Source organism: Pyrus communis, chromosome 7 (genome assembly GCF_963583255.1).
Source record: "Pyrus communis chromosome 7, drPyrComm1.1, whole genome shotgun sequence".
NCBI classification, from domain to species: domain Eukaryota; kingdom Viridiplantae; phylum Streptophyta; class Magnoliopsida; order Rosales; family Rosaceae; genus Pyrus; species Pyrus communis.
Genome location: NC_084809.1, coordinates 7,147,853 through 7,274,555, shown reverse-complemented (window position 1 = coordinate 7,274,555; position 126,703 = coordinate 7,147,853). Strand labels below are relative to the sequence as shown.

General features: G+C 36.1%; 4 protein-coding genes, 2 long non-coding RNA genes and 3 pseudogenes across 12 annotated transcripts; 6 read left to right on the top strand and 3 right to left on the bottom strand.

Moving 5' to 3' along the window:
* The first annotated feature begins 23,818 nt into the window (after positions 1–23,818).
* Positions 23,819–27,704, top strand: LOC137741020 (receptor-like protein 6). The gene has a single exon (XM_068480829.1). It carries the CDS (start codon positions 24,527–24,529, stop codon positions 27,488–27,490), a length of 2,964 nt encoding a protein of 987 aa, XP_068336930.1. The 5' UTR covers positions 23,819–24,526; the 3' UTR covers positions 27,491–27,704.
* Positions 27,705–34,165: 6,461 nt separating this feature from the next.
* Positions 34,166–37,109, bottom strand: LOC137740455 (receptor-like protein 7; annotated as a pseudogene).
* A 10,071-nt stretch (positions 37,110–47,180) lies between these two features.
* On the top strand, positions 47,181–50,144 carry LOC137740454 (receptor-like protein 6). The gene has a single exon (XM_068480319.1). It carries the CDS (start codon positions 47,181–47,183, stop codon positions 50,142–50,144), a length of 2,964 nt encoding a protein of 987 aa, XP_068336420.1.
* A 10,795-nt stretch (positions 50,145–60,939) lies between these two features.
* LOC137741095 (uncharacterized) lies at positions 60,940–63,672 on the top strand. 4 transcript variants are annotated; one of them, XM_068480902.1, is made up of 6 exons: positions 60,940–61,080; positions 61,392–61,519; positions 61,629–61,685; positions 61,826–61,918; positions 62,717–62,795; positions 62,922–63,672. In XM_068480902.1, the coding sequence occupies exons 2-6, from the start codon at positions 61,394–61,396 to the stop codon at positions 62,927–62,929; spliced, it is 363 nt and encodes a 120-aa protein (XP_068337003.1). In that variant the 5' UTR covers positions 60,940–61,080; positions 61,392–61,393; the 3' UTR covers positions 62,930–63,672. The 4 variants fall into 4 exon arrangements, with proteins under 4 accessions (XP_068337003.1, XP_068337004.1, XP_068337002.1 ...); XM_068480903.1 differs by having other exon boundaries at positions 60,982–61,111; XM_068480901.1 differs by lacking the exon at positions 60,940–61,080 and having other exon boundaries at positions 61,118–61,519.
* Positions 63,673–79,993: 16,321 nt separating this feature from the next.
* LOC137741096 (receptor-like protein 7) lies at positions 79,994–83,691 on the top strand. Its single transcript, XM_068480905.1, has one exon. It carries the CDS (start codon positions 80,262–80,264, stop codon positions 82,767–82,769), a length of 2,508 nt encoding a protein of 835 aa, XP_068337006.1. The 5' UTR covers positions 79,994–80,261; the 3' UTR covers positions 82,770–83,691.
* Positions 83,692–84,766: 1,075 nt separating this feature from the next.
* LOC137741098 (uncharacterized) lies at positions 84,767–87,831 on the top strand. Of its 3 annotated transcripts, none has more exons than XR_011069206.1 (5): positions 84,767–85,222; positions 86,358–86,505; positions 86,637–86,693; positions 87,414–87,446; positions 87,692–87,820. It is a non-coding gene; the product is annotated as an uncharacterized lncRNA (long non-coding RNA). The 3 variants fall into 3 exon arrangements; XR_011069205.1 differs by having other exon boundaries at positions 86,637–87,298; XR_011069204.1 differs by lacking the exon at positions 87,414–87,446 and having other exon boundaries at positions 87,692–87,831.
* Positions 87,812–117,502, bottom strand: LOC137741099 (uncharacterized). 2 transcript variants are annotated; one of them, XR_011069208.1, is made up of 8 exons: positions 117,384–117,502; positions 116,830–117,162; positions 116,591–116,662; positions 113,995–114,093; positions 113,234–113,346; positions 112,514–112,552; positions 112,219–112,257; positions 87,812–87,938 (listed from the first exon to the last, which is right to left on the bottom strand). It is a non-coding gene; the product is annotated as an uncharacterized lncRNA (long non-coding RNA). The 2 variants fall into 2 exon arrangements; XR_011069207.1 differs by having other exon boundaries at positions 87,850–87,943.
* LOC137741094 (receptor-like protein 7) lies at positions 108,712–112,254 on the top strand (annotated as a pseudogene).
* A 2,426-nt stretch (positions 117,503–119,928) lies between the features above and the next one.
* Positions 119,929–121,238, bottom strand: LOC137740453 (pentatricopeptide repeat-containing protein At4g26680, mitochondrial-like; annotated as a pseudogene).
* Positions 121,239–126,703: the final 5,465 nt, after the last annotated feature.

The following is a 126,703-nucleotide window of genomic DNA, read 5'->3' as shown; positions in this document are numbered from 1 at the left end:
ACTTCCAAGGCCATTGTGTGTGGGTTGTACTTTATCTTTAGTCTGCTGTTTGTTCAATCCCGTATATTTGGAGCAGATATTTGTATCCTGAGCCTTACCCAGAGGAGAATTTGGAGTTAATTCGTTCTCGGAATATTCGGTTGCATCTTTTTGGTAAATTCACATATGTGAGTTGTATTTGATCTTGATAATGGATGTATGTTTACGTGAGCGAACACATTCGCAAATTCGTGAATTTGGAGCAGATACTTTATTTGTAAGTGGGAGCATGAGCTCATCCCCCAAAGGGGGACACCAGTGTTGCCATAAAGTTTTTAGGATAATGCTTGTGTTCGCCTCATTGGAGAACTTACTTGTCCCTCCACTTACGATTAATGCATCTCTACAGTATGAATATTATAATTGGAATCGTTCATTCTTTTTATCATAATCATATCTACAAAAAATTCTTCAATTCAGAGATTTTTTAGTCATCCATTCATGTAAAGCCAATCAACGGTTTTAGTAACAAGTAGCATCTTCATGATGAACTGTTTATTTGTTTTATGCATATGAATGGTTAAAAGATTTCCAAATTGAATACTTTTTTTGTGTGTAGGATCTTTGATAATAAAGATAATAAACGGTTTCGATTATGATGTTTGTATGGTGAAGATACGTTAATAATAAGTGAAGAGACAAGTAGTTACTTTACATTTGGTTGAGGTGATATTCAGGTTACTTTAAAAAGTTGAAAGCAGATAGTATAATAAGGGCATAAGTCAAATAGATCAAGGTTTACTACCATTTGTATTAGAAGGGTAGTTAACCTTCCAGTTATATTTTCAAGTGAGGGAAGGAAGGAAGACAAATGAAAGAGAATGCGATCAAACAAACAAAAAAATTTAAGGTGTATCTAACTTAATGTTTTCCAGTTACATTTTGTAAATCTAACTTTTTTTTTTTTTTAAGATATTCGATATTATCTACACTAAAGAGTGGGGGAGTAGGCTAAACCTCACATTTAGCTAGTCGATAATTTGGTTCAAATCTGCTGTTGACGAGAATTGAATTTAAGATCTCTCACTTATAATTAAGAACAGTACTATTAGACCTTATTATTGACATATTCTAAACTTAACTTTGAAGTGTAAAAATATTTTCTCACCTTCTTCCTCAACTTCTCTCTTTATCTCTCATTTCTCATCTCTAACAAAATTCCCCAGATTTAAAATGATATAGTTATCAATAAATAAGCCCCGTGGTGGGAGTACGTTGCGTGTAGAGAAACCGACTGCTATGAACAACGAAGTAGAAAGAGTGGGAAGTTGAAAGGATACGAACAACGAAGTAGAAGAGTTATACTGGTATGGATTTTCATTTATGTTGCAGAACTATAGCGGATATACTCCCCACATAAATAAAATAAAATAAAATACTCCTCATATACACCGAGTTCAAATCCTTCTCTCCTCAATTTATGTTATTTTACTTTAAAGTAAAATATCGCTTATAAGAGAAACTACCGAATACATCTGGTGTAATTTGGCTGTTAAGGTTTGAGTGGCATTAGCATATCAGATTGTGGTTCAAGCTTAAAATCTTCAATTTTCTTTCAATTCTTGACATTACATAATCGATCCAAGCAATATATATATTCTACCGAATCCAATCTCGAAATCCATGAATATCAATTTAAAGCCAATTTGGCAAGTGTGAGAGATATGAGGGATGCTGATGCATTGACCAAGATATATATATATATATATATATACACACACACACACATACACACGGGAAGAATGTGGCTACCCAACCAAGAATAAGTTGTTTTATTTTATGTTGGTCACTGAATTGCAACAAGGCGGAGCTCTCTCTGAAATGGGAAGTGTCTGCACAAATTAAAAACAATGAGTAGCATTGAGTAAAAGCAAGGTATTAATACAACTTATAGAAACAAAAGTTACACCCCGAGGATCCCGTTCTAGGGCCATGACTGTTTATTTCCTGATTATATTTGTTTTTCGCTCTCATGTAATGGAGTGGCGGTGGTTGAAGTTTGCTTTTTGTACATTGTTTTACTTTTTGTAAATTGTTTAATTTTTCGAGTGAAAAAAGATTTTCAAAGTAGGAAGGGCAATCCATCAATCTGCACCTCTTTCGAATGTATACGAAGAAAGTTGAGGTTTCATTTTAAAATCAATTGATAATATAGGGAGTAGTTTAACTTCATATAATCTCTTGCATAGTTTGGTCATTTACCAATGTGGAACTTTGTCCTCACATTTTCACACGCCCCTCGCTGTTTATTTGATTTATACTGAATCCTAATTATATTTGTTTTTGCTCTCACTAGAAAAATGGCCCACGTGTTGCAGCGGGTTCTAATTACGTAATGCATTTTCAATTGGATTAATCTAGAAAACGCATTTTCAAAGTAGCTTTACAAATTGAATCTCTCAAATTCTCTGTTTCCATTAGCTTTACAAATTTGTGAGATTCAGTAGTTCATTAGAATTTCTAGAGATTAAGTAGTTCATTAGAATTTCTCACAATTAAATAGTTCATTAGAATTTCCCACAATGAAAACTTCTCGTCGAAAATGAATGAAACACATTGAGGGTTTCACTTTCCTAAACCCTCATTATGTTTCATTCGTTTTCATTCCCCCAATTAAATTGATAAACTAATTCACACAACCTGAGTTTCAAACCAACCTAAGCACAGATTAAACCCGAGTTTCAAACCAAATTATGTAATGTTAATCTACTTTTGATTAGCTTTACAAACTTGTGAGATTAAGTAGTTCATCAGAATTTCTCCCCAATTCTAATGAAAACTTCCTGTCGAAAATGAATGACTTCGACTTGAAAACATAAAATGTTGATTGACCCAATCTTAGTATTAACCCCCAAATCAAATTCCTTTCTTTGTGTTTTATCTCTTTCCTTTATTCCAAATTGACATAATTCCAGATAAAAAGCCTCAAAGAATCTAAACCTTCCTTTAGATGAATTCTATGTGTGCATGTTCCCAATAAAACAGAATGTTTAACCATCTTTCTAATAAAACAAACTCCAATTGCTTGAGCATCTTCTGTCACATTCCGGCCCAAGACGGATCACTTCCCGGGCCCGCTCCACCACCGTAGCACGATATTGTCCGCTTTAGGCCCCGACCACGCCCTCACGGTTTTGTTTCTGGGAACTCACACAAGAACTTCCGATGGGTCACCCATCCTGGGAATGCTCTCGCGACCTACTCGCTTAACTTCGGAGTTCCCACGGAACCCGAAGCCATTGAGCTCCCAAAAGGCCTCGTGCTAGGTAGGGATGAGAATATACATATAAGGATCACTCCCCTGGGCGATGTGGGATGTCACAATCCACCCCCCTTAGGGGCTCGATGTCCTCGTCGACACACACGCGACCAGGGTTAGGCTCTGATACCAAATTGTCACATCCCTGCCCGGGGCGGATCACTTTCCGGGCCCGCTCCACCACCGTAGCATGATATTGTCCGCTTTAGGCCCCGACCACGCCCTCACGGTTTTGTTTCTGGGAACTCACACGAGAACTTCCCGATGGGTCACCCATCCTGGGAATGCTCTCGCGCGCTACTCGCTTAACTTCAAAGTTCCCACGGAACTCGAAACCAGTGAGCTCCCAAAAGGCCTCGTGCTAGGTAGGGATGAGAATATACATATAAGGATTACTCCTCTGGGCGATGTGGAATGTCACATCTTCAATGAAAGGCCAACTTTATTTTTTTCATTCCCCCAATTAAACCGATAAACTCACACAACCTGGGTTTTAAACCAACCTAAGCACAGATTCAACCATTATGCAAACCATTAAACACATGCAATTTATACATGTAATACCTACTTGCACATTATTATGAATGTCCATTGCATGGTTTAGTTCAAATCCTCCAACCTCATACACAACCCATAAGAGCCATTCGGAAACCAAAACAAACCCCCCTTGCAATTTAGCTCACTAATCCAATTGAATCAAAACAAATTCAATCAGGAAACAGAAAGTTAAGAACATCCCAAAAACCAAAAGAAACCCACTTGTAGTTTTAACTCACTAACCCATCGAATCAAAACAAATTCAATTAGAGAAACAGTCCAAAATCATATATATATATATTATCTAAATGTAAACCAATTCTTAACTAATTAACTGAGTATACCAAAGAATCAAATTAAACACAAATTCTTAAACTTTGGCATCCCAATAATCAAATAAGGAAAAACAACAATGTGTGTACTTCATGTGTGAGTGAATGTGCTGCATAAGTGTGTGAGTGTATATTGTATTGCCGAGGAAAACCAACAATATCTTCCAAGTGATAAAAAAAGGTATAAGCGTGAGTATATATTGTATGTGTTGTGTATGTATAAGTGCATGACAGTGTTTGTGTGACACTGCATATGTGTGTACTGTGTATGTATATAAAATGTGTGTGTAAGTGTAGGTAAGTGTGTGTACTCTGTGCGGATAAGTGTATGTGATGTGTGTGAGTGTATATTGTATCTGTATGCAGTGTGTATAAAAAGTTAACAGTAAGGTAAGGCATATACCAAATCATTTAGTTGGAATATACATAAAATTACAGTAGGGTAAGGCAACAATGTAATCAAGCTACGGAATATACATAAAATAATGACATCACCAAACTTTACTCCTCAACAATGTAATCAAGCTAACATATTTTAAAATACTTATTCCTAAAGAGATGCAAAATTACAGTAGGGTAAGGCAAATACCAAATCACTTAGTCGGAATATACGTAAACTTTACTCCTCATAAAAAGAGAGAAAAAAAGTATATATAAAGAATGAGGAACACAAACCTATCCAAACAATAAAGATTTTGTAATAGGTAATAGCTTGCAAAACACCAAAAACTAATAGTTAGAAAAATAAAACATATATCAAGAAGATGAGACGAATTTGTAAGTAAAAAACTCCTCCTATAACAGCTATATTAAAGCATAAACATTCATGAAAACTCATAATTTATAGCTAAAAAGCACAAAGTATTTTTGCGGAAATATAAAGATCCCTTTTGTGCCCCAAACTGCCCTCTCTTAGCCTTCCTCCATCTTTACGTGTGAAATTTTTTTTTTTGTGATGTTGGAATTTTGATCTAAGGAGTTTAAGGCTCTGAAATATAGTATGATTTCAGAGCATTTGACAATTTAGTTGTAAGCAGGAAAGTTAATAACTATGGTGGGCATATGAGAGAGAGAGAGAGAGAGTAGAAGCTCGTGAGGTTGTAGGTGGAGCCAATGTATCCCATATAACCACATTAAACGTGGATGCGAATGTAAATTTCCAAGGCAATGTTTAAGAAACTTAGAAGATAGATTATTATCCATTAATTGATTGATGCACGCACAATAACAAATGGTTGGATTATGACTCTTTTCAAGCAAGCAAAGAGATAAAAAATAACAATCATTCAGCGAAAAACCAACATCAACTTTTTGCAACCAAATAGAGGAATCCCAACAAAAAACAATGGTCCTTGACGTAAGAAAATGAACTCACTGGCCCAACAGAAGCCTCCAGTACTAATCCTGAAACACCTTTACTTCTTAAACCTTCAATCACTACCTTTGCATGTTCGATTGCTCTGTAAAAATTAGAGAGAATAGGAGTTTGTGTTCGAACACAGTATCAGGAGAATTGAAAAAACAGACTCTGTAAACCTCACAAACGGGGTGAGATCCTCTCCGGATCATTCTCTCAGGATCCGTTGGACCAAGCCAATCAAACTTGATTTTGGGGTTAGGAACAAAATATTTTTTGAAATAAATAGAGTTTGTAAACACAAAAGATTTGAAAACGACTTCTCAACTTTTTAATCAGATGAGGCCGACATGGGTTTCAAATCTTAGTCTCTCTCTCTCTCTCTCCACCCTTCAGCGTACTCCTCTCTGGCAAGTGATTGGGTTGATAATTAATCTTGGGCTTAATCAAAGGAAGCTCAATTGGGCAAATCCTTTGTTTTGGGCTAGTGGCTGCTTTGGTGAAGGCGCCGGCCCACGTAATATTAAAATGATGGTTCAGGGCGGCTAATAGGCAGCAACCCTGCACCTAGGCTGACCAGAGGTATGGGGCAGTAGGACTCAGATCCTCTCCGGATCATTTCCGTGAGGATCCTCCTAACCGATTAATATCAACCGTTGATACAAATCCAACGACCAAATTATTTTCACCTCTTTCTCTCTCCTTCCCTCCACTCTTTTCTTTCTCCCTCACTTGGAAGCACCCACCACCACCACACCTGCATCTTCTCAATCGCCCCCGCCCTCTCCAATTAAATTCCTTGTTAGCTTTTGTATTTCTTATCTCTGAATTTTAATTTTTGCAGTATGTTCAACGATATTTTTGTAGGTCCTTTGAATTCAACAGGAAGAGGAAGAATTTGCAGCAGGGGAGGTTGGGGTAGGAGAGAGCCGGAAAGGGTTGCTGGGTTGTGAGACCACTAAGTTCAATGATTCAAGAGCTGTCAAGTTCCCAAGAGATAAGGTTATGAGACCACTAAGAGTGTTGTTGGAGAGGTTCAGCAAATGAAGGCCTCTTAATTTCCCAATGATACCTGCTGGAATCTCTACTTCAAGTCTATTGCTTGATAGATGTTACAACCCGTCTATAATTTTACTGTATTTTATTGTTTTGAAAAATGTTAAATGATCAAAATGCTCTTAGATGATATGTGTCAATTTTCATTTATTTAGTATTCAGGACACGTATGAGATATTAATTAGTATATTACTCGTCATTACAAACGATTGAGTACATGGTAGCGAAAATTAGAACTTGGATTGGAACCAGGAAGATTTTAAAAAACAAGTATCAATCATTTTATTGAAAGTGGAGGAAAAAGATGATATCACTGGATATAAAAATATTAATGATAGAATAAAATAATAATAAAATAAGAAAGAGAGGAAGGGCGGAGAACCATCGAGAAAAGAAAGAAGGGAAAACGGAAGGGGAGAGGCCATTTTCTTCTTCTTCCTCCTTTGCTCACTTCACCCCTTGCAAACTATTTTCAACATAACTTCCTCATACGATAATGAAATCACACGAGGCCGGAAGCTATTCTTTCGTAGCACAACCGTCTTCAATCTGATACCATACCCACCCTTTGAAAACGGGTGTACAAAGAAAACGAGGCCCAAACATATGGACGTTTTCCGGCGACTTTCCTCCGATTTCGGCCGACCCCGCTGGAACCTGGCCTCGACCCAAGTGAAAATAATGATTCTTTCCCCGTGGGCTCTCCTATAGCGTAAGTTTTTCCCAAGGTATTAACTTTCAGTTTTGGGATCAGTTCTTGAATTTGAATTTGAATTTGAATTTGGTATTCTGTATGAATATTTGAGATGATACTCGTTGTATAGTTTAGGAGTTGAATCGAACTGGGCAATAAGGATTGGTTGCATATTTAGGGAAGAACCTTGAAATCCTAACCTTAACTTGGTTCTCTTTAGAAATGTAAGAGTTGGGTTTGTTTTTTAAGTATTAATGTTATTCCAGAATCGAGGCCAGATATATTTGAATATTTTGTGTGCCATATTTGTCCTACCCTTGAAGAACATTGCTGAATTTGTATGTGTTGTAGCCTAGGTTTGTGTAGATAATTAGAGTTCTAAAACTACAGAGTGGTTCTATATTTTTCCATGGCATTGTCAGATGCTGATGCTAAATACTTGATTGGACAATGCTATTACTAGAGCAGTATATGACTCTTGGTTTTGGTCTTTGATTTATTGGTGGTTCTTTATTTCGTTCTTTCAGCGGATGAAGAGCTTAAGACCGCTAGGAATTTATATTTTATTTTGAGGCACTTGGATAAACAGTTTGGTTTTCTATGTTAATTATTAAGAATCATTGATATGGTTTGGCTTGTACTAGTTACGAATAATTATTCGAATACTATCGTTTAGGGATTGCATGTTATTCTATGGCCTGAGAACTAGTTCCTTGATATCAAACATTATACCTATTCTCTAGTTGAATATAACTATGTTCTCAATTCAAGACCAATTTCATATGGCGGGTCAGGTTCTTGTGGTTTGTTTGGCATGCTTATTTGATTAACTAATGCAAATAAATGTTATCAAATTTAGTGAAGTTATAAATATACTGGATTCTATGTGAGGTGGTTGCTTTCAAACTATTATATGCTAAATACATAACTACTTATACAGAGAAAATGTAGGCAGCTAGTTTTGTGCCTATATATCAAATTATACGTATCTTCCACACTCAATTTCATTATATACTCCAATTGGATTAGTTCTAACAAACCATTTTATTTGCTATAACTAGTCCAGCTAGTTATTATTAGATTATAGTTATATTGTTGCTTTTATATGTACTATTGGGTTTGTATTTTGGTATACAATTTGAAAGGGGTATGCTTATAGTAGTTGATTACAATTTATCTAAAGTATATTGGTTAGTAATGTCATGGCTGGTATAGATATCAATAGTCGACAGATCCAATGTGGTGTGATTACTATTCGATTAAGTTCTTCACCTTTACACGTATCATGTTGTTTGCTTAAATGGTAGAATGATGTCCCATTAAACATAAATATCTATATGCATGCCTATACTGAAACCAAAATCAAGTTGATGATTCACGTTCTGAAGCTATATGTATATATGTCTCATTTGCCTAGACAAGCTATACAAAGAAAACATACAGAACCATGGAAGAATGAGTGGATTCTGGTCAAATGACTCGATGCCCGTTAAGAAGTTATTCGATAGACCCAAATTCAACATTCTCTAGATGCAATCCAGAACCATTTTGGTATTTGGCCATAAATATTGTTGTCAGAAAGGTGAAGATTGTACAACTCGTCCTGGTTTTAGAAAAACTCAGTAAACTTTGTTAAGTTGCATGAATCCAACCACAGAAGTTGACACTTTGGAAGAGTAGCATTCAAATTGGGTTTAATTTGCAGAGAAAATTAGTTGAACGATAACCGAAGTGCCTTTAAACTTTTGAGGTTGGAAGGCTGATCAAAATTGTCTTAGATGGTATATGTCAACTTTCATTGACTTAGTAATCAGGACACGTATGAGATATTAATTAGTATATTACTTGTCATTACAAATGATTGAGTACATGGTAGCAAAAATTGGAACTTGGAACCAGGAAGATTTTATAAAACAAGTATCAATCATTTTATTCAAAGTGGAGGAAAAAGATAATATCACTAGATATAAAATATTAAGGCCAAATTGCCCCCGTGGTGATAAAATATTCAGAAAATTGCCCTTGTAGTAAAAAAAATTAGGATTTAAACCCTTGTGATGAAGGTTATTAGCAAATTTGTGAGATTTCTGTTAAACTTCAATTAAATGTAGGGATAAAAGTGTCCAACCACTCTTTATTTTTAGCCTTCTTCTCTCTTCCCTCTTTTTGTCTTTTGTTGTGCCTTCTTCACTCTGCACTGCTGAGATTCACCAGTCCATCGTAAGCTCTGTAAAACACATAAATATATGGAGGGCATTATGACGTTTGTTTTTCTTTTGAATTGTATAAGAGTAAACCAGAGTAACAAACAAAATATAAAAAAGTTAATTGTTCCAAAAATATAAACCTAGACTTAAGCTACTGCCGCTGAATCGGTGAATCTCTCTCATCCCATCTCATGCTCCGGTTTGGTAATTGCTTCAGCTGAGACGAAGAAGAAGAAGAAGAAGAAGAAGAAAAGCAGTCAGCCAGCCACTGCCACTGCCTGCAAGCAATTTTTCGTAAACTTGTAAGAAGAAGCAGAAAAACAGTCAGCCAGCCACTGCCACTGCCTGCAAGCAATTTTTCATAAACATGTAATTCTTCTGTCGTCATTTGTCGTCACTCTCTTCTTCTTCTTCCTTCCGGGCTGCCAGTGGTGCCGATGCAGAGGGCGGTGCTGCTGAGGCGCTCGAGGGCGAGCTAGCGCTTGCAGACAAGGGAGCAGGCATCACGGCTGGGCTTGGAGTCAAGCTGCCAGAAGACCTCGACGATCAGCTCGCGAGGAGACACATGTTGATCCGATCGTGGCCTTGCATTGCACCGTGGAGGTATAATTACACAGACACAGAGAGAGGAAGAGAAGGCAAGCAGAAATAAAGTGTGGTTGGACATTTTTATCCTTATACTTAACTGAGTTTAACATAAGTTTGTTTTTTGGGTTAATTTTGCTAATAATCTTCATCAAGGTTGAAATCCTAATTTTTTTATCACAATCCTCCAATACCTTATCATCAAGGAGACTATTAATCCGATTCGATCAAATATTAATAATAGAATAAAATAATAATAATAAAATAAGAAAGAGAGGAAGGGTGGAGAACCATCGAGAAAAGAAAGAAGGGAAAAAGAGAGAAGGGGAATTTGGTGTGGGAAAAAGGAAGGGGCGAGGCCATTTTCTTCTTCCTCCTTTGCTCACTTCACCCCTAACAAACTATTTTCATCATAACTTCCTCATACGATAATGAAATCACACGAGGCCGGAAGCTATACTTTCGTAGCACAGCCGTCTTCAATCTGATACCATACCCACCCTTTGAAAACGGGTGTACAAAGAAAACGAGGCCCAAACATATTGGCGTTTTCCGGCGACTTTCCTCCGATTTCGGCCGAACCCGCTGGAACCTGGCCTCGACCCAAGTGAAAATAATGATTCTTTCCCCGTGGGCTCTCCTCTAGCGTAAGTTTTTCCCAAGTTGTTAACTTTCAGTTCTGGGATCAGTTCTTGAATTTGAATTTGGTATTCTGTATGAATATTTGACATGATACTCTTTGTATTGCTTAGGAGTTGAATCGGAACTGGGCAATAAGGATTGGTTGCATATTTAGGGAAGAACCTTGAACTCCTAACCTCAACTTGGTTCTCTTTAGAAATGTAAGAGTTGGGTTTGTTTTATAAGTATTAATGTTATTCCAGAATCGAGGCCAGATATATTTGAATATTATTTGTGCCATATTTGTCCTACCCCTGAAGAACAATGCTGAATTTGTATGTGTTGTAGCCTAGGTTTGTGTAGATAATTAGAGTTCTAAAACTACTAAGTGGTTCTATATTTTCCCATGGCATTGTCAGATGCTGATGCTAAATACTTGATTGGACAATGCTATTACTAGAGTAGTATATGACTCTTGGTTTTGATCTTTGATTTATTACTAGTTACGAATAATTATTCGAATGTTATCGTTTAGGGATTGCATGTTATTCTATGGCCTGAGAACTAGTTCCTTGATATCAAACATTGTACCTATTCTCTAGTTGAATATAACTATGTTCTGAATTCAAGACCAATTTCATATGGCAGGTCAGGTTCTTGTGGTTTGTTTGGCATGCTTATTTGATTAACTAGTGCAAATAAATGTTATCAAATTTAGTGAAGTTATAAATATACTGGATTCTATGTGAGGTGGTTGCTTTCAAACTATTATATGCTAAATACATAACTACTTATACAGAGAAAATGTAGGCAGCTAGTTTTATCTGCCAATATATCAAATTATACGTATCTTCCTCGCTCAATTTCATTATATACTCCAATTAGATTAGTTCTAACGAACCATTTTATTTGCTATAACTAGTCCAGCTAGTTATTATTAGATTATAGTTATATTATTGCTTTTATATGTACTATTGGGTTTGTATTTTGGTATACGATTTGAAAGGGGTATGCTTATAGTAGTTGATTACAATTATATCTAAAGTATATTGGTTAGTAATGTCATGGCTGGTATAGATATCAATAGTTGACAGATCCAATGTGGTGTGATTACTATTCGATTAAGTTCTTCACCTTTACACGTATCATGTTGTTTGCTTAAATGGTAGAATGATGTCCCATTAAACAAAAATATCTATACGCATGCCTATACTGAAACCAAAATCAAGTTGATGATTCACGTTCTGAAGCTATTATATGTATATATGTCTCATTTGCCTAGACAAGCTATACAAAGAAAGCATACAGTTTTTAATAGTTATTCTGATTACATGTATGTATTAATGTCTTGCAGTAGTCATAGGAGTTTATTGAACTGGTAAACTACGAATGGTTTGATCCCTTCTTAGGGTACGTAGGCAGTCTAACGCTAAAGTTAGATGCAGCCATAAAATAAAAGAAAATGACTGCATGGTTAAATCATTGATTGTGTTGTGGTCTTGTCTCAGAGGCAAGACATGATAGATAAATAGGAATGTGGTGATGTCACGTGTCGATCTTAGACGTATGTCGGGATCAGGGTGTGATAATAGATCTATAAGTCTCAGAAGATAAGGGGTCTTCAAATATTTCAACTCAACCCCCTTGGCAAGAATTGTGATCTTGTATTGATAGATATAAGTGGCATTAGTTGCGTTGGTCGAAGAGACTTGAAAATAAGTTTGATTGGTTTCATTAACAAATTTCATGAAATTCCAGTTCTCCAAGTAGTTAGAAGGCAACATACCGGAAAAAGCATTGTGAGATAGATCAATGATGCACATGTTTGGGAACTCATGGTTAGTTGCAAGCTTCCCAATTATTCCATGAAATTCATTATGACCCAAAATGAGAGCCTTTAACGCTGGTAATTCCTCCAACTGAGTGCAACGGGCCAAAAATCTACCATCCTCAAACTATTTTTATTTGGACATAGTTGAGGAATATCTCCGTCAATGATTAATTTTATAATCATTGTTTGCAACATCATAAGTCATGATTGATTGGGGTGGAATTGGCAGTGAACCTTGTAACAAGTTGGACGTCATTTCAAAAAACAACATATGTTTCCATGGAAGAATGAGTGGATTCTGGTCAAATGACTCGATGCCCGTTAAGAAGTTATTCGATAGACCCAAATTCAACGTTCTCTAGATGCAATCCAGAACCATTTTGGTATTTGGCCATAAATATTGTTGTCAGAAAGGTGAAGATTGTACAAGTCGTCCTGGTTTTAGAAAAACTCAGTAAACTTTGTTAAGTTGCATGAATCCAACCACAGAAGTTGACACCTTGGAAGAGTAGCATTCCAATTGGGTTTAATTTGCAGAGAAAATTAGTTGAACGATAACCGAAGTGCCTTTAAACTCTTGAGGTTGGAAGGCTGAACAAATTCAACTCATCCTCTCAACTTAATTAAGGGAAAGGTCCATATCAGTTAATTGGGTCAAATTCCTTGTAACCCAAGATGGGATTTAACCAGTTTGTTCATTAGAACCCAAGTCTAGTTCTGTAAGTTGAGACAAGTTAGCAAGAAAACATGGGAATTTTCCCGTTAAGTTGGTATGCGCAAGGCCCAAATGAACAAGTTTGGTTAGCTTTCCAACCCAAGACCTGGAATAATCAGATGCTAACGATTGGTCTGTCTTTGTGAAAATGTCTTTTCCAGGCCAATACAAGCGACCATAAAATGAAGAAATGTTAAGGTAAAAGAGCTGAGTTAGGTTTCTGAGTGAAGATGGAACATTGGGATCAAAATTACAATAGTAGATGCCAAATATAGTTAAGAAACGAAGATTTCCGATGCCAAATATAGTAAGGTCACGGCCTAATCTTGATGGTATTTGAGACGAACTGAAGTGGTTATCTGAGAGATCAAGCCTTTGCAAGTGCACAAGTCGGAAGAGGCTACTGTTGCAGTTGATAAAACCATAGAGACAACAGCTGCCGAGTTCAAGGCCAATGACATGGCCAGACTCTTTATCGCACTCAACACCATCACCCGAACAACAGTTACTCTGATGAATGATGAAGTTTCCATTTTAAAATTGTAAAAATAAAAATAAATTAAAAAAAAAAATTAAAACGGTAGTTGGAGCTCTCATCGGAGTCGGTTCCTTTCCCCACCTCTTCCATACATCTCCCTTCTGACGCTAGGCTGAACTCATGTTTCACTAATACTTTTCCACTAATTCATATTGCTAAAATGCTAAACTACCTACCTTTGGTAAAGTCTTGAACCAAATTATACCCCCTTGACTATAACGACAAACACTAATCCCTTGAGAGTGTTAGTCCTACTGATTAATTAAGTCTTATAGTCTTGAATCATATTTTCTCGATGAATGATGAAATTTTGAAAAATGACAACTTTTTTCGTCGTCGTGGGGAAGTTTTTGAGTCCATACAAGGGAAAAATAATTGAGTAGCATCGAGTAACAGCAAAATTAAACAATATACAAAAAGTAAATTTTGACCACTGCCACTCCATTACCATGGCAATTTTGTTTTATGTTTAAAGGGAAGTCTATGGCCCTCACATAAGAGAAATGCTAAGGGAAGTCGATGGCTCTTCATGAACTGTCTGCCATCTTATATTTTTAGCACAATGTTTTATAATGTTGGCACGAGAATTGATTAAACTGTGAGGTGACAGAGAGTTTATTAACGTCATTCATGTTAGTCTCATTAGCATTTCCCTCCCATAATTGTGGAGAATCAATGTCATTCATGTTAGTCGAACTTAAAATATTTTACAAGTGAAGAAAGATTTTTAAAGTAAGAAAAGCAATCTATCGATCTGTGCCCCTTCGAAGGGATGTATAAACCATTTGGATCTTATTAACCAAATAGGCGATCTATATTGAACAAAATTTGTTGAAAGTATATTTGATTTCCCCTCCTCTTCCATCTCCCTTCTAGTCGTATGCATAATGCATGGACTCTTCCATTAATTTCTTTGGTGTTTATCAAGCTGAACTCATGTTCCACTCATACTTTTCCATTAATTCATATTACTAAAATGCTAATCCATCTACCTTTGGTTTCTCCCACTTTTCAGGCCTAAAGTCTTTGTTGGAACCAAATTATACACCTTTGACTGTCACCTCAAACATTCTCCTCAATAACATTAATAATTATTTACCTTTGTTTTGTACCAGTTTAAAGGCTTGAACCAAATTACACGCCCTTGACTATCATCACAAACATTCTCGTCAAGGGATTAGTGTTTGTCCCACTATTAATTAAGACTTATAATCTTGAACCATATTTTTGCCCAACTCGATGAATGATGAAATTTGAAAAATAATAACTTTTTTCGTCATCATGGCAAAGTGTTTGTATCTATACAAAGAAAAAACAATTGAGTAACATCGAGAAATAGCAAAATTAAATAAGCTCATTTTTAACTATGCCTCCTAAAACTTTATTTTGATCTCGTTTTGCCCATTGTAATTAAAAACTTGCACTTTACTATCTGAAACTCAGAATTCGTTCCACTTTGACTTGTGGGTCATTTCTTCCTTTTAAACTCATTGGGACCATGTCTTTTCCAGGCCAATGATGTGGCCAGACTCTTTATCGCACTCAACACCATCATACGAACAACAGTTACTCTGATGAATGATGAAGTTTCCATTTTAAAGTTGTAAAAAAAAAAAAAAAAAAAAAAAATTAAAACGGTAGTTGGAGCTCTCATCGGAGTCGGTTCCTTTCCCCACCTCTTCCATACCATCTCCCTTCTGACGCTAGGCTGAACTCATGTTTCACTAATACTTTTCCACTAACTCATATTGCTAAAATGCTAATCTATCTACCTTTGGTAAAGTCTTGAACCAAATTATACGCCCTTGACTATAACGACAAACACTAATCCCTTGAGAGTGTTAGTCCTACTGATTAATTAAGTCTTATAGTCTTGAATCATATTTTCTCGATGAATGATGAAATTTTGAAAAATGACAACTTTTTTCGTCATCGTGGGGAAGTTTCTGAGTCCATACAAGGGAAAAATAATTGAGTAGCATCGAGTAACAGCAAAATTAAACAATATACAAAAAGTAAATTTTGACCACTGCCACTCCATTACCATGGCAATTTTGTTTTATGTTTAAATTGAAGTCTATGGCTCTCACATAAGAGAAATGCTAAGGGAAGTCAATGGCTCTTCATGAACTGTCTGCCACCTTATATTTTTAGCACAATGTTTTATAATGTTGGCACGGGAATTGATTAAACTGTAAGGTGACAGAGAGTTTATTAAAAGTTCCATTTTTGAGATAGTCTCCTTAGCATTTCCCTCTCATAATTGTGGAGAATCAACGTCATTCATGTTAGTCGAACTTAAAATATTTTACAAGTGAAGAAAGATTTTTAAAGTAAGAAAGGCAATCTATCGATCTGTGCCCCTTGGAAGGGATGTATAAACCATTTGGATCTTATTAACCAAATAGGCGATCTATATTGAACAAAATTTGTTGAAAGTATATTTTGATTTCCCCTCCTCTTCCATCTCCCTTCTAGTCGTATGCATAATGCATGGACTCTTCCGTTAATTTCTTTGGTGTTTATCAAGCTGAACTCATGTTCCACTCATACTTTTCCATTAATTCATATTGCTAAAATGCTAATCCATCTACCTTTGGTTTCTCCCACTTTTCAAGCTTAAAGTCTTTGTTGGAACCAAATTACACACCTTTAACTGTCACCACAAACATTCTCCTCAATAACATTAATAATTATTTGCCTTTGTTTTGTGCCGGTTTTAAGGCTTGAACCAAATTACACGCCCTTGACTATCATCACAAACATTCTCGTCGAGGGATTAGTGTTTGTCCCACTATTAATTAAGACTTATACTCTTGAACCATATTTTTGCTCAACTCGATGAATGATGAAATTTGAAAAATAATAACTTTTTTCGTCATCGTGGCAAAGTGTTTGCATCTATACAAAGAAAAAACAATTGAGTAACATCGAGAAATAGAAAAATTAAATAAGCTCATTTTTAACTATGCCTCCTAAAACTTTATTTTGATCTCGTTTTGCCCATTGTAATTAAAAACTTGCACTTTACTATCTGAAACTCAGAATTCGTTCCACTTTGACTTGTGGGCTATTTCTTCCTTTTAAACTTATAGGTAGCCTTCTAAAACATATGTGGGACCCAACACCCAATAAGTCTATGCCACATGTGCAATAAATTTGATTATAAATTTCCACTATACGTTAACATATATTCAACAATCAGACAATATTATGTTTAAAAGAAATTAAAGAGATGAAAAATATGAAAATGAAATTGATTAGCCTGGTGCACACAAATCAACCACATAAGAAATTAATAGATCTAAGACAACGTGGAGCGAATTTTGAGTTTTATGGAAACGACTTTCAAGTTTCAGGAGGTAAAATGGAATCAAAATCGAGTTCGAGGGGGCAAAGTCGAGTGACTTTTGAGTTTCAGGGAGCAAAGTTGCTACTTTTGAATTATATGAAGCAAAGTAAGATGAAATCGAGTTCCAGAGTCGTAACTAAAAATAAACCATTAAATAATTTGCCAAAAAATAAATAAATAAATAAATAACTTCTATCACCGCCACTCCATTATCAAGGCAATTTGGTTTATAATTAAAGGGAATTCTATGGCTCTCCCATAATTGTAGAGAAATCAACGTCATTCATGTTAGTTGAACATGTAATCTTTTTTAAGTGAAAGAAAGATTTTCAGAGTAAGAAGGGCAATCTCACTAGGACCTATGATAATATAGTGTTTGTGCTTGAGTGGACTAAAAATTTGTATGAGCTCCTGAGGTTGTTGCAACACTCAAGGGTTTTGGGCTAAGACTGATTAAGCATGCTGAAGGAGGAATGACCAAAAGTGCATTTTCTATCCTAAAATTACAGTCTAGAGAAAGTTCAAAAGCTAGTAATTCTAAGGAGATGAAGTTTTGGAAGAACTATGATAAGAAATGTAGTTTTAAGACTAGTGACAATTTGGTGAATTGTGAAACACAATGGTAACAGGGAAGGCACAAAAAGAGGCTTGTAAAACCTGCAACAAACTGCACTTTGGTGAATGTTGGTATAAGGGCAAAGCCAAGTGCAAAGCCCCGTATTAAAGTTATAATAAAAATATTGTTTGCCTTGTTTTAAGGTTGGGAAATTACCTATAGTAATGTCATGGCTGGTATAGATATCAATAGTCGACAGATCCAATGTGGTGTGATTACTATTCGATTAAGTTCTTCACCTTTACACGTATCATGTTGTTTGCTTAAATGGTAGAATGATGTCCCATTAAACATAAATATCTATACGCATGCCTATACTGAAACCAAAATCAAGTTGATGTATATGTATATTTGTCTCATTTGCCTAGACAAGCTATACAAAGAAAACATACAGTTTTTAATAGTTATTCTAATTACATGTATGTAGTAATGTCTTGCAGTAGTCATAGGAGTTTATTGAACTGGTGAACTACGAATGGCTTGATCCCTTTTTAGGGTACGTAGGCAGTCTAACGCTAAAGTTAGATGCAGCCATAAAATAAAAGAAAATGACTGCATGGTTAAATCATTGATTGTGTTGTGGTCTTGTCTCAGAGGCGAGACTTGATAGATAAATAGCAATGTGGTGATGTCACGTGTCAATCTTAGACGTATGTCGGGATCAGGGTGTGATAATAGATCTATAAGTCTCAGAAGATAAGAGGTCTTCAAATATTTCAACTCAACCCCCTTGGCAAGAATTGTGATCTTGTATTGATAGATATAAGTGGCATTAGTTGCATCGGTCGAAGAGACTTGAAAATAAGTTTGATTGGTTTCATTAACAAATTTCATGAAATTCCGGTTCTCCAAGTAGTTAGAGGGCAACATACCGGAAAAAGCATTGTGAGGTAGATCAATGATGCACAAGTTTGGGAACTCATGGTTAGTTGCAAGCTTCCCAATTAGAACCCAAGTCTAGTTCTGTAAGTTGAGACAAGTTAGCAAGAGAACATGGGAATTTTCCCGTTAAGTTGGTATGCGCAAGGCCCAAATGATCAAGTTTGGTTGGCTTTCCAACCCAAGAACTGGAATAATCAGATGCTAACGATTGGTCTGTCTTTGTGAAAATGTCTTTTCCAGGCCAATACAAGCGACCATAAAATGAAGAAATGTTAAGGTAAAAGAGCTGAGTTAGGTTTCTGAGTGAAGATGGAACATTGGGATCAAAATTACAATAGTAGATGCCAAATATAGTTAAGAAACGAAGATTTCCGATGCCAAATATAGTAAGGTCACGGCCTAATCTTGATGGTATTTGAGACAAACTGAAGTGGTTATCTGAGAGATCAAGCCTCTGCAAGTGCACAAGTCGGAAGTGGCTACTGTTGCAGTTGATAAAACCATAGAGACAACAGCTGCCGAGTTCAAGGCCAATGACATGGCCAGACTCTTTATCGCACTCAACACCATCACATGAACAACAGATACTCGGATGAATGACGAAGTTTCCATTTTAAAGTTGTAAAAAAAAAAATTAAAACGGTAATTGGAGCTCTCATCGGAGTCGGTTCCTTTCCCCACCTCTTCCATACATCTCCCTTCTGACGCTAGGCTGAACTCATGTTCCACTAATACTTTTCCACTAATTCATATTGCTAAAATGCTAATCTATCTACCTTTGGTAAAGTCTTGAACCAAATTATACGCCCTTGACTATAACGACAAACACTAATCCCTTGAGAGTGTTAGTCCTACTGATTAATTAAGTCTTATAGTCTTGAATCATATTTTCTCGATGAATGATGAAATTTGGAAAAATGACAACTTTTTTCGTCATCGTGGGGAAGTTTCTGAGTCCATACAAGAGAAAAATAATTGAGTAGCATCGAGTAACAGCAAAATTAAACAATATACAAAAAGTAAATTTTGACCACTGCCACTCCATTACCATGGCAATTTTGTTTTATGTTTAAATTGAAGTCTATGGCTCTCACATAAGAGAAATGCTAAGGGAAGTCGATGGCTCTTCATGAACTGTCTGCCACCTTATATTTTTAGCACAATGTTTTATAATGTTGGCACGGGAATTGATTAAACTGTGAGGTGACAGAGAGTTTATTAAAAGTCCCATTTTTGAGAGAGTCTCCTTAGTATTTCCCTCCCATAATTGTGGAGAATCAACGTCATTTATGTTAGTCGAACTTAAAATATTTTACAAGTGAAGAAAGATTTTTAAAGTAAGAAAGTCAATCTATCGATCTGTGCCCCTTGGAAGGGATGTATAAACCATTTGGATCTTATTAACCAAATAGGTGATCTATATTGAACAAAATTTGTTGAAAGTATATTTGATTTCCCCTCCTCTTCCATCTCCCTTCTAGTCGTATGCATAATGCATGGACTCTTCCATTAATTTCTTTGGTGTTTATCAAGCTGAACTCATGTTCCACTCATATTGTTCCATTAATTCATATTGCTAAAATGCTAATCCATCTACCTTTGGTTTCTCCCACTTTTCAGGCTTAAAGTCTTTGTTGGAACCAAATTACACACCTTTGACTGTCACCACAAACATTCTCCTCAATTATGTGATTCAATCAGTTGTTTATTAAATATTGTTTTCTTTATTCTTAATATAAATTCAATAGAGACCGATTTTATTATGTGGATTCAGCTGCTTTAATTGATTTATGAGGGGTTTCTTCTAGCATGATCTAAGATTATTCATTTACTTTAAATATTTGACTTTTCTTTAGTCAATTTACGAATATAAATACATTTAAAACGTGTAAGTCACGCGTAGCATACCGTGATTCAGAAAAATGACGCGCTCATGCGCGTGCATGAAGGCTAGTGAATCATAAACTAAACACAATAGTTTGGTTGTAGTTGGACGTGCGTGGGTGCTTGGTGAATCAAGAAACTTCATGGATCCGGGATACCTAACAGTCAAAAATGAGATTGTCGTATCAGTTAGCTATACCAAAAGATTTTCGTATCAGTCAAAAATATAAGTTAGAAATGAAGATTGTCGTATTAGTTAGCTATACCAAAAGATTTTTTGGCATCCGGAGGATTATTCTTCCATAGAAATTTCAAAAAATGAGAAAGTTAAACTAATCAAATTTCAACAAGTTTGAAAAATCAACTATTTATATACATGAGTATCCTGATTGATGTGTTTTGTTTATTTGAAGAACGGTCTTCAAGTTATGGAGTGAGACATTCATTTAAAATTAACAAAACAATGTAATAATTAGAAAAAGGGTTGTCTAGACTCTAAATGGTGGGGTACTCATTGACACATGACCTAAAATAAAGGAAAAATTATACCGTTTACTTTTTAAGTCAACAAAAGTGACAAGTTCCAAGTTGGAATAATGCAATTTTCATCTTAGGAAGCTGTAATGCTGGTTATAAGAAAGGTATTTCGCACGCAGATAATAATGTGAATAAATTAGTTGTCAAATGATTGTTTTTTTTTTTTTTTGAACAAATGATATTATCTACACTAAGAGAGAGGGGGTGGGCTTAGCCTCACAATGGGCTAGCAATAATGTCATTCAATCAGCTGTTTATTTATTTATTTTTTTGAACAAACGATATTATCTACACTAAGGGGGAGGGGGTGAGCTTAGCGTCACAATGGGCTAGCAATAATGTGATTAAATCAGTTGTTTATTAAATATTATTTTCTCTATTCTTAATATAAATTCAATAGAGACTGATTTTTATTACATGGATTCATCTGCTTTAATTGATTTATGAGGGGTTTCTTCTAGCATGACCTAAGATTATTCATTTACTTCAAATATTTGACTTTTCTTTTGTCAATTTACGCATATAAATATATTTAAAACATGTAAGTCATGCGTAGCATGCCGTGATTCAAAAAATGCATTATGCACGCTCGTGAACATGTGCATGAAGGCTAGTGTATGGAAATTGAACACATATAATGTAACTTTTTTTTTTCTTCCAAACTTTATAAATGGCTTGGTGTCTGTAAAATATTAGACGCAAAGTAGGGATGTTTGTATCATATCTCAAAATTAAAATTTTGTTGGCATAATCTACATTTTGTTTGTGCAACCAAAAATAAGTACTGAAAATGGACAGAAAATAATTTGTAAGACTCGAATGCATGTTGAGCATGACTAGAATATTTCTGGTGATAATCGATTGATGACTGATCGAATGAAAATACTTACGCCGACAGAACTTAGCGTGATAAACACAGAATTAAACCTACTAGCTAGCTCGACTGTTTCATCCATAGAATCGACTTGACTCTATGGATAAGTGCTCTGCCTTGTTGCAATCCAAGGAATGGTTTTGCGATTAACAAGTCTGCTCCTGCATATTCTTTTGCTTATCCAATGGCGGCATCTTGGACGTAAGAAGGAGAAGGGACGAGTAATTGTTGTCCATCAAAGGAGTACGTAATTTCGGGTTTCGATGGGGCTTTAGCCCTTTGTTACTGTGGCCGGAGAAGAACATGAATGGTAATTACTAATTGGCGATGCCTTATCATGTGGGACAAGACAAATTTGGCCTTAATAGCTTGACTTCAACTGAGAACAATTGGCTGATACGGTTAAGATGCTTTATTTGTAGGGGTGTGATATCCACACACTCCATTTTACTTCTCACACACCTTTTTAATTTTCGACCGTCGGATCGGAGAAATTGAAGAAGATCAACTGACATAAATTATCAAGGGTGTGTGAGAAGTAAAATGGACTGTGTGGATAGCACACCCCTATTTGTAAGTGGGAGAATGAGCTCATCTCCCAAGGAGTACAAGTATTATCACACACCTTTTTGGATAATGCTTGTCCCCTCACTTACGATTAACGTATCTTCATTGTACAAACATCATATCGAAACTGTTTATCCTCTTTATCATAATCATATCTGCAAAAATCCTTCAATTCAGAGATCTTTTAGTCATTCATTCATGAAAGCCAATCAACGTTTATAGTAACAAGTAGCATATTCATAATGAATTGTTTATTTATTTTATGTATATGAATGGTTAAATAATCACTACGAAAAATCATACGTGTACCGAAAAATCACTACGAAAATATTTTCTTATATAAGATACTTACCATAATGAGGAGAAATTATAGAGTGGTATTGTATCACCACGACAGTTGTGATACTTCCACTCAAAATTTGCCATGTATACAACTTATTTACAGTTGGAATAAATATTTATTTTATACTTACAAAATAAAATTTTCAAAAAAAAAAATGAAAAATGAAAATAATTCTGCAGCCATCGCTGCCGTTGTTGACTTTCCCTTTCTTCTTCGACCTCTTTCTCTCTCTACAACTCTCTATCAAATATCAGGGTCGAAGAGAATAATGATAACTTTCAATAGATGAGAACCCTATTGATGATTTTGGTGCTGCATTTCGCAATCTGGCAATGAATTGGAAGGGCATGACCCTTTTTTCTAATTACCTGTCTAAACTAATGGTTATTTGTAATTGTAATTTATCGGGTAAAGAACTTGTTGAAGTCTGGGGAAGAGATCAAAAGGGGCGGCAGCCTCAGAGCAAGGGGTGGAATTCTGGAGAACTGCACTGAGAATACGTAGGAATGGAGGTGGTTATGGGTATTTTATTTTCTTCAAGTTTTTATTTATTTTTTAAATTTCATTTTTTATGTTAAAATAAGCTTTAATCCCAGCAGTATTACAATTGTACATGTGTCAACTTTTAAGTGGAAGTATCATATGCTGATGTGGTAGTACGGTACTACCTAATAATTTCGAGAATTAAAAATTATAAATAAAACAGAGAAACATTAAATATATATGCTGACATTAAATAAAATCTAAGAACTAAAATCAAATTTTAATCTTGTATAAGATATTTTTCTAAACTTTATCTTATTTAAATATTAAAATCTAATTTTTTATAAAATTAATCATATTACATCCTGCAATATATAATTAATATTGTGCGCACCCAAAAATTTGTGTTAAGTGCTGAATAGGATATTAGCTAGCTTCGAAAGACATCCATCGATTCGTCGGCCTGTCACTTTGAATGCATGGTTGGCTTTACAAGAACGTTTATGTTGATGATCAGTGGCTTATAATCTGGTTCACAAGACCTCATGCCCATGATTAGTGGAACAAAAGCTACTCTGTTTGTGAAAGAGATAGTAGCCTCAGTAACATTTTTATTAGTAGGAGTGACAACTAATTGATTGTTATGTGTGCAAAGCTCGAGAAAATAAAACACTAACCTCAAATTAAAAACTCAATTAATTAATATTCACGTACTATGAATAAATTGCGTGTATACATAGTAAATCCTACTACATGGACGAACTTCAACTCAAGTCATTAACATTAGATAAATAAGTGTAACAAAAAATAAATTGAGTTAAGGAGTATATATACACAGAATTAGAACATGTATTAAAAAGATAAATAAGCGTTGAGATGAGTCACATATGCAAACGACGACTTGACTTCAAGTCTTCAAGTGATGGCGATCACCTGATTTAATCTACTAAAAGAATTATGTTCGCATTTTTTAAGATCAAACGAGCGTATAGATAAAACTAAACGATCGAGTTTGTAATTATTACATGCAAACGATGAATGACTTCAAGCCTTCAATTGATCGAGACATCAATTCACCACCCACTCATCGATCGACTCATACTTTTTTTTATTTATGCTTTGCATGAGTTGTGTCTATAAAAGGAGTTAGCTTCTTCACTCTTAATTATCCGAGAGCCATAAAACAATATTTCCTATAACTAGAAAAACACAGTGCCATGAAAATGGAATCTTGGTTGTCCAAGTTTACCTGTTTCCATTGTCTTGTTTTTTTATTACTCAATGCTACTCACTGTTTTTCATTTGTGCAGACTCAGACACGGACACTTTGCCACGCTGACGAGCACTCCTTCTTGTTACAATTCAAGGAAAGCTTTACGATAGACAAGTCAGCTTCTAGATCTCCTTTTGCTCATCCGAAGGTAGCATCTTGGCCTCGAGAAGGAGATCAGAATCAGAGTAACTGTTGTTCATGGGATGGTGTTGAGTGCCATGTGGAGTCTGGCCGTGTCATTGGCCTTGACCTCAAGAGCAGCTGTCTCTATGGTTCTATCAATTCCAACAGCACCCTATTCCGACTTGTTCACTTGCAGATGCTTGACCTCTCAGACAACAACTTCAATTTGTCTGAAATACCATTGAGATTGGGCCATGACCTTTCGAGTCTATCCTATCTCAACCTTTCACTATCTGCATTTTCTGGCCAAATTCCATCTGAAATTTCAAAGCTATCCAAACTGTCTACCCTTGATCTGTCTCAAAATAATGGTTTGGAGCTTAGGAAGTCCAACATGAGAATCCTAGTCCAAAACTTGACCAGCATAAAACAACTTCATTTTAGTTATGTAGGCATATACTCCACTGTGCCTGATATCTTGGTCAATGCATCTTCTCTCACATCTCTCAATCTAAGCTACTGTGGGTTGTATGGGGAATTCCCAATAGGCATTTTCCACCTACCAAACCTAGAAGAGGTTAGATTGCAGTTTAACATAGACCTAAATGGTTATTTTCCTAAATTTAATAGGACTAATTCCCTCAAAATATTGGATGTTTCAAAGACAAATTTCTTTGGTGAACTTCCTAGTTCTATCGGAAACCTTCATTCCTTAAACTACTTTGATATCTCAAACTGTGGTTTTGATTCCCATGTTCCATCTTCATTTGGAAACCTTACCCAGCTCAGTTTCCTTAAGATGGCTTCATTTCATGATGTTTCCGCAGGCCAATTCTTAGTTCCTGATTCCTTGTCTTGTTTTGGAAAATTAACCAAGCTCAACTACTTGGATCTTTCGGATATTAACTTACAGGGGAATTTCCCACGTTTTGTGGCTAACCTGACTCAACTTGCGTTTCTAGACTTGTTTGACAATTCACTAACTGGTGAAATCCCATCTTGGCTCGCATTAGAGTTGAACCAACTAACTTTTCTGCGGCTTACCTTCAACGATTTGCAAGGAGCAGTTCCTAAGTCGCTTTTCCACCTCAAAAATCTTGAATGTCTTGGCCTTTCTTATAATAATTTGAGCGGATTAGTTGAGTTTGATGAGTTTTCCAACCTCAAAAAGTTGAAGTTACTTGGTTTATCGGATAACAAGTTATCCGTGCGTGTCAAATCTGGTTCAAGTGCTACTCTTCCAAAGTTCGAAGTTCTAAACTTGGCTGAATGCAACTTGACAGAGTTTCCAGATTCTTTGAAAAATCAATACGAATTGGGAGATCTACACCTTGCTGGTAACAACATTCATGGCCAAATACCAAAATGGCTCTGGAATGCAACTAGAGAAACTTTGTTCAATCTCAACCTCGGCTCTAACTTCTTAACAGGCTTTGAGGAAAATCCAGTCACTCTTCCATGGAAAAATCTACAAATGTTTGTTCTTGGTAATAATCGGTTACAAGGGTCATTGCCAATTCCACCACAATCTATCATGTCTTACATTGTCAGCAACAATAGTTATAGTGAAGAAGTTTCACCATTGTTCTGCAACTTGAATTATCGTCAAGTTCTTAATTTGGCCAACAACAACTTGAGTGGTATGCTTCCACAGTGTTTGGGGAAGTCCAGTAGCTTGGAAATACTGCATTTGATGTTTAATTCTTTCCACGGTGATATTCCTCCATTTTGTGCTAACAAAAATAGTTTGAAATATGTTTCGTTGGGTTACAATCGGTTACAGGGGATGCTACCAAGATCAATGGCCGATTGCATTCAGTTAAAGTTTCTTCACATTGGCAACAATCAGATCAGTGACATCTTCCCTTCTTGGTTAGGGGTACTTCCAGTATTGAGGGCTCTCATTTTGGGGTCGAATGCATTTCATGGGATAATTGGGAAGCCTCCAACTGATCATGAGTTCCCAAACTTATGCATCATTGATTTATCCAACAATCTATTTTCAGGTATGTTGCCTTCTAAGTACATGGAGAACTGGAATTTCATGAAATATGTTGTCGCAAACGAGGAAAGCCAGTACTTTACAGTCTCATCAAACTATAGCACAAATAAATATGGATTTTACTATAAATTTTCATACGAGATGATAATTCCTGTAAAAGGTGTTGAGTTGACATATCATCAGACCCCCTATGATCTGAGACTCATAGATTTCTCAAGTAATAGATTTGAAGGAGAGATTCCAGCAAGTATCATTGGGAGTCTAGGAGCACTTCATGTGCTAAACCTCTCCAACAACACTCTCTCTGGTCAAATCCCCTCATCTCTGGCGAACTTGACTGCTCTTGAATCGTTGGATCTCTCTCAAAACAAGCTCTCAGGAATGATCCCTGGTAGTTTGGCACAACTCACTTTCCTTGGGTACTTCAACGTGTCGTATAACCATCTTTGGGGGCCTATACCACTTGGCCAACAATTTGGTACATTCCTAGAAGATTCATACCAAGGAAACTCAGGTCTGTGTGGAGAGCTTTTGTCCAAGAAATGCGAGGCTTCTGAGAGCTCGAGGCGACCGCCACGATCAAGCTTTGAAGAAGATGAAGAGGCTGGGTTTCCATTTGAGTTTGACTGGTATGTAGTCTTGCCGGGAGTTATTAGTGGACTAATAGTGGGAGTGGTTGCTGGAAACACATTGGCAGACAATAAGCATGAATGGTTTGTGGAGACATTCAGCAGGAGGAGAAAGCCAACAACCGCAAGGGCGACGAGGGGATGCCGAACTTAGCTTGATGTGTCTACCGGCTAGAGAAATGTTTGGGCCTTCAAGGCCAATGTCATGTTTTTTATGATTTCTGGTGCTTCAGCATATGTTGTTATGTTATATTACAATAATGGGGTTCTATAAGTTTGCTTTGTATAATATTTCTACTTGATCAAATTCAGTGTTATCAACTAAGTAGTTGGAATTACGTTTCCTGTTTCCATTTGCTTCTAGGTCAAAACTAGCAAAAGTGTCGTGCTCTGCTGTGGGTTTTAAATTCGTAGTTTATAACAAATATGAACCATTTCCTTAATAAAGAGAGAGTTTGAATAACAAGTACATAATAAGCAATTGATACTCAAAAGCTACCAACAGCTTAACTGCATTCATAAACACATATATCACTATACACATAATAGATACTTCTGAAAATTCCATAAATTCACAAATCAACCAATTCATTTCTAAAATAACTCTTTAAGTTACATTACATTTTATTTACTTTGCATTCAAAGCATAAGTGCAATCCAAATGGGAGAATTCTAAGTTACAGTTATATACATTTCCAAAAGTTTCCCACATTGATTAGTCGTTCATTCTCCACCTGTATTTTACTAATTCTACGTTAAGAGTTCTATATACAACTCAGAAAAGCAGATTTTAACAACTACAAGGACGGACAGTAACACCGCATGACGGTGTTATGATAAAAAATGATAAACAACATACTAAACAGAAGTGATGTTTTAAATCTGGAATGAATGCATACCTGAAGAGCTGATTTCAAATTGGCGATCCCTTTCCCATCCTGGTAACATTTCAAAATCCAAATCAGAAAATAAAACAAAATTGAATGAATTATGAAGAAAATTTATTCTCCAATAGAAAACTCAGCGCTACACAAAATCATTGAATTGGAATGAAACTAATGAGAATAAATTGAACAAAACCTAACTCAATTGAAGCTATTCTCTGAAAATCTTCTGAATTAAATTAATAAAACAAAAATAAAAACTTTATAAAGTTAGAGATCATAAGAAAGCATATTAGCAGGCAAAAAAAAGACGGAGACAGAGCATCAACTAACAGCAGATTTCCTCCAGACTTGCTTAAGAAGTTGAGTACAGATCTGTCTTCTAATGCAAAACCATAAAGTGAGTTGTAATCTAAAGGTTCCTACCTTAAAATTAGACGTATTTATCAAATATATCATTTAATAATCCTCACGCATGTAATTATCCTAAATAATCAAATGGGAAACATATATCATAATCTTCGTTTGAGAAAGTCAGTTTGTTTTATGGGGTTTTCACTATTTTCAAAATCAATATCAAATTTTGTAAGGAAGAGAAAAGAATTTACCTTTGGGAAAGTCTGAACGGTTGCGGTGGTTGGTAGAATCGAAGAGATTTTAGCAGATGAGGCGAGGAGGAAGACGGGGAGAGTAGAGGCAAGTAGCGCGGTGAGCGTTTTAGCGGTGAGAAAAACAATGTGGGAACTGGGAAATATCTAGAGAAACGGTGGGTTTACAAATTGGAAAGATTTTTTAATATGTCTGGAACACGAGATGATGTATCATGTGTTTCTATATAAATTGTAAAATTTTTGTATTAAAAAATTAATAACATAAAAAATAAAATTTTTCACTGTTTATATAATAACATGTAGTGTATCAAATTTCCTGATAAATTGAAGAGGCATGCCTTTTTGGCCATCTTACAATGCAGCTAAAAAAAATAGCACTGAAAAATGATAATGAAACAGGGGCTTTTTTGTCCCTTCACTGTACTTAGAAACTGTGTTTATTTTCCTTATTGAGCTTTAGTATAGATAATTTATTACGGCTTTTCACGTGTGAATTCTCCATAAGACCAACTTCAGTTTTTGGACCCAAATTCAATTTTTTTTTATTTTTAGTACATCAAAATTTTACACTAGGGGAGGGAGAGTTCGGCTATGCCACATAATGAGCAACCTAATTTGGTATCGAATTCACCATCCACAAGATTCGAAGACCTCTCACTTCCAAGTGAAGAGAAATATCAAACCGTAGTGAGAGGCCCCAAACTCAAATATTTTAGTTTACTAAAAGACAAAATTTAAGTCTATGAACAGTGAATGTTACTCAACCCTTAAAACCTAAATTTCATGACTTAAAATATATTAACAATTGTGGAATTGCTTTGACCCTATTTTTTTTGGGAAAATATTTTTTGTAACCTTGGGTTATGTTATCTTAATTTAATTTTACAAATATTTTAACATAAAAAAAAATTTTAATTTCGACAAGAAATTTAAAACCGAACAAATCACACCAATCAACCACTCAACCAACCAAAACTTCAATATAGATGATAATTCATAACATAAACTAAAAATTTAAGCACTAATTGAAAGTATAAATGATAGTTCGTATAAGCTAAAAGTATTCATCTTGTCCTGAGGATGGGATTGGAAAATAATTTTTAAAAGTTGATCGTCTTAAATTTTTTATTTTATTATTTTAACGTTGAATTTAAATTTCATCGGTTGAATCTGTAGTGATACTATAGAGTTCATCTATAGTATGATTTCAGAACCAAAACCTTCCTTTAGATGAACTCTATGTGTGCATGTTCCCAATAAAACAGAACGTTTAACCATCTTTCTAATAAAACAAACTCCAATTGCTTGAGCATCTTCAATGAAAGGCCAACTTTATTTTTTCATTCCCCCAATTAAACCGATAAACTCACGCAAGCTGGGTTTTAAACCAACCTAAGCACAAATTCAAACCATTAAGCAAAAACAGCAAGCAATGCAAACCATTAAGCACATATGCAATTTATATATGTAATACCTAATTGCACATATTATGAATGTCCATTGTGTGGTTTAGTTCAAATCCTCCAGCCTCATACACAACCCATAAGAGCCATTCGAAAACCAAAACAAACCCCCCTTGCAATTTAGCTCACTAACCCAATTGAATCAAAACAAATTCAATCAGGAAGCAGAAAGTTACGAACAGCCCAAAAACCAACAGAAACCCACTTGTAGTTTTAACTCACTAATCCATTGAATCAAAACAAATTCAGTTAGAGAAAAACTAGAGTCCAAAATCATATATATATGTGAACACGAAAGATTCCTAAAACAAGAAACAGGAATAAAGTGTACAAAATAATATTTTTTGTGTTTAATGATTTTGGGGTTACGATCTCTTTCTAATTTGGTCCTCTGATTCTATCTTCGTAGGGTGTAGGTTTGTGGATGAGTTGTTGATCCAAAGGGCCGTCGGGGCTTGATCTAAGGATGAACAGTTGATGAATGGATCTTCAAGGGGCGTTGGGCTTGATCTTGAAGAATGGGTGTATGGGTTTGTTGAGGTTGTTAATCCAAAGGGCCGTTAGGGCTTGATCTTAGGATGAACGATGAACACTTTCTTCAAGGGCCGTCGGGGCTTGATCTTGAATAATGGTTGTGTGGAATTCTTCAAGGGCTTTTGGGCTTGATCTTGAAGGTTGATGGATGAGCGGATTTTCAAGGGCTTTTGGGCTTAATCTTGAAGAATGATTGGATGTGTGGATTTGTTGATGTTGTTGATCCAAAGGGCCGTTGGGGCTTGATCTCAGGATGAACGGATGATGAACGATGAACACTTTCTTCAAGGGCCGTCGGGGCTTGATCTTGAATAATGGTTGTATGGATTTCTTCAAGGGCCTTTGGGCTTGATCTTGAAGGTTAATGGATGAGCGGATCTTCAAGGGCTTTTGGGCTTAATCTTGAAGAACGATTGGATGTGTGGATTTGTTGAGGTTGTTGATCCAAAGGGCCGTTGGGGCTTGATCTTAGGATGAACGGATGATGAATGATGAACACTTTCTTCAAGGGCCGTCGGGGCTTGATCTTGAATAATGGTTGTGTGGATTTCTTCAAGGGCTTTTGGGCTTGATCTTGAAGGTTGATGGATGAGCAGATCTTCAAGGGCTTTTGGGCTTAATCTTGAAGAACGATTGGATGTGTGGATTTGTTGAGGTTGTTGATCCAAAGGGCCGTTGGGGCTTGATCTTAGGATGAACGGATGATGAACAATGAACACTTTCTTCAAGGGCCGTCAGGGCTTGATCTTGAGTTGGTGGGAGTTCTTCAAGGGCCGTTGGGACTTGATCTTGAATGAGGATTTGACGAAGAACGAAGAGTGCTTTCTTGATCCTTCGGGATTTTCTTGAGAGCTTTAGAACTTTAAGGCTTCAAGGTTTTGGTGTGTGTGGGGAGTATTCTCTTCCATTTTGGGAGTAGAGAAATGTATTTGTGAATTGGTTTTTGGTGTGTGTCCATTCCTCTTGATGGAGAAGCCTATTTATAGATTTTGAGAGTGAATCACCACCATTCATTTTTTTGGTGAAGTGAGTGGAGGTTGTAGGTGAAGTAAGTGGAGGTTGTAGGCGAAGTAAGTGGATGTTGTGGGTGAAGTAAGTGGATGTTGTGGGTGAAGTAAGTGTGTGAGGTTGGTGAAGTAAATAAAATGTTGTAATTTTAATACATTGGTTAACATTTATTTTACTGAAATTTCGATGTCTACAATAAATATATATATATATATATATATATATATATTATCTAAATGTAAACCAATTCTTAGCTAATTAACTGAGTATACCAAAGAATCAAATTAAACACAAATTCTTAAAAGTTTGGCATCCCAATAATCAAATAAGGAAAAACAACAATGTGTGTACTGCGTGTGTGAGCGTATGTGCTGCATAAGTGTGTGAGTGTATATTGTATTGCCGAGGAAAAACAACAATATCTTCCAAGCAATAAAAAAAGGTATAAGCGTGTGAGTATATGTTGTATGTGTTGTGTGTGTATAAGTGCATGACAGTGTTTGTGTCACACTGCATGTGTATGTATATAAAATGTGTAAGTGTAGGTAAGTGTGTGTACACTGTGTGGACAAGTGTATGTGATGATGTGTGTGAGTGTATATTGTATGCGTATGCAGTGTGCGTGTGCATATAAAAAAAGGTAAGTGTATGCAGCGTGTATAAAAAGTTGCAGTAGGGTAAGGCATATACCAAAATCATTATTGAAGTTAAGAATGATTTCCTAAAGAGATGCAAAATTACAGTAGGGTAAGGCTATACCAAATCACTTAGTCGGAATATACATAATCATTACTCCTCATAAAAAGAGAGAAAAAAAAGTATATATAAAGAATGAGGAACACAAACCTATCCAAACAATAAAGATTCCGTAATAGGTAAGAGCTTGCAAAACACCAAAAACTAATAGTTAGAAAAATAAAACATATATCAAGAAGATGAGACGAATTTGTAAGTCGAAAACTCCACCTATAACAGCTATACTAAAGCATAAACATTCATGAAAACTCATAATCGATAGCTAAACAGCACAAAGTATTTTTGCGGAAATATAAAGATCCCTTTTGTGCCCCAAACCCCCATCTGTCCTCTCTTCGCCTCCCTCCATCTTTACGTATGATTATTTTTTATTTTTTATTTTTTTCCTGATGTTGGAATTTTGATCTATGGAGTTTAAGGCTCTGAAATATAGTATGATTTCAGAGCATTTGACAATTTAGTTGTAAGCAAGAAGCTCTTTTATTTACATTTCTGTGTAGTAGATCTGGCTTTTATGTGTTTTCTTTGATTCCTATGATAATTTTCAATGCTTATTTCAGGGCTTTACATTCTTAATGGTGTTGAACTAAATGCTTTTACTTACCTTGTTGCTGATTAAAGTTGGTTTCAAGAAAGCTGACAATCTTAATGAACAAAATCTTCCTATAAATTGGTATATGATACATGATCAAAAAGTCCTTGTTTACAAGGCATAGAAAAGAACTTTTTATGGACTTAACCTCTCTGTAAACAATCATTTTGAATTAAGAAGTCTAAGTAAATTGTGGCGCAAGTAATCAACTTATCTAAAGACTAAAAAGGCAATCTATTAAACAAAGATAACCGTGGCACGCTCAGATCTCCCTTAGTTTTGATTGTGAGCCTAAATACCTACCAAAGACCCACAAAGGCACCTTTCAAACTAACTCCAAACTCATGATTCAGACAAATAAGCGGCAAACCTTGCCTATCTGGCAAGACAAGAGGAGTTATGCGCAGGACATTCTAGCCCAAGCAGAAAGAACTTTCTTATTTTCTCGCTTGCTTTCTCTGTCCTTGAAGTTGTGCAAGGCCATACCATCGATAGGACCTCACCTTTAACCAAACAGGCAATCTGTATTGAACAAAATTTGTTAAAAAGTTAATTTTGATTTCCCAAAAGAAAAAAAGCAAATTAAGAGACTCTAAAAATCCAAGCAAGTAAAAAAAAAAAAAAAAAAAAAAAAAAAAAAAAAAAAAAAAAGAAACCCTTAGCGGTATGAGTGAAATTTTATTGGTAACGGAAAAAAAAAGTTACACCTAGTTAAGGGGGACATAAACTTTACCCCTCATAAAACAAAGAAAAGAAGAAAAAGAACATGAAAAAAAAATGGTGACATAAACCTTACCCCTCCAAAAACGAAAATATAAAAAATACAAGTGAAAAAGGATGAGACGAGAAACCTAATTTCTCTGAAGCCAAACCAAAAAGGTCAAAACCAAGCCACTTATTGTAAGATACCAGCATGAACCAGACCACACATAATAGTACAACAAACACTACCAACAACTGCAACATGAATTTCAACAAGGACTAAGTCCTTTGCCCCCTCCAACCTCTTTTGGCTAGTAACTGCCTCCTCCTCTTGCTAAATGTCTCTACAAACCATTCATGCTTCTTGTCTACAAAAGCGTTCCCGGCAACGAATCCGACAATTAGACCACAAAAAACTCTTGGAAGAACCATGTACCAATCAAACTTAAATGCAATTTCAGGGTCTTCATCTTCTTTGAAGATCGAAGGTGGTGAGGATGTTGAGGTCTCTGAATCCTTGCATTTCTTTGACAGAGGTTTTCCACACAAACCGGAGTTTCCTTGGTATGAATCTTCCTAAAATATATTAAATTGCTGGCCAAGTGGTATAGGCCCCCAAAGATGGTCATGGGATACATTGAAATACACAAGGAAATTGAGTTGGCCAAATTACTGGGGATACTTCCTGATAGCTGGTTTCCAGAGAGATCCAATGATTTAAGAGCTGTCAAGTTCCCAAGAGATGAGGGTATGAGACCACTGAGAGTGTTGTTGGAGAGGTTCAGCAAATGAAGGCCTCTTAGTTTCCCAATGATACCTGCTGGAATCTCTCCTTCAAATCTATTTCTTGATAGATCTATAAGTCTCAGAAGATAAGGGGTCTTCAAATATTTCAACTCAGCTCCCTTGGCAAGAATTGTGATCTTGTATTGATAGATATAAGTGGCATTAGTTGCGTTGGTTGAAGATACTTCAAAATAAGTTTGATTGGTTTCATTAACAAATTTCACGAAATTCCAGTTCTCCAAGTAGTTAGAGGGCAACATACCGGAAAAACCATTGTGAGATAGATAAATGATGCATAAGTTTGGGAACTCATGGTTACTTGAAGGCTTCCCAATTATTCCACGAAATTCATTAAGCAAAATGAGAGCCTTTAACACTGGCAGTTCCCCTAACCAAGATGAAAAGATGTCTCTGATGTAATTATTTCCGAGATTAAGAAACTCCAACCGAGTGCAATGAGCCATAGATCTTGGTTACTTGGTACCTTCCCCTGCAAATGATTGTCGCTTAAATCTACCATTCTCAAACTCTTTTTGTTTGGACATAGTTGAGGAATATCTCCATCAAAAGAATTGTTCGACAAGTTGAGTACTTCCAAAGCACTAGAGTTCCCCAAACATTGTGGAAGCATACCACCTAGGTTGTTGTCCGCCAAATCAAGAACTTGTACATTCATGCTGCAGAATAGTGGCGAAATATCACCATTATAATCATTGTTTGCAACATCATAAGTTATGATTGATTGGGGTGGAATTGGCAGTGAACCTTGTAACAAGTTGGACCTTACTGCAAAAAACACCAGATTTTTCCATGTAAGAATGGGTGGATTTTGGTCAAATGACTTGAGACCTGTTAAGACGTTATGCGACAGAGCCAGATTCTTCAGAGTTTTTATAGATGTATTCCAGAACCATTTTGGTATTTGGCCGTGAATCCTGTTGTTAGAAGAGTTTAGGTCGTACAACTCGTCCTGGTTTTTTGAAAACTCTGGAAACTTTGTTAAGTTGCATGAAACCAACCTCATAATTTGAAACTTCGGAAGAGTAGCATTCAAATTGGGTTTAATTTGCAGGGAGTTGGTTGGACGATAATCGAAGTTTCTTTACATTTTTGAGGTTCGAAAACTGATCAAATTCAACTAATCCCCTCAACTTATTAAATGAAAGGTCTAGATAAGTTAATTGGGCCAAATTTCTTGTAACCCAACATGAGATTTGACCAGTTAGTTTATTAGTACCCAAGTTTAGTTGCATAAGTTATGTCAAGTTAGCAAGAAAACATGGGAATTTTCCCATTGAGTTGGTAGACTCAAGGCCCAAATGATCAAGTGCAGTTAACTTTCCAACCCAAGACTAGGAATAATCAGAGAGTACAGATTGGTATTTTGTTGTGAAAATTTCTTTTCCAGGCCAATACAATGGATCATAAAATGAAGAAATATCAAGGTAAAAGAGCTGAGTAAGGTTTCTGAGTGAAGATGGAACATGGGGATCAAAATTACAACGATAGATGCCAAATACAGTTAAGGAACGAAGATTTCCGATAGACGTAGGCAGTGGACCAGAGAAACTTGCTTCCCCAACGCTCAATTTCTTGAAGGAATCGTTCCTGTTGAAGTTAAGAAAATAACCTGTTAGCTTAAAATCCTTGTCAACATAAAGAACCTCTGAGTTTGGTAGATGGAAAACGCCAATAGGGAACTCCCCATATAACCCACAGTGGGGAAGTTTGAGAGATGTGAGGGATGATGTATTGACAAAGTTATCAGGAAAAGTGGAGAATATTTCTACCCAACCAGATGAAGTTGTTTTAAGTGGGTCATGTTTTGGACTAGGATTCTTAGATTGGGTTTTATCAATGTTATATAGACACCATATCGAGTGAAAAATTTATCATTGTATGACAAATCAAGGAAAGATAACTTTGATAGCTTCGAAATTTCAGATGGAATCTGGCCCGAAAATAAGGACTATGAAAGGTTGAGATAGGTTAGACTCGTAAGGTCACAACCTAATCTTTATGGTATTTGAGACAAATTGAAGTTGTTATCCGAGAGATCAAGTCTCTCTGCAAGTGAACAAGTTGGAAGAGGCTGCTGTTGGAGTTGATAGAACAATAGTGACAGCTGTTGCCGAGTTCAAGGCCAATGACATGGCCAGACTCTTCATCGCACTCAACATCATCACACGAACAGCAGTCACTCTGATTCTGATGTCCTCCTCATAACGTCCAAGATGCAACCTTCGGATACGCGTAAGTCGCTATCAATCAGAAAGCTATTCTTGAATTGTAACAATACAGAGCACTCAACGAAATGTGCGAGTGTCCGCACAAATGAAACAGAGTGAGTGACATTGAGTAAAACCAAAACAATACAACGTACAGATAACAAGTTAAACCATGAAGATCTCATTCTCATTCCCGTTCCTACTCCCATGACTGGTTTTTTTTTTTTTTTTTTTTTTTTCTTCCAATGACTATAAATGTTTTTTTCCTTCTCTCGTAAACAAGAAGAGCAACTGAAGTCCTCTTATAAAACAACCAAAGTTCTAAAAAGCACTAGACCCTACTACTTTGTTTTTTTTGTTCTACATATATTTCCCCTTTGTGCTTCAACACACATCCGTAAGGATGACAAGGATCGAGCTTCAAGCAAGGATTAAGATGCTGCCATGTGTTAGTAAATTAGGCAGTGTAGCTGTTAAGTTAGTTATGTTTGTTGTGAAATAGGTTGCTTAGGGAGTAAGCAATGTAACTAGTATAAAGGGAATGATTACTCTTGTATTCTTAGTAGTGAAGAAATATATCAAAGAATTATCTCACTTCTTGAAGCTTAGTTCACTGCATTTCTACATGGTATCCTTGCCGGCAATAGGGAATTCTCTTCAATCCTGACTTGTTCTACTTCCACTACCTTCTCTGATTCTGTTTGTGGTATGCAATCTTCCCCAATCTTTCTATGTTTAGTTGAATCTTGCTCCGATTGAAATCTAGAATCTTGAATATATGATGTTTGATGAAATGCGTTCAAAGATGTCTTCCTTCTGCCTCAAAATTTTGCACCAATCTGTCCTCTGAATAGTTGTTTTACTTACAAATTAATCAAGAAATAGTCTCTATCTGCAACCCTAATTTCTTCAAGAATTCAAGAAAATATGATTACTGATGCGCAATTACAACTAGTACAGTCTCCAATTACAAGTTTGGTTCCGAATGTCTCTACTTCTGTTACTATGAAGTTCAATGATACGAATGATTTGGTCTGGCATTATCAATTACTATTGCTGCTTAAGAGCCATGGTATTCTTGGATTTGTGGATGGTACAAAAATGTGTCCTTCTCGGTTTGTTGAAGATTCAGACAACGGAAGTGTTGAAACTGAGAATTAGCAGATATGGAAAATGCATGATCGAGCATTGATAAAATTAATCATTGCTACTCTTTCTCCTACTACAATGTCATGTATAGTTGGTTGCACTAGTGCACATGAGATGTGGATGAGTCTGAGAGATAGGTTCTCTACAGTCACAAAAGCTAGTATTTTTCAGATGAAACTGGAGTTGCAAAACATTCAAAAAGGTTCTGACTCCCATTTCTCAGTATTTACAAAGAATTAAGGATGTTCGTGATCACATGTCAGCTGCTGGTGTCTCTTTTGAGGATGATGACATAGTGATTCTTGCATTGAAATGTTTACCCTCTAAATATAACACCTTCAGGATAGTGATTCGAGGCAGAGAAAATGTCATTTCACTCAAGAACTTCAGAGCTCAGTTACTTGCTGAAGAGGTTACAATTGAGAATAATGAACTTTCTAGTTCTTTTGTAATTGCAATGCTTGCCAAGGATAATGAATTAAAGGGCAAACGTCTTATGCTTGAAGAAAGCTTATCTCAAGTAATGGCTCATCTCAGACTTCATCAGCTCAATATCATCATGGTAGTTTTTTTCCACTCAATGGACTCATTCTGACAACTACAAAACCAATGGTACTTCCTGTAATTCTAGAGGCTACATGGGTTTTAATAATTATAAAGGTAGAGCACGGGGAAGAAACAATTATGGTCATAATCCTAGATTCTCTGGAAATAATAGCCCTGGCATTCTTGGACCTGCTAATCCCCATATGTGTAACAAAAGGGGTCACATTGCTTCTGATTGCTTTCAGAGGCACTCTTCTACAACTGTGGCATCTTCTCCTATGCAATGTCAAATTTGCTGGAAATTTGGACATTCTGCAATACAATGTTGTCACAAGGCAAGCTTTTCCTACCAAGGAAGATCACCACCATCTGACTGCCAATTATCAACCCTCGGCACCTTAGGAGCAATTTTGGATAGCTTACACAGGTGCCACCTCTTACATGACTTCTGAATTGAGCAATCTCAACATGGCTACTCCATTCATTGGTGCTGATACTATAACCATTGCTAATGGTTCAGGTTTGCCAATATCTCATACTGGCAGTTCAACTTTACATGTCCCTAAATATGCATTTCAGTTAAAAGAAATATTGTGTGTTCCTCAACTCTCTCAACATTTTTGTCAGTCTATAAGTTGTGTAAAGACAACAAATGTTGATTTATCTGTGATGAATTTTGCTTCTGGATTTAGGACAAGATCACGGGGACAATACTCCTCAAGGGACTGTGTAAAGATGGCTTGTACCCGATCCCATTTCATATACCTCAACATATACTTACTCAAGCATATAAAGCATCTCACTCAGTCAAACAACACCAACACTGCTTTCTTGGTCATCAAGTCAATACAAGTCTGGCACAATAGATTTGGGAATCTTTCCAATGTTGTTGTTTCAACAATGTTGCACCAATCACAGATAACATTCTCAGTTGATCAATCAAAGCATGTGTGTGTCTCTTGTCTAGAAGGCAAAATTACCAAGCTTTCATTTTCTTTTCCCACAAATAAAACTGTAAAACCTTTAAAGGTTTTACATAATGATGTGTGGGGACCATCACCAATTGTATTAGTTGAAGGTTACAAATTCTATGTTACTTTCATTGATGAATGTACCAGGTTTACCTAGATATTTCCTTTAATGAATAAAAGTGAGGTGCTTTAAACATTTGTGCATTTTCATGCTATTCTGTTAACCCAATTTTCTGCAACTGTTAAAAAATTTCAAAGTGATAGTGGTGGTGAATATTGTACTAAATTCCAACAGTTTTTTCTAGACAAAGGTATTATACATCAAAGATCATACCCATATACACCTAAATAGAATTGCCTTGCTGAAAGAAAACACAGGCATATTGTTGAAACTACATTAACCCTACTAAGTACTGCACAATTGCTTTCTCAATTCTGGTTTCATGCATGTGCAAACTCTGTATACTTGATCAACAGAATGCATTGTCACACATTGTCTATGAAATCTCCTTACACTTGTCTATTTGATAAGCCTCATGTTTTGACACATTTAAAAGTGTTTGGTTGTAGCTGTTATCCAGTGTTAAATCCTTACAAGACCAATAAACATCAATCCAATACAATTCAATATGTCTTTTTAAGGTATGCAAGTCAATACAAAGGTTATATTTGTTTCAACCCAATTTCAGGCAGGTTTTAAAGACGGAGCCAATGAAGGCTCACTGGGGGCATATGCCCCCACTCAAGTGATTTGTTTGTTGAGTCGCAGACTACAATTATATAATATACACGTATTATTTTTGAAGAAAATGTATGTACCTAGTATCCAACTGATAGGAGCATATTTATGCGACTTAAATGGCTTGTTCTCGTACATTTACGTTATGTTTCTTTAGTTATTTTAGTTCTTTATGCTTCTTTTGTGTGTTTTCAGGTTCTAAGGGCAAAGTATGCAAAAGGATGCCTTTTGGAGCCTTTTGGAGCAAATTAGAGATTGGAATGGATATCATATGCTTGGAGCCAAAAGGATGGACGAAATTGAAGACTTGAAGTAGGAAAGTTAAATCCTAAAAAGACCTCATGTTTGAGCATCATTGAAAACTCCTACGCATTTTAGAACACAAAAACAACATTCCTAGCAACCTTAGGACATTGTCGTGTGTTTCCTTGTGTCTCCCTTCCTTGCCATGCAAGGAAGGGCTTTGTTCCCTATTTTAAATACTTAAACACTACCACTTATCATTCACCACATATCATTCACCACTTATCATATCATACATTCATTTATCACTTATCATAATCATTCACTTATCACTTAACATATCATACACTTATCACTTATCACTCATAATCACCTACAACATCCACCTACTTCACCTACAACATCCACCTACTTCACCTACAAATGACATAGCCATATGTTCCCTCCACTACTCCTATAAATACCCTTGCATTCATTCATTCAAAAACATCTCATTTCATACACAACACATTACAAACACATTCTCCCTTCCCTAGCCGTGAGCTTCCCATCCATTCCCTTATAATCCAAACACCACTCCTCATCCATTTCCATAATCCCCCAAACCTCACCTTAGACCTTGTGCTACAACAACGAGGAAGATAAGAGGGCCTAAACGTTCATACAATTCAAGTGTGAGTTGTTGGAATGTTTAGGTGTTTCTTTGATTTCAAAGTTTAAATTTAATTCTCTTTGTTTTGTACGTATGAGGAATGGAAGAGAAGAGTGCCTAAACGTTCATACAATTCAAGTTTGAGTTGTTGGAATGTTTAGGTGTTTCTTTGATTTCAAAGTTATGAGGAACTAAACCCCCTTTAGCTAGGGGGTGATTCAAAATACATGTTTATGCTTGCATTATGAATTGATTACTTTTGGTTGGAATTTAATAAGTTGTGGATTCAATTTGTTTAACCGTTTGATTGATAACTTATTTATGAATGTTTATTAAGAATGCGCGCTTAATTTTCATGCATAAATATGACGCTAGAATATAAGTGAATTTCACCTAATCGTAATGAACTTATATTCACAAGTAGTGGAGGTTGCTTATAAACAATCGCGTTAAACGAATTCTTGGCATAAGTATCATGCGTATTCCATAGTTAGGGACTTTGATTAAGAATAATTTGGTTGTAATGCGTATTCCATTCAATCCAACGAATCTAGGGAAATCTGAAAGTTAATTTAAGCGGACCTAATTAACTTGGAGCATTGAGTTTCATAATTTATCGAAAGACCAACTGAGAATCAATCTTGTATGCAAGTGTAACATGTGTGGAGAAGAACCCCTTGGCTATTCCATCATCCATATTTTATTCACATTCATATTTACATTCTGTTTTAATTGCAATTTGTTCATTTAGTTTAATTTTGTCAAAACCTAAATCCCCCTTTACTTTAATGTCAAATTAGTTAGAAATCAATTTAGTTTGTGTTTTTAAGAGTTTTGAGTCTTTTGAACTTGCTAGAATCTGTTTAGTTTATGTTTTAAAGTATTTTTGAATTCTTTGAGTCTAGTTTAGTGTTTTATATTGTTTTTACGTTTTTAAGTCAGTTTCCAAGAGATTAACAATCCCTCCTAATCCCCGGTCCAGAACGATCCCTACTTGCACCTATACTACAATTTGACAAAAAGAGGGTTTAATTTGTGCGCGTATAAAACTCGCATCACCAACATACTTTCATATTGCGTTTACTTCATATCAAATATTATATGAGCAAAAGTGGTCTTGTTCTGTCATTCAAACCAAAAAACCTCACTCTTGCGTAATTATGTATTAACATTTTTATTATCACTTTGCCACTTTCTACTACACTAAAATTTTTGTAACATTGGAATTGTGATACATTATCATTTGAAATAATCCCTATTTTCATATTGGTTATAAGTCATATTATAATAAGATTTTCTTAATTGATTTTCAGGTTGCCCCCACTAAAAGAAATTTATAACTCCGTCTCTGGGTTTTGTGTCTCAAGACATGTCATTTTTTATGAAACTAATTTTATATTGATTTTTTTTATAGAGATAATAAGACAAAAAGCAATAGAAATATAAAATGTTGACGTAACTTAACCGTGACTGCACAAATAGGAGGGATGGGAAGAGCACCGAAACAGGAGGCATACAATCTGCCTCTTTTTTCCCTTCCTTTCTTCTCAGTGAACATCAATGAATTATGCATGGGTATTTTTATTAGTATAATGATATTTTACATTAAGGAAATGAAGAATTCGGCTAAGCCACACAATGAACAACCTAATTTGATATCAAATTTTTTATCTACGAGATTCGAATATAAAACATCTCACTTAAATAGAGTAATCATTCATTTTAGTGATGTAATTACATCGCTCACAATATTTAATTTACCTATTATCTAACATAGAGGGTATTATTACCACTATAAGACTTTGGGATTTACTATTTTCACTTACATTTGGTCAAATATCTTAATAGATAGAGTGTTTAGTTTCTATCCATGCATTCTAGATTCAAAACTCCCCTCTCCCAATTTATTATAATTCTTTCGAGCCCTTCCCTTCCTCTTACTAATAATTATTTTTTGTTTTTTACTATTTACACTTAATAATTATCTGTTCTTAGCTAGCAAAATTCAAAGTTTCCATTTTACCCTTTTAAAGAATAAAGATGTGTGTGTGTGTGTGTGTGTAATAAAATTAAAAAAAAAAACCTTAAAACAGTAGTCGAAGCTTCTACTGGAGTCGGCGGCTCCCAACCACCTCCTTTCCCCTCCTCTTCCATCTCCGTTCTAGTCCAACGCGTGGACCCACTTTTTCGGCTTAAAGTCTTGAACCAAATTACACGCCTTTCACTATCACCGCAAGCATTCTCGTTAAGGGATTAGTGTGAAACCGTATTTTTGCTACTAATTAATTAAGGCTTATAGTTTTGAACCAAATTATACGCCTTTGATTATCACCACAAAGAGCTGCCAAAGACCATTTCTGTAAATTTGAAGTTGGATGATAAATTAAAGGTTGTTAAGATAGATGAAAGTGTAGTGGTAGTCATTTTCACTTGTAAGTGAGGTCTTATGTTCGATTATGTTCAATTATACGCCTTTGATTATCAGCAAATTATGTCACATCCCGGCCCCGGGGGGACCACTTCCCAGGCCCGCTCCACCACCGTAGCACGATATTGTCCGCTTTGGGCTTACCATTCCCTCACGGTTTTGTTTTTGGGAACTCACGAGCAACTTCCCAGTGGGTCACCCATCATGGGATTGCTCTAGCCCCCTTCTCGCTTAACTTCGGAGTTCTCATGGAACCCGAAGCCAGTGAGCTCCCAAAAGGCCTCGTGCTAGGTAGGGATGGGAATATACATTTAAGGATCACTCCCCTAGGCGATGTGGGATGTCACAAATTATGAGGCTTAGCCCATCCTCTTCCTTTAGTATAGATAATATCAATTGTTAAAAAAAAAAAATTGGATGAAGGTGAGTCGGGTACATCTCTGTAGTTAGAAGGGAGTGATGCACACACAAATTTGTTTCAAAACTTAGTAATGCCCTTGTGTATTTCTAATCCTCGCACCCTTACATCCTACTGTTACGTATCAATTTTGAACATATCTTGAGATTGGGTTGTGAGAAAAAGCATATGTGCAAATGAAGAACAATGAATGACATTGTCGAGGAAAAAAACAAAACAATACAAGGTATAGAAAACAAGTTAAATCACGAAGATTCCATGACTTGTTTTCAAGTAAGGTGCCATTGTGATTCCAACTAAATACCAAGAATAATGGGTTCCTCTAATTGGAGAAATTTTTGACTCATCAAGATTCATATCAACCCTAGTTGTTTTCAAGATAAAGGGTGAGATTTTTCTAGTGGAGGAGACTGATGGAAGACCAAATATGGATCAATTTTAACTATAAAAGATAAAGAAAATAAAATATTTCAAATCTTGAAAAAAAAAATTAAAGTTTCACATTGGTAAGAAAAAAAAGTTGTCACTTTTCATCACACTAGCAATTTTTTTTTATTTCTGTAAGTGGACTCGTGTGTCACTTGCCGTGGTAGTGAATGAAACGCCACAGATCCCCTTCTAATTTGTATATAACTGAGGGGGTGGGTTGATGGTTATTTCCTTTCCTTTATTCTTAGTGAATTTTAATGAATTATGCATAGTATTAGAAGAGTAATGTTTATCTATATCGATACTATAAAAATTCTTTTTTGTCAACTAAAGAGTGAAAAACAAATACTAAAGAGGGTATTGTTACCACTATAAGACTATTTACTATCTGCACTTGCATGTGCTCAAATATCCTATTTGATATGGTGTTTGATCTCTACCCATGCATTCTGAGTTTAAAACTCTCAATTTCCAGATTATTGAAATAGTTCCAAACTCTCCTCCTCTTCTTAATATTTTTTTTTTTTACTATTTGCACTTAATTAATTACCTGTTATTCCTTAGTAAAATTCAAAGTTTCCATTTTACCCTTTTAAATAATAAAGTTGTAAAAAAAACAAAAAAATGAAAAAAATTAAAACACTGTCGGAGCACTGACCGGACTCGGCGGCTCCCAACTACCTCATTTCCCCGCTCTTCTATCTCCCTTCTAGTCGTATGCATGGATCCACTTTTAAGGCTTAAAGTCGTCATGGATTTAAACACGCCTTTCACTATCAGCACAAAAATTCTCGTCATGGGATTAGTGTCAAACCATATTTTTGCTACTAATTGATTAAGGCTTATAGTCTTGAACCAAATTATACGCCTTTGACTATTACCACAAAGTGTTTGGAGGTGTTTGTTATAGTCGCATTCCTGAACAATTGAGACACAAGCTGGAGGAAGCTTCAACCAAAGGTATTTTTGTTGTATCTGTTAAAACCAATGCTTAAAATATCAGTAACTGTGGAAATATTGATAAGCAAATTTGTGGAAATAGCGACGGACATATCAAATATCGGTTGCTTTCTATGATTCTTAAACATTGGTTTGGACGAAGTATAAGATTTTTTTTTCGATATTTAATAGATGTAGAAAAAAATATCGACGATATATGTCGATTTTATCCTAAAGTTAAGAGTTTTTTCAATACAAGGTGAAGTTTAGACTTCACCCCCCATCTCCCTATCTTTATATGATTTTTTAGAAACATCGACTATATCGAAGAAATTTTAAACTCTGGTTAAAACAATGAGTGACTTTGAGGAAAAACAAAACAATACAAGGTATAGAAAACAAGTTAAACCACGATGATCCAAAGATCTTTTTTTTCTTGATGATTAAAGAAAAATAAAAATATTAAAACCTAGACTATAGAATCATGTACTTTTCCATCTCTATCTCTCATATCATCAAATGCTTCCCTTTGGAGACAACGCTAGAAAATGAACAGATTGGTGAGGGAAAAAAACAAAAAAAAGTCACTTTGCATGATGGGCAACTGTCTCCTGTGGTTCAGAGAGGACTCAGCCTAACATAATACATCTTCGTAATGAAAATTGAGTGGAAACATGAAAAAGCCTATTGGAGAACAGTAACAAGAGTAATTAATGACGGATTCTCTCTCAAATCATGCTTCTGAACAAGATAAAATGTTTCACTTGCCATAAAGACTCTATCTCCACAACCGCCTTCTTTTGCTTCTTCCTTCTTTCTGCTGGAAAGTAGCTCTCTGCATCATATTTATATTTCTTTTTAGGGGTGTGATATCCACACACCCCTTTTTACTTCTCACACAATTCTTGTTGATTTCTGTCCCTTGATCTTCTTCAATTCATCTGATTCAACAACCAAAAATTAAAAAGGTGTATGAGAAGTAAAAAATGGTGTGTGAATATCACACCCCTTCTTTTTATTTCTATAGGTTACATGCCGTGGTGATCTAAACGCCCATAAGCCCCTTCTGATTAGTATATAATTAAGACGGTCGGATGAATAATGGTATGATATTTGTAACTAGCTTAGAAAATTTTTACTTGTGTATGTTAAGATTTTGTTTTTAGATGAGTACGTAAATTTTCAATCTTACAGTGAGACGGTTTTTTTTTTCTTTCTTTTGTTCAAAGGTGAACATAATAATTATTACATGCAAATGATGAATTGACTTCAAGTCTTCAATAAATGTTGTGATGAGTCACATATGCAAACGACAACTTGACATCAAGTCTTCAAAAGATGGTGATCACTTGATTTTATCTGCTCAAAGTATATTATGTTTACATTCTTTAAGATCATACAAGCATAATATAAAACTAAACGATCGAGTTTGCAAATTATTATATGCAAACGATGAATGACTTCAAGTCTTCAAGTGATGGGGATGGGCTGATTTTATCAAACGATGACTTGACTTCCACTGAGGTTGCCTAGTTACATCCAAAAGACTTACTCTGAGCCAAACAAACGTTTTCTAACTGCCAGGTAAAAGGAGTTTACTTCACTCCTCGATTGAGACATCAATTCACCACCCACTCATCGATCGACTCATAATTTTTTATTTATTTATGCTTGCATGAGTTGTGTCTATAAAAGGAGTATACTTTTCCACTCTTAATTATCTGAGAGCCATCAAACAATATTTATAACCAGAAAAACACACTGCCATGAAAATGGAATCGTGGTTGTCCAAGTTTACCTATTTGCATTGTCTTCTTTTGCTATTACTCAATGCTGCTCACTGTTTTTCATTTGTGCAGACTCAGACACGGACACTTTGCCACGCTGATGAGCACTCGTTCTTGTTACAATTCAAGGAAAGCTTTACAATAAACAAGTCATCTTCTTCATCTCCTTTTGCTTACCCAAAGGTTGCATCTTGGACTCGAGAAGGAGATCATAATCAGAGTAACTGTTGTTCGTGGGATGGTGTTGAGTGCCATGCGGAGTCTGGTCATGTCATTGGCCTTGACCTCAAAAGCAGCTGTCTCTACGGTTCTATCAATTCCAACAGCACCCTCTTTCGACTTGTTCACTTGCAGATGCTTGACCTCTCAGATAACAACTTCAATTCGTCTGAAATACCATCGAGATTGGGCCATGACCTTTCGAGTCTATCCTATCTCAACCTTTCACTGTCTGCATTTTCTGGTCAAATTCCATCTGAAATTTCAAAGATATCCAAATTGTCTACCCTTGATCTGTCTCACAATAATGGTTTGGAGCTTAGGAAGTCCAACATGAGAATCCTAGTCCAAAACTTGACCAGCATAAAACAACTTCATCTTAGTGATGTAGGCATATACTCCACTGTGCCTGATATCTTGGTCAATGCATCTTCTCTCACATCTCTCAATCTAAGCTACTGTGGGTGGTATGGGGAATTTCCAGTAGGCATTTTCCACCTACCAAACCTAGAGGAGCTTAGTTTATACTCAAACATAAAGCTAAATGGTTATTTTCCTACTTTTAACCGGACCAATTCCTTCAAAACATTGGATGTTTCATCGACAAATTTCTCTGGTGAACTTCCTAGTTCTATCGGAAACCTTCATTCCTTAAACTACTTTGATATCTCGTACTGTAGTTTTGATTCCCATGTTCCATCTTCATTTGGAAACCTTACCCAGCTCAGTTTCCTTGAGATGGCTTCATTTCATGACGTTTCCGCAGGCCAATTCTTAGTTCCTGATTCCTTGTCTTGTTTTGGAAAATTAACCAAGCTCAACTACTTGGATCTTTCGGATATTAACTTACAGGGGAATTTCCCACGTTTTGTGGCTAACCTGACCCAACTTGCGTTTCTAGACTTGTTTGACAATTCACTAACTGGTGAAATCCCATCTTGGCTCGCATTAGAGTTGAACCAACTAACTTTTCTGCGGCTCACCTTCAACGATTTGCAAGGAGCAGTTCCTATGTCGCTTTTCCACCTCAGAAATCTTGAATTTCTTGGCCTTTCCTCTAATAATTTGAGTGGAATAGTTGAGTTTGATGAGTTTTCCAACCTCAAAAAGTTGAAGAAACTTGGTTTATCAGACAACAAGTTATCCGTGCGTGTCAAATCTGGTTCAAGTGCTACTCTTCCAAAGTTCGAAGTTCTAAAGTTGGCTGAATGCAACTTGACAGAGTTTCCAGAATTTTTGAAAAATCAATACGAATTGGGAGCCCTGGACCTTTATGATAACAATATTCATGGCCAAATACCAAAATGGCTCTGGAATGCAACTAGAGAAACTTTGGTCAATCTCAACCTCAATTATAACTTCTTAACAGGCCTTGAAGAAAATCCAGTCACTCTTCCATGGAAAAATCTGCAGCTTTTTAGTCTTGACGGTAATCGATTACAAGGGTCATTGCCAATTCCACCACAATCTATCATGTTTTACAGCGTCGGCAACAATAATTATAGTGGAGAAGTTTCACCATTGTTCTGCAACTTGAATTATCTTCAAGTTCTTAATTTGGGCAACAACAGCCTGAGTGGCATGCTTCCACGGTGTTTGGGGAAGTCCAATAGCTTGGAAATGCTGGCCTTGACTTATAATTCTTTCCATGGCAATATTCCTCCATTTTGCGCTATAAAAAATAGTTTGAAATTGGTTTTGTTGGGTTACAATCGGTTACAGGGGAAGCTACCAAGATCAATGGCCGATTGCACTCGGTTAGAGTTTATTCACATTGGCAACAATCAGATCAGTGATATCTTCCCTTCTTGGTTAGGGGTACTTCCAGTATTGAGGGGTCTCATTTTGGGGTCGAATGCATTTCATGGGATAATTGGGAAGCCTCCAACTAATTATGAGTTCCCAAACTTGTGCATCATTGATTTATCCAACAATCTGTTTTCAGGTATGTTGCCTTCTAAGTACATGGAGAACTGGAGTTTCATGAAATATGTTGTCGCAAACGATGGAAGCCGGTACTTTGAAGTCTCATCGAGCACAAATAAATATGGAAATTACTATCAATTTTCATACGATATGATAATTCCTGTAAAAGGTGTTAAGTTGACATATTATCGGACCCCCTATGATCTGAGACTCTTAGATTTCTCAAGTAATAGATTTGAAGGAGAGATTCCAGCAAGTATCATTGGGAGTCTAAGAGAACTTCAGTTGCTAAACCTCTCCAACAATTCTCTCTCTAGTCACATCCCCTCATCTTTAGGGAACTTGACTGCTCTTGAATCGTTGGATCTCTCTCAAAACAAGCTCTCCGGAAGGATCCCCGGTAGCTTGGTACAACTCACTTTCCTTGAGTACTTCAATGTGTCGCATAACCATCTTTGGGGGCCTATACCACTTGGCCAACAATTTGGTACATTCCTAGAAGATTCATATCAAGGAAACTCAGGTCTGTGTGGAAAGCCTTTGTCCAAGAAATGCGAGGGTTCTGAGAGCTCGAGGCTGCCGCCACCATCAAGCTTTGAAGAAGATGAAGAGGCTGGATTTCCATTTGAGTTTGACTGGTATGTAGTCTTGCCGGGAGTTGTTAGCGGACTCATAGTGGGAGTGGTTGCTGGAAACACGTTGGCAGACAATAAGCATGAATGGTTTGTGGAGAAATTCAGCAGGAGGAGGAAGTCAACAACCACAAGGGCGAGGAGGGGGACGCAGAACCAAGCTTGATGTGTGTCTAGCGGCCAGAAAAGTGTTTGGGCCTTGAAAGCCAATGTCTTATTTTTATATGATTTCTGGTGCTTCCTTTTTTTTCTTTTTCTTTTTTTTTTTTTTTTTTGTCGAGGATTTCTTGTGCTTCAGTATATGTTGTTATGTTATATTACAATAGTGGGGTTCTAAGTTTGCCTTGTATTTTGTTCAAAATTTTTTTGCTTTGTATTGTATTTCTATATGATCAAATTCAGTGTTATAAATAAAGTAGTTGACATTACATTTCTTTGTGTCCATTTGCTTCTAGGTCAAAATTTATTAGGTTTTTCACGTGTAAATCTATGGTAAGATCAACTCCAACTGTTGAACCTAAACTCAAATATTCAGGTTCGCAAAAAAAAAATAAATAAATAAATTTAGCTTTGAAATAGCGAATGTGTCCCAACGCTCAAGACCTAAATTTCAGGATCTAAAATGTATAATTGGTGTGGAATGGTTTTAACCCTTTTTTTTTTCTTTCTTTTGGGTAAGGATTTTTTTGTAACTTTTTATGTTATCTTAATTTAATTTTATAGATGTTTTAACCTAAAAAAATTATATTCCGAAAATTTTAATTTAAAACCAAATATATCACACCAACCAACCACTCAATCAAGAAGCATGAATGGTTTGGGGAGACTTTCAGTAGGAGGAGGAAGGCAAGACCCGCAAGGGCGAGGAGGGGGCGCCGAACTTAGCTTGGTGTGTCTACCGGCTAGAAAAGTGTTTGGGCCTTGGAGGCCGATGTATTGTTTTTATATGATTTATGGTGTTTCCATTTCTTCTTTTTTTTTTTTTTTTTTTTTTTTTGGGTCGAAAATTTCTGGTGCTTCAGTATATGTTACGTTATATTACAATAGTGAGGTTCTAAGTTTGCTTTGTATTGTATTTCTACTTGATCAAATTTAGTGTTATTAATGTAGTAAAAAAAATTCAATGTTATCAATAAAATAGTTGGCATTACATTTTCAGTGTCCATTTGTTTCTAGGTCAAAATTTATTAGGTTTTTCACGTGTAAGCCCATGTTAAGGCCAACTCAAACTTTTAGACCCGCCCTCAAATATTCAGGTTCACTAAGAGACAGCTTTGTGAACAATGAATGTCACCCAACCCTCATGATCTAAATTTCAGGACCTAAAATAGACTAATTGGTATGGAATGGTTTTAACCCCTTTTTTTTTTTTTTTGTAAGGATTTTTTTGTAACTTTTTATGTTTTCATGATTTAATTTTACAGATGTTTTAACCAACCACTCAATCAACTAAACTTCAATATAGATGATAGTTCATAAGATAAATTGAAAACTTGAATAGTAATTAAAAACATAAATGATAGTTCATATAAGCTAAAAACTATACGCCTTGTCCGGGTGATGGGATTGGAATAATTTTTTAAAGTGGATCTATTTAAAAAAAATTATTTTATTATGATCATTAGATTTAAATTTCAGCCGTTGGATTTTTTTTATCGTTGGACTTGAAAAAAACATAAATATGGACCGTTAGACCATCTCCAAAGAAAATGTTAAATTACAATTCATAGTTGAAGTGACAATTTGAAGCCTTATGTCAAATTTTGTACTTCTCCAACCAAATTGTCAAATGTCATTCTCAAATTATTAAACTAATCAAACAATAAATTTCGATGACACAACAATTGAAAATTGATGACATAACGATAAGATGAAAATTGATAATTTCATAATGCCATAGAGAAACCCTACAAGCATTTGTCACTAAGTTTCACAGCCTGTATCAGACCACAGATTCCGCAAATGGTTCACTTCTAGCTAAGAGAGCAGTTGGCCAGGTACATGTGTCATATATTGCACTGATTTTACAACTATGGCTGTAAATTAATTGTCTGTTTTTCAAGTCTTTTTGGGTTTACCTTTTCTCCGCTGGTTTGTTTGGATCACATTGTTTCCAAGTTCTTATCACCATGTGTTTGGGCAAAGAAATGTTTAGTTTATTCTTCTTCACTTTCCTAATCCTAAACTCGAGCATATATTATATTAAAAAGAGAAATGGTTGTAGAACACATGGATATATCCGACAGAACATATTAACCTTAAAATTCATATTCGCACATGTGGATCAAAAAAATGATTTGAGTTTTCACATTTTTCCTCCAATTTACACATACTCAAATTTGAATTTTAAGTTCAAAGTTCAAACCTTGCATTGTCGAAGGAAAATTTTATATTTCGTGTTACATTGGTGCTCCACTATAACTTCTGTATTATATTGAAACTTACATTTGGTTTTGAATTTGAGAAAATGGCTTATTTAGGTTATAACTAGAAAATTGACCGCGCGCTGTTGCGGGTTCTGATTCCGTAATGCATTTTCAATTGCATTAAAATGCCGAGGGCATATAACTATGCACCTCAAAATGCCAAGGGACCAACTTCTCCCTCCAACGATCTAAATTCCTGAAATTCCCAAACATAGTAAATCCATTAACAATCTATTCATGTTCTTTGTTTTATTTAGTCTAAAGATTGAAATCTAATTAAAGCAGAAGCCAAATAAAACACAAAACACACTCAAAACCAAGTGAAAATTGCGTCGTTTTTATAAAACATTGAAAAACATATAAACTGATGCCCAACTTTTGATTTAATCTGACATTAATAGTTGACTAATTCAACATTCAGAGCTGATAGAAGAGTATATAACAACATTGGAAAACATATGAACATGCCCACCTATTATCATATCTGACATTGCAGTTGATTAATCTCACATAAATTTGCATCAAAAGAACCCATAAATTTGACTAAGAATTCTCCAAAACCCACAAATTTAAACGAAAAATTCTATAAAATCATGAAAAATTTAATAGAATCCAATTACATTAATCACAAATTTGATCATACAAATCTTCACATCCAATAAGTTTACAAAATCGTATCTCTACAGGCCAAGGCTCAAATTTCCTTGCTGCTGTCTTCATTCAATAAGTCCTGATTCAAGCAGTCACACATATCATATATCATATACATATACATACATACGCATATATATATATATATGAATAATAAGTTGATGCGTTCAATGGGCATGAATTTATCAGAAATTATGAAACCGATTGAACACGTTTAGTGTAATGTCCGCAATTAAATAATGAGCATGAAAATGACTAACAGGGGGTAACACAAACTGCTCAACTTATGAATTAAAGCATATAATATTTAGAAAATAATTCACAATTTTCATGGCCAAATTAACAAGGAAAATCATAATTAAATAAACTCGATTGTTTCAACTGCTCATTCTGACAAAGCAGCAGTAGTTCGACATATTGCTCCCGATGAAAATTATTATATAATCAGTGGTGCAAATTAGCAAGGTAATAGTGCCTTCAGACTTAAATTCACCAATTTCATACTCCATCAGTACCTTCACCTTCTCCATCCCCTCCTCCTTCAACACCTACTTCATCAACTCTCAATATCACCCTTCTTGTACTCGAGAGGACTAAATTTAAATAAAAAGACATGCATTTTTATATTTTCAAGCACATACTTCTTGTACTCGATGCATTTCCAGAGGAGAAGGAGGGAAGGATACCATCTCTTTATGTTTTCTCTTCCAAAATAGTAGCATATCTCTGGCTTTTTCCTTGCACGAATTGTAGCCCCCTCATCAATTTAAGAGATTACTGACCTTCAATTTCACCTACAAAGAATAAAAGAGTCGACAGTTCAATAAAAACACTACAAACGCCATCTGATGAAACCTAAACCCAAAGGGTACAAATACAACAAATTTCAGGAAATAGAAACCAAACCCACATCAAAAACCCCAAAATTCGAACCCCAGTTTTTCCTGAAAGCAAAAACCAAATTAAATCCGACAACCAAACACAAATTCTCCCCAAAAAAAAAATTTCAACAACCAAAACCCAATACCGATTTAATCATATACGAAAGAAAAATCTAAACACAGATTACCAAACTGAAAACCCACAAAAAAAAAAAAAAAAAAAAAAGCAACTAACCTTAGAACAAAGAACAAACAGACATAACAGAGAGATGAATCCCCAAAATGAGAGAAAATGAAACAAATAAGGGAATAAACAGAGAGATGAATCCCCCAAAACCTGACCTAACGCACTTAAAAATTCGAAAATAATTCACAACAAAAAGGCAGAAATGATGACAATCTAAGCTAATGGTAAAGAATCAAATTAAAAAAACGAACTTGTCTTTGGAAATCCAAGCATGCAGCGCGAGATCCGGACGACCCCTATGGTTTTCTCTGACCATCCCCACTCTCCCACTTGAGAAATCCATCACCCCTACCCCTCCCTCTCGCTCTCTTTCCATCGCCATCTACCTCCGTCTCTGTCTGTCTCCCTCCCTTCCTCCCTCCCTCTCTCTCTCTCTCTCTCTCTCAGCCTCCCCGAAACCCTCATTGAACGACAACAAATGAAAACCTACCCGGCTACCCCCTACTTCGCTCAAAACCGAGAGGACAAAATTGCCCTTCCTAATACACCATCCCCACGATCGGATTGTAATCTTTGATGGGCATAAAGGTAATTAAATCATTAAGGGCCTGACTGAGGGCCGAGCTTGTTACCAAAACCCAACACAAACCTGGCCCAACACAGATTTGATGGCACATTGTGTAAATAAGGAAAATCAAAGGGGCAAATAATTGACTGTAGCTAAGCTATTGTCATGTTGCTCCTCAACTTTATAATAGATAATATTCCAATCTATATAGAAAGCAAAAAGTTATAAGATATCACATCATCGGTACATATTGTGTAAAATCTCAACAGTCATTACGTGAAGTGCATGCATTTGCCATTGTTTTTTTTTTTTTTTTTTGGAAAAGCATTTGCCATTGTTAGAAAATCTTGCATTGAAGATGGGAGGGACAGAGATATTCAAATTGGAAAATATGATTTTCATAACTCATTTTTCCAACTACATACACAACTCATTTCAATTGAATAAATTAAAACCAATCTAATGAATATAAATTAACAATGGTGTGCATAAAAAGGAGATCTAATGGAAATGACTTTTCTAAATTTTTTTTTTCTTAACTGAAAATACCCTAATAACTCTAATTAATGAAAAGAACACAAATTACATGTATCAAACTCTAAATATTAAAACTCAAGGCTTGGAAGCAAATGCAACCCTCCCATTTTTTTCTTCTAGCCCTTGCCCTTAATGGGCGTTACCCCAGTAGATCCGTTAAACTATTGCAACTATTTTTAGAACTGAACATTGTAGTGCCACTATTTCTCAAACTAAACACTGCAAATATTTCTAGAACTGAACATTGTCACTGCTACTATTTTTAGAACTGAAAACTACCACTACAACCATTTCTAGAACTAAACACTGCCACTATTTCTAGAACTAAATACTGCAACTATTTCAAGAACTAAATGTTGCCACTATTTCTAGAACCAAATATGAAAGTATCAGTTTTGAGGAGGCACGTACACGAAAAGAAAGTGACATCAGTATAGGATCAATAGATGATGTAGTGTCACATGTCAATAGATTACATATTCTGTTATAAGTTTGTTAGAGTGTTTTCTTAGTCTATAACTCTGTTGCTTCACAGGAAACCCGTGAATGATCTTCTCTCTTGGATTGAGGATTAATTTCATCAGGTTTGGTCGAAAATTGGCAAAAATCACTTAAAAACTGTCACCTTTGAAGAGCTCGATTTCCCTAGACATTAAATTTCAAGGTGTGGGGTCTTGTAATAGAAGAAAGAGGGCATCAACACGAACTCGTAATATGTGACCTTGCGTGATTTCATTACCGTATGAGAGACTTATGGAGAATTTAAAATTGAAAAGAAGAAAACCGACTAAATCAAAATTGTCAAAAGAGCAAAATCGAAACTTAGTCAATTATTTTGGTTGATCAATCTAATTGGGCTGTTTGATGTTGGGTTTTATTCTAATTATTAAATAAAGCTATTAAAATACTTATGATTAAGATTTAAAGTTTGGAAACATTTTCGTTAATTTTTCTTAAAAAACATATAAGGTGCGTGAATTTCATTTCTCATTCTGATTAACTTTCCAACTTTCCAACTATGATATGCTCGACTTATTGGGTCATAGATCTGAGTGCCAATGCGATATTTGGTCAAATAGTAGGGAAGTGCAAGATTTGATCAAACCGTAGGGGAAAACCTTTCTTCTAATAATAGTATACACAAGTGTTCATGTTCGTGCGCTATACCAAGTCGAGAAATTTGTCATGTAAATAAAGAAATATACTAAAGTTTTTTAATACCATATATTTGTGCGAGAAAAAAATTTTGATTTCTATCCACAAAATGAAATTAAAGCAATATTAGAAGGGAAGTGTTATTGGCACTCCAAAAATCTCATTCTACACTCCTCACAAGTATAATTTTCTTTCCTAATGTAGAAAATTTAGAGTGTAGAATGAGATTTTTGAAATGCTAATAACAATTCCTTATTAAAAAAATGATACATTTGTTTTCAACAACAATACAATTAAGTGTACTTCCATATTATAACATTCAACCGACTATCTATTTGATGAAAATGAACTTGCCCCACTAATAAAATCGTTAACCTTAAAAAGAAACCATATATACGTTTAAATAGGCCCTAGCTAATTACATTTACATGCATGGCTCAATTGCATTGTATCATAGCTACAGTGCCACCCCTCTCCAAGTTTAGAATAGAGTAATGTTGACCTATTTATGTGGCACATACTTTACAAACAACAATGTACAAATGACAGACTTCAGGGGAGTGAGTGAAAAACTGTGAAAATTTCATGTGCCTTAAAGGTTTGATCTGCTTGTAGTTTTGCAATTATATATCAAATTCTTTCTTCACTGCAAAAGAATAGAAAACAGTGCTCTCTCTTTCAAGTGAATCCAACATACAAGTCCAACACAATACAAAACAACTCCCCATGTGTGGGGTAGTAGTCCTCCTCCTATCTTTATAAAATCTAATGTCAAATCTCAAAGCCTTTTATTTTATTGGTATTTTTTTTCTTTCGTTTGTTATATGCTTTCTGTCTAAGAGGACTTGGGGGCTTCATTTCTGAGCCAAATTCCAACCTCATGAGGACAAGCAGATAGTTGCTGACTCGCATCTAAAAAGTCTGCTGCTGCTGTGGTTGGTATCCAATGCCCCTTGTCTCAATTATTTTTCCTGCAGAGGAAACTTGTAAACACATCCTCCTATGTGATATAATATCACTTTTCTGTGTTACTTGGAAGAAGAAGAAGAAACCATCATCTGAATCTGATGCAGCATGCAGCATGCAGTTCCTTTTATCCTTCCATTTGGCCTCCACCACTTAAGCAAATCATAATTAGTTGAGTCATGAACTTATTAGAGCTCAATTTAGTGCGAGTGGATTATTTTTACTACAACTATGAAATACATATATATACATCTTGTTAAGATAGTGGCATAATGCCACCGCTAATCGCATATTGCTGCGTTTATTTTGATAAAAACTACAAAATATATATCATTTTGAAACAATGCTATAGGCAATCGTATGCGAGTATGCAAAGAATTAGTGATCGTTGATAATTGTGCGGATCCCTTCATGGGTTTGCTTTTTATATTTAGAGGCCAGGAAGTTATTAGTCCTTAGAATTGTTCACACACACACACGCCACAAAACCCTAGCTACTACCCTACTTACTATATGGTCCACAACTTAGCTTAATATAGACGAAGACACGCAGCGAAGCAATAACCATAGACTTTCACAACGGGCTTAAAACCAAAGTCTTGAAGTATTCACAGCTGCACACACAATAACAATATAAAAACAACAAAAACAAGAAACGACAAATCTAGCTACTTAACCCCAAAAAACAATATTCAAAAGCAGAAAATGAAAGAAAAAAAAGAGCCGAGCAATATTCAGCATCGGTTCCAGTTATCTGTGCCTTGGAACTTTTCCTTTGGCCCCTTCTCTCTTCCCTCGATACCCACACAAGATACACAGACTCTACTAGGTATCCCTCCTCCTTCTCCAACCCAAAGCTTCATTTTTCTTTTCTTTATTAATTAAACTTACTCGTTAACCGAACAGTATAGCTAAGAGTTCTATTAGGGAGGGAATCTAAACATATTCATCCAACTTATTCATCAAATGACGTGGTGTTCAAAGTTTGTGTCCTATATTGTTAATAAGTGAACTATTAACATGTATACGAACACATCATTTAGTGATACAAATTTGATAACTTAAAACATTTGCTAAGATAAACATCCGTTTTAAAATTATATGTTGTCGATAGTAGTAATTTACAGTATCTCGTGAATATTGACCAGTATTAACGACAGGTTGATCAAACAACCTCAACCCTAACCAAAAACCAAAAGAAAACTCTCTCTCTCTCTCTCTCCCTCTCGTGCACAAGTCAATCCCCCGTAACAGCTAAACCTCACTTTATGACTACAAATTACACCTTCATGCATAAGCCTATATAAATATATAAACCCTTAAAATTAGACGTATTTATCAGATATATCATTTAATAATCCTCACGCATGTAATTATCCTAAATAATCAAATGCGAAACATATATCATAATCTTCGGTTGACAAAGTCAGTTTGTTTTATGGGGTTTTCACTATTTTCAAAATTAATATCAAATTTTGTAAGGATGAGAAAAGAATTTACCTTTGGGAAAGTCTGAACGGTTGCGGCGATTGGTAGAATCCAAGAGATTTTAGCAGAAGAGGAGAGGAGGAAGACGGGGAGAGTAGAGGCAAGCAGCACGGTGAGAAAAACGATGTGGGAACTGAGAAGTCGCTAGAGAAACAGTGGGTTAACAAATTGGAAAGATTTTTTAATGTGCCCGGAACACGAGGTGGTTCATCATTTGTTTTATATAAATGGTAAGATTTTTGTATTAAAAAATTAATAACATAAAAAATAAAAAATTTGTAAGGGTTGACCAGCTTGCTAGTTAGTCAGTCTAGTCAATTAATAAAATGATGTCACATTGTTAGTTACTTATCATGTGAATTTCTACTAACAAACATATGACATGATATCAAAAACTATGGTATTGATGAATTGATAAAATTTATTAATATGAACGACATGTCGATAAACTATTGATATGCTCTTGATTTTAATTGGTCAGATCAGCCAGCTAGTCAGTCTAAACCAAGTTTGTCTCTATGTTGCGTTACTAATCTACCCATCATCTAACTATTTAATGAAAGAATAGGGTCTTTGCTCTTTGGTATGGTGAATGAGCTATATCATGATCATCCACGGAAAGTTAAAAAATCAAAACATTTAAGCTTTTGTTTTTGGGTAGAAGATGGAATAGTATTTGATGATCTGTCTGGAAGATTTCAATTTAATACCAGACAGAACTTATGGGCCAAAAGAAGAAGAATATAATACCAATTGAAAAAAAAGAAAAGAAAAAGAGCACCAGTAATTCATTAACATCTCTTCAGCATGATCAAAGAACAAGTGATAGTAGACAAAATTTATTAGTTTCACAGGGGAAAAAAAAAAAAAAAAGTTTATCATAATAATTGAAAGAAGAAATCAGTTTATTCAGTACCTCAAGCAGTAGCATCTCCTTCATCTACATTCCAGTCTGGACAAATAAGTGGAAAAGCCAAATTGTCCTGTTTAAAAACCAAAAAGTCCGCAAATGCATGCTTAATTAATAGTCCATGCTATATTGAAAGCATCTCCTATATAGTCAAATGAAATAACAAGCTCGAAAAATTACTACGTACACAAATAAAACAATTACTCATAGCTGTTTACATACAGATTTCAGGTGAATCTAAATGGGGCTGTTGCTTGCATTCTAAGGAAAACATTCTTACTTGCAGGCAGTATATAGAGCCTCAGTTCGGGTCAGAAAACCGATTCAATCTTTTCCCTTTTAATGCATTTTACTCTAAGGTCATCCCAGTCTCGCCTTTTTTCCCATTACCGGATTCTAAATTCCACTAAAGCTACACTCAAAGCTTAAAAATTCAAAATTTCTTCAAGCAATTTCAACGAGTCTAAGATATCAGAAAGAAAGCAACTTTGAAAATGTAAAGGGGGACTGACCATAACCCTGTAAGGGTGATTGCATTTGTGAGGTGTAAGCTCAGCTCCAACAGAGAGGCACTCAATGCAAAGGTCAAAATCTGGACGCACCACACACTTTATCCGAATTTTCCCAGAAATACCCTTGTTGCAGTAATTGCAATAGTAGAAAGCCCCATTGGGTTCGCTGATTTCTTGGGCCATAGGTTTCTGAGCTGTGCCGCTGTTCTCCGCCACCTCCGCCCCCGAAGCCGCTCTCTTTCTTTTGCCCCTACTGCAAATTATCCAACAAATAAACAACTTTCTGTGAGACATAATTGGGAAATTTGAATTGCTTAATTATCTGATAAAGCTTGAAAATTTGCAGCGAATTGGTGAAAATTGCACTGACATCTGATTGGGATTGTCGACGGCGGCCTGAGAGACCGCGCGGGACCGACCCATCGGTTGAATTTCACCAACGAACCGAATGCAAAACCCTAGAAAATGAAAAACCCTAATTTTTCCACTGGTGAAGATTTGGGAAATTTCGATTAGGGCCAGTTGATGTGCTGGATGAAACGGGTACGGGTCTCATCCCCTCACCGGCGATGTGCGCGCGCCACATCATCGTCTACTAATCTGACGGTTGAAAAAAGTAATACGTAAAGCATATATCGTCTGTTGGATTTAGTTCAGGACAAGGGGCGTTTAACTAGAGCGTCTCACGGAATAAAAGATGGGGGAGCATTCCCTTCATTAAAACCTCGTCGTTTTTACACAATGCAATTCCCGCTAACAGTCTTTCCCTGTGCATCTCCTCTCAGCCGCAGCATCGCCGCTGCCGCCGCCGACTCTCACTGGTTAGGGCTTCGTCATCATCGTCTCTGCTCCGTAATTATTCCTCAGTGCTTGTTAGTAATCGTTGAAAAGTTCACAATTTTTCATTCCAAGTGGCTGCCCTTTACTTTGAGCTATTTGTTTACGTTGATTGAGCAAACTGTAGAGTTTCACTGTGACATATGAGCGCTTAGGATTGCTGCCTTTGTTTTTAGGTTTTAATTTATTGCTTTTATTATTTTTATATACGTATATTGTTGCTGTAATAATTATTTTTTCTTGATATTTATGAAGTTAATTAGATGAGAAATGTTTTTTCATATCATATGTTCAGAAATGGTGGGATTATCCATAGGAGAAAAGCATTTTATACAGGGTGGCATTGCTCAGGACATTCGTTCTGATGGCCGAAAGAGATCGACTCCTCGGCCCATCAATGTCAAAACTGGAGTTATTTCCCAGGTTAATATCTGTCATATGTTTCACTAAAAATAATGGATTTTATTTTTTGGTGTGATATGAAATTTTACTTATTTTGTTATAATTTCCGTTCTTTGTGGCCGTTGCCCAGGCAAATGGCTCGGCAAGGGTCAGGATGGGTGCTACAGATGTCATTGCCAGTGTGAAGGTATAACTGCGGTCTTGATGTACTTTTACATGCTATTGGAATGTCCTTGATCAAATTTAGGTAATTTGTTAGTCTAATTATTTGAGCTGCCCCTGGTTTTTCATACTATCATATTTGCTGGTAATGTTGACCGAGTGCAGGCTGAACTTGGAAGGCCAACTGCGCTGCAACCCGACAAAGGAAAGGTCTTTATAAATGTTGATTGCAGTCCAACTGCAGCACCAATGTTTGAGGTTAACACTTTTATCATCTGCTTCCTTCTCATGTTTTACTGCGTGAATTGAGGTTGTATAGAGATCTTGGTTTCTTCAAGATCCTGTAGACAGTTTACTACTTTGTTTTTGTTGAATTCACGCTCCGATAAAATACGAAGGTACTATATCTCAGTTTATGTTAGTTGTTCATTAGAGAATCTGAACTTCTCCTTTTGGTGTACGAGTCCATTGCAGAGAACGAATATCTATTTGTTGAATAAGTGGCCAAGTGGCCATACTTTAGAATTAACAAATAAAAAGGGGAAACATCTTTCCTTGTTTTGGGGAGGAAAAGAGGGAAAAGACCTTTGCTTTTGAAAAAGTTTTGTTCTCTTCTTCAACACCCGTGAGTGTTGTTTCATTAAAGAAAAGATAAGTTGGTTTTGAAGAAAAGAGAGAAAGAGAGAGCTCATTTGTTTTCGGTTGAGAAGAAAAAGAGGGAGAGAAGAAAGAGAGCTGAGTGTTTCGGTTTTGGCAAAAAGAAAGAGAGAAGAAAGAGTTCATTTTTGCAGAGAGTATTTTCTGATAGTGGATTATTGGGTGAGCTACTACTGCTCCGAGGACGTACTCCAGTTACACTGACTGTTGAGGAACCTCGTTAAAATCTTGGTGTCATTTTATATTTTGTTCTTGCATTTTCATTTGATAAATTTCCTGTGGGTTAGCTTGAGTTGGTTCCATTTGGTTTTGGTGCTATCCTAGCAGAACACTATTTTGCTTTTGTAGGACCAATGCATTTATACTTATTGTAAAGCTGTTGTTTTTTTACTTCTGCAGGGTAGAGGGGGTGAGGAGCTGTCAGCAGAACTCTCGGTGGCTCTTCGATGTTGCCTCTTGGGTGGTAAAAGTGGATCTGGTTTGTTTTCTCTTTTGGCAATGGATTCTCAGTTGAGCGTATTTTAATCCCACTGCAGAGTTGAAAATATAGCAAATTGCAAATGCTTTTTAGCCCTGTACTGAGTCATGTGCATATGTTTTTCAGGTAGGTAAGCACTATATTGTGGATGCCACTTCAGAAGAGGAATCACAAATGAGCCCGGCTGTTTCGATTTCCGTCAATAGGCAGGGGCACATCTGCGGTTTGACCAAACGGGGTGGTGCAGGCCTAGATCCAAGCATCATTCTTGACATGGTGTCGGTGGCAAAAACAGTAAGTGAGCAGCTGATAAACACATTGGATTCCCAGATAGCTGCTGCTGAAGCTGGTGAAGATGAATCATGACAGAGTGAGAATCTCTGATTATATCTAAATAGGTGGTTCGAGCAGGTCCTAGCTAGATGAAAATTGTAATTCCGATATTTGTTGTACGCACATTTGGTCCTAGCTAGAATCTCTGATTAGTATCATTACGCTGTTAAAGAGTTACTGTTTTGGTGTCTTTTGCATTCTAGGTCTCTATTGTATGATATTATCTCTCTCCATAGTTGGCATTTGCAAACGCTTGACTTGCAGTTAAACAAGTGCCGTGCCACCTGGAGCAGAAACCCGAGAATCGGGTCTAACCGGAAGAGTTTGAGCCGGATTTTTGAATCAACAAAACAAGAAGGAATGGTCTGAACTTAATTGCCATTCCTTATTTCCTTCAGTAGCAGGACATAATGATTGAGATTGGAAGTGATGGAATTCAAGTGACTTTACAACATAAGGATCTGACAAACATAACTCAAAGGCACGATCCGCATTCATTCGCACGTACTACCCGACAGTAAGGGCAGAAAAGGTTGAGAAATTCGGGGCAAAGTGATTTGTATCGATTTCTTTAACCAGATACGCAGCTTTCTTAGTTCTAACCTCCTTGCAGAGTCCCAATGTCAGTGCATTACAAGTCAGTATATCAGCATTCGCTCGGTTCTTCGACATCTTCACGAAAAGCCCATTGCCCATCTCCTACTGCATTAGCAGCCACATTCGCGGCGTTCATCTCACTAAAAATTCTATTTGCTTCTTGTAGTTTTCCTGCCTTGCAAAACCCATCAATAAGTGTGTTAAAAGTTCCCACACTCTGGTGCAATCCATTCTTCGCCATCAAGTTTTTGAACTTCAAAGACGAACTCATCTTCAAAAGAGATGTCAAATTTTAAACATCAAAATGATAATTGATAGCTTATGTGGCCATTTGACATTTTGTACAATATTTTACTCCACATGATATGTTAAATAATAATGTCATTTCATAAACTTTTTATCTTTTTGTGGAGTTCAATAATTAAGCCAACCAATCAAATATTTCAAAAACATAACAACATTTATTATATATATTATATTAATCTGTTAAAAAATCATTTAATGAATTTGACATCTGCTGTCAAATTTGACAGCAAAAAGCTTTGCCTTCAAATGACTCAACACCACATAAGAAATTGAAGGCTCGGTTGGAGATAGTTTGCTACCATTTTTTACTGTTGTATGCCTACATGGCAGTTTTGACATCGCCTTTGAAAATGCTCTTATCACGGTGCCCTGCAATCAGTGTACAGTAGGACACCACATTTCCCAGAAATTGTGGAGTTTGTAACGGTGGGTTCTTTCGGAATCGAATTGGGTTTTCTGGGTTAAATTCTTGGATAGATTCGAGAGTTCAAATCAACTTCTGACCGACTAACCTTGATGGAGGGGCAGAGGATGAAGAAAATGGTGGGCAATGAGCTCTGACTCTCTGATTCAATGTGGCAATTACAATCGTCGAGCAACAGGCGAGCACCGTCGTGCATTGAATCCCATGTCGAGCAGAAACAATGGGATTCGGGAAGAAAGAAAATAAAATTGGTCTTTTGAGAGTGGTGAACCATTTGGGATTGCTTTCAAGTTTGGGGGGAGGGTTGGACATTTGCCGAAGTAATGAATGATTTTGATTAATTTTTTCCGGAGAAATGATAAGATTTTATTAACAGAGAATTGTTATTGCCCTCTAAAATTTCAAATTTTCTTCTTTGGTGGTATCCACATGTTTTATGTATGGCATTTGAATCACTTTAAAGAGGAAATCTTGACTCCTTAAGATTGAGAAGGTGTACTTCCTTAAGATGCTTTGTTACCGATTTACGAAACTTCGTTCATATAATCGAAATTGTGCATATTGTAAATCACATTATAAAAGTCATATCTACAATAATAATAATAATAATAAAATATAAAATCTTTATAGTGTGATTTATAATATGAACTGTTTCCACCAGAGGAAAAATCATACATTTTACCTTTTTAAGTCTTTAAGAAACAAGAATGGCACGTTCCAAGTTGGAATAATGCAATTTTCATCTTAAGAGGCTGTAATGCTGGTATAAAAAAGGTTTTTCGCACACGGATAATAATAATGTGATTAAATTAGTTGTCAAATGATTTGTTTTTTTTTTTTAACAAACGATATTATCTACACTAAGGGAAATGGAGGTGGGCTTAGTCTTACAATGGGCTAGCAATAATGTGATTCAATAAGTTTTTTTTTATTTTATTTTTTTTGAACAAACGATATTATCTACACTAAGGTGGATGTGGATGGGCTTAACCTCACAATGGGTTAGCAATAATGTGATTTAATCAGTTGTTTATTAAATATTATTTTCTTTATTCTTAATATAAATTCAATAGAGACCGATTTTATTATATGGATTCAGCTGCTTTAATTGATTTATGAGGGGTTTCTTCTAGCATGATCTAAGATTATTCATTTACTTCAAATATTTGACTTTTCTTTAGTCAATTTACGCATATAAATATATTTAAAACATGTAAGTCACGCGTAGCATATCGTGATTCAAAAAAATGCCTTTTGCACGCTCTCATGCACGTGCATGAAAGCTAGTGAATCATAAACTAAACACAATAGTTTGGTTGTAGTTGGACGTGTGTGGGTGCTTGGGGAATCAAGAAACTTCATGGATCTGGGATACCCAACAGTCAACACGCATGTAATATAAGTTAGGAATGAAGATTGTCGTATCATTTAGCTATACCAAAAGATTTTTTGGCATCCGGAGGAGTATTCTTCCATAGAAATTTCAAAAGATGAGAAAGTTGAACTAGTCAAATTTCAACAAGTTTGAAAAATCAACTATTTATATATATGAGGATCCTGATTGATGTGTTATGTTTATTTGAAGAACAGTCTTCAAGTTATAGAGTGAGACATTCATTTAAAATTAACAAAACAATGTCATAATTAGAAAAAGGATTGTCTAGACTCTAACTGGTGGTGTACTTATTGACACATGACCTAAAATAGAGGAAAAATCATACAATTTACTTTTTAAGTCAACAAGAGTGGCAAGTTCCAAGTTGGAATAATGCAATTTTCAACTTAAGAGGATGTAATGCAGGTTATAAAAAAAATATTTCACACGCGGATAATAATGTGATTATTGTCAAATGATTGTTTTTTTTATTTTTTTAACAAATGATATCATCTACACTAAGTGGGAGGGGTGGGCTTAACCTCACAATGGGCTAGCAATAATGTCATTCAATAAGTTGTTTATTTATTTTTTATTTTTTTAACAAACGATATTATATACACTAAGGAGGAGAGGGTGGGCTTAGCGTCACAATAGGCTAGCAATAATGTGATTCAATCAATTGTTTATTAAATATTATTTTCCCTATTCTTAATATAAATTCAATAGAGACTGATTTTTATTATATAGATTCAGCTGCTTTAATTGATTTATGAGGGGTTTTTTCTAGCATGATCTAAGATTATTCATTTACTTCAAATATTGATTTTTCTTTAGTCAATTTACGCATATAAATACATTTAAAACATGTAAGTAACGCGTAGCATACCATGATTCAAAAAAATGCCTTCTGCACGCGCTCATGCGCATGCATGAAGGCTAGTGAATCATAAACTAAACACAATAGTTTGGTTGTAGTTGGACGTGCGTGGGTGCTTGGTGAATCAAGAAACTTCATGGATCCGGGATACCCAATAGTCAACACGCATACAATATAAGTTAGGAATGAAGATTGTCGTATCAATTGGCTATACCAAAAGATTTTTTGGAATCCGGAGGATTATTCTTCCATAGAAATTTCAAAAGATAAGAAAGTTGAAGAAAGTTGAACTAATCAAATTTCAACAAGTTTGAAAAATCAACTATTTATATATATGAGGATCCTGATCGATGTGTTATGCTTATTTGAAGAATGGTCTTTAAGTTATGGAGTGAGACATTCATTTAAAATTAACAAAACAATGTAATAATTAGAAAAAGGGTTGTCTAGACTCTATATGGTGGGGTACTCATTGACACATGACCTAAAATAGAGGAAAAATCATACATCTTACTTTTTAAGTCAACAAGAGTGGCAAGTTCCAAGTTGGAATAATGCAATTTTCATCTTAAGAGCCTGTAATGCCGGTTATAAAAAAGATATTTCGCACGCGGATAATAATGTGATTATTGTCAAATGATTGTTTTTTTATTTTTTTAACAAATGATATTATCTACACTAAGGGAGAGGGGGTGTGCTTAGCCTCACAATGGGTTAGCAATAATGTCATTCAATCAGTTGTTTATTTATTTTTTATTTTTTGAACAAACGATATTATCTACACTAAGGGAGAGGGGGTGAGCTTAACGTCACAATGGGCTAGCAATAATGTGATTCAATCAGTTGTTTATTAAATACTATTTTCTCTATTCTTAATATAAATTCAATAAAGACTGATTTTTATTATATGGATTCAGTTACTTTAATTGATTTATGAGGGGTTTCTTTCAGCATGATCTAAGATTATTCATTTACTTCAAATATTGACTTTTCTTTTGTCAATTTACGCATATAAATACATTTAAAATGTGTATGTCACGCATAACATGCCGTGATTCAAAAATGCCTTATGCATACACGTGGGCGTGTGCATGAAGGCTAGTGTATGGAAATTGAACATGTATAATGTAACTTTTTTTTTTCTTCCAAACTTTATAAATGGCTTGGTGTCTGTAAAATATTACAGGCAAAGTAGGGACGTTTGTATCATATCTTAAAATTAAAATTTTGTTGGCATAATCTACATTTTGTTTGTGCAACCAAAAATAAGTACTGAAAATGGACAGAAAACAATTTGTAAGACTCGAATGCATGTTGAGCATGACTAGAATATTTATGGTGATAATCGATTGATGACTGATCGAATGAAAATACTTACGCCGATAGAGGTTAGCGTGATAAACACAGAATTAAACCTACTAGCTAGCTCGACTGTTTCAATCATACGGATGTACAATAATCGACTTGACTCCATGGATAAGTGCTCTGCCTTGTTGCAATCCAAGGAATGGTTTTGCGATTAACAAGTCTGCTCCTGCATATTCTTTTGTTTAGCCAATGGTGGCATCTTGGACGTAAGAAGGAGAAGGGACGAGTAATTGTTGTCCATCAAAGGAGTACGTAATTTCGGGTTTCGATGGGGCTTTAGCCCTTTGTTACCGTGGCCGGAGAAACTCTAGATTTTTGGATGCTATTGATGTAACCCTTGTGTTGGTCCTTTGTATTATTGAATTATGAATGCAATTTCTATATTTTCTTAATGTCACTTTCAGTATTTATCTTGACAAGAACATGAATGGTAATTACTAATTGGCGATGCCTTATCATGTGGGACAAGACAAATTTGGCCTTAATAGCTTGACTTCAACTGAGAACAATTGGCGGATACGCGACGCCAACAAGTAACAACAACTAGAGATGTTTACTTGTCGGCTAACTAATGGTAAACTCTTGTAGACTAGTTAATGGCAGACTCTTGTAGGCTAGCTAGAGATGTTTACTTGCAAACGACTCGTATGACTTTTAAGTTTTCAAGTGATCGAGATCGGCATTTTATTGGCTTCATCGTCTCCTTAATGGGTTAATCAAGATGGCACTTCACAATTTATAACTCCCTCATTTAACTCTCAATTATAATATGAATGAAATGAGTTGGCTAGCTAGAAATAAGACTATAAGTGATGAAACGACCATGCAATAATTTCAAATAAAAAACAATAATATGGCATAGTGAATGGGAGGAAAAGAAACCGTTGCAATGAATTTGTATTTTGAAATACTCAACAAAATTACAACATTTTGGATAATATTTGTGTTCGACCCATGGAAGAACTTACTTGTCCTTTATTTACGATTAACGTATCTTCACATCTTCACCGTACGAACATCATAATCGGAACCTTTCATTCTCTTTATCATAATCATATATGCAACAAGTCCTTCAATTCAGAGATCTTTTAATCATTCATTCATGGCAAACCAATTAACGATTTTGGTAACAAATAACATCCTCATAATGAACTATTTATTATTTATTTTATGCATATGAATAGTTAAAAGATCTTCGAATTGAATGATGTTTTGTATGTATGATTTTTAGATGATAATAAAGAGAATAAACGGTGTCGGATTATGATGTTTGTAAAGTGAAGATACGGGGGTAGGAATGAAGGAGGCGGGAAGCTACCGCTTCTGGAATGCAAGCTTATCCTTGACTTTTTTTTGGAGAAGATAAGGTCATACCAAGGTAAATTCTTTCTATAAGCCATTATCAGACAACTAGAAATCAGACAATGACAGATGGTCCTGTGATAGATTGATTGACGCCATTTGTTAGAACAACTTCCATTGAGTCTCTGCACCTATCCTTTTTTATAACCCGGTCAACGGAATATTTTGTTCTGCGCTTTGAAGAATAAGTTAATCGGAATAACAAAATTGGAAACGTTTTCTAAGTTTGTCGATCACCATAGTTCGAGTAATGTCGCCAGTATAATTATGAGAATGACTCGAAATTATGTAGGAAGCAACAATGTCAATCTCTTTATTCCCCATGGCAATTATGGAACACGAAGCCAAGTAAGAATGTCACTTACTGAACAAGCTTGAATGACGTTGATCATGAATGCGTAATGTAACTTAAATTTCATGACAATCTTTTGTTTTACACACATATGTTCCTTTTTCCCTTCTACTTTTAGGGGGATGAAGACCAATCAGCACCTCCTTATTTTAGTCCGTTTGAATTCGTGGGATTTACAAATATTTTAAACCGTTTTGGAAAATATATTTTAAATCGTAGATAATCATAGCTAAATTGTAGGGATTATTGTGAAAATAAATTGAATCTAACCACTTTTTTTTTAACCATTTAGATTCAATTTATTAGGCATAGACAAGCAGATTCACTAGTACAAAAACATGTTTGCGCGACGAAAACTTGCGCGACGCAGCTAAATGCGTCGCGCAAAGTATGTTTGCGTGCGGGACACACAAACGTCGCGCAAATGGCCTTTCGCGACAAAGATTGGCGTCGCTCAATAATGTTTTGCGCGACGTAAGGGTACTTACGTCGTGCAAAACAGTATTGCGCGACGCCAATCTTCGTCGCGCAAAGGCCATTTGCGCGACGTTTTGTGCGTCCCGCACGATTTTGGCGCTGAAGCAAGTAAGTTTTACCGCTTTTTCTGTTGACTTTGCGTGACGCAGGGCTATGTGAGTCGCGCAAAACAGCTTTGCGCGACGCACGTGCACTTAGGTCGCGCAAAACATCTTTGCGTGACGTATGTGGCGTCGCGCAAAACAGCTTTGCGCGACGTAAGTGCACGTACGTCACGCAAAACAGCTTTGCGCGGCGTAAGTGCACGTGCGTCGCGCAAAGCTGTTTTGCGCGACGCCACATACGTCACGCAAAGTCAGCGACTTTTTTTTTCTTTACTTAAGCAGTTTGGGTGGTAGAAACTGCAAACTAGTTGCAGCAGCTACCTCCCTTGGATCTTGACAATGTTTTCGCCATGCTTTCATGCAACCTCATTCAATATTCCTTCAACACCTTATTTACACTTTAAAACCTACATCTATGGATGGTAGTTAATTACACTTTAAAACCTACTATAAGTTGGAGGGTAGTTAATTTACTTTGTCACACACATGACCTGACATTGCACATGAGATGTGAGTGTGGTGAGCATGTTGAGCATGCTCCTAGTGAAGATCAGATAAATGTCCTAATTTGAATTCTTCGACACTTGAAGGCAACTCCAAATGCAAGGGTTTATGTTCACGAAACATAATCATTTTCTTGTGGAGGGACACACTGATGCATATTGAGCACGAAATATTATAGAAAGAAGGTCCACATCCTGTTATTTAACATTTTGTTGAGATGATAATTGTTGAGAAAGAATCCCATATTGATGGAAGGAATGACCTTGCATAAGTTTTATAAGAGGTTGAAATTAGGGACGTTTGTATTGTATTTCAAATTCATCCAAAACCAATCCCCGAATTTCAATTTTCTTTTATACTAACATGTTGTTGATGATTCAGGCACCCAATCTTGAATTTAAACTATTACCGGATCATTTCAAGTATCACCGTCCATTCAAAGATAAATTCCATGCCGTTTGATTAAATAAAAAAAAATATTAAAGTTAAAAAAAAAAAACATGGCAGAATGATGGAGCCTTCACAAAGGATGTTTACGTGAAGCCCCACTACGAGGCATCGGAGCGGGAGGCATTGGAGCGGGAGGCATCAAAGCGGGAGGCATCGGAGATAGACCATTCGAGGCCTCGATACTTGGTGGAACGCTAGATGACCCAGGAAAGAGGTGCCTCTGGAGATAAGCCGCAAGCCGTTGACGGTCACTTTGAATCCGACCTTCAGATTCTTGCAGCTCATCAAGCTTCCTCTTCATGCCCGTCGAATAATTGTTTGCAAGCACGTGCAAACTTCTATTCTCGTGCTTAAGCTGTTTGATCTCTTGCTTGAGACTTTCCACCTCTGCCATCAACGATTCAACCTGACGGGAGCGAGCAAGTAGGCGTTGGCCCATGTTAGACACAGAGCCTGCACACTGAACACTGAGAGCGAGGGACTCTTGAACGGCCAACTCATCGGACCGTCCTGAAAGCAGCCTACTATCTTTAGGAGTGAGGAGGTTCCTAGCTACTATCGTAGCTGTTGTTGCATCCGTCATCATGGAGTCTTCACCTGTAAGAGGGCCATTAGAAGATAAAAAAGAAGGGCGCCATACATTACCTTGACGGGGCGCAACCGGATCGCTGCTGAGACTCAAATCTAAGCAAAGGTTAGATGAGTTAGTCATTTTTCAAAGGTGTTCAAAGAGAAGGGTTGGATGAAGTAAAATCTAAAAGGGCCGGAGACGATTTTCAAAGATGGGCAATCTTCAAAGTGTGCATGTTGGAGGTGATCGATACCTCTATAAAAAGCTAAGGCGACACGACCACCGATTCAAAAAGCCGGAATTTCCTGCGTAAAGTTCGGCGACGCTCTCTCGGCTTTCCAGAAAACGCGTGCAACTTTGTTCAGAAATCGAAGAGGCGTTTGTTCAGAAAGCAAAGAGGCGCTAGCTCAGAAATCGAAGAGGCATTCGTTCAGAAATCGAAGAATCAGCACTTTTTTTAAAAAGCCGGATTTGCTGGATCAAAATTTTTGTCGACAATGGTAAAAGAACAGTACCACCACTTGCTATTGGGAAATCCCTATATATGTCGACCTTCATCTTTTATGGCAAGGCAGACCTGAAGAAAATGCCCAACTCTTCCTCACCTATGAGGGCGCACTCCCAGCAAAGCCTATCGAATTACTCAATTTTTTCTTCTTCCCCAAAGAAGATACCAGATGCTTGGAGTACAGATGACCCAGGAGGAAACGGTAGATCGAAGCATGTGGAGACAAGCACAACAAATACATGTGCTGATTCATTCAACGCTTCTTCAAAAGCAAAGGTATCTCATATCATCAAGGTCAAAAGCAAAAGTATCTCATATCATGCTCTTTCCCTGTCTTTTTCTTTGTCCTTGTTCTTACTCGCATGGCAAAGTGAAAGAAGCAATCAGCCAGCACTTGGAGTCAGTCTTCCGATCTGGAACCGACTGCTTGTAATCTATTCCCTGGTTGCTTACCTAGCTTTGCTCTCGAGTAGTCATCTTCAACGGTTGATACACTTCCAGAGAATGGACCACTTCTACAAAGGGGAGCAAGTAAGGCAAGTGAAAATGATACATTGAAGCATGTGAAGACAAGCAACAACTGCATATGCTGAGTTATCCTCTAACCCTCTTCAATACGAATTGGAGAGATTGAACAAAGAAACAGATAAAAAGAGTAAGCTCAGACCTTCGGGGGAGACCAAAAGAATCTTCCAGCCCAGTTCAAGAGTAGCCTGTGGAAAATCAACGATTGGAGGAAACCAAAAGAATCTTCCAGCCCAGTTCACGAGTAAGCCTGTGGAATCACCAAGATCAAGCCTCAATGCAATCACCAAGGAGAAGATGGAATTTACACTCCATATAGGGTCAAGGAGTGTAGCTGTAAAAAATCATCAAAATCGGCGTTAAAACTACCGTTAAATCGTTATTTTTCCTTATTTTGGCGTATGCGATCTCGAAGCATATACAAACAAGTTTGACGGTTGGATCGTTGAAACTAGTTTCGTACAATGTGTTTCCCATCAAGTGCAATGGTATATGTATTTACTAAGTAGATTTTAATTTATTTATTTTGTGCTTATAACACTTAAGAAATTGAATGATATATATGTAAAACAAATTATTATGGGTTTTTTTTAGAATAATATATTATTGTGGGGTTTATGTGAAATAAAAATTGAACTTGAAAGGAGTAAAGTCACATTTTTGGTAATTTTTTTAATACTTTAAAAAAAAATAAAAAAACCTTGCGCGACGCTTTAATCGTCGCGCAAAACCACTTTGCGTGACGTCGAATTGTATACCTACGTCACGCGAATTGATAATTTTGGCGGTCCATAGCGAAAAATAGGCGCTTTTTTTCAATTTTTCCAAGCGAAAAATAGGTATGTAGCCTCATTATTACACCTTATCTTATCTCCTGTTGATACGAATTTTGTTGGTTTTTCGATTTTATCAGGGTCCCTTTTTTTAACGCCTGGCGTTCGTTGGTGAGTTTTTCTACTTTTTTAGTACTTTTTTGCAGATATAGCCTACAAATGTTGTCCCGAAGGTTGGACATAATCATTACTTCCTATTACAATTATTAAAGTTAATTCAATTAACTAAAGTTGATTTGAATGTGATGATGATGGAGATATTTGCATAGGTGATAGAATCTTGCTGACAACTTTCGATATTCAGATGGAATTTGCGTATGAATTTTGTTTATCTAATTTAGGGTGTTTTGTTTATATCGTTAGATTCGTCGCTTGAGTGTATGATTTTCTTCTGTTTTTTGTTTCAGGAGATGTTGCTCTACATTTCTTCGGGCTAACAATTCTCGACTTTTTTTATGTATTGTATAGTAAAATCACGGATTTACCCCTTCTGTACGAGTGTCCGCCGTCGTAGAAAGGAAGGAGACGGGTGGCACTCTTCTTCTGCTTCTCTCAGGTTGAAGAAGATTTCTCAAGCAGCTATAATTTCTTTTGAGATTAGCATCTAATATCTTCTTTAAGACAATTTTTTATATTATATTATCAAAAGCTGTAATATCTTCATTTTATTGTTGTTTTGTAATTTCAGAACAATGTGTTTGTACGCTTCTGATTAAACACAAAAAGGAGTCCTTCAACATGGAACATGAAGATGTAATTGAAGTTTCTACAGAAGTTACTAAATACTTGATTAACAATGACAATGATGTATCCCTTCACATTGCAAAGCTCATCCCCTCCGTTAGCAATTCTGGACAATTTGAGGTAACATCATCAATTCATTTTATCAATTTTTTTTGTTTGAGCGATTAATTATCGCATAAACCCAATTAAATTTCAATACAAAAACTTGAATTTTGTTTTAATTTTAATAGTTGTAGTAGTATATACCATTGATTTAACTTTGTACAGCAATTCTTCCCTTCTGGTTCTGCAAATCCGTGAACTTCGCACCAGAAACCAACGACTACGATATAGGCACATATATGTTAGTTGTTGAACATATCGTTGTAAATAGATTTCCACATGAATGCAAATAGTGTTGTATATCATAGGTATTTAGAACTCTCTGCATGTTTAATATGGTTTTAAAACCCGCAGCATCGCGCGGGCACCATTGCTAGTGATATACTATTAGGGGAGGTTGCTCGCCTAGAGGGTTGCCCATCCGAGTTGGAGGACCGGCCAGAGGATTGGGAATGGCTCTGCAACCATTTTACGGACCCAAAATTTGTGGTATGTACTTAATATTTTAATAATAATTCATTAAAGTTTTAGTTATTTTTTTAAGCTTTTTAAAATAATTTCTTTCAAATTGTGTTTAACAGAAGAAATCTGTTGCTGGCAAGATAGCTCGGGACTCTAAGACACTTCTCCACCATTCCGGTTCGAAGCCCTTTTCGTATAGGCTTGAGACACGACGTCAGGTAAAAGTATATTAATTTTGAAATTTTATACAATTTATTTTTTATTATTGATTAATAAAATTTTCCTAATGTTTTTTTTTTAGGAGGGTTCTAAGTTCCCTGAGATCGACGTGTTCAAGGACGTTTATGTTCGACCTGGAAATGAGATCGCTGAGCAGCTTCATGTAAGTAGATGTAATTGTTATTATTCTTATATTTATGAATCGTTCAAATATTATATATTTTGTTATTAACCATTATATGTTTTTTCTTTATTATTACAGGCTACTATGGTGGAAAAGGGCGATGCTGTTCTCCAAGAAGCAACATCGCAACTTCTCCCGGAAACTTACTTGTCCCTCATTTATGATTAACGTATCTTCACGTCTTCATCGTACGAACATCATATTCGGAACCATTCATTCTCTTTATCATAATCATATATGCAAAAAGTCCTTCAATTCAGAGATTTTTAATCATTCATTCATGGCAAACCAATTAACGATTTTGGTAATAAGTAACATCCTCATAATGAACTATTTATTATTTATTTTATGCATATGAATAGTTAAAAGATCTTCGAATTGAATGATGTTTTGTATGTATGATTTTTAGATGATAATAACAAGAATAAACAGTGTAGGATTATGATGTTTGTAAAGTGAAGATATGTTAATAGTAAGTGGGAAGACAAGTAGGTTTCTTTATGACAAAACACAAGCATTTCCAACTTTTATTATAATCAGAAACTAAATTTTTCATTAAATTTAAGATATGTATGAGGAAGGTGTGGCTCGATCTAAGCAGGGTCTATTTCTATTACAAAGAAAATATCTAGTAGACTTGTAAAATAAAAAAACTAAAATCCTCGATTGCAAGCCTGCAAATGTTCCAATTCTGTAGATTAATAAACATATAGGAGAATATCCCGATCACGTTCCAACAAACAAAGAGCGGTACTATAAGTTGGAGGGTAGTTAATTTACTTTGTCACACACATGATCTGACATTGCACATGAAATGTGAGTGTGGTGAGCATGTTGAGCATGCTCCTAGTGAAGATCAGATAAATGTCCTAATTTGAATTCTTCGACACTTGAAGGCAACTCCAAATGCAAGGGTTTATGTTCACGAAACATAATCATTTTCTTGTGGAGGGACACACTGATGCATATTGAGCACGAAATATTATAGAAAGAAGGTCCACATCCTGTTATTTAACATTTTGTTGAGATGATAATTGTTGAGAAAGAATCTCATATTGATGGAAGGAATGACCTTGCATAAGTTTTATAAGAGGTTGAAATTAGGGACGTTTGTATTGTATCTCAAAATTAAAATTTGTTTACTCAGATAGATGTTAGCGTGATAAACATGGAATTAAACCCACTAGCTAACTCGACTGATTCATTTATACAGATGTACAATAATCGACTTGACTATATTGATGAGTGCTCTGCGATGTTGCAATCCAAGGAATGGTTTGCGATTAACAAGTCTACTTCTCTAGATCCTTTTGCTTATCCAAGTGAGAATCTAAAGGTAAAAGAGTCCCGTATTGGTGAAAGAGAAACCTTGCAAGGGCTATAAGAGGTTGGGATACTCCTCATATTGCCAATTAGTTTTATGATGGAACCTCAACTTTCTTCATGGTATCAGAGCAGGTTGGCCCAATAGCCACATGTGCTCCACATCACCCAATTCTTTTTGGCCACGTGTTTGGCTTGAAAATTTGCCACACGTGAAGGGGCGTATGAGAATGTGAAGATAAAAGAGTTCCGCATTGATGAAAGAAAACCTTGCAAGAGCTTAAAAAAATTGGACCACTCCTCATATTGTCAATTAGTTTTATCATATGGTGGAACCTTAACTTTCTTCAATCCAAAAATTGCGTCTTGGATGCAAGAAGGAGGTGGGACGAGTAATTCTTGTTCATCAAAGGAGTACGTAATTTCGGGTTTCAATGCTATTGATGCAACCCTTGTTTTGCCCATTTGTTACTATGGCCGGAGGAACTCAAGATTTTTAAGATGCTATTGATGTAACCCTTGTGTTGGTCTTTTGTATTACTGAATTATAAATGCAATTTCTATTTTTTCTTAATGTCATTTTTAGTATTTATCGTGATAAGAACATGAGTGGTAATTACTAATTAGCAATGCCTTATCATGTGGGACAAGGCAAATTTGGCCTTAATAGCTTGACTTCAACTGACACAATTGCCTGATACCCAATGCCAATAACTAGCAACAACATTAATGGTAGACTTGTAGGTTAGCTAGAGATGTTTACCTGCAAACGACTCATATGACTTCCAAGTCTTCGAGTGATCGAGATCGGCATTTTATTGACTTCATCGTCTCCTTGTTTGGTTTTCCTTTTCATTTCTTTTTTGTCACCACTCAATGACTCATCACTCATCCCCATATTTTTTTTACATATGTTTTGTGAAGAATAATACTTGTGCTTGCTTTTTGGAATGAGCTTATTTCTTTACTTACAAATAGTGAATTTTTACAGTATAAATTTATAAATGGAACATTTCAATTTTTTAATCTTTATTTTAAAATCATCTCCACAAGAAAATCATTTGAATCAGAGGTCGTTTAGATCCAAATGTATCAAACAAATTAACAGTGTAAGTACCAACTAACATATATATGATAAAATGTTGATCTATTTGTTACATTTAGATGAATAAATAATATCTAATTCGAATGATATTTATAGGCATGATTTTCAAATGAAGATTAAGAAATTGAATGATTTTGATTATGAAATTTCTACGGTTAAGATGCTTTATTTGTAGGGTGTGATATCCACACACCCCATTTTACTTCTCACACACCTTTTTAATTTTCAACCGTCGGATCAGATGAATTGAAGAAGATCAACAGACATAAATTATCAAGAGTGTGTGAGAAGTAAAATGGGCTGTGTGGATAGCACACCCCTATTTGTAAGTGGGAGAATGAGCTCATCTCCCAAGGAGTACAAGTATTATCACACACCTTTTTGGATAATGCTTGTCCCTTCACTTACTCTTAATGTATTTTCATTGTACGAACATCATATCGAAACTGTTTATCCTCTTTATCATAATCATATCTGCAAAAATCCTTCAATTCAGAAATCTTTTAGTCATTCATTCATGAAAGCCAATCAACGTTTATAGTAACAAGTAGCATATTCATAATGAATTGTTTATTTGTTTTATGTATATGAATGGTTAAAAAATCACTACGAAAAATCATAAGTGTACCGAAAAATCACTACGAAAATATTTTCTTATATAAGATACTTACCATAATGAGGAGAAATTATAGAGTGGTATTGTATCACCATGTCAGTTATGATATTCCACTCAAAATTTGCCATGTATACAACTTATTTACAGTTGGAATAAATATTTATTTTATACTTGCAAATTAAAATTTTCAAAAAAAAAGAAAAGAAAAATGAAAATAATTCTGCAGCCATCGCTGCCGTTGTCGACTTTCCCTTTCTTCTTCGACCTCTTTCTCTCTCTACAACTCTCTATCAAATACCAGGGTCGAAGGGAATAATGATAACTTTCAATAGATGAGAACCCTATTGATGATTTTGTGGATTTTGGTGCTGCATTTCGCAATCTGGCAATGAATTGGAAGGGCATGACCCTTTTTTCTAATTACCTGTCTAAACTAATGGTTATTTGTAATTGTTGAAGTCTGGGGAAGAGATCAAAAGGGGCGGCAGCCTCAGAGCAAGGGGTGGAATTCTGGAGAACTGCACTGAGAATACGTAGGAATGGAGGAATGGAGGTGGTTATGGGTATTTTATTTTCTTCAAGTTTTTATTTATTTTTTAAATTTCATTTTTTTATGTTAAAATAAGCTTTAATCCCAGCTGTATAACAATTGTACATGTGTCAACTTTTAAGTGAAAGTATCATATGCTGATGTGGTACTACGGTACTACCTAATAATTTCAAGAATTAAAAATTATAAATAAAACAGAGAAACATTAAATACATATGCTGACATTAAATAAAATCTAAGGACTAAAATCAAATTTTAATCTTGTATAAGATATTTTTCTAAATTTTATCTTATTTAAATATTAAAATCTAATTTTTTATAAAATTAATCATGTTACATCCTGCAATATATAATTAATATTGTGCGCACCCAAAAATTTGTGTTAAGTGCTGAATAGGATATTAGCCAGCTTCGAAAGACTTCCATCGATTCGTCGGCCTGTCACTTTGAATGCATGGTTAGCTTTACAAGAACGTTTATGTTGATGATCAGTGGCTTATAATCTGGTTCACAAGACCTCATGCCCATGATTAGTGGAACAAAAGCTACTCTGTTTGTGAAAGAGATAGTAGCCTCAGTAACATTTTTATTAGTAGGAGTAACAACTAATTGATTGTTATGTGTGCAAAGCTCGAGAAAATAGAACACTAACATTAAATTAAAAACTAAATTAATTAATATTCACGTACTATGAATAAATTGCGTGTATACAAAGTAAATCCTACTACATGGATGAACTTCAACTCAAGTCATTAACATTAGATAATTAAGTGTAACAATAAATAAATTGAGTTAAAGAGTATATATACATAGAATTAGAACATGTATTGAAAAGATAAATAAGCGTTGAGATGAGTCACATATGCAAACGACGACTTGACTTCAAGTCTTCAAGTGATGGCGATCACCTGATTTTATCTACTCAAAGTATTACGTTCACATTTTTTAAGATCAAACGAGCGTATAGATAAAACTAAACGATCGAGTTTGCAATTATTACATGCAAACTATGAATGACTTCAAGTCTTCAATTGATCGAGACATCAATTCACCACCCACTCATCGATCGACTCATACTTTTTTTTATTTATGCTTTGCTTGAGTTGTGTCTATAAAAGGAGTTAACTTCTCCACTCTTAATTATCCGAGAGCCATAAAACAATATTTCCTATAACCAGAAAAACACACTACCATGAAAATGGAATCTTGGTTGTCCAAGTTTACCTGTTTCCATTGTCTTCTTTTTCTATTACTCAATGCTACTCACTGTCTTTCATTTATGCAGACTCAGACACAGACACTTTGCCATGCTAACGAGCACTCCTTCTTGTTACAATTCAAGGAAAGATTTACGATAGACAAGTCAGCTTCTAGATCTCCTTTTGCTTATCCGAAGGTAGCATCTTGGGCTCGAGAAGGAGATCAGAATCAGAGTAACTGTTGTTCGTGGGATGGTGTTGAGTGCCATGCGGAGTCTGGCCGTGTCATTGGCCTTGACCTCAAGAGCAGCTGTCTCTATGGTTCTATCAATTCCAACAGCACCCTCTTCCGACTCGTTCACTTACAGATGTTTGACCTCTCAGATAACAATTTCAATTCGTCTGAAATACCATCGAGATTGGGCCATGACCTTTCAAGTCTATCCTATCTCAACCTTTCACGATCTGCATTTTCTGGCCAAATTCCATCTGAAATTTCAAAGCTATCCAAACTGTCTACCCTTGTCTTGTCTTACAATAATGGTTTGGATCTTAGGAAGTCCATCATGAGAATCCTAGTCCAAAACTTGACCAGCATAAAACAACTTCATCTTAGTGATGTAGGCATATACTCCACTATGCCTGATATCTTGGTCAATGCATCTTCTCTCACATCTCTCAAACTAAGCAACTGTGGGTTGTATGGGGAACTTCCTAGTTCTATCGGAAACCTTCATTCCTTAAATTACTTTGATATCTCATACTGTGGTTTGGATTCCCATGTTCCATCTTCATTCGGAAACCTTACCCAATTAACTCATCTGCGTCTCACCTCCAACTGTTTGCAAGGAGAAATTCCTAAGTCGCTTTTCCACCTCAGAAATCTTGAACGCCTTGGCCTTTCCGGTAATAATTTGAGTGGATTAGTTGAGTTTGATGAGTTTTCCAACCTCAAAAAGTTGAAGGTACTTGGTTTATCGCACAACAAGTTATCCGTGCATGTCAAATCTGGTTCGAGTGCTACTTTTCCAAAGTTCGAAATTCTAAAGTTGGGTGAATGCAACTTGACAGAGTTTCCAGAATTTTTGAAAAATCAATACGAATTGGAAGATCTAGACCTTTCTAGTAACAACATTCATGGCCAAATACCAAAATGGCTCTGGAATGTAACTAGAGAAACTTTGGTCCATCTCAACCTCAACTCTAACTTCTTAACAGGCCTTGAGGAGAATCCAGTCACTCTTCCATTGAAAAATCTACAACTGTTTAATCTTGCTTATAATCGGTTACAAGGGTCATTGCCAATTCCACCACAATCTATCACGACTTACAGGGTTGACAACAATAATTATAGTGGAGAAGTTTCACCATTGTTCTGCAACTTGAATTATCTTCAAGTTCTTACTTTGGGCAACAACAACCTGAGTGGCATGCTTCCAGAGTGTTTGGGGAAGTCCAGTAGCTTGGAAATACTGCATTTGATGTTTAATTCTTTCCACGGCGATATTCCTCCATTTTGTGCTAACAAAAATAGTTTGAAATTTGTTGGGTTGGGTTACAATCGGTTACAAGGGATGCTACCAAGATCAATGACCGATTGCATTCAGTTAGAGTTTCTTCACATTGGCAACAATCAAATCAGTGACATCTTCCCTTCTTGGTTAGGGGTACTTCCAGTATTGAGGGGTCTCTTTTTGGGGTCGAATGCATTTCATGGGATAATTGGGAAGCCTCCAACTGATCATGAGTTCCCAAACTTATGCATCATTGATTTATCCAACAATCTATTTTCAGGTATGTTGCCTTCTAAGTACATGGAGAACTGGAATTTCATGAAATATGTTGTCACGAACAAGGGAAGCCGGTACTTTACAGTCTCATCGAATGCCAGCACAAATAAATATGGATATTACTTTCAATTTTCATATGAGATGATAATTCATGTAAAAGGTGTTGAGTTGACATATCATCAGACCCCCTATGATATGAGACTCATAGATTTCTCAAGTAATAGATTTGAAAGAGAGATTCCAGCAAGTATCATTGGGAGTCTAGGAGCACTTCATGTGCTAAACCTCTCCAAAAACACTATCTCTGGTCAAATCCCCTCATCTCTAGGGAACTTGACTGCTCTTGAATCGTTGGATCTCTCTCAAAACAAGCTCTCAGGAATGATCCCCGGTAGTTTGGCACAACTCACTTTCCTTGGGTACTTCAACGTGTCGTATAACCATCTTTGGGGGCCTATACCACTTAGTCGACAATTTGGTACATTCCTAGAAGATTCATACCAAGGAAACTCAGGTCTGTGTGGAGAGCTTTTGTCTAAGAAATGTGAGGCTTCTGAGAGCTCGAGGAGACTGCCACGATCAAGCTTTGAAGAAGATGAAGAGGCTGGGCTTCCATTTGAGTTTGACTGGTATGTAGTCTTGCCGGGAGTTATTAGCGGACTAATAGTGGGAGTGGTTGCTGGAAACACATTGGCAGACAAGAAGCATTAATGGTTTGTGGAGACATTCAGCAGGAGGAGAAAGCCAACAACCGCAAGGGCGACGAGGGGACGCCGAACTTAGCTTGATGTGTCTACCGGCTAGAGAAATGTTTGGGCCTTCAAGGCCAATGTCATGTTTTTTATGATTTCTGGTGCTTCAGCATATGTTGTTATGTTATATTACAATAATGGGGTTCTATAAGTTTGCTTTGTATAATATTTCTACTTGATCAAATTCAGTGTTATCAACTAAGTAGTTGGAATTACGTTTCCTGTTTCCATTTGCTTCTAGGTCAAAACTAGCAAAAGTGTCGTGCTCTGCTGTGGGTTTTAAATTCGTAGTTTATAGCAAATATGAATCATTTCCCTAATAAAGAGAGAGTTTGAATAACAAGTACATAATAAGCAATTGATACTCAAATGCTACCAACACCTTAACTGCATTCATAAACACATATATCACTATACACATAATAGATACTTCTGAAAATTCCATAAAATCACAAATCAACCCATTCATTTCTAAAATAACTCTTTAAGTTACATTACATTTTATTTACTTTGCATTCAAAGCATAAGTGCAATCCAAATGGGAGATTTCTAAGTTACAGTTATATACATTTCCAAAAGTTTCCCACATTGATTAGTCGTTCATTCTGCACCTGCATTTTACTAATTCTACGTTAAGAGTTCTATATACAACTCAGAAAAGAAGATTTTAACAACTACAAGGATGGACAGTAACACCGCATGACGGTGTTATGATAAAAAATGATAAACAACATACTAAACAGAAGTGATGTTTTAAATCTGGAATGAATGCATACCTAAAGAGCTGATTTCAAATTGGCGATCCCTTTCCCATCCTGGTAACATTTATCAATTGGAATCAATAAAATTTTCTTGATGAGAGCAAAGCTAGGAGTCTCAATTTCAAAGAGATTTTAGCAGATGAGAAAAGAATTTACCTTTGGAAAAGTTTGAACGGTTGCGGCGGTTGGTAGAATCGAAGAGATTTTAGCAGATGAGGCGAGGAGGAAGACAGGGAGAGTAGAGGCAAGCAGCGCGGTGAGAAAAACAATGTGGGAACTGGGAAGTATCTAGAGAAACGGTGGGTTTACAAATTGGAAAGATTTTTTAATATGCCCAGAACACGATGTGAGTTATTATGTGTTTTTATATAAATAGTAAGATTTTTGTATTAAAAAATTAATAATATAAAAAATAAAAATTTTCATCGCTTATATAATAACATTTAGTGTATCACTTGTATTATGAACAACGGAAAATTTCTCGACAAGTTGAAGAGGCATGGCCTTTTTGGCCATCTTACAATGTAGCTAAAAAAAAATAGCGCTGAAAAATGATAGTGAAACAGGGGCTTTTTTGTCCTTCACTGTACTTAGAAACTGTGTTTATTTTCCTTATTGAGCTTTAGTATAGATAATTTATTACAGTTTTTCACGTGTAAATTCTCCATAAGACTAACTTCAGTTTTTGGACTCAAATTCAAATTTTTTTTAGTACATTGATATTTTACACTAGGGGGAGGGGGAGTTCGGCTATGCCACATAATGAGCAACCTAATTTGGTATTGAATTCACCATCTATGAAATTCGAACTTAAGACCTCTCACTTCCAAGTGAAGATGAATATTAGACCGTAGTATGAGGCCTCAAACTCAAATATTTAAGTTTACTAAAAAATAAAATTTAAGTCTATAAACAGTGAATGTTACTCAACCCTTAAGACCTAAATTTCATGACTTAAAATATTACTTTAATATAAAAAAGGCTTTTAAATTGCGCTGTACAAAGGAACAGTCTTTGGACTCGAATTTCACTTTATTTACGAGGCTGCCACTGACTGTCTCTGCCGCTGATCTTCATGCAGCGTGTTGATGATCGTGGAAAGGCAAGGGTGGGATGGTCATTTTAGTCTGTAGGGTTTCGAACGAGTTGGGTGTGTAGACTTTCATTTCCTTTCTTTCTGAGCTGCAATGGACTCGGTGAGAGCATGCCGTCGGGAGAGAGAGAGCGAGCGAGCGAGCGAGCAGAGAGAGAAGAGAGACAGGGAGGGAGAGAGATAGGGATTTGGTGAGAGGAAGGCATGCGGCTTGCAGGCAGACAGTCACAGGGGGTGTACGATTCGAGGGAGAGAAAGGGGTTGGTTTCGAAAGCTCTACCTAGGGTTGTTTCAAATCTTTTGTGCTTTAGGATTAGGTTTACAGACTCTATTCATATCATGCAGCTTCAGATTCGAAATTGTGATTTTGGTCGGCAAGAATTCTAGGGTTTGTGACGTTTATGAGGTTTACACATTTCAAATCTCCTTTCGTCTTCGAATTCTCTCTAATTTATTGCTATGTGATGTAACTCTTATTCTGTGTATTTTACTGATCAATCGAACATGCAAAGGTAGTGATTGAAGCCTTTTGTTGCTGGTTTCCCTTCGATTCAAAAGGTAAGCTTTCTTTCAATTCCTAAGTTACTGTTCGAATAAACCTAGGTTTTAACTGTTCATGATTTTTGCTAAGAAATTAGGGTTTCTTGCATTGTATTTTTTTTGTCGCTCTCTTGGTCTCTTTGCGTCTCGAGAACCTAATTGCAGGTTCCTTTTCCATCTTCAATCTTTGCTTCTTCGTTTTTTTGTTATGCTGCTTTTCTATTTCCAAGTTCTTATTTGTTTTAATAAGCTTTAATTACGTTTGATTAGCTTTAATTATATTTGATTTAGAGTATGTCTATGCTTTGAAGCTCTGACATTTCCAGGCTGTGATTTGGTTTAAGGTTTTGTGCTTGGCTTTGCTTCTGTGCATAAAGAAATTTAAGTGTTTTCTCAATTTAAGTGTTTTCTCAATTTAAGTGTTTTTCTCAATTTAATAAGTGTTTTTCTCAATTTGTTTTGTTCTGTGCATTTCAATTTAATTGTTTTTCTCAAATTTTTTCGTAATTTGTTTTTCTCAGTTTCAGTGATTTGAACACCAAAATCATGTTCTGTTTTTTATCATGTTGATTCAAAGAATGGCCCTTTCTCCTGCCAATCATTTGAACCTAAATGATTAAAAACAGTTCACATTTGCTTCCATTTCCAAGTTGTCATCTGGTTTAAGGTTTTGTTATTTGCTTTGCTTCTGTGCATTTCAATTTCAATGTTTTTGTCAATTTGCATTTTATTTGCATATTCCAGCAAAGATAGATATTGGAGGTGCTTTTCATTTTGTGATTTAGTTTTATTCCAAGATTTGTTAACCCAATTGCCATTTTACATTTAAGTTAAGTTTATTCCAGGGTTTTTCATTTATGCCTCTGTTACTTTAAAGCTTCATGTTTCTTTAAACTTCGTGTTTTACAAGAATCTAGGGCACAGATGAAACCGTGCCAAACTTGGCATTTGGTCATTCAAACAATTGAATGAAAGAAGAAAATTATGGCAAAAGTGGTTGTTAATGAATCTGGATTCATATGGTTGTTGATTTGAAATTGCTTTTCACTGTGAGCAGGGTGCAAGTGGTTAATTAGTTAATTGTTTTCACTCAAGTTTTGCTGATTGTTCAAATGAGTTTTAATCACCTAAATCATGTTCTGTTTTTAAATAGGGAGGTTAGTGGGATCTGTTTTGATAAGTCCCTTTATCTCTCGATGTGAAGCCCACAAACCAATTAGCGACGGTTGAAAGCCTCAAACATTGCGGGCGCGAAATGGAGGTACAGTGACGGTCAACAACCGCCTCCATTGTCGATGACGGTATGTTGAATTTCTCGAATTTCCCTTATTTGGGTTTCTTCTATCCTTTTAGCATTTGATTGGGAGTTTATAAATTAGGGTTCTTGGGGATTTTAAGGTTTTCTAACTCCTTTTTTTTTTTTTTTTTTCAGAAATTGCGTTGTATTTCTCAGATCGGAGCTGTTACGAATGGAGGCAAGCTAGAGCTGGTATAGATTACGAATATTAGTTTTGCATAGCACTGTAAGTTTGATTGGTAAGGTCATCCTAATTTAAAAAAAAAAAAAGAGCCATCTTTCAATTCAATAGTAAAGGCCCTCATTCAAATATGAGTTTTGCATAGCACTGTAAATAGTGTGTGTAGTTGCAGAATTCCTATTTTGATTGATAGCTTTGTTGTTTTTTGTTAAGTTGATTTGAATTTATAACGAATTTACTTATTTTTTAGTACAATTATTTGCTTTCTGGTATTTTGAATCTTTGGATGGAGTTAGTCAAGAGAGGATTGTAATTTTTCAAATTTAGGCTCGACAAATGATTGAAATTTTGAAACTTTAAGCAATTGAAGGCGTTTGATTTGAGTTTCCACATTTCATTCACTATGTAGTATATGTGACTGATTATGTTTTTGGTTAAGGATTGGGGATTTTGGGTGATTAGGTTTTAGTTTCTAGCTTTTGGGTTTTTGGGTATATTTTGTGAGAGAGAGAGAGAGATTGGAGATCCAATCGCAGCGACGAATTGAAGAAGATGAAGATATAGTGATGAACGGAGACGAACAGATCCTCTCCTTAGACATCGATCCTTATAGAATGTAAAACCCTTACTTTTCACTTCAGCAGAAACCCCCAAATGATATTATAGTTCTTTTGATTAATTTTGAAGTTCAAGTTCTCCTTTTTTTTACTTGAATATTTTTTTTGTGATAGGTTGAGAATATGAAAGCTCTGGTAGAGGTGGAGGTTTTCAATTCATGAAAAGAAACCATATCTACGAGAAGGCCATGCTGTGTTGAAACTCTAAATTTCACTCTTTAGGCCCTCTTTGACTTGAATTCATAGCCAGTGTGACTGCTTTTGCAAATTGAATTCAATTTTTAGCTTGGCAGAAGGCGTTTAAATTGGTGCAACTTTCCACTTCTTGGTTCTCTAATCCTAGGGTTTTGGTTTTTTTTTTTTTTTTTTTTCCTTCTCTCTCTTCCTCTTAGTACTTTGATTTGGGGCGACAATGATGTACCCTGATCCACAACACCACAAACAACAGCACCCGCAACATCAGCAACAACACCCTCAACATCAGCAGCACCACCCTCAACATCACCACCGGCCCCAATGATGCGTCAGCCGTCAGTATGGCCCCTGTGTATCACAACCCGCCTGTGCTCGCTCCTCCTCTTCCTCCTAATGATGGTTTGTACCAAATTATGCCTTTGTCTTTGCTATTTTGTTCTGGTTCTTTCCTGTTTAGGTTGGAAATTAATGGAGAATAAAAGAAAACAATTTGAATTGTGGGGAAGTACCTAAACAAGAATTTGGTTGCATTATACTTATTTTGTTGACTGGGATTTTCAACTTTAAAGTGCATTAAACCTAATAGTGTTTTGGTCTAACGTAAAGACTACTGCTAGGGCACTCAAGTCATTTTCTTAATTCATGTGCATATATATTATACGTAACCAGCACATGTTTTCAAAGGATGTTAGTTAGTGTTCATGCTCTGCTGATATTTTATTCTGTTCTGTTCATTTTGATTTTGTTTTTCAGTTGTGGTTATAGGATTGTTTTGTCTCTTTTTTTTTTTTTTTTTTTTTTTCTTTTTTTTCTTCCCTCTGTACAGCTTTTCTAAAATTCAACTGTTCTCAATTTGGTTATTTGAACCGAGGTCAGTTAGGTTGTGCCTTTGGAAGGTCTCACTGCTTTTAAAGTTGAATGGTGCTAACTGAATATAATGTGTTCATTCTTCAGTGTGTGTGAGTGTATGTGTATGCAATGTATGTGAGTGCATACAGTGTGTGCAGTGAGTCACTTGGGCCGTTGGCTTTTTGAGGTATGTTCATTTATAGAGATTTGGCAACTGTATTGTTGAATTTTTAATGTATGCTTGGATTTTAAAGGGGCACCGTATTTATGGGTTGTACGATTCTAGGGAGATAAAGAGAGGGGATTGAGAGGTCATGCTAAGGAGAGTATATTACTTGCCACTGTGGAATATACTTCATATAATAGCAATGTGATGATGTGTGGCATGCTTTAACTAAGGGATATTTTTGTGTAGTAAGAAAGCAATATAGAGTCACATTTTTGTTTTATTTTTTTTCGGATTTGGTAACTGAAATTTTATGTGTGAACTACATGTTTCTTCTGTTTCTTAAGGAAACATAACTTTTTTGGAAACCATCTCTTTCTAATCAAAGACGTTCAGTTTCTTCTCACTCATTGTACAATGTGTTTATATGCCAGCTCACTTGAATGTATATAAAAATAAAAATAAAAACTGTTTATCTTATCGACCTTATTCATTCATGTATCCCTCTGTTTGTTCATAATTGTGTTGAATTTATTCAACTTAAGTGTGCTTTATTCATCCGATTACACCTGAAACAACAGGTTCCTGCAGCAACGTGCGAGCATATTTTCTCGTATTAACTATTGTAGAATTGCTTTAACCCTATTTTTTTGGGAAAAGGTTTTTTGTAACCTTGAGTTATGTTATCTTAATTTAATTTTAAAAATATTTTAACATAAAAAAATTTAAAATCGAACAAATCACACGAATCAACCACTTAACCAACCAAAATTTCAATATAGATGATAATTCATAACATAAACTAAAAATTTAAACACTAATTGAAAATATAAATGATAGTTCATATAAGCTAAAAGTATTCGCTTTGTCCTGGTGATGGAATTAGAAAATAATTTTTTAAAGTTGATTGTCTTAAAATTTTTATTTTATTATTTTGATGTTGAAATTAAATTTCATCCGTTGGATCTTTATTCTATATCGTGGATTTGAAGAATTAAAAAATATGGACCATTAGATCAAAATAAAAAAATAAAAAAAGGAATTTTAATTAAAATTTTACCGCGCATGCACCCTAATCCCACCAGAAGGTTTTTGGCAACCTTAGTGGGGAAGTTTCCTTTCCAAAAGTACCCTTAAAAGTTACCACAGTCGGGTTCAATCTACTTTTGATTAGCTTTACAAATTTGTGAGATTAAGTAGTTCATCAGAATTTCTCCAATTAACTCACACAACCTGGGTTTTAAACCAACCTAAGCACAGATTCAAACCATTAAGTAAAAACAGCAAGCAATGCAAACCATTAAGCACATATGCAATTTATATAAGTAATACCTAATTGCACATATTATGAATGTCCATTGTGTGGTTTAGTTCAAATCCTCCAGCCTCATACACAACCCATAAGAGCCATTCGGAAACCAAAACAAACCCCCCTTGCAATTTAGCTCACTAACCCAATTGAATCAAAACAAATTCAATCAGGAAACAGAAAGTTAAGAACAGCCCAAAAACCAAAAGAAACCCACTTGTAGTTTTAACTCACTAATCCATTGAATCAAAACAAATTCAGTTAGAGAAAAACTAGAGTCCAAAATCATATATATATATATTATCTAAATGTAAACCAATTCTTAGCTAATTAACTGAGTATACCAAAGAATCAAATTATACACAAATTCTTAAAGTTTGGCATCCCAATAATCAAATAAGGAAAAACAACAATGTGTGTACTGCGTGTGTGAGTGTATATTGTATTGCCGAGGAAAAACAACAATATCTTCCAAGCAATAAAAAAAGGTATAAGCGTGGGAGTATATATTGTATGTGTTGTGTGTGTAAGTGCATGACACTGTTTGTGTGACACTGCATGTGTGTGTACACTGTATGTATATAAAATGTGTGTGTAAGTGTAAGTGTGTGTACTCTGTGTGGATAAGTGTATGTGATGTGTGTGAGTGTATATTGTATGCGTATGCAGTGTGTGTGTGCATATCAAAAAAGGTATACACAGCATGTATAAAAAGTTACAGTATACCAAATCACTTAGTCGGAATATACATAAACTTTACTCCTCATAAAAAGAGAAAAAAAGTATATATAAAGAATGAGGAACACAAACCTATCCAAACAATAAAGATTCTGTAATAGGTAATAGCTTGCAAAACACCAAAAACTAATAGTGAGAAAAATGAAACATATATCAAGCAGATGAGACGAATTTGTAAGTCGAAAACTCCACCTATAACAGCTATACTAAAGCATAAACATTCATGAAAACTCATAATCTATAGCTAAAAAGCACAAAGTATTTTTGCGGAAATATAAAGATCCTTTTTGTGCCCCAACTTTTTGCAACCAAACAGAGGAATCCCAACAAAAAACAATGGTCTTTGACATAGGAAAATGAACTCACCGCCCCAACAGAAGCCTACACCACTAATCCTGAAACACCTTTACTTCTTAAACCTTCAATCACTACCTTTGCATGTTCGATTGCTCTCCGGATCGTTCTCTCAGGATCCGTCGGACCAAGCTGTCCTGGCCAATCAAACTTGATCTTGGGGTTAGGAACAAAATATTATTTTAACTTTCCATTTGATTCTTTGCAGCAGCAGTAGCCATGGAAAGGCCATATGCATCTGCATCCATGGCTACTTCTTAGACATCTGCATCGCTCAAGTATTTTTCGAATTCTTGGTGACCACAATTACAATTTCGAATCTGAAGCTCTATGAAATAAATGGAGTTTGTAAACATAACCCTAAAGCACAAAGATTTGAAAACGACTTCTCACCTTTTTAATCAACTGAGGTAGGCATGGGTTTCAAATCTTAGTCACTCTCTGCAAGCATGGCCTTCTTTCTCAATTTCCGGCCTTCCTGTCTTTGTGCGCGCTCTCTCCCCCTCTTTCTGTGTACTTCCCTCCGGCAAGTGTTTGGGTTGATAATTAATCTTGGGCTTAAATCAAAGGAAGCCCAGTTGTGCAAAGCATTTGTTTTGGGCTAGTGACTGCCATGGTGAAGGCAGCGGCCCACAATATTAAAATGATGGTGCAGGGCAGCTAATAGGCAACAACCCTACACATAGGCTGACCGAAGGTAAGGGGCAGTAAGGCCTTAGCAGAAAGGCACCCTTTCAATGGCAAAATTGGTAAATAATGGAAGATTTAAGGTAATCGACAAAGTCAAGAGAACCATGTCTTCCTCTCATATATATTTTCTACAGTGTGCGAGTGAATATAATTTGTGCATTCTTCTGTGTGTGCGAGTGAATATAATGTGTGCTTTTAAAGTTGAATGGTGCTAACTGAATATAATGTGTTCATTCTTCTGTGTGTGCGAGTGTATGTGTATGCAATGTATGAGTGCATACAGTGTGCAGTGTGCCAGCTCACTTGTATGCAGTGTATACAGTGTGCAGTATGCAATGTATGAGTGCATACAGTGTGTGCAGTGTGTCACTTGGGCCGTTGGCTTTTTGAGGTATGTTCATTTATAGAGATTTGGCAACTGTATTGTTGAATTTTTAATGTATGCTTGGATTTTAAAGGGGCACCGTATTTATGGGTTGTTGTACGATTCTAGGGAGATGAAGAGAGGGGATTGAGAGGTCTTGCTCAGGAGAGTATATTACTTGCCACTGAGGAATATACTTCATATAATAGCAATGTGATGATGTGTGGCATGCTTTAACTAAGGGATATTTTTGTGTAGTAAGAAAGCAATATAGTCACATTTTTGTTTTATTTGTTTTTGGATTTGGTAACTGAAATTTTATGTGTGAACTACATGTTTCTTCTGTTTCTTAAGGAAACATAACTTTTTTGGAAACCATCTCTTTCTAATCAAAGATGTTCAGTTTCTTCTCACTCATTGTACAATGTGTTTATATGCCAGCTCACTTTAATGTATATAAAAATAAAAATAAAAACTGTTTATCTTATTGACCTTATTCATTCATGTATCCTTCTGTTTGTTCATGATTGTGTTGAATTTATTCAACTTAAATGTGTTTTATTCATCCGATTACACCAGAAACAACAGGTTCCCGCAGCAACTTGCGGGCATATTTTCTCGTATTAACTATTGTGGAATTGCTTTAACCCTATTTTTTTGGGAAAAGATTTTTTGTAACCTTGAGTTATGTTATTTTAATTTAATTTTAAAAATATTTTAACATAAAAAAATTTAAAACCGAACAAATCACACCAATCAACCACTTAACCAACCAAAACTTCAATATAGATGATAATTCATAACATAAACTAAGAATTTAAACACTAATTGAAAATATAAATGATAGCTTATAGCTTTGTCCTGGTGATAGATTTGGAAAATAATTTTTTAAAGTTGATCGTCTTAAAATTTTTATTTTATTATTTTGACTTTGAATTTAAATTTCATCCATCGGATCTTTATTTTATATTGTGGATTTTAAGAATTAAAAAATATGGACCATTAGATCAATATAAAATAAAAAATGAAAAGAAAAAAAAAAGGAATTTTAATCTAAAATTTTACCGCGCATGCACCCTAATCCCACCAGAAGGTTTTTGTCAACCTTAATGGGGAAGTTTCCTTTCCAAAAGTACCCTTAAAAGTTACCATAGTCAGGTTCAATTTACTTTTGATTAGCTTTACAAATTTGTGAGATTAAGTAGTTCATCAGAATTTCTCCAATTAAACCGATAAACTCACACAACCTGGGTTTTAAACCAACCTCAGCACAGATTCAAACCATTAAGCAAAAACAGCAAGCAATGCAAACCATTAAGCACATATGCAATTTATATATGTAATACCTAATTGCACATATTATGAATGTCCATTGCGTGGTTTAGTTCAAATCCTCCAGACTCATACACAACCCATAAGAGCCATTCGGAAACCAAAACAAACCCCCCTTGCAATTTAGCTCACTAACCCAATTGAATCAAAACAAATTCAATCAGGAAACAGAAAATTAAGAACAGCCCAAAAACCAAAAGAAACCCACTTGTAGTTTTAACTCACTAATCCATTGAATCAAAACAAATTCAGTTAGAGAAAAACTAGAGTCCAAAATCATATATATATATATATATATATATATTATCTAAATGTAAACCAATTCTTAGCTAATTCACTGAGTATACCAAAGAATCAAATTATACACAAATTCTTAAAGTTTGACATCCGAATAATCAAATAAGGAAAAACAACAATGTGTGTGCTGCATAAGTGTGTGAGTGTTTATTGTATTGCCGGGGGAAAACAACAATATCTTCCAAGCAATAAAAAAAGGTATAAGTGTGTGAGTATATATTGTATGTGTTGTGTGTGTGTATAAGTGCATGACAGTGTTTGTGTGACACTGCATGTGTGTGTACTCTGTATGTATATAAAATGTGTGTAAGTGTAGGTAAGTGTGTGTACTCTGTGTGGATAAGTGTATGTGAGGTGTGTGAGTGTATATTGTATGCGTATGCAGTGTGTGTGTGCATATCAAAAAAGGTATACGCAGCATGTATAAAAAGTTACAGTATACCAAATCACTTAGTCGGAATATACATAAACTTTACTTCTCATAAAAAGAGAGAAAAAAAGTATATATAAAGAATGAGGAACACAAACCTATTCAAACAATAAAGATTCTGTAATAGGTAATAGCTTACAAAACACCAAAAACTAATAGTTAGAAAAATAAAACATATATCAAGAAGATGAGACGAATTTGTAAGTCGAAAACTCCACCTATAACAGCTATACTAAAGCATAAACATTCATGAAAACTCATAATCTATAGCTAAAAAGCACAAAGTATTTTTGCGGAAGTATAAAGATCCCTTTTGTGCCCCAAACCCCCGTCTGTCCTCTCTTCACCTCCCTCCATCTTTAAGTGTGATTTTTTTTTCTTTTTCTGATGTTGGAATTTTGATCTATGGAGTTTAAGGCTCTGAAATATAGTATGATTTCAGAGCATTTGACAACTTAGTTGTAAGCAAGAAAGTTAATAACTATGGCGGGCATATGAGAGAGGGAGAGACAAAGAATAGAAGCTCGTGAGGTTGTGGGTGGAGCCAATATATCCCATATAACCACATTAAACGTGGATGCGAATGTAAATTTCCGAGGTAATGTTTAAGAAACTTAGAAGATAGATTACTATCCATTAATTGATTGATGTACACACATTACAAATGGTTAGATTATGACTCTTTTCAAGCAAACAAAGAAAGAAAAATATAACAATCATTCAGGAAAAAAATGAGCAAGAAGACATTTTCAGCGAAAAACTAGCATCAACTTTTTGCAACCAAACAGAGGAATCCCAACAAAAAACAATGGTCCTTGACATAGGAAAATGAACTCACCGACCCAACAGAAGCCTACAACACTAATCCTGAAAGACCTTTAATTCTTAAACCTTCAATCACTACCTTTGCATGTTCGATTGCTCTCCGGATCGTTCTCTCAGGATCCGTCGGACCAAGCTGTCCTGGCCAATCAAACTTGACCCCAACAGGAACAAAATATTATTTTAACTTTCCATTTGATTCTTTGCAGCAGTAGCAGCCATGGAAAGGCCATATGCATCTGCATCCATGGCTACTTCTTAGACATCTGCATCGCTCAAGTATTTTTCGAACTCTTGGTGACCATAATTACAATTTCGAATCTGAAGCTCTATGAAATAAATGGAGTTTGTAAACATAACCCTAAAGCACAAAGATTTGAAAACGACTTCTCACCTTTTTAATTAGCTGAGGCAGGCATGGGTTTCAAATCTCAGTCACTCTCTGCAAGCATGGCCTTCTTTCTCAATTTCTGGCCTTCCTGTCTCTGCGCGCGCTCTCTCTCCCTCTTTCTGTGTCCTTCCCTCCGGCAAGTGTTTGGGTTGATAATTAATCTTGGGCTTAAATCAAAGGAAGCCCAGTTGTGCAAAGCATTTGTTTTGGGCTAGTGACTGCTATGGTGAAGGCAGCGGCCCACAATATTGAAATGATGGTGCAGGGCAGCTAATAGGCAACAACCCTACACATAGGCTGACCGAAGGTAAGGGGCAGTAAGGCCTTAGCAGAAAGGCACCCTTTCAATGGCAAAATTGGTAAATAATGGAATATTTAAGGTGATTTACCCCTTGCCCAAGACAATCACGCGGGATTGAAATTGTGCTAGAAAGGAAAAACTTGAACACTTGGATTAAGAAGTCCATAAAAACAACAAGAAAAGCAAGAGAAAATGACACTTTAACTCTCTGAACAAAACAACAAGACTTCCCAAAATGCTCTATTATTTCCTGTCATTTCCCTTACATTCTTTCTGCAACAAAGTTATCCTTTGTGATTTTTAGAAGCTTTGCTACATGTTCTTGTGCAGTATCGATTCCCTTTGTAAACATTCAGTACCATTTTCCTTAAAGAAAGTTTTTACATTGTAAACAAAAGAAGAAGTGCTCAACAAGGCAGCAAACCTTGCCCGACAAGGTGGAAACCTTGCCTGAGCCTCTTTTATTTACATTTTTGTGTAGTACATCTGGCTTTTATGTGTTTTCTATAATTTTCAATGCTTATTTCAGGGCTTTACATTCTTAATGGTGTTGAACTAAATGCTTTTACTTACCTTGTTGTTGATTAAAGTTGGTTTCAAGAAAGTAGACAATCTTAATGAACAAAATCTTCCTATAAATTGGTATATGATACATGATCAAAAAGTCCTTGTTTACAAGGCATAGAAAAGAACTTTTTACAGACTTAACTTATCTGGAAACAATCATTTTGAATTAAGAAGCCTAAGTAAATTGTGGCACAAGTAATCAACTTATCTGACCACAATACAATTTCGAATCTGAAGCTCTATGAAATAAATGGAGTTTGTAAACATAACCCTAAAGCACAAAGATTTGAAAACGACTTCTCACCTTTTTAATTAGCTGAGGCAGGCATGGGTTTCAAATCTCAGTCACTCTCTGCAAGCATGACCTTCTTTCTCAATTTCTGGCCTTCATGTCTCTGCGCGCGCTCTCTCTCCCTCTTTCTGTGTCCTTCCCTCCGGCAATTGTTTGGGTTGATAATTAATCTTGGGCTTAAATCAAAGGAAGCCTAGTTGTGCAAAGCATTTGTTTTGGGCTAATGACTGCTATGGTGAAGGCAGCGGCCCACAATATTAAAATGATGGTGCAGGGCAGCTAATAGGCAACAACCTTACACATAGGCTGACCGAAGGTAAGGGGCAGTAAGGCCTTAGCAGAAAAGCACCCTTTCAATGGCAAAATTGGTAAATAATGGAAGATTTAAGGTGATTCACCCCTTGCCCAAGACAATCACACGGGATTGAAATTGTGCTAGAAAGGAAAAACTTGAACACTTGGATTAAGAAGTCCATAAAAACAACAAGAAAAGCAAGAGAAAATGACACTTTAACTCTCTGAACAAAACAACAAGACTTCCCAAAATGCTTTATTATTTCCTGTCATTTCCCTTACATTCTTTCTGCAACAAAGCTATCCTTTGTAATTTTTAGAAGCTTTGCTACATGTTCTTGTGCAGTATCGATTCTCTTTGTAAACATTCAGTACCATTTTCCTTAATTAGCTGAGGTAGGCATGGGTTTCAAATCTCAGTCACTCTCTGCAAGCATGGCATTCTTTCTCAATTTCCAACCTTCCTGTCTCTGCGCGCGCTCTCTCTCTCTCCCCGTCTCCTTCTCTCTGGCAAGTGTTTGGGTTGATAATTAAAAGAAAGCCTAGTTGTGCAATGCATTGGTTTTGGGCCAGTGACTACTTTGGTGAAGGCGGCGGCCCACATAATATTAAAATGATGGTGCAGGGCAGCTAAGACTCTGAATCCTAGACAGATCCTCTTTGTGAGGTTTCCGAAGATCCGTTAATCATGTTCGTTCATCGTACATTGTGCAGTTAGAAATTATTTTAAATATTTTTATTTAAAATTAAATACAAACAGTACCTTATAAATACTGACCACACGATGTACGATGAACAAATAAAATTCACGGAACTCCAGAATTTTCACCAAAAGAATCTGGAGAGGATCCTGTAGGGGCAGCTAATTGGCAGCAACCCTACACTTAGGCTGGCAAGAGGTATGGGGCGGTAAGGCCTTAGCAAAAAGGCACATTTTCAATGGCAAAATTGGTAAATAACGAAGGATCTAAGGTGGAGACTTGAAGTCGTGTTTCATTTTGCCGTGGGATGGTTTTTTCCCTCCCTTTCTTCACAGTGAACTTCAATGAATTATGCATGGGTATTTTTTTTAGTATAATGATATCTTACGTTAAGGAAATAAAGAATTCGGTTAAACCACATAATGAATAATCTAATTTGATATCAAATTTGTTGTCTACGAGATTCGAATATAAAACATCTCATTTAAATAGAGTAATCACTCATTTTAGTGATGTAATTACATCGCTCACAATATTTAATTTACCTATTATCTAACATAGAGGGTGTTATTACCACTATAAGACTTTGGGATTTACTATTTTCACTTACATTTAGTCAAATATTTTAATGGATATTGTGTTTGGTTTCTATCCATGAATTCTAGATTCAAAACTCCCATCTCTCAAATTATTATAATAGTTTCGAACCCTTTCCTTCCTCTTACTAATAATTTATTTTTGTTTTTTACTATTTGCACTTGATAATTATCTGTTCTTACCTAGCAGAATTCAAAGTTTCCATTTTACCCTTTTAAAGAATAAAGATATATATAAAAAAATAAAAAATAAATAAATAAATAAATAAAAACTTAAAACAGTAGTTGGAGCTCTCACTGGAGTTGGCGGCTCCCAACTACCTCCTTTCCCCTCCTCTTCCATCTCCGTTCTAGTCCAACGCGTGGACCCACTTTTACGGCTTAAAGTCTTGAACCAAATTACACACCTTTCACTATCGCCGCAAGCATTCTCGTCAAGGGATTAGTGTGAAACAATATGTTTGCTACTAATTAATTAAGGCTTATAGTCTTGAACCAAATTATACGCCTTTGATTATCACCACAAAGAGCTGCCAAAGACCATTTCTGTAAATTTGAAGTTGGATGATAAATTAAAGGGAGTTAAGATAGATGAAGGTATAGTGGTAGTCATTTTCACTTGTAAGTTAGGTCTTATGTTCGATTCTCACTAAATAACCAAATGCGAATTTGAACTACATTATTGCTAGCAAATTATAAGGCTTAGCCCATCCTCTTCCTTTAGTATAGATAATATCGATTGTTAAAAAAAAAATTGGATGAAGGTGAGTCTGGTACATCTTTGTAGTTAGAAGGGAGTGATGCACAGACAAATTTGTTTCAAAACTTAGTAATGCCCTTGTGTATTTCTAATCCTTGCACCCTTACATCCTACCGTTACATATCAATTTTGAACGTATCTTGAGATTGGAGCGTGAGAAAAAGTGTATGTGCAAATGAAGAACAATGAATGACGTTGTCGAGGAAAAAACAAATCAATACCAGGTACAGAAAACAAGTTAAATCACGAAGATTCCTTGACTTTTTTTTTTTTTTTTGATGATTAAATTGTTTTTCGCTCCCGTGTAATAAAAGGAAGAGGAACTGAACTCCATTCATAGGCACAACTCCTCATTGCTTTCTCTCGATAAGCTTAAAGCTAGGTGAGCGGTTACAAATAATGTTGATCTTTAAAGAAAAATAAAAACATTAGACCCTAACCTACAAAATTAAAATTTTCGTTGGAGATGACTCTTGTGCCAACAAAATTTTTCTTTGTCGATTTAAAATTTGTCGGCAAAATGATATTTTCTAGCAGTGTCTTTTCCATCTCTATCTCTCATATCATCAAGTCGTTCCCTTTTGGAGACAACTTTGCTAGTGGATTACTAATAATGGTGGAAAGAAAATGAACAGATTGGTGATAAAAAAAAGTTAGCCACTTCTCATCATATTTGCAATCCTTATTATTTCTGTAGGTAACTAAGATAAAGCATAGTTTTTCTATTAAAGACTTGTCCAGACTGAAATCATTGAACATAAATAAATTAGAAAGTAAAAATAATTCTATTCTGATATTTCCCAGTTTGAGCTTAGTGCTCTTGCAAACCTTACAACGATTCGTACCTTAATTCTTACAACTGAGACAATTCCCGAAAGGAATATGGTGAAGATGATTGTTTCTTTTTTAGATGGTGATGTGCATGTGCGTTTATGGGGATCAAATGCAAGAGAATATATGTCACTCCTTGATCCCGAGCTATGTTCAGGATCGACACGCGACGTTACTACGTACTTGATCATCGAACCTCTATGTTAGACTGCCTACATACCCTACAACGGGATCAAGCCATTTGTAGTTCATCCTTCTTTTAAGCTCTAAAATTCTCAAGGCATTAACTGGTAAGAAGATAGAGTTCCAAAATCACACAAGGGAACCAATTGAGCATGCCTTGCTAGATTTTTGTCTACATAACGAAATCATATGCATGTGAAACAAGATTGTCATTCACCTATATCACAATATTTTCCAACACAATCCACAATCACAACAATTAAGTGATTCAATGAATCAAAGATGCACAATATTAACATTTAACTATGTTAATCAATCAATAAAATCACATATCATTTCACGAATTTAATAAAGGAACTCACCATAATTCCCTACATGGATTCCAAGCAATAACATGATAACTTTAATTTACAAACATAATATCCACTGTGAGCAGTTCCTATGCACTCGAATCTAGGTTTTCAAACTAACTTAATGGAAACAAACAATAATTGGAATTCCTGACCACTCAAAGGAATCCAACCAAAATATGGCCGCCTATCGAAATTAACCAAGTACAACTAATCCTCACAACCCTAGGTAGGCAGTGATCACCCATCGCAGTTACACTAAGCATGATCATCCCCATCATATGTACGGTCCTCAATTGCGGATATAACAAGTAGAACCGGATTCTATGTGAAATCCCGTTCATGGATTTCACTGTTATAATATACGTATTTGTATTATTAAGATTTTATAATATTTTTTGAGAAATTATATTAATTTATTTGAATTTAGATTTGAATTAAACTAGTTACGAAGTTTGAAGTTTGGAAATTAATTATCTAAAATCTGTAAACCTTTCAAGATCATGAATTATATTTTCGAACAGATCTTGAAAGCACGAGCGCATAGGCGAAAGCCGTTTGTGAGTCTGGATTATAACGGTATAATTATGGACATTTGAAGTCGTCTTACTAAACTATAGTTTTTAAGTTAAATAAACTCCCACCTTGTGGGAAAGGGACCAATCAGATAAAAGAGTGAGGGACCAATTAGAAATGGGAAAGAAAAGGAGAACCAATGAGGAAAGGAGGAAAAAAGAAAAGAAAAAAAAGGAGGCTCCCAGCCTTCTTATCGCCTGTGCACCCGTGCACCCACCCGACCCCATTTCTGACGGATTCCACCATTTTTCTGTTGATTCACCACCATCCAACACCTGCAACCTCTTCCACAACCTCCCCTTTACCATCTCCACCCAAATTTGAGGGTTTTTAGGTCCAAATCATGAGGAACTCCACCGGAACAAGACCCAATCAGTTGTAGGGGCGTCGGAACACCGAGGAAGGAGAATTGAAGCTCACCCATTCTAGGGTTTCCGACAGGTGCAAGCCAAATTGGGGGCCTTTCCTAGCCAATTTGGACTTGGCCACACGTATGAAACTTGCTCTACTCATTGAGATCTACATTTATGTGAAATTTGGTAATTTTTGGAGTTAGTCGGAAAAATTGGGTTTCCGTTCACTGGAAACCGCCACCCACGGCGGCGCACCGTTGATGCCTTTCTAAGTTCAATTAGATGTCCTGATTTTATATTTGATATTCGTATGACGTGGATTGATCATTTGAACCTAATTTCACTATGATACATTACATGATCAAAATATGAATTGACAATTCGACCGTTGGATCGTTACCAAACTTTAATACGTTAGAACAAATAATATTTGAGGACCATAGAAACTTATTGATTAGGGATCCGACGTATGGATCTTCCCAAATTGAATAAGTTTGTAAAATCAAACGTTGGCTGCCACTTGAATTTGTAATTGGCGGAGATCCGACCGTCGAATCGCAATGAAATTTTAGTATGTTGTTTTAGAAGCATAATGTGGACTTTAGAAAGTTACGGATCCGAAATCCAATTTGTGGATCTTCCGGATTGAATTATGTAGAATTGTGGATCTTACCTTTGACCGAGAGTTGACTTTTGGTCAACATGTCTCAAAACGTTCTAAATACTAAAATTAGTACTACGGGAGACTTAAGCGAAGTCTAGTGGGCCTACATTGGTTAAAGAGTGATTTGAACATATGTGATATGGTGTTTACCTTGATTTCTTATATGGGTATCATATGTGAATATGACTTGGTTTTATAATGTGATTTCTATTGAAATGTGATTTTATATATTTAGCCATAGACCTATATTTATTAAACATAATTTGGCTTATGTACTGATGATGATTGTGATATGTGATTTGACGTGCCCATTTGAAACGTGGTTGATTTGCATAAAGGGGTGTGATATCCACACACCCCATTTTATTTCTCACACACCTTTTTAATTTTTGGCCATCGGATCAGATGAATTGAAGAAGATCAACAGACATAAATTATCAAGGAGTATGTGAGAAGTAAAATAGGGTGTGTGGATAGCACACCCCTTGCATAAATGGTATGATATGATGAAATGTAAGGGCTAGTAGTGGGCTGTTAACCATTGTCATGGGGTTTGTTTCTTTGAAACTTGTTTCATATCTCGTTTCATTATTTCATTTCACGTTTTGTTGAGCCGTTCTAATTGTGTACCTTGTGCTTTATTACATTTCTTGTTTCATGTCTTGTTTTTGAGCCGTTGATATGTTCCTTGGCCCTCCGCTTGGTTCAGTGGAGTGATCCAGGATTGGGTTTCCGCTGGAGTTCCGTTGAGTGGTTTGGTTCCCTGCTCTGTCTGGATTTTATTGAGTGATGGTCTAGAATCCCTTCTATTCCACGATTCCATTGAGTGATGGTTCAGAATCCCTTATATTCCCTGATTTCGTTGAGTGATGGTCTGGAATCCCTTCTATTCAGCGATTTCGTTGAGTGATGGTCCAGAATCGTATCTTGGTTTGGATTCCGTTAATGGTCTAGAATCGTATCCATTTGGATTTCGTTGAGTGATGGTCCGGAATCATATCCACTTGGATTCCGTTGAGTGATGGTTCGTAATCTTTTCTACTTCGCGATTCCGTTGAGTGATGGTCCAGAATCCCTTCTACTCCGCGATTCCGTTGAGTGGTGGTCCGGAATCGTATCCTGGTTGATTCCGTTGAGTGGTCTGAAACCCGATGTTGATGGATTTCGTTGAATGGTCTGAAAATCACATCATTTGACTTGTTGGTTCCTTGGATTTGATTTCAGCTTCAAAAATGTAGGCTTCGGCCAAACTGTGTCACTCTAGCCCTGCATTTCGATGAATTGTATGTGTTATTGATGATGTGATTGTTGGCATTGTGATTAGACTCGTTGATCAATATGGTTAGAGAATATGATTGTGCTTGTCATTTGTATTTTTTAATATTGCATGATATGCATTGTGATATATTGTTAAGACATAGCGATTTATGTGATAATTTTTTGAGTGTAGTGAAGGGTGAACTACGAATGGCTTGATCCATATTGAGGGTACATAAGCAGTCTAACGAGGATGTTAAATGCAGCCATAAAGTATACGAATAATCACTATGCAATTCGAGGCTCGAGATGTGCTTGGTACATATCCCGGAGGCGGTGTATGTTAGATATACGGGTTTTGATGATGTCACATGTCGATCCTGGACGTATGTCGGGATCGGGGCGTGACATTCTAACTCTAGGTAATGATCACCCATTGCGGATATACCAAGCATGGTCACTCCTAAAATGTGTATGGTCCCCCATTGCGGATATACCAAGCAGAACCATAGGCATAGTTTAATCGTGCAGGCAATGATCACCCATCGTGGATATACCAAGTATGATCACCCCTATTATATGTACAGTCCCCCATCGCAGATATACCAAGCAGGACCGTATCTTAACTCTAGGTAGTGATCACCTATCACGGATATTAACACTATAAGACTTGGGATTTACTATCTACACTTGCATGTGCTCAAATATCCTATTGGATATGGTGTTTGATCTCTACCCATGCATTATGAGTTTAAAACTCTCAATTTCCAAATTATTGAAATAGTTCCAAACCCTCCTCCTCTCCTTAACATTAATTTTTTTTTACCATTTGCACTTAATTAATTTTTTGTTATTACTTAGCAAAATTCAAAGTTTTCATTTTATCCTTTTAAAGAATAAAGTTGTAAAAAATAAAAAATAAAATAGTAGTCGGAGCTTTGACCGGAGTCGGCGGCTCCCAAGTACCTCCTTTCCCCGCCTCTTCCATCTCCCTTCTAGTCGTATGCATGGATCCACTTTTAAGGCTTAAAGTCTTGAACCAAATTACACGCCTTTCACTATCACCTCAAACATTCTCGTCATGGGATTAGTGTGAAACCATATTTTTGCTCTTATAGTCTTGAACCAAATTATACGCCTTTGACTATTACCACAAAGTGTTTGGAGGTGTTTGTTATAGTCACATTCCTAAACAATTGAGACACAAGTTGGAGGAAGCTTCAACCAAAGGCATTTTTGTTGCTTAAAATATCTGTGACCGTGAAAATATCGATAAGCAAATTTGTGGAAATATCGACGGACATATCGAATATCAGTTGTTTTCTATGGAAATAATGAAAACTTAAAATGAAACATTGGGAATTCTTAAACATTGGTTTGGATGAAATATAAGATTTTTTTCGATATTTAACAGATGTATAAAAAAATATAGATGATATATGTCGATTTTATTCTAAACTTAAGAGTACTTCACCCCCCCCCCCCCCCCCCCCCCCCCCAATCTCCATATCTTTATATGATTTTTGGATATTTCCATGAAAATATCAAATGTATCGAAGAAATTTTAAACCCTTGTTAAAACAATGAGTGACTTTGAGGAAAAACAAAACAATACAAGGTATAGAAAACAAGTTAAACCACAGTGATCCAATGACCTTTTTGTCTTGATGATTAAAGAAAATAAAAATATTAAACCCTAGCCTATAAAATCATGTAATTTTCTCTCTCTCTCTCTCTCTCTCTCTCTCTCTCATATCATCAAATCCTTCCCTTTTGGAGACAACTTTGCTAGTGGATGACTAGTAATGGTGGAAAGAAAATGATCAGATTGGTGAGAACAAAAAGTCACTTTGCATGATGGGCAACTATCTCATGCGGTTCGGAGAGGACTCAGCCTGACATAATACTTCTTTGTAATGAAAATTGAGTGGAAACATGAAAGAGTCTATTGGAGAATAGTAACAAGAGTAATTAATGACAGATTCACTCTCAAATCATGCTTCTGACAAAGATAGTATGTTTCACTTGTGTAAAGACTATCTCCACAGCCGCTTCTTTTGCTTCTTCCTTTACTTCTTTTTGCTGGAAAGTAGCTCTCCTCATCATATTTGCGTTTCTTTTTATTTCTGTAGGTTACGCGCCGTGGTGATTGAAACGCCTATAATGGTATGGTATTTGCAACTAAGGGGGTCGGATGAATAATGGTATGGTATTTGTAACTAGCTTAGAACACCGGTGAAATTTTTACTCGTATATGTTAAGATTTCGTTTTAGATATGAGTACGGAAATTTTCAGTCTTAAAGTGAGATGGTTTTCTTTTTTTCTTGTGTTCAAAGGTGAACATAATAATTATTACATGCACACGATGACTTGACTTCAAGTCTTTTTTTTTTTCGTTTTTTGGTCGAACAAGTCTTCAAATGATGGCGATGGGCTGATCTTATCAAACGATCACTTGACTTCAAGTCTTCGAGTGATGGTCTGAACAAATTCTTATGTTCACCTTATCACCGCCCATTTCTCCACCTTCTCGACTTCTTGTATGTTTAGAATTATGATCACTATTTTCCGTATTCTTTTGTAGTCCATAGCTCCCCAAGCTCATTGAAAGAAACAACTTATACTGTCTACAAAAAAGGGACGTCGATTTCTCCACCTTTAATTATGTGAGGTCCTAAGCATATAAAATTATAAATAAAACAGATAGTTATTGAATACATATGTTGACATTAAATAGAGTCTAGGAATTAAAATTAATTTTTAATCTTGTATAAGATATTTTTTGAAGAAAAAAAATTAGTATCAGGTCCCTAGTTACTAATGTTCATTGATTGAGACCTTATTAGTTTTCAAATTTTGATTGAAGTCCCTAGCATTAATGTGACAATGAATTTACATGTTCATTACATAATTTTTTAAAATAAAACTAGTAATTGATTTAGGGTTTTAATACTCACACCTCTATTAAACTCCTATTTAATTGTCAATTCAAACATTTCCAAAATAAATAAAAAATTAAATTAGAATAAGTTTGTACCCATTAGTTTTTATAAAAGGATTCTCAATTTTTTAATCTTAAATGTAACCATTCATATAATTTTCAATGTTTTTTAATCTTAAATGTACCCATTCTTAAATATACCAATTTGTTATATGTAAAATGTACCCTTTTTTAATATAAAATGTACAAAAAGTTTTATATAAAATGTACCCAATTTTTTAATATAAAATCTATTCAAAAATTTTTAATCCATTTTTAAACTTATATGGGTACATTCTTTTTCGTTGATTTGAGAATGTATCTATGTCAAGTTTAATCGAAGCAATGTACTAATGTTATTAAGCCTAATATCTTCTTCTTTCTGTGTTTTGAAGAATGTACTCATGTTTTGGTACAATAATTTTTTTTTGTTAATTTTGATAAATGTACCCATACACACACACACACACACAATATAAGAAAGAGAGTATAATTTATATTTTATTATTTTTAATCCCACAAATTATGAATTTTATTTAAAATCTCATTAATATAAACAAATACAAATTTAATTTTTAATTTAAAAGATATAGTAACTTATACTATTACATTAATGTCAGGGACTTCAATCAAAAATTAAAAACAGACAAAGTTTCAATAAAAAAAATATTGATAGTTAGGGACTGCATCCAAATTGTTCCTTTTTTAAAACTTTATCTATAAAATTAATCATGTTAAATCCTGCAATATATAATTAATATTGTGAGCACCCAAAAATATGTGTAAGTGCTGAATAGGATATTAGCTGACTTCGAAAGACTTCCATCGATTTGTCAGCCTGTCACTTTGAATGCATGGTTAGCTCGACAAGAACGTTTATGTTGATGATCAGTGGCTTATAATCTGGTTCACGAGACCTCATCCCTGTGATTAGTGGAACAAAAGTTACTTTGTTTATGAAAGAGATAGGAGCCTCAGTGACATTTTTATTAGTAGGAGTGACAATTAATTGATTGTTATGCGTGCAAAGCTCGAGAAAATAAAATACTAAACCTAAATTGAAGGCTAAATTAATTAATATTCACGTACTATTGAATAAATTGTGTGTATATATTGTAAATCCTACTACATGGAAGAACTTCAACTCATGTAATTAACATGAGATAAGTAAGTATAACGATAAATAAATTGAGGTATGGAGTATATATACACAGAATTAGAACCTGTATTAAAAAGATAAATAAGCATTGAGATGAGTCACATATGCAAACGACGACTTGACTGCAAGTCTTCAAGTGATTTTATCTGCTCAAAGTATTATGTTCACATTCTTTAAGATCAAACAAACATACATATTAAACTAAATGATCGAGTTTGTAAATTATTACATGCAAACAATGAATGACGTCTAGTCTTCAAGTGATGGGGATGGGCTGATTTTATTAAACGATGACTTGACTTTAAGTCTTGAAGCGATGGTCTGAGCAAATTATTATATTCACGATCACCACCCATTTCTCCACCGTCTTGACTTCTTGTATGTTTAGGATCACTATTTTTTTGGATTCTTTTGTAGTCCATAGCTCCCGTAGCTCATTGAAAGAAACAACTTTGTATATACTGTCTACAAAAAAAGGGACGTCGATTTCTCCACCTTTAATTATGTGAGATCCTAAGCATATTTAATCCGGACATAAAAATAAATAAAAACAAAAACATACATCATAATCTGAAAAAATAAGAGTCCTTTTGATGACCTAAATTTTTAGTTTTTAATTTTGAGAAATGAAGTCATTTAGTACTGCGATTTAGTGATATTACTCTTTAATTGTAAATAAGAGAATTTAGACTCGAATTTGGTAAATAACAAATTCATACCAATTTATTGCCCTATCCTTTTGGGAAATAACCACACACTTGTCTCTCCTATTACACACACGTCATTATATCTAATCAGTGCATTGAACAGATGAAACAAAAACAACGACTAGGATTAAACAGATGTGTGTACGGTTAGAAAACTAGAGTGTTTACAACATTTCTCTTTGATTTTTAGTTTTCAATTTTCAGATTTCTTTTGAAGGATTGAATAAAGGAAATTTAATTGGTAATTGTTTTCAGCTTTCAACAGTGAACTAGTATTTATCAGAAACTATCTTTCCGCTGATTATCTAATGTGGACTTTGTGGTGTCTTGTTTATTGATTTTCCCATCATGTTTTGATGTTCCAAATGTTAGCATGTTTCTAGAGGATTCTCAAGATCAGGGCGTGGCACTAATTCTCCCATTTTTTGAGCGGATTGATTGAAATTGATAAGTTTCTTTAATGAGTAATCTATATTCTACCTTCAAGAGTTACATGTTCCAATTCAATCCTAGACAAAGAGGCTTTAGTGAAAAATAAAGAAAAAAGAGTGTAAAATGATACTTTTTTTAACGCTTATAACGATTTTCAAAAGTTAGAGAAAAAATTTGCCGAATTTTTAATACCCTTGTCCTTAATCGCTTGACTTCAATTGAGGTTGCCTAATAGATACGCAAAGCTTTCCTATAGTAGCTAGGCTAGCTAGAGCCGTTGCAATTCATCAATTCATCACTAATCAATCGACTAATCAATTCATGACTTCCAAGTCTTCAATTGATTGAGACATCAATTCATCACCCACTAATCAATCGACTCATGCTTTTTTATTTATTTATGCTTTGCATGAGTTGTGTCTATAAAAGGAGTTAAATTCTACTCTTAATTATATGAGAGCCATAAAACAATATTTCCTATAACCAGAAACACACTGCCATGAAAATGGAATCTTTGTTGTCCAAATTTACCTGTTTGCATTGTCTTCTTTTGCTATTACTCAATGCTACTCACTGTTTTTCATATGTGCAGACTCAGACACAGACACTTTGCCATGCTGACGAGCATTCCTTCTTGTTACAATTCAAGAAAAGCTTTACGATAGACAAGTCAGCTTCTAGATCTCCTTTTGCTTATCCGAAGGTATTATCTTGGGCTCGAGAAGGAGATCAAAATCAGAGTAACTGTTGTTCGTGGGATGGTGTCGAGTGCCATGCGGAGTCTGGGCGTGTCATTGGCATTGACCTCAAGAGCAGCTGTCTCTATGGTTCTATCAATTCCAACAGCACCCTCTTCCGACTTGTTCACTTGCAGATGCTTGACCTCTCAGACAACGACTGCAATTCGTCTGAAATACCATTGAGATTGGGCCATGACCTTTCGAGTCTATCCTATCTCAACCTTTCACTATCTGCATTTTCTGGCCAAATTCCATCTGAAATTTCAAAACTATCCAAACTGTCTACCCTTGATCTGTCTCAAAATAATGGTTTGGAGCTTAGGAAGTCCAACATGAGAATCCCTAGTCCAAAACTTGACCAGCATAAAACAACTTCATCTCAGTTATGTAGGCATATACTCCACTGTGCCTGATATCTTGGTCAATGCATCTTTTCTCACATCTCTCAATCTAAGCTACTGTGGGTTGTATGGGGAATTCCCAATAGGAATTTTCCACCTACCAAACCTAGAGGAGCTTAGATTATATTCGAACACAGACCTAAATGGTTATTTTCCTACTTTTAACAGGACCAATTCCTTCAAAACATTGGTTGTTTCAGAGACAAAGTTCTCTGGTGAACTTCCTAGTTCTATCGGAAACCTTTATTCCTTAAATTACTTTGCTATCTCAGACTGTGGTTTTGATTCCCATGTTCCATCTTCATTCGGAAACCTTACCCAATTAACTCATCTGCTGCTCGGCTTCAACGATTTGCAAGGAGCAGTTCCTAAGTCGCTTTTCCACCTCAGAAATCTTGAATTTCTTGACCTTAATGCTAATAATTTGAGTGGATTAATTGAGTTTGATGAGTTTTCCAACCTCAAAAAGTTGAAGGCACTTCGTTTATCGTACAACAAGTTATCCGTGCATGTCAAATCTGGTTCGAGTGCTTCTTTTCCAAAGTTCGAAATTCTAGATTTGGGTGAATGCAACTTGACAGAGTTTCCAGAATTTTTGAAAAATCAATACGAATTGGGAGATCTAGACCTTGCTGGTAACAACATTCATGGCCAAATACCAAAATGGCTCTGGTGTGTAACTAGAGAAACTTTGGTCAATCTCGACCTCAACTCTAACTTCTTAACAGGCTTTGAGGAGAATCCAGTCACTCTTCCATGGAAAAATCTACAATTGTTTAATCTTGCTTATAATCGGTTACAAGGGTCATTGCCAATTCCACCACAATTTATCACGATTTACATGGTCGACAACAATAATTATAGTGGAGAAGTTTCACCATTGTTCTGCAACTTGAATTATCTTCAAGTTCTTAATTTGGGCAACAACAACCTGAGTGGCATGCTTCCAGAGTGTTTGGGGAAGTCCAGTAGCTTGGAAAAACTGCATTTGATGTTTAATTCTTTCCATGGCGATATTCCTCCATTTTGTGCTAACAAAAATAGTTTGAAATTTATTGGGTTGGGTTATAATCAGTTACAGGGGATGCCACCAAGATCAATGGCCGATTGCACTCAATTAGAGTATCTTCACATTGGCAACAATCAGATCAGTGACATCTTCCCTTCTTGGTTAGGGGTACTTCCAGTATTGAGGGGTCTCATTTTAGGGTCGAATGCATTTTATGGGATAATTGGGAAGCCTCCAACTAATCATTGATTTATCCAACAATCTATTTTCAGGTATGTTGCCTTCTAAGTACATAGAGAACTGGAATTTCATGAAATATGTTGTCACGAACAAGGGAAGCCGGTACTTTATAGTCTCATCAAACGACAACACAAATAAATATGGATATTACTTTCAATTTTCATACGAGATGATAATTCCTATAAAAGGTGTTGAGTGAGATATGTTCAGACCCCCTATGATATGAGACTCGTGGATTTCTCAAGTAATAGATTTGAAGGAGAGATTCCAGCAAGTATCATTGGGAGTCTAGGAGCACTCCATGTGCTAAACCTCTCCAACAACACTCTCTGGTCAAATCCCCTTATCTCTAGGGAACTTGACTGCTCTTGAATCGTTGGATCTCTCTCAAAACAAGCTCTCAGGAATGATCCCTGGTACTTTGGCACAACTCACTTTCCTTGGGTACTTCAACGTGTCGTATAACCATCTTTGGGGGCCTATACCACTTGGCCAACAATTTGGTACATTCCTAGAAGATTCATACCAAGGAAACTCAGGTCTGTGTGAAGAGCTTTTGTCCAAGAAATGCGAGGCTTCTGAGAGCTCGAGGCAACCGCCACGATCAAGCTTTGAAGAAGATGAAGAGGCTGGATTTCCATTTGTGTTTGACTGGTATGTAGTCTTGCCGGGAGTCGTTAGCGGACTAATAGTGGTAGTGGTTGCTGGAAACACATTGGCAGACAAGAAGCATGAATGGTTTGTGGAGAAATTCAGCAGAAGGAGGAAGCCAACAACCACATGGGCGAGGAGGGGACGCAGAACTTAAGCTTAATGTGTCAACCGGCTAGAGAAATGTTTGGGCCTTCAAGGCCAATGTCATGTTTTTTATGATTTCTGGTGCTTCAGCATATGTTGTTATGTTGTATTACAATAATGGGCTTCTATAAGTTTGCTTTGTATAATATTTCTACTTGATCAGATTCAGTGTTATCAACTAAGTAGTTGGAATTACATTTCCCGTTTTCATTTGCTTCAAAACTAGCAAAAGTGCCATGCTCTGCTGTGGGTTTTAAATTCGTAGTTTATAGCAAATATGAAACATTTCCCAAAAAAAGAGATGGGAGTTTGAATAACAATACATAATAATCAATTGATACTCAAAAGCTACCAACAGCTTAACTGCATTCACAAACACATATATCACTATGCACATAATAGATACTTCTGAAAATTCCATAAAATCAAAAATCAACCCATTCATTTCTAAATATTTCAAAAATTAACAGAACAGCTAAACCGACAAGGTAAAACAAGTCTTTAAGTTACATTACATTTGATTTACTTTGCATCAAGAGCATATGTGCAATCCAAATGGGAGATTTCTAAGTTAAAGTTATATACATTTTCAAAAGTTTTCCATATTGATTAGTCGTTCATTTTGCACCTGCATTTTACTAATTCTACATTAAGAGTTCTATGTACAACTCAAAAAAGCATATTTTAACAACTAAAAGGATGGACAGTAACACCGCATGACGGTGTTATGATAAAAAATGATAAACATACTAAACGGAAGTGATGTTTTAAATATGGAATGAATGCATACCTGAAGAGTTGATTTCAAATCGGTGATCCCTTTCCCATCCTGGTAACATTTATCAATTGGAATCAATAAAATTTTCTTGATGAGTGCAAAGCTAGGAGTCTCAATTTCAAAATCCAAATCAGAAAATAAAACAAAATTGAATGAACTATGAAGAAAATTTATTCTCCAACAGAAAACTCAGATCTAGAAAATGATAAAAGGACAGACAGTAACACCGCATGACGGTGTTATGATGAAAAATGATAAACAACATACTAAACGCAAGTGATGTTTTAAATCTGGAATGAATGCATACCTGAAGAGCTGATTTCAAATTGGTGATGCCTTTCCTATCCTGTTAACAATTATCAATTGGAATCAATAAAATTTTCTTGATGAGGGCAAAGCTAGGAGTCTCAATTTCAAAATCCAAATCAGAAAATAAAACAAAGTTGAATGAACCATGAAGAACATTTATTCTCCAACAGAAAACTCAGCCCTACGGAAAATCATTGAATTGGAATGAAACTAATAAGATTAAATTGAACAAAACCTAACTCAATTGAAGCTATTCTCTGAAAATCTTCCGAATCAAACTAATAAAACAAAAATAAAAAATTTTAAAAGTTAGAGATCAGAAGAAAGCATATTAAAAGCAGGCAAAAAAGACGGAGACAGAGCATCAACCAAGAGCAGATTTCCTCCAAACTTACTTAAGAAGTTGAGTACAGATTGTCTTGTAATGCAAAACCATAAAGTGAGTTGTAATCTAAAGGCTCCTACCTTAAAATTGGACGTATTTATCAAATATATCATTTAATAATCCTCAAGCATGTAATTATCCTAAATAATCAAATGCGAAACCATTTACTTGGTCAAATCTTATAATTGCTCAGTTTGTTTTTTTGCTTTCCAAAGGCAAACAGCTTAGAAACATATATCATAATCTTCGATTGAGAAAGTCAGTTTGTTTTATGGGGTTTTCACTATTTTCAAGATCAATATTAAATTTTGTAAGGAAGAGAAAAGAATTTACCTTTGGGCAAGTCTCAACGGTTGCGGCGGTTGGTAGAATCGAAGAGATTTTAGCAGATGAGGCGAGGAGGAAGACGAGGAGAGTAGAGGCAAGCAGCGCGGTGAGGGTTTTAGCTGTGAAAAAAACAATGTGGGAACTCGGAAGTATCTAGATAAACGGTGGGTCGATAAACTGAAGAGATTTTTTAATGTACCCGAACACAAGATAGTTTACCATTTGTCTTTATATAAGTAGTAAGATTCTTGCATTAAAAAATTAATAACATAAAAAATAAAATTTTCTACTATTTATATAATAACATGTGATGTATCACTTGTGTTACGCGCACAAGAAAAAATTTCTGGACAAATTGAAGAGGCAGGGCCTTTTTGATCATTTTACTATGCAGCTAAAAAAATAGCACTGAATAATAATAGTGAAACAGAGGCTTTTCTGTCCTTTCATTGTGCTTAGGAATATTTTTTTTTTTTTCCTTATTGAGCTTTAGTATGGATAATTTATTGGAACTTTTCACGTGTAAACCCTCCATAAGACCAACTTCAATTTTTAGACCCAAACTCAATTTTTTTTTTTTTTAGTACATTGATATTTTACACTAGAAGGAAGAAGAGTTTGGCTAAACCACACAATAAGCAACCTAATTTGGTATTGAACAAATCACATCAATCAACCTCAAGAAAATATCATATTAAAAAGAGAAATGGTTATAAAACATGGATGTATACTCCTACAGATTAATCCTAAAATTCGTATTCACGTACCTATATTCTCACAAGTGGATCGAAAAATGATTTGAGTTTTCACATTTTCTCCTCCAATTTGTACACTCAAATTTGAATTTTAAGTTCAAAGTTCAAACCCTGCATTGTAGAAGGCAAAATTTATATTTCGTTGTTACATTGGTGCTCCACAATATAACTTGTGTATTATATGAAACTTATATTTGAGTTCGAATTTGACAAAAGCTTATATTTAGGTTATAACTAGAAAAATTGCCCGCGCTTCGCTGCGGGTTTTAAAACCTTTATCCACAACATGCATGAATAATTTGCACAAAAAGATGCACTACAAAGACGGTACGAACGGAGTCACACCCTAAAATGCACCAATGCAGATAACACGCATTTCACTAGAGTAAATCCAACAAAATCACAAATCAATACAGGCATCTCTAAAGAATTTAAATGACCAAGAGATGAGGGAACCAAGCTGATAAGTATTTAAATAACCAAGAGATGCAGGAACCGAGCTGATAAGTATTTAAATAACCAAGAGATGGGTGAACCGAGCTGATGAGAATTTAAATAACCAAGAGATAGGTGAACCACGGGAAGAAAAGTATGCTACCTTTTATTATAATTGGAACGAATTTAAAAATATCTCACCATCACACTGCCCAGAACTACAACTCTAAGGAGAAAGTGAGAATTAAAGAGCTATTCACCAGATGATTCTCAAAACATCCTTTTACAATTTTTCACCCAATATCTCCAATGTATGATTATAGGTCAAATGCACAACAGTAAACTGGGTAAGGGGGAAAATCTACCCTAGGAGTCAATAACGAAAGGAAATACAGGCTAAAACACTCTTTGAATTGTTCCAACAATAGGATAATAGGATTCACTAAATCATTAGGATAATAGGTTCCACTGGATGAGGGTGCGCGAGCATATAGTTCACCTGCAAGGATACATCAGACCATCCTTCAATCTCACTGACAACAAACCTACCCTCTCCCTTCTCTCTCTTGTCTGAATTCCTTTCAAATGACAGACAAATACAACCACCATACATGAAATCACATATTCGCTTCTCCCAAGCACTAAAGCTGAAAAACAAAGTAGACTTCCAAAATCAAAATAATTGATTTTACCATCCTCAACGTGCTCGAAACCCAAAAGAACAAAAACAGAAATGAAAGCAAAGGGAATAACTTCAATCATAAATGGACTTAAAGCACTCAATTCAGTGAATTCATTAATCTTCTATCTTTTTTTTTTCCCTCGATTTTCTTGGAAACCAAACAGAAAATGAGAAATGAGTTCGACACTAGTCAAAAGGGAGAAAAGTGCAAATTCCCTATCACTCAATTTCTAATATCAAACAAACAAAATTAATCCAAACCCAAAACAATATTAAACGTAAATACTCAAACTTTACTGCCTTTTAGCTCTCTGAATTTACTCTCAAGCCAAACACAGAAACTAAATCCAGTAAAAAAATTATCCATTTTTTAAAACCACTTGTCATTTCAACATTAAAAAAAAGGAACAGAAACAGTCCTAATTACTCCATGACGCTGCGCTTTTTTTGGTCTAGTAATGCTGGATACATGAAAACTTAAAGCTCCAAAGTAGACATCCAAGAAAATTAAATCCTTCTGCAAGGGATACAACTATTAACAAAGATTTGGGAAATTTCAATTTTATGAATGAAGCATCTCTTCTGAATGACAAGCTAAAGATACCCAAAAAAAAATATTAGTGTTCAACTAAACTTTTAGAATCCCCAAAAAAAAAAATCCTATTTTGCTAAAGATACCCGAAACAGTGTACAATGCAATCCAAAACCCAATCAAATTAAAATCCCTAATATCAAATTTAAGAATCCCAATTACACAAAAACTGACCTAATTAATGGGATATCCCAGTGAGTACCATTCAAATGTTTCATTACAGAAAAGAGGTAGCTGAGAAACCTCATATCCGAGAACTGAACTGAGAAGTTGGTTTATGTTGCGGAAGTGAACCAAGAAATAACTTCTCCATTTCGAAGCCAGTAAATCAGAGTCTACAATCAACCAAGTTCTCCATTTCAAACTTCCCATCAAATATTTGACAGCAAAACAACCAATAACAATAGAAAATTTAAACCAATCCAAAAACTAAAACCCTTTTAATTTTCCATGTGTATTTAATGATTTGGTTCCTATAAAAATAGGAAATATGGAATAATTATTTGGAGATAGAATCACATATAGAGCTAGTAGAGGAAGCAAAGAAGATATGCAAAAGAAAATTAAGAGATCATCATATTACAAAAGCTACACAAGCAAATTAAGAGATCCTCATATTTGGAGACAGACACACATATAAAGCTGCAAAAACAAATTATTATTGCTGACAAAATACTTGAAAATCTAAAGGCTAGGGATTTTCACTCTCTCACTGGAAAAAAAAAATATCCCGTTTCTGAGTAATATAACCAAACTCATCTTATGCAGCAAAGAAGCATAGGACTGAGAAATCAGATCCTAATTTCCAATATCAAAAGAGTATGAATTATTCAATTTAAACGCTAATTTCGTTAACGAAGATTAAAATAGGCGCAAAATCCATACAATTTATACGTTACCATTGATTCAAGTTCTGGTAAGGTGTGCGACGGCGATGAGAAGGCGAGGTGTGCAACGGAGATTAAATATACCTGCCATCAACCAAAACCAAATGCAAGCAAAACCCATAAGAAAAACCCATCAACTAAAACCCAGCGCAAGGTAAACCATCAACCAAAACCAATAATTTATCAATTGCAGTAATTAGGTCAAACCCACATTGACATTTCACCCAGAAAAGTAAAAAAAGAAAAGCTACCTTGCACTGGGCGGCCTCCTGGGCATTTCTTGTTCAAACTCCGGGCACTTCATTGGTTGGTGGAAATACCAACGGAGATGAGAAGGCAGGGTGAACAACGAAGATTGCAAAGCAGGGATTGAAGAGATAACGAAACAGAGATCGAAGAGATGGTCAATCGCGTTGCAGAGTGAGAGTTAAGATAAGAAGATACTCACAGCCCAAAACGGATGACATCACCAACACGTAAATCCATATAAACCTTTATGTTCACCCGATTATTAGGCAAGAGAAAACCATTAGGAACAATCAAGAGCCTTTGTATAGAGTTTAACAAAACACCAGCCATCCACACTGCAAAGTTAATTACTAATTTGTAAACAACTCTTAAGATTTCTCAGGTCAATGCGTGTTTTCATTCTTTGAGCCAAACGGTATGGATAAAAAGCAATCAGCTGCATATAAGTACCGGAAACATGGACATTCATAACCCATACATCGAAAACAAAATCGGAAAGAATTCAAATTAAATTAAATAAACACGATTGAACAAAAGAAGCGTTTGAATTACTCACCATTGTCGAAAATTCGAATGCAGTAATGGAGGAGGAGTTGCAGAGAGGAACTCTGTTCAGCTTTTACTGAAAAGAGGATGATGATTTTTGGTGTGGAAATAACCAACCCTACACCCCCAACCATACCTCCCCCTTCTCTCTCTGTGCAGCAACCACACGTCCCTCTCCCAGAACCTTACCCCCATATCGATCATGACGGCACCCACCCTCTCAACTTCCTTCCCTGTAATCCCGCACCCAAACCCCACTCTGTCCACCTGGAACCCCTCCCGTCAACCCTCTCTCTACCTGCAACCCATCAACCCCTCTGAGAACCATGCCTCTGACGACATCGACAGCAACCACCCCTAAAAGCAGAATGACTGAAGTGCCTCCAGATCCTGTCCGTTGGATCTGGATTGAAGCGGGCAAAAGAGTCATTTAGACTCTTTCTGTGCAACGCAGCCCAACACATTGGACAACCCACTTCTGAAGCCCACACCTGGCCCAAAACCAGTAACCCAAAATAGGCCCAAATCAGGCCTAGGGCACCCAATCCTACGGACAATATTACCCTCCTAACTTTTAGTAATTACCCCAGTACAACACTGATTTGGTGGCAGCAGTGTGTAGATAAAGCAAAATCAAGGGGCAAAAATTTGACTGTAGCTAAGCTACAATCAAATCTTTCCTCAATTTTAGAATAGGTAATATTCCAACCTATACGGAAAACCAAAAGTTAAAGGATCTAACATCACCGTCTAAAATCTCAAAAGTGATTACATGAACTGCATGCGTTATTAAACAATATTTGATTATTCAAAGATGAGTAAGAACTTCTATTCAAAATTTTTCAAAATTATTCGTTGTCAATTTATAGAACTTTATGTTTATAATCAGAACCATTCATATTATAAATCACCCTATAAAGATTGCTTCTACAAAAAATCAATTAAAACTAAGATCGTTTAGTCATCAAACTATTTAAAAACAAATGAACGGTATTGGTAAGAGCATTACAGACTGTATATGTATTTGCTAGAATAGATTGACTAAACGACCTTAGTTTAATTATTTTTTGTAGAGATGATCTTTACAGTGTGATTCATAATATGAACGGTTCTGATCATAAGTACAAAACTCTATGATTAAAACATTAAGAAGTTTGAGTAAAAGTTCTTACTCATCTTTGAATAACAAGTATTGCTCTTCGCTATTGTTGAGAAAATCTTGCATTGGAAGATGTGAGGGAGGGAGAGATTCCAGTTGGAAAAATGAATTCCAACTACATACAGTTTTCTGTTTTTAGCTTTTACTCGAATTAAAAAAATAAATAAATAAATAAAAATAAAAATAAAAAATAAAAACAAAAACAAACACTAACGAATATAAATTGTTGCCCAAGTCGAAGATTGTCAGCCTAGAGAGGTTGCCAATGGCAGATGGTATAGGCTCTCGGAAACTGTTTTGATGGAGGTAGAACTGAGTGAGATTAAGAAATGGGGTGAAGTTGAAGTGGGTTAGTGTGGCTGTGATCTGCAAGTTGGAGAGATTTATTTTGGAAACTGTTTTGTTATTGCGGTCACCGGTCACAAACAATGGCAGTCCAGTTGCAAAGGTTGTTGAGGTTGGTTAGCAGATCTTCCGGCTGCGTCCCCGATGAGGAGGCGGTGGCAATTTATAAGAGTTAAAGTGCACTTAATTGTTGTTTCCAAATAAAGTGAAAAAACGAAAGGAAAAGAAACTGATGTTCCCAAAGGCTGCTTTGAACAACACAGGCATCCCAAGAGTTAATGTTGCAGCCAGAGGTTGATGTAAGCAAAGCGGAATTTCTGCAATTTGACACATCTAAGGTCCCTGTCATAGTTACTTTAACAAAGGTGACAAAATTTAACAATCTCTTCTGCCCCTTAGCGAATTGCAAATGCTTTTTTGCCCTGTACTGAGTCGTGCATATATTTTTCCGGTAGGTAAGCACTATATTGTGGATGCCACTTCAGAAGAGGAATCACAAATGAACTCGGCTGTTTCGATTTCCGTCAATAGGCAAGGGCGCATCTGCGGGTTGACCAAACGGGGCGGTGCAGGCCTAGATCCAAGCATCATTCTCGACTTGGTATCTGTGGCTAGAACAGTAAGTGAGCAGCTGATAAACACGTTGGATTCCTAGATAGCTGCTGCTGAAGCTGGTGAAGATGAATCATGACACACTGAGAATCTTATGATATATCTAAGTAGGTGGTTCGAGCAGGTCCTAGTTATATGAAAATTGTAATTCCGATACCTACACAGCTGATGAAAACGTTTGATTGGTAGTACGCATATTTGGCACCGTTGAACCAAGATTAGTATCATTAAGCTGTTAAAGAGTTTAAAAAGTTATTATTTTGATCTTAGGCGCATTTCAATATTACTGTTTGGCTACGACCGGACAACTAAAAATATCTCAAAAATATCCTTTCTTAGAATGTCGTTGTTAAATAGATATCTGTATCGGATAGGGTATTACTTAGATGTGAAACCTGCAGACAAACTCAACAGTTCCCATTTTTTACAGGACTTCGCAACAGATGGGAGGAAAAAGAGAGAAAAGAACAGAGAGAAGTGGAAACAGTTATGGCCTTGTAATGTATACCATAAATTGTGGTTGCAAAACTGGATCAACTAATTTTACAATCTACATGTCTAATAGAAACACTGCAGACCTTACAAACAGTAAACAAGTTTACAAGTTATTGGAAAAGAAGAATGTTTAGTCCAAACCCTCTACTCCAGAGTAGATAATTTTCACCATATCACAACCTTGAGGCATGAGCCGTCTAGCTTCCATCTCACCACATAACTACTTTACCAATTCTTCTCTCCCACATCCACGAAGTCCTAGACATAAATAAGATAAGATACCTGAATCAAGAGCAATACATCTCTCGAACATTTCCTTCAATACTTGGATTGCCCCCGTTAAAATCCCTGTTATTGCAGAAGCTTGATATATGCAACTTTAAGGTTTGCTCATCAGGATGATAACCGCTTCTTATCATGCTTTTACATAACTCAAAGGCACGATCTGCATCCTTTCGCACACACTGCCCGACAATAAGGGCAGAAAGGGTTGATGCATTTGGGACAAAGTGCTTTGTATCGAGTTCTTTAACCAGATACGCAGCTTTCTTTGTTTTACCCTCCTTGCAGAGTCCCAATATCAGTGCATTATAAGTCAGTATATCAGCATTCACTCGGTCCTTTGACATCTCCTCGAAAAGCCTACTGCCCATCTCACTACTACCTGCCCAGCTGTATCCGTTTATCAAACTATTGTAAGTTACTGTATTAGGAGCCACATTCACGGCTTTGACTCACTAAAAACTCTATTTTCTTCTTGTAGTTTTCCTGCCTTGCAAAACCCCTCAATAAGTGTGTTAAAAGTTACCACAGTCAGGTGCAATCCATTCTTCGCCATCAAGTTTTTTGAACTTCAAAGATGAACTCAGAAGGCCCTTATCACAGTGCCCTGCAATCAGTGTATTGTATGACACTACGCAAGGACTACAACCCATGCTCTCCATCTCCTCGAGCACCTCAACAGCATTTTCTAATTTTTCCCAATTTACGGTAAGCAGCCATAACCATATTAAGAGTATAAACATTTGGCGAAATCCTACAACGCCGCATTTCTCTATAGAACGCCAAAGCAACATCAGCTCTACGCAAATCAAGGTCCTGCCCTTTGGGTAAAGGGATCATTCTGTGGGGTATATGAATTGGATTCTGATTCCCCTTCCCCAATTTCCCAGAAATTGTGGGGTTTGTAACGGTGGGTTCTTTCGGAATCGAATTGGGCAAACTCGAAAACTGACGAATTGGGAATTTGTTCATCGAATTGGGCTTTCTGGAGTTGAATTCTTGGATTGATTGGAGAGTTCAAATCAACTTCTGACCGACTAACCTTGATGGAGGGGCAGATGATGAAGAAAATGGCGGGCGATGAGCTCTGACTCTCTAGTTCACTGCGGCAAATCGCCGAGCAACAAGCGAGTACCGTCGTGCATTGAATCCCATGTCGAGCAGAGGCAACGGGAGGTCTTTTGAAAGTGGTGAACCATTTGGGATTGCTTTGGAGGGGGTTTGATGTAGAGAGTCACATCATTTTTGTATTATATTTTAATGTATTTGATGTGTACAGTCACATTATTTGAATTAATCAGATTTTTAAATTACTTCATTATTTAATAAACTAATAATTAAGAAAAACTAGTTAATTAAATGATAATTATGGTATACGATAAGTCTTTTTCCTTCCTTTCCTTGGGTTTTGTAAATATTTCAAATGATGTGGTTGTCCACATCAGATGCCACCTAAGATAGTATAAAAACATGGTACGAATAACATTACTCGGGGGGGTTGGACATTTGCTAGAGTAATAAATGATTTTGATTAATTTTTTCTCGAATAAATGATAAATAAGACTATTAACAGAGAATTGTTATTATCCTCTAAAATTTCAAATTTTCTTCTGTGGTGGTATCCACATGTTTTATGTATGGCATTTGAATCACATTAAAGAGGAAAGCTCGACTCCCTAAGATTGAGAAGGAGTACTTCCTTAAGATGCTTTGTTACCGATTTACGAAACTTCATGCATATAATCGAAATCACATATTGTAAATCACATTATAAAGGTCGTAGTAGTAATAATAATAATAATAATAATAAAATATAAAATCTTTATAATGTGATTTATAATATGAACGGTTTCCACTAGATGCGCGAAGTTTCTTAAATCAGTAACAAAGTATGTTGAGAAGAAACTCCTCCTTAAACTCATCTATTGAGGAGCTAAGTTAATTTCTTACCTAAATAAAAATAATAATCAAATGGCACAACCAAAGTCGAGTAAAAGGGTTTGAGGAAGCTAAGCAACTTTTTCCTCTGGACTTTCCTTCTGCAATGGGGATGGAGATGTGGTTTATTTCTAAGTTTGTTAAGGACACGTTTGCTCTCTTGCATTCAAATTCCAATTTCATCTATATATATAAAGCCAAGCCTAAAGTGAATAGTATTTTTGGGGTCACAAGCTTCACCAAAAAGAAGTGGACAAAAATGTCCCCAAAACGAAAAAGTTCAAAAGCAACCCAAAATAATGCATCAAATGTGGTAGGGGTGTTTTCGTCATTTTAACAATATTTTTTTAATAATTAATTTTTTTGTACAGTTTTTTTTTTCTTTCAAATAATTAGTACTTCGCAATAGGCTAACAATAATATGATCCAATAAGTTGTTCATTAAATATTATTTTTTTTATTTCTAAACACGTTCAAAACATCTTAAGTGGTTGTAATGACAATTATAAAAAAGATCAAGATGTACCTAGGTAAGCTCATTTAACTAAAACCCATTTTTTCTATCTTTATTTGGATATGTTCTTACATTTCTTGCTGTAAACTAACACACCCCGACCGAGATCGGAGCGTGCTGGACGTCACCCGAAGGTGACGTAGCCATGTGCACGTGCGGAAGCCAATAAAGTAATAATATAACAGTACGAATAATAAAAAAAAAAACTAGCATACAAAGTACTAAACAAGTACTAGCGTAAGTGAAAGACAATTTCAGAGCAGGTCTACAGCAGTCCAAAAGAAAGTTGCGACATAAGTACACCCAAAGATGACTCTACGCTGGTGAGTATCTGTCAGAAAGCCGGGAGAATCCTCTGGGAATACCACCGAAACTGCTAATCGACTAAAACCTGGAGGGGCGCAAAACAAAAGCGTGAGTGGGCAAAAACAAAGCACTTTGAAAACCATTTAGCAAAATACATTCTAACCCCTCGCCGTAAAAACCTGTATACTTCCCAGAAAATAAACATATATACGTATGTATAGATATGCCAAACATGCTCAGGGGTATGCCAATCATGCTCAAGATATGCCATGTCGGAAATCTCATAATACAATGCAAGTGCTCAGGTATAAAGTATGTCAATAACATGTAATCTGGCAGCCGGAGTCACCTAACGTGACCTGTACGGCTGCATATAGAGCTCAAATCTCAAACTCAACAACTGAACCTGCCCACGAGTCGGAACCACCTAAAGTGGTATGTACGACAGGCCTGGGTGTAACATATATATACGCTCTAGTGCTACGATCACGTGAAGACTGTGCGAATAATCGCGGGTCACCTAAGAGTCAGAACCACCTAAAGTGGTCTGTACGACAAGACTGTGCACCTAACTTGGATCCAACTGAGCGTGTGGTGCGGGAGGTGAACATCACGTGAAGGACTGTGCCCTACTCAGGGCGGGAGCACTAACACCGGGGGTGCAGGTTATGAGCTCTCTAAGCATCTCAAACTACCGCTGAAAGTAAATATGAATACCACTTACCTGGCACTTACCTGTGCGTCCACAGCACCCAATATGCATATGTATATGCATGCCACTACTAATGCATGCAACGATGCATAAACGATGATAATAAAGTGCATGGCATAACATAAATAACCCTTTTTAAACAATTTCTGGGAATATAAATGTATATAGGTATATACGGAAAACAAAAGCCCACTCACTGGTATGTGGAAGGGTCGTAGCCCCCCTGCCTCGAGTGCGAACGCTCGTCCTCGGGGTATGTGTCACCTATATGCGAAATAACTATAAAAACGTTAACTTTAAAGCACATAACCAACTTCTCGTAATAACTTCTCATACATTGCTCAAAATGGACAAATGAACATACCAACGTGCTCTACACAACCTCAGGATCACAACCATATTTTTAGAAAAATTTTCCTCCGCCGCACGCGCCCCCACGCGCCGGCCACGCTCAGGCACGTGTGGCGCACACTGACGGCGTCAACTGACGCCGTTAGGAATATTCCGTCAAAACTGACATATTCCGTTAACGGCGTCAGGAATATTCCGTCACCTTCTTTGTTCAATCTCCGGCGACGTCGCCGGCGCCGGAAACTGGGAAAACCTGCAACTTGGGTTTTCTCGCACATTTTTCCACCATTTTTCACTTTTCTTGCACCCAATTAAACCTTAGAACTAGTAGAACACGTCCAAACAAGTTTTAAGGTCTAAAACTACAAGATTATACCTGTCCAAAAACTCCATAACCGGCCAAGCTCGAACCAGGCTATTCTGACGTCCACTTCCGTCCAACGATACACTCCGAGGTTCCTTGGGACCTCACAAACACAACTACAAGCTTCAAAAGTCCAAAAACATGTTAGAATAAGTTTGCATGAATAGTAACTAAAACGGACCTCGTCGAATCGACGTGAAAACGGCTACAACCTTACCTGAAAATGGTACCACTGGACTCCTCTCAGCCCCACGAGCACGAGGGTGGTCTTGGTTCCCTCGATCTGTAAGTGGTTGAGTGTGTTCGTGTGTGTCCGTACAATTCCAATAGGAAGAGGAAGGAAATGGGAACACGGGAGAGAGAGAGTGACAGGGAGAAGACAGAGGGAGAGAGATAGGGACAGTGTGTGTGTGTGTGTGTGGCCCAACACATGCCAACACCACACCACCCACCAAACAGAATAACGAAACGAACTAGGGGCAAATATGTAATTTCACACGTGCGTTTTAATAATCCCGGGACGGGATGTCACAACCTTCCCACCTTAAAAGGATTTCGTCCTGAAATTCAAAACAACCAAGCAACGACCCCTAGTGGTCAAAGAACAACCGAGGATACAAATCCCTCATCCGATCCTCTGTCTCCCACGTAGCTTCCTCGACTGAATGGTTCCTCCACAAAACTTTCACTAAGTTCACCGTCTTGTTCCTCAAAACCTTCTCCTTCCAATCAATGATCGTCACTGGTTCTTCGTCATACGTCAGATCTGGATTAATCTCTAACGGTTGAGGAGGTATCACGTGAGATGGATCAGCAACATAATGTCGGAGCATAGACACGTGAAAAACGTTATGCACTCTAGCCAACTCCGGAGGTAACTCCAACCTGTAAGCTACCTCACCAACTCGTTATGTGACCATGTATGGTCCGATGTATCTGGGACTCAACTTCCCCTTCTTTCCAAACCGCACGACACCTCTCCACGGTGAAAGCTTCAAAAATACCCAGTCTCTGATCTCATACACTCTGTCCGTAGCATGCCGATCCGCTAGACTCTTCTGCCTGTCCTGAGCTGCTTTCAGGTTAGACTTAATTACCTGAACATTCTGAGTAGTCTCCTGGACAATCTCCGGACCCACTAGAACTCTTTCTCCAACCTCTGACCAACACAACGGTGTGCGACAAGCTCTGCCATACAAGGCCTCAAATGGCGCCATGCCAATGCTCGAATGAAAACTGTTGTTGTAAGCGAATTCCATCAAATCCAACCGCTGGTGCCAAGCATCACCAAACTGCAATACCGAAGTTCGCAGCATATCCTCCAAAGTCTGAATAGTTCTCTTTGACTGACCTTCTGTCTGTGGATGATACGCCGTACTGTAAAGTAATCTCGTGCCCAAAGCTTCCTGAAAAGCCACCCAAAACTTCGATGTGAATCGTGGATCACGATCTGAGACAATACTCACTAGGACACCATGATACTTCACCACCTTCGAGATAAACAACTCCGCTAAACGGCTCAAAGAATACTTCTCTCTCACTCGAATAAAATGTGCCGATTTAGTGAGTCAGTCAACGATCACCCAAATGTCATCAAAGCCATTTTGTGTACGCGGCAACTTGTACACAAAATCCATAGTGATATTTTCCCATTTCCACTCTGGAACGGGAAGCGGCTGCAACAACCCAAACGGCTTCTTCCTTTCTGCTTTAACCTGCTGACAAACAGCACACCTACTCACATACTCGGCTATCTCCCTCTTCATACCCGGCCAATAATAAAATGGTCGAATGGTATGATACATTTTAGTAGCTCCTGGATGCATGGCGTAAGCCGAGACATGTGCTTCATCGAGAATCTCTTTCTTCAATTCCACATTATTAGGCACGAACATTCTACCCTCTAGCATCAACATGCCATCCGAATCACGAACTCTGAGGTCTCGCCTCCTTCCTTGCTCTCGAACTTGAATAAGTTCTTGAGTCTCCTGATCAGCTACCTGAACTTCAAGCACCCGATCAATAAGAATTGGCCTAACTTGGAAATTAGCAAGTAACGCCACTTCTCGATCTTCGGCTTCTAACCTCACTCCCGTAACACGCAAGTCAGCCAAAAGAGGAACACGACTAGCGTACAACGCATTAATACGGCCCTGTGACTTCCTGCTAAGTGCATCAGCCACTATGTTTGCACGACCAGGATGATAATCAATCGTGCAATCGTAATCGCTGAGCAACTCCAACCACCTCCG

Excerpts from the sequence above, each read along its gene's own strand:
- LOC137741020 (XM_068480829.1), top strand. The coding sequence starts at position 24,527 with ATGAAAATGGAATCTTGGTTGTCCAAGTTTACCTGTTTCCATTGTCTT.
- LOC137740454 (XM_068480319.1), top strand. The coding sequence starts at position 47,181 with ATGAAAATGGAATCGTGGTTGTCCAAGTTTACCTATTTGCATTGTCTT.
- LOC137741095 (XM_068480901.1), top strand. The coding sequence starts at position 61,367 with ATGTTTTTTCATATCATATGTTCAGAAATGGTGGGATTATCCATAGGA. Across the intron at positions 61,520-61,628 it reads AAACTGGAGTTATTTCCCAG|GCAAATGGCTCGGCAAGGGT; the intron begins GTTAATATCTGT and ends GCCGTTGCCCAG. Across the intron at positions 61,919-62,716 it reads CTGCAGCACCAATGTTTGAG|GGTAGAGGGGGTGAGGAGCT; the intron begins GTTAACACTTTT and ends TTACTTCTGCAG.
- LOC137741096 (XM_068480905.1), top strand. The coding sequence starts at position 80,262 with ATGAAAATGGAATCTTGGTTGTCCAAGTTTACCTGTTTCCATTGTCTT.